This window comes from Scomber japonicus, chromosome 10, assembly GCF_027409825.1.
Source record: "Scomber japonicus isolate fScoJap1 chromosome 10, fScoJap1.pri, whole genome shotgun sequence".
NCBI lineage: Eukaryota > Metazoa > Chordata > Actinopteri > Scombriformes > Scombridae > Scomber > Scomber japonicus.
In genome coordinates this window covers 20,173,704-20,295,599 of record NC_070587.1, presented here as the reverse complement: position 1 = coordinate 20,295,599, position 121,896 = coordinate 20,173,704, and the positions used below count along the sequence as shown (strand labels likewise).

At 41.0% G+C, this 121,896-nt stretch overlaps 3 protein-coding genes across 5 annotated transcripts; 2 read left to right on the top strand and 1 right to left on the bottom strand.

Annotated features, from left to right (window-relative positions):
- The first annotated feature begins 4,875 nt into the window (after positions 1 to 4,875).
- Positions 4,876 to 14,069, top strand: macf1b (microtubule actin crosslinking factor 1b). Its single transcript, XM_053327630.1, has 26 exons — positions 4,876 to 4,954; positions 5,045 to 5,146; positions 5,607 to 5,708; positions 5,921 to 6,085; positions 6,271 to 6,426; positions 6,897 to 7,094; positions 7,582 to 7,710; positions 7,856 to 8,026; positions 8,144 to 8,299; positions 8,395 to 8,601; positions 8,736 to 8,855; positions 8,944 to 9,113; positions 9,216 to 9,375; positions 9,652 to 9,846; positions 10,043 to 10,168; positions 10,526 to 10,669; positions 10,750 to 10,938; positions 11,027 to 11,141; positions 11,309 to 11,478; positions 11,618 to 11,780; positions 11,997 to 12,151; positions 12,275 to 12,349; positions 12,621 to 12,750; positions 13,098 to 13,243; positions 13,677 to 13,797; positions 14,044 to 14,069. The coding sequence occupies exons 1-26, from the start codon at positions 4,892 to 4,894 to the stop codon at positions 14,067 to 14,069; spliced, it is 3,654 nt and encodes a 1,217-aa protein (XP_053183605.1). The 5' UTR covers positions 4,876 to 4,891.
- A 4,274-nt stretch (positions 14,070 to 18,343) lies between these two features.
- LOC128366169 (riboflavin transporter 2-like) lies at positions 18,344 to 26,751 on the top strand. Of its 2 annotated transcripts, none has more exons than XM_053326849.1 (4): positions 18,344 to 18,451; positions 24,002 to 25,079; positions 25,326 to 25,449; positions 26,334 to 26,751. In XM_053326849.1, the coding sequence occupies exons 2-4, from the start codon at positions 24,049 to 24,051 to the stop codon at positions 26,544 to 26,546; spliced, it is 1,368 nt and encodes a 455-aa protein (XP_053182824.1). In that variant the 5' UTR covers positions 18,344 to 18,451; positions 24,002 to 24,048; the 3' UTR covers positions 26,547 to 26,751. The 2 variants fall into 2 exon arrangements, with proteins under 2 accessions (XP_053182824.1, XP_053182825.1); XM_053326850.1 differs by lacking the exon at positions 18,344 to 18,451 and adding an exon at positions 21,506 to 21,619.
- A 12,649-nt stretch (positions 26,752 to 39,400) lies between these two features.
- Positions 39,401 to 98,265, bottom strand: LOC128366228 (nuclear factor of activated T-cells, cytoplasmic 1-like). Of its 2 annotated transcripts, none has more exons than XM_053326911.1 (10): positions 98,031 to 98,265; positions 93,413 to 94,517; positions 91,299 to 91,458; positions 82,346 to 82,548; positions 79,092 to 79,264; positions 77,978 to 78,118; positions 68,543 to 68,598; positions 66,354 to 66,486; positions 58,456 to 59,115; positions 39,401 to 39,493 (listed from the first exon to the last, which is right to left on the bottom strand). In XM_053326911.1, the coding sequence occupies exons 1-10, from the start codon at positions 98,149 to 98,151 to the stop codon at positions 39,438 to 39,440; spliced, it is 2,808 nt and encodes a 935-aa protein (XP_053182886.1). In that variant the 5' UTR covers positions 98,152 to 98,265; the 3' UTR covers positions 39,401 to 39,437. The 2 variants fall into 2 exon arrangements, with proteins under 2 accessions (XP_053182886.1, XP_053182887.1); XM_053326912.1 differs by lacking the exon at positions 39,401 to 39,493 and adding an exon at positions 40,473 to 40,539 and having other exon boundaries at positions 58,452 to 59,115.
- Positions 98,266 to 121,896: the final 23,631 nt, after the last annotated feature.

Sequence of the window (121,896 nt, the reverse complement as noted above, 5' to 3'; positions counted from 1 at the left end):
TCACCTGCTGCTGCTTTATCTTCTCATTGTCTTCTAGTTAAAGTCCTGTGAAATTATGTTTTTGTATAGAAATGACCAAATAATCTTTAATTTCCGCGGCTCCACTTTAACGTCATCTCCTGAAACTACAGCTGACGGGTGGGCGTGAATGACAGCCAGAACTGTCCAATCACATTAGATTAAAAGACTTAAAACAACAACAATTTGCTGCCAATAAAAGTGGGCGTGTCCAAGGCGCACTGAGCTGCGCCCAGCTGCGCCCGTGAGAAAACTGAAGGCGGCCAATGAGAGAGCAGCTTCAGGTCATGTGCTTGTCAAAACTGTGAGGATTGACTCCCATTAGGCCGGCGACCCGCACACAGGAAGTACATATAGAAATGAATAAAATACTATTTGGAATAAATTTATAATAAATGCCGACAGGTGCTGAGAGACATTTTCCAATACTTTTTCCAATACTTTTTATTTCATAATTATTTAGCATTATATCTACTTAATAAGTAGATATATGTGTATATGTATCTACTTAATACTACTACTTAATAAGTAGATATATGTGGGGTGCCCGTATTAACCAGCCGCCACTGCCTGTGATGAACCTCTTGATTTAACTAAATATAACCTTACCTGAGCGCGTTTTGTTTTTTTGCAGCTCTTGCAACGCCTCCTTACCGACCGACGGCGCAGTATGGCCACAATGATGTTGGAGGGACCTCGGCTGGTGGAGGCCCACCCAGGAGAGGAGGGAGAGCAGGCCAAGGTCAAGCTCTCAGCTCTCAAACATAAGTGGGAGGCTTTACAGCAGGAGGCAGAGCAAAGGTCAGCTAATTTTACTTTGGTTTGGCAAGGATTATAGCATACAAATCTGATTTATTTATGATGGGAACTTTGTCACTGGTAGGAGGGCGAGTCTGGAGCTCATTCTGCCCAGGGCCCAGCTCTTCCAGGAAGGAGTAGAGAGCCTGCAGCAATGGCTCATATCTGTGGAACAGGTCCTAGCTGAACTACGAAATGCAGAGAGAGTGATGCTGCATCTCTCAGATGCCACAGATCGAGCCAAGGTTGGAAATCTACCATGTGTGGTTCAACTGCATGTATACAGTACACATGTGTTGAGTTGTTTGATTAAAGGAATATCATTTTGTCACATTATTATTTTCTTTTAGGCTGTTGTTGAAGAGATTCAAGTAAAAACTGCTGACCTAGGAAAAATACAGAAGTCAGGTCAAGATCTAATGGAAGCGATCTCAGGTAAGCTTTACTGCAATAATAATGCAAATACTTATGTGCATATTATTGAAATGTGACAAACACCAGACTACTTTATTGTAAAACTAGTAGAATCTACATCAGATATTAAATACTTATGTCTGGTATAGTATTGATAAAATTCTACATTGTATGTATCACTAAAAAAAAAAAAAAAAGCACCCTGTCAGTCCTACTGTTGTCACTATCATCCCAAACTAGTACAGTATATTTGTCTTAAGAAATTTTGATTTGTTCTTTGTTTCAGAGGAAGAGGCCCAGCAGGTGCAGGAGAAGATGGATGCACTGCGTATCCGTTGTTCTGTGTTGAGTCTGAGCAGTCTGGATGTGCTGCAGAGACTGGAACAGGCCCTGGAGGCTTCCAGTCGCTGTACATCCAGCCAGGAGGACCTTCATCTGTGGCTGGGCCGCATTGAGAGGGAGCTTCTGGGGGCAGCAGGAGCCCAGACACATGCTGGAGATGCAGTACTATGTGCAGCTGAGAGACAGAGGGTAATGTTCTCACGCAATATTAAAATGAAACAGTCATGGGTTTGTTTTCATGTTGTACATTACACAGCAGCACGCCCATGGAAGTTTAAAGCAAATGGATGAAAGAGGGTGTGAATTTGTTGTTAGAAAAACTGTAAGTGTTAGAAAGGTTATATCTCTTTGAGGACTAGAATCACTAAATCTGATTACTTTCGTGCTAAAAACCGAAATGTTTTATAGCAAAGTTTTGTAGCATTGCTTGACCTAGCAGAATATTGACCAAAGTAGACATATTTTTGGTAATTTAGAAAAGGTGCCAATGGATATATACAACATACTGTATCTTTCATTGCTTTGCTAAATTTAAATAGGTGAGGTTACCTGGTTGGCTAGCAACGAAGAACACATTTTCAGGTGAACTATGTTGATGCATGTGAAGCTGGCTATTTAACTGTTACTTTTTTTTCAAAGTATGAGATACACAGCTCAGAGTGCTTCTTGTAACTTATTCGCAAATATACTGTCCACATCACATCACCATGGTGGGGCCTGCATTGGTGGATAGTTAGTGACATTGCTTATGTAATGTTGTACACCTGTTTAGACATGTCACCACAGAAAATGCACAAATTAATGAATTAATATTAACACAGGCCATTATAAGGCTTTTACTGCTTTGACAAGTCAGACTATGTGAAGACACAACTAAAGGCCATGAAAATGTATATTATATTATATTTCAGTCTATTTCAGTCTTAATTAAAAACAGTTTACAATTTGTGTCATGATGAATAAAATCATTGTGAAATCATGAGAACATGAGTAATCTGTTGTGTACTCCACATTTGCTATGATTCAGAATATCCAATCTATGACATAATGATGTCATTGTCAGTATTTGCTGCCTAAATTAGAGAAGTACTGATGTGTTTAGACTTTGGAAATGTTAGTATTATATTTAAACGATAATGTTATTATTGCTATGCTAAGATACTGTACTGTATATGTTTTCACAGCTGGAACAGGCGGTGGTGAAAGAGATGGCTTGGTTCAGAGACACAGCACTAAGTCTTGAAAAGCTGAAAACCATTAATCTGGACCCACAGCTCATATCAGAACAACTCTATGAGCAGAAGGTCAGCACATTCTGCACTAGATAAACATTTTCCCACTTATATATTTAATGTCTGAAATGAATCTGTAACATGTGAGGTGTTTATAAAATCATTAATATCAATTTGATGTACTATTTCCTGAATAGATTTTGGCTGTGGAGATTCTCCAGCACAGGTTCAACATTGAGAAGATGGTGAAAATAGCTGAGATTTTGCTAACATACAGTGATGAAGGAGAAACAGGCGATCTACAGGTATTCTCTTCATTCCATTCTATGTGACCATTTTACCCATGTTGAGAACAAAATGATCAAAAAACCAAAAATCTCTCCTCTCCATGTAGACACCATTAGAGGCCTTACAAGAACAATGCAACACCACCTCAGCCACCAATGCCCATGTGGTCCTGCAGCTCGAGCATGCTCAGTCGCTTCTTCTTCAGTTCTCAGAGGGCCTTGCTGAGGTTTCACCCTGGCTAGAAGAAACTAAAACCCTTATTGGCCAGCTCTCCCTGAGTACAATTAGCTATGAAGCATTTCGGGAACAACAGGACCTCTTACAGGTAGAAGAAACCTGCTTCTCTACATTTGAGTGCCAGCATTTCACTTTTTTCATCTTTTTTTGTTCAGTTCAACAAAGAAGTCCTTTTATACTTCACATTCTGTGACCATTTTCCTCAGGGTAAATGAGCTGCTCTGTTCAAACTCAGTTAATTATAGTTATCTCCTTCCAGTCCTGGTCACTTTTCCACCAGTGTACTATAATGCCATTTCTGTTTTGTCTGGTAATGCCATGAAAAATGAATTTTTTTCAACCTTCCTCTTCTGATTTCAGAGATTTAACTCAAGTCAGGTTCTTTCTGAAAAAGTCTGCTCTCCACATTATTATTAAAACTGTCTTCTTTCTCCTTTTCTAAGGGTCTAAGGGAGTCTATAGCAGAACACAGACCCTTGATTGCACGCTTATGCTCTCTGGCAAAGCGCTTGTCAGAGCTAAACCCTATTCAAGGGGATGAGTTCTGTCGCAAAGCTGCAGAGGCCGAAGAGCAACATAGCGCCATTAGAGACCGGGTCAAGGAGACTGCCAATCTACTCGAGGAGTCTCTACCTCGATTCACACAGGTAAGACTGCTTGGACAATGTAGAAAACATTGTAAAGAGCTCTTAGTTGACATCAGGATACATTTTTAATTTTTCAGTTTATCACAAACACACAAAATCTTAACTTCAACTTAAAATTAACACATTACTTATTTCTAGCTGAATGAAAGGATGACTCTTATCAGAGACAGCCTTGACCGCCTGTGCAGTCGCATGCAGACTCCCACCTCCCTTCAAGGCCTCACGCCGAGGATCCAGGAGCAGCTGCAGGACAACAAGTACACCCTGACTGAGCTGTCCAAGCTGGAGCTGGGCCTCAGCAGTATCAAGACACAAGCAGATGAGCTGCTGGCGAACACACAAGCAGCTGGTGATGGATCCATTGGAACAGGTGATAATCCTCATAGATATTATCTTGTTTGTACACAGATAAAATATTGTCCTACTACAGAAACACATGACTTTCATGCAGATAACTTTTAGAGAGCAGATTGTCAGCAACGTCTGTGTTTCATCCTTGCAATTCTAGCAATACAAGAGCGAGTGTCCAGCCTATCCCAGCTGTGGGATGAGACAAATACTCAGGCCCAGGAGAGGGAAAGCTGGCTGCTCAAACTCTTGGATCTCGCCATGAAGTTCTGGAGCGATGTCAGCGATGTCACGGCTGCTCTCAATGATGCTCAGCAGGCAGTTTTGGATCTCAACGCAAGTCGGACGGATTCCGAAACAATCCGCCAGAGCCTTGAAACCATGCAGGTTTGTCTGGAAACTACAAAAGGGAGCATGCCTATAAAACCCATATTGTTATATACTGTATATTTCTACTACTAATTCACCATGACACCATGCAATATTTTTCAATCTTTCACCTTGCAGACTCTCAGGGAGGATATTGACAGTTTACAGGGAGATCTGGACACTCTTGGTGTCCTGGGGATGGACCTGATGTCAGCATGTGGAGATACAGACAAACCAGATGTCACAAAGAGTCTAGATGAAGTAAGCCATACATTCAAATGAAGTCATTTTAAACTCACAGTGTTGTGTTGACTAACTTACAGTTCAACCCTGTCTTTTGACATTTTAAAGCTCTATTGCACATGGAACAACCTGAGCAAACTGTGGAACGAATGTTACAAGAAGCTGGAGGAGGCCTTGCAGATGGCTTTACACTATCAAGACACTATGCAGGTGTGTGTTTGCATAAACAGTATATGTCTGGACATGTGTATGCATATGAATGTGTGTGTATTGAGCCACTGGAGTCACCAACAAATATACTATATTCATGTTTCATGTCATTGCCATATCATTTAGGAACATTTTACCACCACTGTGTGACCCAAGCAGTGTTGTGGCATTCTGTCAAATACAAAGCTAGTCTTTTATTCAGACTCTTACTCCCTGCAACTTTGCTTATGATTAAATGACAGCTTTTGTGGTTCCCTGCCAAAGGCAAATGAGTTCCATGGTGTAAACTGTGTTAGACAGTATCAAAAGAAAACTAGATGAAATGCGTCCAGCTGTATGTACCAGCAGGGTTACATGTTTGGCTGTTGAGAACAAAATGTATTTAATGTTACAATCACAAGACGTGGCATGAAATCATTCACTGGCTTTTATAAGTACTCTTTGATTGTTGTGCTAATAGGGTCTTTTTGAGTGGTTGAAGTCAGCTGAGCTGAAGTCTACTGAAGAGTTCATGGTAGGAACTGACCTGGAATCAGTCAAAGAGCAGCTACGTGATCTCAAGGTGAGGTTTTACCAAGATTTGAACACTGAAAAGTACTAACCTCTGAGACCAGCTGAGGTGGTCGGTATTATGCCTAGTTTTTGGATCACATGTTATACAAACAATGCTTTTGGTTGTTTTTTATTACAATGTAAAACAAAGTGGTAATGAAAATATTGAATTGAATGTAAGTCTAAACATACAGTAAAGACACTCTTTGTTTGTTCCTTAAGGGATTTAAGCGAGAACTTTACCAAAAGAAGATTGAGATAGAAAGCTTGAACCATCGTTTTGTGTGCCGGCTCTCTCCTGGCTCGGAGCGTCCAGGCTCAGTCTCACCGCTGTGTGACTTCAGACTGCGCTGGGACAGCCTGGAGTCAGAGACTGTCAGCAGACAGGTGAGTAATGGATCCATTAATTAAATTTGATGTCACTACAGCAATCAACAGCTGGGGCTGCGTGCACCATATCTAGCTGCAAATTATGCTTCAAACTTCAAAACACAAAATTATTTTTGTACATTTGCTGCCACCAGTAATACTTTATCACCTGAAATCGCTCCATCGACCCATTCTGTTTGCAGCATCAGTTGGAGTGTGCTCTGCTAGGTCTGGGTCAGTTCCAAAACACACTGGATGAGCTGCACACATGGCTCGCCCGGACCGCTGAACAATTGCAGGGCAACCAGCCAATCAGCATCGACCTGCAGGCCTGTGAAATAGAGCTGGCTAAACACAAGGTTGGTAATGACCCAATTAAAGTAATGTATAATGATTAAATAAGTCATTCGAAATGACTACAGTGTCAGAAGTAAGCTCTGAGGTGACAGAATTCTTTCAGACTCTGAAGGTCTAACAAAACAGTAAATTTTGTAACTCAGACGTAGAACTGTTATCTGCTAGATAACACTGAGCACTTAGCCTTGAATAAATAACAGGCCTCTGTCTCCTGGGAGGGAGGTATAATCATTGTGTCCACCAGCATCTGTGTCACATAGATTATTCCTACTTGCTTCTAATGCACATTTAACACTGCTGTAGTATAAACACTACACACTGCTGGAGTCATCTGATAATAAAAGTCTGTGACTGAACTGTGAGATCAATCTTTGATCAGAAAACACTTATTTCCATTCTCCTCCAAGCAATACTTGACTGCGAATTAAACTGGCACAGATATGATAACTTTATTGCTTCTTTCTCTTCAAAGGTCTTGCATAATGATGTTATGTCCCATGTCCGCACGATGGAGTCCCTGAACCAGGCAGGCAGGGGACTGCTGGAGGTTGGGTCTGGGGACAGCCCACATGGTCTACAGTCTCAACTGGAGCAACTCAATGAAAGCTGGGAGTTTGTCCGCTGTGAGACAGAACGCAGGCAGCTGGAATTAGAAAACAGACTCAGTCAGGTGAAGAGAAAAGAAAAAAATCCATTATCTTCTTGCAGCAAGAGCGATCATATAGTAGATATACATTTTTACCTGTGTGAATATATAGTGGATTACTTCACAGTGTATTAGGATGCAGCATTTTTTATGTTGCATTTATATTTCATTATTAGTGTAGCGTGGATGCCCTCTTGTGGTGATTATATAAATCAACAGGTCTGTGGGTTGAGTCCAAACTTCAGCATGTGGCATTTACTGTCAAAAAGGGCAAAGTTCCATAAAAAATTGTAGGAATCATAGAAATAAAGACGCACAAACTAACAACATATTTGGTGTCATAATTACCAAAAATATATATCATCATTGCTCCACTTCTGCTCAAATAAAATATGATGAAATTTTAAGTGCAAATTATGCTAAAAATATGGAATGACTAACTGAGGTTTTAGTGAACTGACAGATTTGCCATCATAGCAGATTTTACACTGGTTCTATTGTTTTAATGTAGGTGCAAGATGTTACAATGGAGATTCAGGACCTTCTACAGTGGCTTGAGAACACAGACCTGAGACTGTCCTCCTTCAAAACCATGTGGGGTATGCCAGACTCTGCTGCTGAAAGGCTCAACGCACACTTGGTGAGACCCATCAGACTTTTAACTGTAAAGGTCAAAAAGTCACACAATAAACAATAAATCAAAAAGTCACACAATAATTTTACCCTAGCTAAAAATTATTTCCTCTCTATAAACCAATTTTCTTGACTCCTCTCACCCATAACAGGAATTGTGCAACGAGATGGAGTCAAAGCTCCACGCCTACACAGATGTGAAGAATGCCATACATAGGATGCTGGAAAGAAGCAATGTTATGCGAGGCTCGAGCACTGAACACAGCATGTCTATTCTTGAACAGAAATGGGCGTCTGTTTACAGCAAAGTACAGGAACGAAAGGTTATTTAACTCTTCATTTTCATCTTGTGTCCACTTCTATTAAGTTTGTTTTTCAGCTCCAGTCTGTTTTTGTCATCAGTAGAGCAAATTATAATACATGACTTGCTGTTTCCATAGGCAAAGCTTACCAAAGGATTGAGTCTGGCCAAGGAGTTCCACAGCAATGTCCAGGAACTTCTCACTAAGATGACCAAGTGTGAGGAGTCAATTGGACTTCTTCCTGCTCCCAGCTTTGTTCTGGACACAGTTTGTACTCAGCTGCAGGATCACAGAGTAGGTCTTGTTATTCCTGTTTGGGGGAATCTCTCTTTCTGCCTGAACATTTGGAAGTATTTATTTTTGATTCATTAAATACTTTGTTTTTACAGACACTGGTGAATGAGGTGAACTTTTACGGTGAGAAGAAGATAACAGTGGAGAATGCAGGCTGCAGACTAACAGAAATGAGCAGGAAAGAAGACTGCGATGTCATTCATAACCTAATCATGACGGTCCAGGATCGCTACAAAAAGTTACAACAACGCACTTCAGAAAGAGGCAGAATGCTAGAGGAGGTCAAAAAGAATGCCAAGCAGGTATAAAACTATATAATCTCCAATCTCAGTGGATGACCTTCACCATCCTTTTCAAACTGTACATGTAGTTTAGTTTCAACTTGTGCCTTTGATAAACCTTTGCCTAACACCTGTCTTTATTTCTTATTCTTCAGTTCAATGAATCTTGGCGCCTACTAGTGGACTGGATGACAGAGGTGGAACAAACATTAGACACACATAAAGAGATTGCAGTGACCCATGAGGAGATTAAACAACAACTGAATGAACAGAAGGTGCAGTAGGCATAGCAGTAATGAAAACTTGACTACACGCGTTATATTTGTGAATGTGTCAGATGCTGATCACTGCTTTCGTAATTAGGAGTTCCAAAAACTGCTGAGATCAAAGAGGCCCATGTACGAGGCCACGCTGAAGAGTGGCCGCAGCCTTCATGAAAGAGCTCAAACCAGCCATGATAGACAGCATGTGGAAAACCTCCTGGCTGAACTCAAAGACACTTGGGACACTATCAGTGGCAAGTCTATGGAGAGGTATGGAGCTCTATTAGTGTTGGCAGGTGCACACTCATATTTCTCTTAAGTGTAAAATAATTTGAGAATGAACCAAATTGTGTGTCTGTTTTCCTTCTGCAGACAACATAAGCTGGAGGAAGCACTGCTGTTCTCAGGCAGATTCACTGATGCTCTCCAGGCCCTGAATGACTGGTTGTATAGAGCAGAGCCACAGCTAGCTGAGGATGTTCCTGTCAGTGGAGACAAGGATATGGTCAATAATCTTATTGACAAACATAAGGTACACCCATCACGTATTTTGACTTTGTTGCCCTGGCAATTCACAATGTTGAACACCTACCATATACATACGATATACTGTACATTCTGCATATACAGTATTTCATACCCCACTCTCACAATGATGGTCTCATTTGCTTATAGTAATAATACTACTGTGATTATTTATTGATGTTAAGTTGCTATTTGTTGCACCAATTTATGCATATTTTTGTAGCAGTTTCTTAACAGTGTCATCAGTTACGTGCAAGTTCTCAGCTTATTTTCTTTCTCTTAGGCATTCCAAAAGGAGTTGGGGAAGCGAGCTGGGTGCATTAGGACCCTGAAGCGTTCTGTGAGGGATCTGACCAGGAGCAGCACAGCTGATGCTCACTGGCTGCAGGAACAGATGGATGAATTGGAGGGCCGCTGGGAGGCTGTGTGCAAGCTGTCAGTCAGCAAACAGGACAGGCTGGAGGTTGCACTTCAGCAGGTAGTCCACAAATAATAGATGACCTATACAGTATAAACACATTTTTGGAATTAAGCTGTCTAATACGCAATAAAGTGTTCTGACAGTGGCTTTAAGTTTGACCTATTGTGTAACAGTTGATTAGCTGATATCTGGCTGTTAATAATGGTAAGATTAACCCTTACTTAACTCTTATCTTTGTCTTTGTTCTTCTTAGGCTGAGAAGTTTGATGGCCTTGTCCACTCCTTCATGGAGCGCCTCACTGAGGCAGAGAGAGTACTGAAATATGGGGTGATACCGGACGATGAGGGGAGTTTACTTGCTTTTCGCAAACAACACGAGGTCAGTATAACATACATCAACATTACATTATCACTCCCTATAGGGAAATTCATTTTTTCTCATCTTATCTGCTTCAGTTTAGGTCAAATGTCAGGGTCAGGGTTACAAAACAACATCCTGGTGCTGATAAGGATTCAGTATCTGCGTCAAGGGCAGTGAGGCTGGGTGGATATTTGTTGACATTCATGCTTGAACCCTTTTAACTTGTTGACTTTACCATTGGGCCACATTGCTGTTTCACCACAAGCTGTTAAAAACACCCATAATAAAGAAATAAATAACATACACAAATTTTATCATCATAAATGTTGTTATTTATGTTAGCAACAAAAAGCTGAATTAATCCTTCGTCTGTAGGAGTCAATGGCTGCCTTGCAGGCTCAGGTGGTGGAGTTACAGAACATCCGAAGTCTGGGTGAAGAGATCCTGGCCTGCTGTCACCCAGATTCCATAATCACCCTCAAATCTTGGATGAGTGTCACCAAGACCCGCTACGAGGAGGTGAGTGCTTTTTATAAACAATACCTAATTTTTTTTTAAAGTATTTATGAAACTGATGAAACTGTTGTTTTCTGAGTTAGGTTCAGACATGGGCCCAGCAGCAGGGCCAAAAGATCCAGAACAGCTTGTCAGCATTGGAAGCGGAGAGAGAGGAAGTCCAGAGGCTGTTGGACTGGATCTCGTCTGCAGAGGAAGCCCTCACCCTCAGAGACCAAGAGCCACTACCTGAGACCATGGAGCAGAACCAAGAACTCATTGAGCAGCACAGGGTATGATTTCTCTATAATACAATCCTTCTGCGCTCTAAGGATGTGTGGGTTTACATGCCATGCTAACACTGATCATTCCACTCTGCAGGTATTCATGGAGGAGTTGAATAAAAAGTTCCCAGAGGTGGAACATGCTACCAAGTCCTGCAAACACAAGAGCATTTCTAAACAGCACATATCCCCAAGCAAACGGCCTCTCACAAGTAAGACTCCATGGACAACGCTGCTAACAATATGGTTTATATTCCATCAACATGTGCCAAAAAAAATCATCATTATAATATAAGAACTGACAGCTTGATGACAGCAGCAGCAGAAATCACTTGACTGAGCTGATCCCAGACTCTGATGTTCTTGTTCCTCCATTCAGAGAGGAGAAGCACTCTGAAGCTACAGCCTGCAGCAGCACCGGTTCCCCTGGAGCATCTCGACCCCCAGACCCCACAACTCAGTCAGCTGGTCAGTCGCTGGCAGAAACTTTGGCTGCTGGCTGTGTCTCGACAAAGCCGTCTGGAACAACACCAGCAAACACTCAAAGAGGTTATTGTTCCTTAAAGATGTCAACATGGAAATTTTAAGAGTTATAGTGTAATTAGAGGTGGTAGAAGTTTAGTTCTATAAAACTTAATTTGATGCAATAATTAACATGAATGCTGTGATATTTTTAATTTCTGGACAGATGGAAGAATTTGCAAACTTCGACTTCAATATGTGGCGAAAACGATACATTCAGTGGATCAGTCACTTGAAGTCTCGGATCTTAGATGTGTTCCGCAGCATCGACCGCGACCAGGATGGACGAATCAGCCAGAAGGAGTTTGCTGACTACGTCCTCGCTTCTAGTGAGACTCACCATTGCATTTTGCAGTTTGATTATGAAATGTAAAAGACAGCATCTGAAATGACTTATTAGTTTGGTGAAATGTTAATTTCATACGACTAACAGCAATTAAATAAATGTTTTCAGTGTTGTAATATTGATACTGTTCTCTATATATGCCATGTCATGTCTAAGTAATTAAGTTTTAATACTGGATCTTTGGACCTCTCCACTGCAGAATTTCCCACCAACTCTCTAGAGATGAATGCGGTGGCAAACATCTTTGACATGAATAGCGATGGCTTCATTGACTATTATGAGTTTGTGAGTGCGCTCCACCCAAGCAGAGATCCCTACAGGAAAACACTGGACGCAGATCAAATCAATGAAGAGGTATGAACAGTGGGTGCATAAGGATACATTAGAAGGATTTATATAGTTTGGCACTTTTTATGACACTGATTATTATTATTATTATTATTATTGTTATTATTATTAATATTTTTTCTTCTTTAGGTGAGTCGACAGGTATCTCAGTGCAACTGTCCTAAGAGGTTCCAAGTGGAGCAAATAAGTGCCAATAGATACAGGGTGAGTCATTTTTATAGATATTGATCAGCTTTTATATTTTCTACTCCAAACACCTCACAGAATCCTCACAGACAGCCACACAGGAAGTGATACAATTCCCCTTTTCTGGTTAGTCTGGATAAAAATAAAAGGCCTAAGTAATTGGAAAAAGCATGCCCTACAGACACAATATTGAAACATTAGTGATGTCTTGAAGGTGTGGTGTGAAGGTGCCAAAACAGAGAGGTCCTCAAAAAATCCCAAAATATCATCATGAACTTAAAATATCATCTTTTTTCTGCAGTTTGGAGATTCACAACAGCTGCGGATGGTTCGGATCCTGCGGAGCACGCTGATGGTCAGAGTGGGAGGAGGCTGGACTGCTTTAGATGAGTTCCTGGTCAAAAATGATCCCTGCAGAGGTCAATATTGCACACTTGACACTTCTTTAAGGTCAAGTTATCATTTACTATAAAGAAAAAAGTGCTCAGTAATCATGCTCAAAAGTGATAGAATATACTAATAATCTTGATGGATGCATCTATAAAAACATTTTAGCATGTTCCCCTAAATTCAATATCTGTTTCTGCTACAAATGTTATTTTCCATGAACATTTTCCACCATTTGAAGGCATTTTTACAGACTTTTATCTCCAACCTCCGTTAATTATTTATACATAGTGTCTCCTGGCTGTTATTAGAGGTGTGGCAACTATAAATTACAAGTTTTACAGTGTTCTGTTAAATTCCCCCACTGTGTCAACAACAGTAAAAGGTCGGACCAACCTGAAGATCAAGGAGAAGTACTTGTCTCCAGCAGGAAGTACCTCCAAGGGTTTGACTGTCAGCAGATCTAACTCAAGCCTCAGCCTGTACAGCAGTGCCTCTGCCCCTACCAGCCCCATGACCCGCAAGGCAAGCTATAAACTATATTTTATAACAGTTGGCTGCTATGTGCTTTGTGAGGATCAACTGTGACATTTTAATATCAAAAATCTGAAAAGATTTGCAGCCTCTGCTGGCACCTGTGCTATTTTACATTTTTTGGCCAATCTGTCTTTGTTGCTGTACTTTCACCACTTTTAATTTACAAGTAGCTCAACTTTTTCTGATTCCACTCTTCTAACTGTAAAGTTTCATCTTCACATTAGCTTTACTGGTCAAAGTGTATAATTATTCATTATAAAGTGAGTGATACAAGGACAGTACTACTGTACTGTCACAGTAGTAACATCCTAAAATTTGTTTTCTGGAATTTTATCTACTTTACAAAAGCAATGAAGAATATTTTACTATGGAGACTTCTGACTGTAATTAGCCTGACAGTAATTACCTATCTTGTCTTTAGGCATTACTCCGCAGGAGTTTCTCAGGTGACCGCTGCATTCGTCCAAGGAGCTCCATAGCTGCTTTGGGATCTGATCTACAGTTTGTGACAACAGGGGAGGGCAACTCCCCCTCACCATCAGGTCAGCCTGTTCACTTAGTTCAACTCAGTTACTTAAAAAACGGCATGCTGCAGGATTATGATTGTTTTACTAGATACACAAACATAATGATAATAACTATATATTTCATTTGTACCACACTTTTCATTCATAGTGAAACTCAAAGTGCTATAGTATTAGTAATATAATAAACACAACTTAGAAACTTACTATATTGAGATAATGAGTTAACCCCGCCCTTTGTTTTCATTCTTATGCACCCTGTAGACGAAGCTGAGAGGTTACCCACATGATTACCTCTGCCTCTGAGCACCACGTGTATGCTGCAGTGCTAAACCCAAACACAGCCTTGAGGCCCCGAAACAAGCGATAGAGGGGTCAAACAAACAACGTATCAGTCACATCAGAAAAGAAGACACTAAAGGAAAAGTAAGGCGAAGGTCACAAGAGGTGATGCTAAAGGGTCTTTAGCTTTGAGAAATCTGCGTGAAGATAATATGAGGACTATGAGGGTGTCAGTCCAGATGCAAGACAAAGATTATTTTTGTTCCTTGTTACATTTCATATAGTAGTATCTGACAGTGTAGAGAGTAGGAATTGAAATGTTCTGCATGGATACTTAATGCATGATAGCCAGAGCCTTGCTTCAATCAGATTTTTGTTTCACAGCTTCTGATTCTTTTGTGGTTTTAAAGACAAGCAGGATCACATAGTACCAATGACTGCTATATATAGCATATGTTAACTTTTCATACTTTCTTAGGAATCCAAGCAGGCAATAATGCTCTGTCATGGGTCGTTACAGTATGTGATGTAACTAATTTGGGGGGAAATTACAACTAAAAAACATCAGTACACATAAAGTGTAGATGCTGTTCTGTCTGCCCTGAGCATCCAAAAAAAAACACATATACCAAAACCATAAGTATGTGATGGTAAAGTATGTTGTCCTTCAACTTTGTGATATTATTAGTTTTTATTTTGTTCCATGAAGATGACATTGTTGGCAGGGCCACGCTGTTTTTGTCTTTTAGCTTTTTTGACACCAAGTTATGGAGTTAAATGTGTGTAATTTTATTATCCTGCATTGTGAGGATGTTTTAAACAGTGAAGATTGTGTAATGAACAATGCACTGACAGGCCATTGTTGATTTGTAGAGATTATGTTCTCAGGATTGGTTTTACCTTTGGATGTATGTATTTCTATGGAACATTACTGTGAAAATGTAGATGTGTTGTTTTCTTCATAACACGCCCTGAGAAAGTTGTTTTTAGCACATTATTTTCTTAAAAATGCACTTTTCTGTGTCCAACTACTGTAGAGTAAGTTTGTTAGTTAAAGGACCAGTGTGAACAATTTAGTGGCATCTAGCAGTGAGGTTGCAGATTGCTCCTCCCATTCCAAGTGTGTAGGAGAGCCTACAGTGGCTGTAAAAACTCTCCAAAAACATAAAAGGCCCTGTCAAGAGCCAGTGTTTGATTTGTCCTTTGTGAGCTACTGTAGAAACAAGGTTATACAACATGGTGGGCTCCATGGCAGAGGACCCACTTTCTCTGTAGATATAAAGGGCTCATTCTAAGGTAACGAAAAACACAATGATTGTTGTTTTCAGGTGATTATACACTAGTCAAACCATATTTGAGAACATTACATTCAGTTTCAAGTCCGTTCCACTAGATGCCACTATATTCTACACACCGCACCTTTAAGTGGGAAAATAGGCAGTTGTCATGAGTAAGAGAATTACTTTTGAAACACAAACTATAATTCTAGTTTGATGTTTCATGAGGGTGGAGGTGATATTGTCTGGTTGAACAATGCACATCATGTGTAATCTGCCTTCTTGTTTCCTCATCTTCCCTCTTTTACCCAAAGCAGTATATTTTAGGGATTTTTTTGCCTTTGATGTTGGATATCTCTTATTTTTAATTCTACCATCTGTCTTAACTTTTATTACTCTCCTTTCAAAGATGTTTTAAAAAAACATAGAAGACACCACATCAGTTTCCTCATGAGTTTCTTTATCAATTACACTCATGCTCATTGACTGGATACTTTATATAAAGTCAATGCTCATGACCCTGAAGACACCAATGCACGATGTTATTAAAAAATACTCGAATACATTTTCCCTGAGAGAGACGCTACTGCATATTCTATACAAGTCTATTGCTGCACAGGCTTTCAGTGTGCCTGGCTTTTATTCTGTGGTTTCATTGTCAACCAGTTAATACTTTACAATATGTCATCAAGAGTGTAAAGTTACTGTATTTGTATGTGTCAGTTTGTACTAGATCTACCTGAGCTCAAAGACAGTAGCTTATGTACTTAATTGCATTTGGTCTATGCAGCTGTGAAAAGGATTTTTTAAAATTCTAAATGTTTTTACATGATAAAGTACCTTCTTCTCTTGGCTTCAATGTGTTGATGTTTTGGAGAAGGTTGACAGTTTGCTGTACTGTAAAACAAATATTATAATAGCCAGATTTCACCACTATTGCTATGCACCCTAATCTTTCTGTACTGTAAATGTTTCTATACCCAGCACTCATTCTGATGTCTAATTTAGGGAAAATGTAGATGAATGTCACTAATAATTTTATGTCCACTTGTACAAAATAAATCATTTTGTAATAAAATAAAACTATTTGCCACATTCATTACCTCATTGACAGCATTTAGCGTCAGCAAATGATCAGATAAACACAAGTAACATACAGATGAACAAACAAAGTGAAAGATTCATTTTCACAAAGTCATATTGTGCACACAAGTCCATTATTTCAATGTAATCAGTGATGTAATATTAGTTATGAGGGTCTTCATCTTCACCATATGTCATAACAGAATGAGGATAAAGGTCAGGTGTATATTGTCTATTTAATTTTAAATTCTCAGTGGCAGCAATTTTATGTGTGGCTCCCCAGCTCAAGTTGCCCCCCTGCTGAAGTTGAACAAATGAATCTTTCAGACTCACTCTCAGTGTACATGCAGTACCAAAAACACAGACATATTTGTTTAAACACGGGCCCAGCAGTTTTGAGAAAGAAAGCAGCGTATTGTACTTCTACACAAATATTCCCCATGTCTCCAGGTCACTGGAGTAGCCTGTACAATCCCAAAGCTTTGTCAAGACAACTATGTCCTGTGACTGGACATTAGTGTCTTACAGGCTCACAATAAGACACAGATTGAATATGAAGTGATGTTTTTGAGTTAAACAGAGTAAATCAGCAGGTTATTTGAACTGGAAAGCAAGCATGTATTCAGTGACTTGGATCTTCACATCCTTAGGACATATTGTAAGTCTGAGGAGTGCTGTAGCCAATGTGTCAAAATGAGTATATGACCACTCATGATACTGTACTGTATATCACAACTTATCTTATCTTATTATTAAGTCTATGCATAAATAATGAGAAAATCACCAAATTTGTTTTAATTCAATTTGAACTTTCTTTTGTGGTTGAGCTACAGACTCAAACACATCCTCCAGAGTTATAAAGTTTTGTGACACAGTAGTTTGTGATAATTATGTTTGATATGATATAATGTCTGATTGCATCTTTTTATGGAGGATATTGAAATAGCAAAAGAAACCTGATTTCCTTTGACATTTCCTTTCTACTGTATGTGTAAAACAAGCCAGATAGAAACAATTATGTTATGTCTGAATATCAATCAGCTTACATTGAACAGTGCATGTTGGGTGCGATTACAGTTGTGTTTATCTACTTGAGTGGACAACTTTGCTGTCATTAACTGAAAGGTGACTTTTCTATAATACAGTATAACTTTTTCAGTACAGAAGGAAATTTTCAAAAAATAAATAAACACTGGCAATTATTTTTCTGTACAAATGATTTATGTTGATCAGAGGCTTTTTTGAGGGAAGGAAACAACATTTCCCAGCAAGGGATTTTACATGAATTAGTCAAACAACAGTCACCTTAATCCTGATTGATTTTTATTTACTGCTTCAAAAGTAATTTGGTTCAACACTGTCCTGAGACTTACAAGACAAGACTTGTTATTGTTATTCAGGAAAGGAACATGTGGAAACAAGGCCGTACAGAGGTGGGTGCAATGGCACACAAATGAAATACCATCCAATGAAGTTGGTGCTCAACAGGGGTCATTCATTTGAGCTGGAATTTGCTCACAACAAAAGCCAGACTGACTCTGACCAAACACCCACTCAGAAAGCAGAGAAAGCTGTCCAAAGTCATCTTCTGGTTGGTTAAGCTGGCCACAATCATCTGCTGCCCACATGGGAACCTTCATGATCAGGTAGTGAGATGGATTCAGTCTGCTCTTTTTCTCTTACTTTCTCCCCAAAATGTCCTAAACTCCCTTTCCTCAATCTTTCCTCTCTCTCTTTTCTCACCCCCCTCTGTCCTTGTTCTCTTTTTTCACCCACTCCTGCTGCTGAGACTTTGGTTCCCAGGCTGAACCCTTGGCTCAGCCCTCAGTTGTCACATGATAAAGACCCAGAGATCCAGACAAGTAAAGTACAAAGCACCTAACTCAAAGTGCATAGACACTCCGCAATCAAGACACATCAGAAGGTCACTGTCTTGTTACACTGTGTCTCCATCTGAGAAGGCATTTTTTCTGCTACACTGGTGTAATCTCTCACCACAACTGGCTCTGCGCTTCCATTCCCACGAGCAGGTAGGTGGTACTTGACGCAATTTAGAATGATAAATGAGAAGTAATTTAAAATATTGAAAGGATTTCAAATGGTTTATAGTGTCATGTATCGAGTTGTGTAATCTAATAATGTTACACAAGGAGATGCGTCACATGGAAAATGTAATTTAGAGTTTTGGAAACACAAAAAAAGCTAAAGTAAGGTTTGGCATCTTTCCCACTGTACAGTATAAAAGATTTGCGCCTGACTTCAGCAAGTTAGTGTCCTCATGTAACCCAATGTGATGAGATGCAGCAGCATTAAAGGCTGTCCACACCAAGAACTAGAACAATAACTATATAGTTTTAAAACGTGTTGTAGTTCTAGTGGAAGGTGGAGTTCAGAGTTCTATTTGATGAACAATAGAGATCCATCCAGGTATTTCCAGTAAAACTTCAAAACCTGTATAGACTATATCATCTTAATTTTTAAAATTGACTGATAACTTTATTTATTTATATTTATTTATTTTAATGGGGCTTTGCTCCTCTCTCACCATGGATTGACACTGTTGGAGCATGATGGCACCCACAGTTGATTTCTTTAGATAGGTTTGTCTCTCTTTCTTATAGTCTTCTATGATTCTAGGACTTTGTTCTACATTGTTATAAGAAATGAACAAAGTTAGCAACCCTTTTAGACCTTAAATCTGTGCTAATACCATGTGTCCCTTCAACAGCACGATAAAAGGTCATCCGTGCACTGTTGCACATCACATTTCAGCATCTATGAATCAGGGGTCTGTAATACCGAAACTCTAGCTTTACCAGAATACTTCTGAGCAACACTGAATCATCTCCTGTCTGTGATCACTGGTTTCCTTTTTTCTCTCTCTGTACGAAGTACAGCATTAAAAAGTAATCAATATCCATTTTCATTATCAGAATGTCTTTATTGTCATTGCAAGAAGAAATGCAACGAAATTGAAAAGCCGACAGAGCTGGAGCCCGCTGGGAGTGTTTGGCGCCAGTGTTTACAGAACATTATCGTTAATAAGTGTGGATGCTTACATCGTTATCATTATAGTTATTTTTATGGTTATCTTTCTTTAACCTCTGTAAAGACCACACAACAAAATAGAGTTTTGATGTTTCTTTAGTCATTATACATCATTTAACATTATAGGCAAATATTTATATTGTAGATTTTTCGTCATAACACCATGAGGTTTATTCTTATTCAATTGGTAACATAAACTCAGTCTTAGCAGCCTGCTATGGTTCCTTCTCAACCTTGACCATGCAGCTCTAATTCTTCCTGTTTGGAGCAGCTGGCAACCTTGAAAAAAAGGCTCTGACTGTCTGAACAGTATTATCATAGATGTGTAGGTTTGAAGAGCATCCTAAGTTTTACTTGCTCAAAATGTGTCTGCTAACTCCTTAAGTTACTCCTTAGTAAATTAATAAGATTAGGAATGATTTGCTCAATTATTTTATGACACCAGTTATTACAACCCATCTAATAGTTGTCGAGGCTTCTCACTCAACACCAAATTGTGGCAACCTCATAGTTGTGCTAGTTAAATAGTCACAAGATCACCAAAGTCATTAGGATTCATCCTTATATATTAAATATCTATACATACCATGAATGTCTGTATAAAGTTTCATGGTAATCAATCTAATAGTTTTTCAGATATTTCACAGTACAGCAGAGTGCAGTTCTCTGGTGGGTTTTTGGTCTCCTCCTTGAAGCAGGCTACTCACATAGCTACATAATTACTAATATGGACTTTGGCAGTGAAAGCATCCGGTCACGTAGTGATTAATTTTGACCTAGTCATGCATGGTGGACAGAACAGTGATGAGCTGACTCTGAGCAGAGTTGGAACTGGGGGCCTGCTATTGTCTGTCGGTTATGGTCATTTAAACTATATTTAAAATAATCTATAATCTACATACGTTGCATCATACTGAAAGGTATGCAACAGGTATGTTGGCTGATAAAGGTTGGCATAAAACAATTGAAAAACTGCTGTGTCATGTGCGTGCGCTGAGGCAAAACTTGACAAACTGGTCTTTTCATTTGAGGAACTGTGGTAAAACCACACATAATGAAACCAGAAGAGCCAGCCAACATAAAACCAACGCTTACAGAAAAAGAAGTACTGGCACACGCATATGGGGCATTTAGATTTAAATCTAAATACTAAATCTAAATGTTAAATCTAAATGTTAAATGTTAAATCTAAATGTTCGGGGTGAAACTAAATATTTAGCTAAAATGCAAATTCACACTGGAAGTAACTGGAAGTACTGAAATAAAAGCTTGAGATGATCAGATTGTGTTTATAAAATAAAAAAACGAATTCACATCAATTTATTGGGGGAAATGAACACTTCAACATACATTAGAGTGATAATAACTACGTAAAATAACAAATAACATGTTTGGAGAAATGTTATTTGACGCAGGATTCATGATCTGATTTAGACATTTAGATTTATATTTAAAACATTACTTATTTATTTAAACATTTAACATTTAGGTGTAACATTTAATATTTAGATTTAACTTTAATATATTTCTAAGCTCACAAATATTGCTGTAAATGTGGTACCCCATCCACCCTAGGGCAAATAGGGGCTTTCCAAGAAGAAAATAAAAAAAACCCTGAGGCAAGGGCAGAGACAAACTGGTGAAACAGAAACTTTGTGTTGTATTTGAATATCTAGAACATGTACCCAGTGAGTGTGAGTATGACACACAGAGCACACTATGAGTTTAAATGTGGGCCGACCACATGGTCCTAAGCTGGTTGGGGGACGGAAGGGGAAAAGGAGGAGCTGTTCTCACACACACATTCATTTCCTCCAGTCAAAAAGCCCCTAGGCACACAGAGAGCACATGGCTGTAGGATTTGGAAACCGCCCTTCAAACAGTAGGCAAGACAGTCACATCGTCACGTCAGGAGTGAGCATGTGCGCATGTGCAGTCCCGCCCGTGTCAAGTGCAGCACACAGACACGGAAGTAGAGTAGTAGTCTTTGGATAATGGTAGTGTGTAGGAGAAAAGGGGGAGGGAATGATTACAGACGCGCACTTGCAGCTGATGTAACATGAAAAAAGCCACAATGACCACAATGAAGTGAAGGTTTCTAAAAAGAGAGAGGGGAGAGGAGAGCAGTCTCTTCCTGTGTTCTGAACAAGGTAAGCAGACTTTGACATTGTATGGATGTGGGAGTTGTATGTATGAAGGAAGTAAGGTTAGTAAGGATTGCTGGGTTACCTTAGGAACACAAACCCAAAGTCTTTTAGCCCATCTGGTCCCTGTTCTAGTGTAGTTCCTCCATCTGCTCTTCTAAAGGGATGAAAGTGAAGCAGGGTCATTATACAGGTTAAGATTTTAGATTTAAGAACCAGAGAAAGAGGAAGTTTAATCCATGTTCACGTCACAACCAGTAATTCTTAATTTCTAAATGTGACTCATACATTACTTTCATGTATATTGCTTTATAATTAGATACAAGGCATTTTAACTTTAGTACACATTATTTTTGGCAGCTTCTGGTTATACAAATTTAAGTAATCTCTTACCAAAAGACTGCTATTAAAACTTTGATATTCCTATCTTTTTGCCATTGAATATTTTCTTTGACCCTGCCCTATTAACAGGCATTAGGTATTAAAAACTCTTTCAATAACCTATTCAATAACAACGCTTATGCTTACATGTTGGTATAGTATGAATGAAATGTTCTTTTTTCTTTGTTTTTAATTACAGCAAATCCTTCAACGTCTCCATTGTGATGTAGTTTCTTTTCACAGCATCAGTTATATCTCTTTAATGTGTCTGTTTATATCACGACCACATGGAGCTTTATTTGGGAGCAGTGTGTTAGTGTGCGAAAGGTCAAGTATCCTTTGCCAAACAGCACATGAGAGAGGGGGCATAAGACGCAGAGGAGAGGGAGAGACTGAGAAGGTCAATCCCCACCACATGGGCACATGACTTTCAACTATGCTAAGCTTATTCTCTAATACTTCATGTTTTTATGTAGATCAGTTTTGCTGTTATAAGTTAGCAAACATCATCTCCAAAGCATCTGCTAGTATTTTTAGTATTATTTTTTTAGCATAGAACAGAATAAAGTTTTGTTATGGTCCACTCACATGGAAATTCAAACAAAAACATGATGCAATAAAAATTCAAATAAGACAAAAGGACATGACAGACAACTCATACAGGTATGCATACAGGAGGCTGAAATCTAATAAAAGGTACTCTGTTTTGTAAGATGACAGAGTACGGAGTAAAAGGTCTTTTAACTTCTTGAGACCTGAACATTTGTTTGGTTTGCATTTTTAATTTCTCCTTGATATTTGAGATAAGTAGGACCTGATAAGCACAAAAACTAAGCATCATCTTTGAACAGGAAGTAATTTTTGTCTCTCATATGGAGACAGTGGGTTTATTTTACATTATAACACAATTAATTCACCAGTGCGTAAAACTATTTCCTTATATTTACACTTCCCTCATATGAGTACTTCCTGATTAGCAGTGTTGTAGCTTGTTGCTGATACTGTTACTTAAATTAGTAATTGTAGGTGTAGGTGCCCTATATATCCTTCCTGAAGGCACTTTTTTAAACATTAATTATACACAGGTACAGACACAGAAAACTTTTACAAAAAATGCAGCTAAGCAGTTCAGAAACAGTTTTTATGATTCTAATAATATTTTTGTGTTAACGGCTGTGTTTTCATCATTCTTTTTACCAATTGATCAAATGTTACTTTTGTCACTCCAACTTTGTCACTTGAAAAAGTGTATTCACAGCCAAATAACCAATAAATTACACAGTCAACTACTCCTAAGGACAGAGGGACACTCCCAAACTTGTTGCTTGGATCCCCATAGCAACATAAAAATAAGTGTTGAAACCAAGTTTGACAGCTCATTTTGCTCATAAGAAAAAATAGCTCATTTTGCCTTACTTGTATGTTGGCGTGGGTGAATGCTCTGACCAATGCAGTGCTGCCATCAGTGCAGTCTTACTCCTGTCTGCCTTATGGGAATCAGGCCTACCACCTAGCTGCCACTATGGGAGCCGTCGCCAACCCAGTGGCTTGCCTCATTGCAATTATTATTAAATTTTATTATGCTTTTGAAAATTTGTCTGGCAAATTTAAATTCTACATGTATGTTATCCATCATGAATCTTGAATTTATATATTCATGTCAAACATTTCATTATTATTCTGGGATTCTGGAAAAAGAAAATGTGCCCCACATCCATATTTGAAGCTAATAAGATAGTTTGAGAGGTATATACATAGATGTGGGACAAAAGGGCAGTTTGAGGACCACATGGGCATGAGAGACTTTGAGTAAGTAAATAAATTAATAAATATACAAACTGCATTATATTCATCATATACAGTAGTTGTATGAAGCTGAATAGCTTGTATTCCTCTTCATAAATCCTTCATAATGCTTTTCATTGTTCTAATTGTTTATGATTGTGTTAAGGATCCTTCAAATTTTACATTCTACTAATCAAACTGGTTTATATTGATATATTTCAGATCGTGTGCATCCACATTTCGTGATTTGCATCCTTCAAACCTCCATCATGTCGCTGTTGACTCACGTTTTGGCATGTCTGTTTGGGATGGGCTCTTGGGTGGCCATCAACGGGATGTGGGTGGAACTCCCCCTGATCGTATCTGGGATCCCAGAGGGCTGGTACCTCCCCTCCTACCTCACAGTCCTCATCCAGATGGCCAACATAGGTCCCCTCTTCATCACCCTGATGCACCACTTCCGCCCAGGGAAACTGGACGAGCGGCCGGTCATCTACTCCATTGTTGTGTTGGGGATCATCGCTACATTCCTGCTGGCTTTCTTCTGGAAGCACACGGTGACAGTAGGAGGCTCACTGCATAGTGTGCCACTGCTGGTGTTAAGCTTCCTGCTTTCAGTGGTAGACTGCACCTCCTCTGTCACCTTCCTGCCTTTCATGATGCGACTGCGTCCCCAGTACCTCACTACATACTTTGCAGGTGAAGGACTCAGTGGTCTGGTGCCTGCACTGGTGGCTCTGATTCAAGGTGTTGGTGTAGTACACTGTCAGAATGCCACTTTGTCTGATCCATTAAATAAAACACTTGAGAATCCCAATATGGCTGGCGGTGCAGAGCTAGTAGCTGTCTACCAGCCAGCTAAATTCTCTGCCCAGGTCTTCTTCCTGTTCCTCAGTGCTATGATGGTTGTGTGTCTGGTAGCATTCATCCTACTCAACTGTCACCCAGCTGTGGCTCGGGAGAGAAAAAATGACCGGTATTTCAATGGTGATATGGCTTCGGAGAAGAGAGAGCAAGGTGTGTCTCTGCATGCCCATACACCAGAGCAGAAGCCTATGATCAGTCCCTTGGACAGGAGTGAACCTCGCAGCTCTTTTGGCACAGGGACATTCAGCTACCTCGAGGTGGTGTTCATCTTTGTTGTGTTGGCGTGGGTGAATGCTCTGACCAATGCAGTGCTGCCATCAGTGCAGTCTTACTCCTGTCTGCCTTATGGGAATCAGGCCTACCACCTAGCTGCCACTATGGGAGCCGTCGCCAACCCAGTGGCTTGCTTAATCGCAATGTTTATACCAATAAGGTGAGAATAACTACCTTCTTTTTACATAATATTTCACTCTCTTCCAACAACATAACATTCAAAACTTCATACTGTGGGAGGAGATTATGTTCAGTAGTTATCATTGCAACTCCTACAGGTCATCAGTAGAGGTCATTCATTTAAACACTTATATCACTGTGTTTTTTGAGGCCAGCTTGTCCAATGTAACTGAAAATCCCCAGGTTCACCTTATGCATGGATCTTTATTTCCTCATCTTCTCTTAGGTCTCTCATCTTCATGGGTTTCTTGACCATGGTTGGGACTGGATTTGGAGCCTACATCATGGCCATGGCTGCTATGAGTCCCTGTCCCCTGCTGGTCCACAGCCCTACTGGAACCATCATCATAGTAAAAAGCTTTGTCCTAATGAAAACATGTTCAATTGAGTCTTTGATATATACTACTTGAAATAAATTAATTTTGGATGTCATGTTTTCCCTTTTAAATAGGATTAATGCTACACCTTGTAAAGGAATGAGAGTACAACCCACTTGTCATAATAGAATGTTCAAAAAACATTCTCATGATTTGGGGTGTGGTGTGATGGGCAGGTTTTGTAATCAAGTCAATTCAGTGTTCACTGACTTGATTAAGATGTAACATAGTGCCAACTCATGTTTGTGCCAAGTCAGAGAATACTAAGACAATTCCCTAAAGTAAAGCTTTTATTTTAGAGGACATTTCACAAAAAACTGTGAGCACTTTTAGATTGCAAATGGTGCCAGTGCCCTGCTTCATAAACGACTATCACTTGCACATTGCAGATAAACTTGTAAGTCCTGTTTTCCTCTTGCAAGGTCATGATCCGGTCCCAAGTATTGCATTTCTTTTGATTAGTTAAATGTAACTAAATGAATGTTGGAGGAAATAATCTCATGTTGCTAATTGCAGCTTGCATGTTCAAATTTGGTGCAACTGGCCTCTTTTTCCCTTACGAATGTTGTAAGTTATGTTTCCCCATTGTTGATGCAATCATTGCAATCTTCCCCCATTTGTGTCACAAATGTAATCAAATAGTTTGCGCACAAACATGTTGTTTGGCATATTAGTCAAATTGGTGAACTGATAAATGTTTTGTTTTGTTCATGATAGAAAAACATTGACTGCCATTGGATAAGCTTACATGTTGGAGTCTAAACAGGATACTTTGCATTAATATTTGCATAACAGGAACTAGATGTCAGTTGTGATTATCATTCTAACAAACAATATTTATATTTTCTCTGCAACAGGTGCTGACTTGGATCCTGTTTGTCCTGTCCTTGTCCTATGTGAAGGTCATCATTGGAGTGATTCTGAGAGATGAGGGCCGTAGTGCCCTTGTGTGGTGTGGAGCAGTAGTGCAGTTGGGCTCCATGCTTGGTGCTCTATCCATGTTCCCATTGGTCAGTGTCTATGGACTTTTCAAGTCAGGTGATGCTTGTAACACCAAGTGTCCAATGTAGTGAGTAGATATATTTGAGTGAAAAACACTGCTGTACTGAAACATGAATTGCACTTATATTTCTAGCACTGAACCTACTGCAGTCATGAGCTTTACATATTCCAAATGTTACAGATAGATCATAGGTGTTTATCTCCCAAATGTATACTACTTTGTAATGTATGCTTCTTTTATGTTTCATTGTTTCATTAGTATTATTATGTCTCAAACCGTACAAAGACCAGACATAAATATTATTTATTGCTGGGCGTTTTCTCAATTCCAATTAGGAGGTCAAAACCATGTTACTTGAACAGGTGCAGTCTGTAGAATTTAGTGGCATCTAGTGGAACAGACCTTGCAAAAATGTAATATAATATTCATAAATGTGTTTCCATTAGTGTACAATTCCACAAACATAAGAAACATTTTCTTGTCGTTATGAGATGTCGAATGAGCCCATTATACCTACACAGGGACCAGGGCCTCTTCATGTAGCCCACTATGTTGCACCGTCATGTTTCTATAGTAGCCCAGCACTGAAAGCCAAACACTGGTTCTAGAGAGGGCCTTTCATGTTTTTTGTGAGTTTCGTGTCGACTGTAGGTTGTCCTACATGCCTGGAAGTTGGGGAGAGTTAGTTGGTTGCAATCTTCAAACTCATCACTAGATGTCACTAAATGTCACACACAAAAATGTGAAAGCACTACAGTTTGTTTTTTGTTTTTTTAAGATTTGGCTTTAAAACGTGCCTTAATTTAAAACTTGGTTTGAGCACATGGTTGTTCGACATAACCTGCTTTGTAAATGTTCTAGAGTGTAGAAAATGTTAGACAATACCAAATTAAAAACTTGGTTTATTGCTGGAAATCATCCAATATATGCTCCTTATTCTAACCCTGACAGCAGAAGCTATTATGCCATAAATGAGTGACAAGGGCAGAGAGCACAGTTGAGTCACTAGGGGGAGACAAATATCACAAAAACCTGAACTAGATATGCTCCTTTGTGGTTATTGGTAAACTTTTTATCACTAAGGATCAATCTGCAATATTGTGATAATTACAATGCTTGTACTGGTCGCAGCTTTCATTACACACTAGCAGGAGTTAATGGAGTTTGATGTGCTGAGACAGCTTGTACACAACCCTAAGCCATTGATGAAAATACATTTTAAAAATCCGAAAGCTGTGTGTGTGTGTGTGACCACCTTTTTCTCATGTAGCTTGGTAAAAGTACAGGGAACATAACTACAAGGAATTGAATGCATTTATACGTTAAGCCTTGACACTGTGTGCATCGAGGTTACAGTAAATCCTCATTCAGTAACATGATTTATGGAAGACAAGGTACACAAATGTCCAATACCAATAATAATAGTCTGGAAACAACCTTCCAGTCACAAAACAAGTGCACTTTAGGTTAATCCCACACAATATGCATGTAAATATCAATTGATTTTTGAGCATAAAAGGTGCTTACGGTGTTCTGAGTCATTCCTAATTTTTTCTTGGTGTTAAAGTTGAAGTATGTAACTCTGACACCAAGCATTTAGAAATGGTACTGTGGCCCACGTTCAAAACACTGGAGAGAGCTGTTACTCCTCGCCCCCTCCCTGCCAGAGTCTACTTCACGCGGGTTGCCAGTTGTTGGACATGATCCTGCATGCGCGCGAGACGAGTGCAACATACACAATGCAAAGTGACCCACAGTCAGACATCCCAGCCTGTTTCAAAGGCATCTCCTATACATCCCCTTGTTTTGTTTCTCAAATTGTCACGACGTATTTGAGAGTCATGAGTTTTTTGTTGGTTTTGTAACATCAGACATTATCTGCAGTGTTCCTAGCTGCAGCTCAGTGGCAACTGGCAACCTGGCTGCTGAAACACTACTGACTTGGTGATTTGTAGCTAGGTGGTGGGTGGCGTATCAGGCCAAAACACAGAATGACAACATAAACATTATTTGAGGGCTGCAACTGAACTTTTCAAATGTGAATATTCTGGCTGGACTACTATTGTCAGTGATATCAGTGTTTGAAATTAACATGATTCCTTAATGTCTGGTGACATTTAAGGCCATTTTATGATTACTTGGAATATATTTGTTACATACAGCTACTTTAAGTAAAATCTTTGAATTAACTTATAGTGCAGTAATTGATTATTGTGATTGCAGTAAGAAAGAGTGACACTATTCCATACTATCTGCCAGTTTACATTCAAATAATACTCTTTTAGACCAATGTTCCAACTTCAAATTGTATATCCATAAAATTAATGTTGCATTTTTATAGATATGAGATGAAAGACCAAGTTCACTGATTTGAAAAAATTAGTTGAGAAAAACTCAATAGTTGCATGCTAGTGTGTTATTATTATTGTAATTGTGTTTAAGTCATAAGACCATTATGCTTCTTAATATCAGCTTTGCTATAAGAAATATGGATGGCTCTGTGTCCAATACCTAACAGTTCATTATTTACTTGTGGATTATGCCTGCCTATGATCTTTTTTCCCTTCTGCTGATGTTGGACATCGGTATTGGAAGCCAGCACATCTTTAGAACCAACACTAGATGTCACTGTGAGATTAAAAATTCAACATGAGGAACTGAAGCCATCAGTATCAGCTGCAGTCAAGCTGCAAGAATCAAATGGTGCTACAGGTTTGATCTGCAATTCTAAAAATATCGCCAAATGTGTCTGATCAGGTCACATTTGTTAAATGAGGCATTGCGAGATTAAAAGATTTAGTTCCCAGTGGTTGAATAAAAACAGATCTTAGTTGTTCTATAAACTTTACACCCAATTTGGTCCAATGGCTGAGCACAAATATAAACTTCTCTGTCCTCTTTGATCCGTCATTCACACTGTTTTTTTTCTCTCATAAAAATAGAAATATTGCACAACTTCAGTTTAGATGGAGGAGTGATGCATCTCTCTGGGGTGTTTGCCCAGGTTACAGAGGTCACGTCTGCATAACATCCTCGTTACACTAAATCACAGAGAGAGTGTGTGTGTGCGTGTGTGTTTGTCTGTGTGTCTGTAAGTGTGCTGTATTTATCCTTCCTCAAGGCCACGAAGACAAATAGGAATGAGGAACTCATGGCCAGTCAGAGTCTGATTCAGATCCCAGTGGTTCCTCACAGAACATCTGGGGTCATCATCTCCGGGTGGCTCATACCTCACCTATTCCCTTATCTCTTCCTGTAGTTTGTATGACTTATGGTGTGCTGAGTTTAAGGGCTGCAGACCTGTTTGGAAAGATTTTAGCAATAGCTCAATATCTGAATATGGGAGGAACTTAATCCATTTTCAATATGCTGGTCTGAAACTGTCTGGTCAAAAATTCAAACGGCTCCCTTTAGGTGTTATGAAATGATGCAACACTAAATGCACTGAGATTCAGACAGGTGGACAGTCTGTGGAATATGAATGTGGGTGGCAGCATGACAGAAGTATCATAACTAGAGAAAGTGGGAGACATCTTCCTTATCTTTCTCCCTGCCTCTATCTCTCTCTGCTTCATTCCAACTATTTCGATATCAGACTATCTCTTTATTCCCGAGCTCCTTGTCTTCCTCGATTCATGCATATGGCAGACTTTGTGACCGTAATTTCAATTTAAAACACATGAGGGGAAATCCTAGCCTGCGCTGCTCTTTAATGGGCCGTCATGGGATTGGAGTATGCAGAGAATGATTGAATTTTGTGAGAAGGCCAGGAACGATCAAGTCTCGCCTGCCGTTATGCAATCGACCATTCCCCTCTCACAACGCGACGTCTGGTAAAACCTAGAGGAGGAGGAGGGGGGCTAAGGGCTGGAAACCTCAACGTCTGGACCAAAAGAGAGAAAAATATTTTTTCTTCTAAATGACTCAAGACTATATAAAAGAGAAAGTCAGCTATCGTACATAAAAAAAGAGCCAAATAAGATGTGATCGACCACATCAAAAGCAGAGATGTTGAATTGTTGTAAATTTAATGGTTGTAAATGAGTCTTTTTACACCGAGATGCATGACATCCTATATTTCCTCACAGACGGAAACATATGGATCCTATACAAACCCTGCCATGCTGTTTTATTTATACGATTGTGTCATGTCTGTTTTCTCTCTTGACTCTCTCCACCTGCTTGGCCCACTTTGAAAATGTCAAGATAAAAACTGCTTACTCCCAGGCACTGAAATTACCACTTTGTCCAAACTTTTTCACACCCACTGTGTTGGATTACACCACTGCCATATCTTTTCAATGAAGCAAGAGAGACTACCTTTCCCGTTAAGTCCATTATATTCAAATGGGCTGGGCCTTTTTTCTTTTTTCTTCTTCGCAACAAGACAAAGTAATCAAAAGTTGAAAGCAAACACTCAAGGAGGCACTTAGCAAAAAAGAAAAGCTTTTATGATAAAACATTCATATACAGTGCGGGAGACAGGTAATCTTTGCGGATGATAGGGTTGTCTTGTGGTCAGTTTCAGTATAGTGTGGCTTGGGGAGCCCTGTAGATGAATGCTCCTAATAACATCCCCGCCCACCCATCATCCACCGGACCATCCAGGCAGAACAACTAATACCTGAGAGTATTTCTTCAGTGGTGTGAAGTATGCCTTAAAGAGCTGTTGGAGGCTGCAGTAAAGTTGGGTTCATTACCTTGACATACTGATGACAGCTTATGCTGGCTGAGATGCAGACAAACACACGTTTGTCTTTATATCTTTGTGAGGACACCCATTGAGGTAATGTATTCCTTAGCCCCTAACCCTAACCTCAACCATTGCAGCTCAATGCCTAAACCCTACCTGTGCACTAAACTGAAACTAAACCCAATTATAACATTAACCTTAAAAGCAAGTTTTAATCCTCAAATTGCCCTGTGAAGTTGTAACCTCACAATGCTGGTGCAATACAACTGAATTTGGTTCTTTCAAAGATGGACAGACACACACATACACACATATGAGTCATAGACACTTTTGGAGACATTACATAGACTTACTTTCATTTCCTGGAGACTTACCCTAATCCTAACCATAACCGCTACTTGCCTAAACCTGATTTTATCATAACCCTAACCTTAACCACTGACCCAAATATCAGATTTTTCCCAACTGGGGACACAGCTTTGTCCCCAATATGTCAAGCTGTCTCCAATTAACTGAAGCCAAGTCTGACATTTGTCCCCAAAAGTAGCCTATGACAGACTACACACACACACACACACACACACACACATTAAAGGCTAAATAATCTGCTGTCAGTGCTCTTTTTGCTTTGTACACACAGTAGGATTTTATATAAATCAGATTGCCTGAGCTGTAGTCAGAGAAGGAAAAACTTCCTTGTTTTCTCAGACTCTAAAAGCTAAGATCACTTTCTTTGAGTCCTTTGAACGTTTTCTCCTGAAGGCATCCAAATCAATACATTGCACATGTTGTGGGTGCAGAGAAGATATCAAAATATCTGGATTTGAAAAAAGGGAAAAAAATATTGCACGAAAAGTTTTAAGGGATGGGTTTGGTATTTGGGAAAAACACTTATTTGCTTTCTGGCCCGAGGGTTAAACAAGAAGACTAATATCACTCTCAGTTTTATCCACTAGATATGAAGCTACAGCTAACAGCTGGTAAGTGCCTAGCCAAAAAATTGTCTGGCCCATAGCCCCATGTAAAACCACAACTTGTCATGTTTACACTTCAGTTTTTGTGCAGATTAGACATGAAATATAACATCTTAATTAGTTAGCTGGAGGTGACGTAGGTTTTTGTAACCTTTGAGCACAGCCAGGCTAGCAGTTTCCCTCTATTTGCTCTCTTTGTGCTAAGCTAAGCTGCCTGTAGCCTTACTGTAGGCAGAGACATTATAATAAGAGGAGACATATCACTCCCATTGAAATGCATAGGGAAACTACGTAACGCCAAGATGGCCGGTGTTTGCACATGTCCCGCCTCTTCTGGTGCCGTTGCTCCAATCATTTTGCTGGTCCTACGCGGTCACGTTTTTGCGACACTTGGAAGTCATTTTCAACAGCGACATTTTAAAACACATGATCAGCAGTTTATACTACTTTGTGTACATATATTTTGTAATGCTTTATCCAAAATTGTGGCATGATCTGGGAAAGTTGACTGTGAGCAAACTCCTGTCTCTGCTGTGAGCGTAAGATGATGTCTTGCTGTCAGTGCCTGCCGTAAATGAAGACTGTCGTGAAGTATTGCGCATGCGCAGTCCAAGATGCCAGTAAGGAAAAAGGCTTTTAAAACGTTAATTTGATACCAAACCATCAAACCCTTTCAGCCATTATAGTTTGATTTTCATCGTGATTTCAAAACATATGTTTTTTATGTCCCTTAGACCTCGGAAAATGGAGATACAGCTCTCTCCCTATTCATTTAGATAGCCGGTTGGTCTTCCTATGGCCAAATAGCTGCCCGGAGGCGTGGCCAATTTTGCCGCCGAGTGAGATGACTTGCCTTAGAAGGACTTTGCTGTAGGCTACAGACCTCAATATGATATCTATCTTCTCATCTAACATATTTTAAATAAATAAGCAAGATCATGATCATGACTATCACTTCACTGGTGTGCTGTGCTTCTTTCTTTAAAAATCAATTTTTATGAAACACGTGATTTATAGGTAGATATTTATGTTCACAGTTTCACCTTCTGTGATTTGAACAATTCATAACCCACTCAGACAGGAAGAAACAACTAAAGCATCAAACTCTCACTTCTTGATATTGGGAAGTCAGTTTGTCTGGGTAGCATGTGGGGTCAGCGTTAGGTCACACTGGGCATCCATTAGCGGCCCTACGTATTTAGAGTCTTATTCCTTTAAGAGGAGTGATTGGCCAGCAAAGACAAAGAATCATTACCTTTGCCCGCCCCCTCCCTGCCAGCAGTCAATAATGAGGGATCATTAAAATTAATAGATGGACATTCCCCTTTTCTCCGGATCCTTATTGCAAAATCAGTGTCAGGGGAAATGAAGATTGAGCTTGGAGAAGGCGTCTAAAAGCCTCACAGTGATTGTCGTGAACTCATCTCCAGTGCCAGGCTCCTTTATCTACTGTAAGAGTCTGCACCTGCCTGAACTCTTGACTAGCAAGGGCTTTTACTGTAGCCCATTAAGAGCATCCCTAATGTGTGCTACAACGTACTTCAACATAAACATTCTGCATATGTACCAAAACATTTACAGCAAACAATGGAAGCCTGATTGCTCTGGATGTCTCTGAGTATTTTTTCCATGAAGAAATTGAGCTCTCAGACTGAACTAGAGAGGGTTATTGAATACATCGACTTTGATGTGGAGAATTGAGAACTGACGTGTTGCGATTGTATAAACAGACACTTAAAGATAATTCTCGCTTTTCACATTTTCTTAAGCTCAAACATCTGTGCTGCCGCTAAATTTTCATAAAACCTTGCACAACATTTCATGCGTCACAAAAAAAAGAGAGCGAATCAAGCTGAATGATTGCAGATGGAGAATAAAAGACGCCACAAGATTTTCCAGGCCCCATCTGGTTGTCTTTCTGAGCGTCTCTTAAAGTGTCTTTTAAAAAGGTGATTTGTCTGTGGGTCCGCAACGATGTGACCATGTCAGCATGTCAGCGGGTCATCTGTTGGGCCTGTCACACGTGAAACGGTCCCGTGAAAGGGGTTCGTGTACACCTGCGGAGCTTGACAACTCCACCCTAAAGCTACACATAAGAAAAACATATGTAAACACATACTAAACCCTTCACACACATGTTCCTCATCTTCTTTCTTTATCATCCAAAACGTTATTGATAAGACGGTCTGTTTATATTCATCTGACATATGTTGCATGTCAGATGTGCAAAAAAAAAAAAAAAAAAAAATCTCAAAAACGGACTCAAGGGACCCAAAAAGATCAAATGTAGAGCTGGCTTATAGGGCAGGACTATCAAAGGTCCTTCAGTATGGTCAAGCAATTATCTCTTAAAGCATCTCTTAAAGCCACCCCCATGGTTCTCTCAACATGCCCTTCATAACAGTGAGGATTTACTGCCTGCAGATGGCCGATGAGAGACGAGGGCAGGAGCTCCAGTACTGTGCCTATGCACTCACTTTATAAAAGCCCAAATCAAGGGCTCTATGGGAATACAATGGAGGAGGAAGTGGGGCCATAAAGACACCATAAATCCACACAGTGAAACTTCTAAGTCGTACCCTGTGCCAGGTGTGGTGTGCGCATGTGGACCCCGGGGAGAAAATGGCACGCGCTGCAATCATTATGATCAGAGACTGTTTTTTGCTTGTCCATGCTGTTTTCTGCACCGTGGAGATCCTGTTGTATGTCAGCATTTCAGTCATCCTGCCAGTCAGATCGTCAATCAGTCGAGTCATTTGATCATTTGGTCAGATAATCAGTGGCTGTATGCAATGTGCAAATGCATGAATAAATACTTTCTTGGAAGTAATGTGTATAATTTTCAGCATAAGAAATAGACATTTATGTGGAGTTAAGAGAAGAGTAAAAATGATGCAGATTATTGAGAAATCATTCATTCCTGATCAGCAGCTGACATCAAAGAGGTCAGGTACACATTTCTGATGTCAAGCAAAAAAAAGTCAGCTTTACTATTTCTCATCTCTGCCAAGTGTAAGTCTGGAAAGATGGATTTGGTTGTGTGTATCCGTGTGTGTGTGTGCTGACCATCAGCCTAATATTTTTTGTGTTCACTTATGACTATGTGCTCAAGGACCGCTTGTGGTTGTGATGATTAACATTTTTTTAAAAACCTATTTTATAAGAACATTCAAAAAGCTTAGACTTCAGTCTTTTCATGAGTCCTTTCCATTTTTTGATATGTGTGACGATATAGCAATTTCTGATAATCGGCTAGGCTTACTTGTGTGTTGCAAGCCACATTTTGACTTTTTTCATGGCTCAAAAATCCATCAATAGAAATGTTTGGTCTCATCTTGAACTGTAGCATCTGCTGATTAATTCCATACTCAAAATGTTATTATCCACTGTCATTTAGAGATGAATAAATCCCTCATCAACCATCTTGCCTGGTTTTATTTTTCTGTGTTACAACAAAATATTCTAACAATATATAAATTGAGAAATTTGGACCTTATTGTTTATTGTTTCCTTGTTAGTTTAGTTAAGACAACCTCCTGGTTTGGTTAAAATACTATTACATTATTCTATAGGTCTTAAAGATATGAAATTGAACTACAGAAAAACACTTTATTTCACACTTTACATAAGTATATAAGAGAACTTACTCTATACTATACTGCAAATTAATAATAATGCAAAACCACAAACAAACAAGACAACAACTTTATTCAAATGTCTGCTGCTTGCATCTGGCAGTGGTGGAGTGTCTGATCACTGCCAGACACACCTGGAGGAGATCTGCACTCCACTGATTGCACTCTTCTCGGTAATATTGCTGGTCGCAATCAGATAAGAAGCACAATAAAACATTTCCTGATGCACTGAGTTACAATGCTGCTTAAGAGATACAGTCTGAATATCAGTCTCCAATTGAAAACAACGTATGCATGTGACTCATTGAAACCATCTATTTTACAACGAATCCTGTGAGCCACACCGTTGTATCATTCGAACCTAAACACAAATAAATTCTGTTTCTGTATCAATCCTGCTCCTAAAATATCACAGTTATTAGTATAAACTTTTATTTATGCAGGTTCTTTAAATGAATAGCTCCACATTTTCATAAACTTACTTTTCAAACTGTCAACTTTTACATAATTACATGCAGTGCAGCTCAGAGGTCTTCGCTAAAAATGTAACATTTAGAAATGTAGGCATGCATCTGCCAAAGTTCAACCAGATAAAACCTTTTGGGCATTTATTTCTTCTGCATGCATAATTAAGTGTTCCTTTATTATGAAAAATATAATGCAATGGTATAATTTTCTTGAATTTCACCAAAAATAAAATCGCTATTTAAAGGTTCTGTATTTTTGAACATCAATATATTGATGCAGGTCTTTCAATAGATGACAATAGATTTTGAAGCTCGACTTGTTTTTATATGCTTTACGTAGTCTCCCTACTTGACTGCTGCTTCACCAGTGGAAACCATGGCCCAGAGTCATCTCTCCACTGTGTCAAAGGCTACCGCGCTGTCAGAGGAAGACTAAGGTGAGGACAGGGTGCCAGGAAAAAGGGGCGTGGCTGCATCTGTAAATAGTGGGGCTATTTTGGGTATACACCACGGCCGTACAGGGGAGCACCGCCTAGGCCTGTCTTCTGTCACTATGGGGATGGGCGCTTCATAACTTTGCTGGATGGAAAAAGTCTGGAGGACTGGCAGGTGGTACACAGGAGTGTGGCACAGCTCCCATGGCGAAGAGCTGTTTCACTCATAACTACCGACCACTAACAATACTCACTGGAAAACACGCAGGCCTCTGCTTGTTCCTAACATATCAGCTGTTTGTTGCATTTTATTCTGCTAAAGTACAGTTTTGAATTTGTTAGAATTTAATATTGAAGCAAAGCTGGAACACACAACCAAACACCACCTGCTGATTGATTTAAGACGTGACCTCTTTGTAACATATGGGGGTAAAATACATTCAACTAGTGTGTTTTAGGAATTAAAACAATAAAGTAATACAATACTAAATAAGTAAAGAAAAAAAATCTGTGTTAAAACAGTATTTCTACCTACTCTTGTCAATGTCCAACTGTCTCCATTTCAGGTTTTATTGGGGATATAGGAACAGGTTGGGGCAATCTGAAGTTCACTAAGGTCAGGCTGTATAACACAAGAATATCACACAGCCAGGTTAAAGAAAAGCCTTAAAAGTTAAAGCACAGCCATATGGGCCATGCGTGTAATAGTAAAAGAATGCTTTCAATATAACTACAGAGAAAAAGAGGGGAAAAACTGGCAACTAATTCAATCTTTAAGATTTAGATTTGGTGTAAGAATTTGTATTTAAGGTCAAAAAGAACAAAATGATGAGTCAAATTGTAGTATACTGTAGGAAACTAATAACAAACTCCTAAAAAAGAGTAAATGTAAATATGACACCCAAATAATTGAGGTTGTATCCATGGTCACCATTATGTCATTTATTAATTCATTGTTGAGAACACATTAAATGCACTTAAAACACATTTTCATTTTTCATAAATATTTCATATTAAAGAGATACGTTTCACCTTTTGCCACAGAAAAGCAATAGAGTTGCAACGATCTTGTAGCCAAGAAAGAGAGTAAGGCACAAAATAGAAACCTTATTCATATAGTTTAGTCATGCTATTATACTATATGTCCAAAAATGTATTAGGAAGCTATATTGAAAGCTATTGTCAGCTAAATGATCCCCAACATTAGGTCGATGTGCATGCTCCAAAAGACAGATAACACAGAAAAGACTGCAGCCGAATGAAAGAAAAAGTCGATGTTGGTACATCTATGACACGACAGTGGAAATCAATCTACAATATTTGGTCTGGAAGCAAGAAACCCTGCTCTGTTTCTACGGTAAAGTGCATAATGTTTTTTTGTTTTTTTTTATGGGGAACCACTCTACGTTAAAGTCTCTGACAGAAAAAGGAAACTTGGACAATAATTTCACCAAAGATAAAATCCTTTGGTTTACACAGATCAATTATTGCCAGCTGTAAGTAACAGTCCTGCCAACTCCTCAGCTGAATCACCCAGATGACTAGTAAAACTGAGCCTGTGGCATATTTAGATTATCCCTGTGCCTATTTACATGCAGACCTGCAGTGCAAGAAGTTATAGACATATATATTGTCCAGGAGTATTCTCATTTAAATTCAGCAGGTAAGCATACCATTGTTCAACTATCTTATAGCTGGGGGAGAAGAAAACTCTGATACCTGCCTTTATAAGCCCCTGCCAGCCAGGAACTGTTGTCCTAGGATATGTTCTATATATTTTCACTGATTGTCTGTGCATCATTATGTCATGGTCTGGGTGGAGGACTGGAAGACTTGGGCAGGATGATAAAAAATAGGCACTAAGGTGAAAAGCATAATGCAGGATAGTAGAAATGGTATAAATCATATCAGGGGTGAAACATGAAAAAAAGGAGAGCTAAATAGCAAACTGCATGATATAAGCATAAGGCATACATAAGTTTTCAAATACATGTTTATACAAAAGAATATCATACATAACATTCAGTATAAATGAACAATGAGATAATAAGGAACCAAGAAAAAAAATACAATTCTAATCTATTCACATACTCCCTACATATTTTCAACCTTTTATTCTGTTTCCCTGTAAACAAATCATTGAAATGATACAAAAATGTCATAGAAATCTTCCACTTTACATGGTTACAATGAACCATGGACATTTGCATTTTGTGTGACTGCTGCTGTTGTTGGCTGTCAATATCGCTGCTGTAAGGCACCCATTCGGTTGTTGTTGCGGACTGACTGCACAAACAAATGAACCAAAGTGATGAAGCCTGACAGTTATTGTCCCATTAGTTTGTCCATGCATTAACATACAGATCACACTCAAAATGAAGATTGTCATTTGACGATGATAGAAGAGTAATTCAGTCTCATTGAGCTGTTTGGTCCACTAAAGAACATCTGCTGTGAATTAAGGCAAGTGTAGTCGTATACTTTGCCCCCTGATATCACTTCCCTTTTGTAAATATAACATTCGTTTGTTTGTTCAAATGGAGCTTGCCATGAACTGTCAATGTGAATCTGCAGCGAGTCCTTGAGTGAGGAGGAGCTGATGGCAAGACTGGTCAGGTGGGAGATCCTGGTCACAAATTAATTCTTTATTATCTGGATCTCTAGGTTGTTTTTTTTTTTGTCCTCTTTTTGTTGTTGATGATGATGCTGTGTGTGTGTGTGGGTGTGTGTGCTGCTGCAGAACACTTCAGGACGTCTATGCATGAGTGTGCACGGAAATGTTGGAGAGGTCGTTCCTGATGATCTCGTTAACTGTGGAAACAAAGGAGTGGGAGATCATTATTCAAAATTCACATTGAATAACAATTCAGACTATTAAAAACAATGCTATAGTTAATACAGTAAGAGGCGGCCTAGAAGTTACAGAGGCAAGGTTTGTGATAGGAAGGTTGCCAGTTTGATTCCATGCTGGGGAAAAAATGTTGAGTGAGTGCATCTTATGGTTCTGTTTCATATTTTGTATTAGATTTGAAAAGAACTGACTGAAAACTGCAGGAAACAGCTAGCCTGTTATATCCATTTATTTTACTTTACAGCAAAGTGTAAAAATGACAAATTGTGCTTTTACAGGGCTATTTTTGGCCCCTCATAGTAACTTGCTGGACTCTTGTTGTCACTGTAAAGTTGCCTGGCAACCAGCAGAGACTCCAGATGTTTCTGTTTTTACAATATGGTTTTTGTATTTATAAAACAAATGAGATATACCATCTTAATTAGTGAGCTTTAGAGGTAGGCCAAATTTGATTACATTAGGACACAGCCACTGTTTCCAGTCTTTATGCTAAGCTAAACTAAGCTAAGCGCTAGTTCCATGTTGAATCAACAAACATGAGAGTGGTATAAATCTTTCTATCCAGCAAGAAAGTGAATATCACAAAATGTCACAATTATCTTTTCAATTTTGTCTCCACCTGATGACATCATATCAAATTATACATGCTGACAGAATTTTGACAGAAGACTGTCTGAAATAAATAATGCCTGATATCATATGGGTAATACTACACTAAATTCTTTTTTAATTTGTTCTGGCAGAGATATGGTTAAGTTGGAAAATACTGGATACCAGTAGCTGCAATCCAAACATATCAATGTCATTACCAGCCTTTTACAACTCATATCGGCTCCATACACACATCTTTTTTTCAAGTCATCGTCTTGTCTTTCCTGCACTAGTTCCTGTGCCCGCGCCTTTCCCACAGTCGGGCAGACGGAGATCAGTCCCCTGCCTTTATCTGCTCTGTGTTCTTTGGCAAATCAGAGGGAAGTGACTGTGAAGATGACGAGGGCCGAGAGCCCTGTGGCTTAACGCAAACAAGAAGCTCCTCAGTCATAAAGTTTGCTGTGATAAAGTGGACTGATGTAGACAGAGAGAGAGAGTCTGGTGCAACCACTGTTCGCAGTGAGGAGACAGGAAGTCCACCCACTCCGAGGTCTGAAGTGGGCCTGCAGTTTGTTATCACTAGATACTGTTTGGTGAATGATGAAGCATCTGCTCTGATTCGGACAAAAACAGGCTGTGGTCCTTTTAATATCCAACTATTACACTGCTTTGAATTGATGTCATTACAATGCTATACAGAAATGAAAAATGAATGTTTTTCAGCTCTCTCCTGTAGATTTATTCAACATGTAGCCTTCTGATAAAAGATGTCAGACTACTGATTTCGGCTAAACTGATCTATTGGAGAACAAAACAAACAGCATTAACAATGAATACATTGACACGGCTGGGTTGCGCTTTTTTAAAGAAGTAGGCCACACACTTATAATAGCCTGCTCTGCTTTCTATATGCAGTAAACCACCCACGTATACACACAAACAGGTTGGATGGGACTAACCTCCCTCAACAGGAGGAACTCCCATTGGAAAAATCCAACCTGTGCCAACACTGCTGGCTGTTTTCAACCCTATTCTGCTCCGGGCTAAACAGGCATTTACACGCTGAGGTTATTTTTAGCACTGCCATCGCAGGATATAAAGGAAGTGCAAGCATATGTACAATTAAATGATCAAACTTTAATGTCACTGCTCATATCTGTAGCCGAGATGAGAAAACAGCTCCAGGTAATTCTGAAGAAGGAAAAGGGAAAACCCAACGGTGGCAAAAAGCCACAAATGTGTGCCCTTTTTCTTTCTCAGAGGAAAAGCAGTGGCTTCCTTTTCTTCTTTTCAGTCACTGCACAATATAGTGACGTCTTCCCCCGCCTAACTGCGGTGTTGTTTTGCTACGCTTTATCAACTAATAGTTTCCATTGGCATGCCCGATAATGTTCCATTCTGAAGAAATGAAAGATAAAAAGAGAAAGGTAAAACAGTGGCTCCTGTGTTTTCAACTGTGTACTCTTTCGGCAATGTGAGAATCTCAGACACAGGATGTGGCCAACTGTTACACCACAAGACAACACCAAGTAGCTATTTTTAGCTGTTTAATGGGGTGGCTTGTCACTATTTAGCTGCAACAGCTTCTCGGAAATGAAGAAATTTTAAAGAACAGTTGATGTAACCTGAAAGAGTGATAACACACACAAAGGTGATAACTGAGTAAGTGTCCTTTATGCGCATGCAATATAACTCATATTGAGTTTGGACAGCTTTTAAGATGCAATTAGATTAATTTAATTAAAATATTTTGTTTAGTAAATTGATTTGAATTTCTATTTTTTTTTTCTTTTTTTGTGAGATTAAAAAGAAAAAGTCAAGATCAGGTGTCTGTGTTCAGTCAATGCACTTTTTTGGGGTATTTTAAGGCACACACTCACACATGACAACGTTTAATTTTTCACCTTCCCTGAAGTGACTAGATAACCACAAATATGCAGCATAAGGGAAGGCAGTCAGACATGCTGGGGAACATTTTGTTCAGAGTGGAATTTGGCTCCAAAATTTCATCCCCTTGCATAATGTGTATGGGCAGCGGTATATTACAAGATCTCCTCTGTAAACCAGGCCTTGTAATGCTGGTTATAATATTTTAAAAAGCGTGCCAGAGGTTTACTTTCCATTTCCATGATCTCTATGCGCTATTGTTAAAATGAATGCGATGTTATGTTAAACAATATCCATCCATCCATCTTCTTGCCGCTTATCCGGGGTCGGGTCGCGGGGGCAGCAGCCTAAGCAGGGAAGCCCAGACTTCCCTCTCCCCAGCCACTTCGTCCAGCTCTTCCAGGGGGACCCCGAGGCGTTCCCAGGCCAGCCGAGAGACATAGTCTCTCCAGCGTGTCCTGGGTCTTCCCCGGGGTCTCCTACCGGTGGGACGTGCCCTGAACACCTCACCAGGGAGGCGTCCGGGAGGCATCCTGATTAGATGCCCGAACCACCTCATCTGGCTCCTCTCGACGTGGAGGAGCAGCGGGTCTACTCCGAGCTCCCTCCGGATAACTGAGCTTCTCACCCTATCTCTAAGGGAGAGCCCAGCCACCCTACGGAGGAAGCTCATTTCGGCCGCTTGTACCCGCGATCTTGTTCTTTCGGTCACTACCCAAAGCTCATGACCATAGGTGAGGGTAGGAACGAAGATCGACTGGTAAATCGAGAGCTTCGCCTTTCGGCTCAGCTCTCTCTTCACCACGACGGATCTGTGCAGAGTCCGCATTACTGCAGACGCCGCACCGATCCGCCTGTCGATCTCCCGTTCCATCCTTCCCTCACTCGTGAACAAGACCCCGAGGTACTTGAACTCCTCCACTTGAGGCAGAATCTCATCCCCGACCCGAAGAGTGCACTCCACCCTTTTCCGGTTGAGGACCATGGCCTCGGATTTGGAGGTGCTGATTTTCATCCCGGCCGCTTCACACTCGGCTGCGAACCGATCCAGTGAGAGTTGGAGGTCACGGTCTGATGAAGCCAACAGGACCACATCATCTGCAAAAAGCAGTGACCCAATCCTGAGGTCACCAAACCGGACCCCCTCTACACCCTGGCTGCGCCTAGAAATCCTGTCCATAAAAATTATGAACAGGATCGGTGACAAAGGGCAGCCCTGGCGGAGTCCAACCCTCACTGGAAACAAGTCCGACTTATTGCCGGAAATGCGGACCAAGCTCTGACAATAACAATAATGATGCAAAAGTAATATGTTTATCGTACGTAAATGAACTCTCTGTGGCCTGGCATCCCTCTCAACAGCTTTGGAAACTTATTTTGTTTCTTTTTCAGTTGAGCAGGTTAATAATGGAAGGCTCTAACTGGGAGGATACCCTCTCATGAATAAACAAAAACAGTGGAAAAATGAACTCCAAATATTCCCCTGTTGAAAAAAGGAAAAAAGAAAAGAAAAAAAAAAAGAAAACGTGCACTGCTAGTCTTACGTCAACAGAGTGACACCCTTTATTAGCCGTAGTGCCAGTGCAATCAGTTAACTACAGCCCGGACCTGTCAGGACTTATACTCAGGGCTGGGCGCCTGAAAGATCTATTTCAGGCAGGTGTGAGAGTGACACAAAAATATGACTGAGCTTTACTGTGATGCCAGCTGTGTTCAATATTTCAATGGACAATCCAACTCCTTTGTAAAGGCCTACCAGTGTTTGTTGGCGGTGGCTTATAGCTAAACCTTGTCTCCATCAGGCGTGACTGCAGGCTGAATGCGTGTTGACCTCTCAAAGATAATCTGTCTGTATAAACTGTAATGAAAAATGATTTGCATCTACCTGCCTGAGGGATGGTCCAGTGTAGTTGCTGGTGGTGTAGTACACACACATGAATAATGCCGATAACGGAAACTTTAATGCACTTCATCATTTCAATTATAAAATTTGTAAGCATGTAATATTACTGTATAACTATGTCTATATGTGTATGGGTGGGGGCGTGTTGCTCCAGGTTCTCACAAGAAGATATAATCTAAGGTCTGTTTGAGTAATAGATCCACGCATTTGAGCACTTATCAGATATCAGGTAAAGAGCATGACATTTATACTAATATTGAAAGAGAAAAATTGACAACATTGCAATTTCATTCGCTGCATCCATGAAGGTAAACAGTAGAGAACAGCAGTGGAATAAGTAAGAAGGACTTTTCATAATGCAGTGAATGTTGTTCTGAAACTCAGATCTCAATCTGATGTACATGTCAAGGGGTAAAAGAGGAAAAATAGATGGGTTAAAGCGACATTATTGAATTTGTTTGCGTGTTTTAATGTGCTAATTTACAGGAAGACTTGAGAGAACTATATAGATTTTGAGGCTTTATCATCCACATCCTGTTACTCATCAACTAGCCAGAAAACTGCACCCATGCAGCTAGTCTGGAATACTTATTGCCAGACAAAAAGAAACGACCCTTGTTTGGTACCAGACTACACAAATGAGATAATTTATGATTTAATTTGTGATAATTAATTTATAAAAGAACCCCTGGATATTGCAAAGCGCTTGGTGTTTGTGACTCTGATATAAAGGATGGATGGGAAACAGACTTTACATTGCTGAAATTCGAGCGTTCTGAGTCTATGAGTTCAGCGTGAACCTGACCTGCATTGGGGATTTAGTTAGCATTGTTAGTAGCGAGCGCTGTGCGTTGGGGTTCGATAACAGCCGGGCTTCCTCAGAGAACAGAGGATGCCCTGTGGTCTGGTGAGACGCAGAGCCTCGAGTCCTGAGAGTCGCTCGGAGGTTCCTGCTGTCGTAACTTGATCTCCTTCAGCCAAATCAGGTCTAACTGGCAGTGACCTGGCGGAGAGTGACTTCACGTTCCATCAGCTTCATGACCTCTGAACTCAAACTTGTAACAGAGGCTTCCTGTCAAGGACTTATGTTCTCACTTGAAGTCTCTTGATATCACAGGAGCTGAGGGCACTTTCCTGAACTTCGCTCACTTTCACTGCATGAACACACTGCAGCTGTGTTAGGGTCAAGGACCTTCACGCTTTAGCTAAGGGTGATGTTTCCTATGCTTGCTTGTACCTCCTGTAGAAGCACTTCAGGTTTGTGAGAAAGAGGTGGTTGCTTCCTTCTATTGTGGCCATTCAGACTCTTAGCAGTATGCTAGGAAGTATGTCTGAGTCATAGAGGCTCTTTTACATAAACACTGATAAACACTGGCATCAAATCTGAGCAGGAGCTCACAGAGAGTAAAAGGCGACTGGCTGCAATACAGATTCAAACTTAAACCTCATCTGAACTTGTACATTCATGTGAAATTGATTTGGTGGGGAAGCCAAACTAGAGCTCAAACTTGCTGGAGAGAGACAATTGAATTTCCTGGTACATATTACTTTTGTTTCCCTGCTATATCAAATCTTCTCTTGGCTTCAGCAGAAACACTTAATGGACAATTTGCTGCCTCCTACACACGGCTCAAACGGCTGGATGCAGACGCTCGGACAGCGTCACTTATCTTGCATTGATAACCAGCAGCGTCAAAAATAGGGAGGGGGTCAGAGGTCGGAACACACACGTGAACGATGGAGAGGAAGAAATAAAGACAGAGCGACTGAAAGAGAATGAGAGAAATGGACAGAGACACAATCATTATTCCCACAGATAAACACAAATGGAAAGAGACAAAGTGTTCCACTAATGCTTCATCGTGATAAAGTGCTTCATAAATTCATCTGAGCCTTGCAGGTAGACAGCTTCTAATCCATTGCAGGGATCCCTTTGGGCCTAATGATGTGATGATATGTACAGACAGCATATTTCATCCCCACGGCTACCCTGATGTGTGAAGCCCAGGGCTTTACCATGTGGAAACACTCAGACTCCGCAATTGACAGAGGGGATGGAGAGAAGAAAAAAAAAGTGAAAGAGATAGGCCTGCAGAGAGCCGGTTTGTTTTAAAACAAAGCTGGGTTTACGTTGAGAGCTGAAGCTCAGGTTTTACAACCGCCCTGCAGCAGCTGTGTGGCACTGTGGAGACGCTGCCGTGCCAGGGGCCGCAGCCAATCATCGCCTCACACTGCTAAGGTGAACAATGATGAAATAGAGTCAAGGAAAGAAAGAATAATGTGAGGAATAGTTGTTGACAATGAAAAAATGATGGAGAGGAGACACAGATGGAGAATGAGACTGATTAGAGGACACAGAGAAGGTAAATACGTACAAAACAGGAAGTGCTGTGTGTTTATAAACTGGCGGTGAGACTTTAAAATGTGATTCAGGACATAAGGAGCCTGAGCGGAGGATGCCAAGTCTGGATGGATATGATCCTTCTTTTTGGAAAGCTGAATAGAAAAAGAAGAAATAAAGTGAAGAGCGTAAACAGTAAGTACTCTGATGTCACTGAGGAGATTTCCAATCAATACGTCTGCTGCTGTTTTTAGACAAAGGCTCCTCGCTCAGTTGGATAAGAGAGCTAGATCAGCCTTGAGAAATAACAACGACATATTCTCCATGCCTCATGTGGAGAGACAAAGTGGAGCTGAGCTCTAATCTCCACCTGTGAGTCTCTGATGTGCCTCACTTTTTCAAAGGACATGCTTTATGGCTCTCTGTAGTCAGATGATTCTGACATATTGCCAAAGTAAATGACCTGAGCCAGGAGAATTTAGGTGTCTACCTGATCCAGATTAAAATCACTTGAATATAGCCAGAGTAACTAGAAATGCTGTGATCCAGGCTTGAGAACAATAAAACAGCAGTATCCCAAATTAGACATCTAAAGACAACAACTTTTACTGAAATCTCCACCGCCGGTGTGCTTATTTTGGCTGCAGCGGTGCACAACCTTTGTCTTTGATCTTGCATGGTGTGCTGTGCCTCTCCCTATCTCACCTCACTCTGTCTCTCTTTGTGAGCCTGCCACTTCCCTCTCCTCCTCCTCCTCTCATTTCCTCCCAGGCCCAGGAGGCCGCGGGTGTGCTCGCTTGAGGTCGCTCTCCAGGGAGGATGAGGGGGAGGTGTTTACATGGTTGGACTTGCTCTCCTGTGCCCTCATCACTGACTTCTCTGAAATCGTCAGACTGCATTGCAAACAATAACAAAATCTTTTAAATCTTTTAAAGAATAAATTACACTTAAAATTCCCACGCTACAGCCGAAAAAAGTGTGGTTCCACAAGGCAACGAATGATGGAAATGGAGGAACTATTAACAGATGGACAAAAGTGAAACATGTTGAAGATACCCTTAAATCAAAGTCCTTTAACAAATCTTTTATGTTTTGGGACATTTTTTTAATTTTCAAATTTGACATTAGGCTTAGAGTTTGTGTTCCAATAATGCAGTATAACTAACATCTGTTAATGCACTTTAATTATTTCCTGTCAGTTGAAAATAGTAAAGTGAATTCATGTCTTGCATTCTAACTGCCAAAAGTGTACTTCTATATTAATACATGGTGTGTACTTGATCTGTAGAAAAAAAAGTCCCAGTACAGCCCACACTGCTTTATTGACAAGTGATGTTAGGAAGTGCAGAGCAGATGTTCTAATGTTTAGCACCAAAATGGAGCCTTCAGTTACTCTGATTACACACTTCAGTTTGATTGCTTTGTATTGCAAAGTATTTATTTATCTGAATGGCAAAAATACCACAGCAAAACTCAACAATCAAAGTGTTTATCAAAAGCAAACATAAAAGTAAACGGCTGAGGAGCTTCTGACGTTTGTGTGTATGGATGACTCAAGGCTGTGAGAAATCAAAAGCTGGGTTTTACACAGCTAGTGAAGCAGAACTGAGTAAAGCAAACACCGCAGCCTGAAAATATACCAAAACTGAACGAAACACACATTTCTTTGTGATTGAGATATGAAAGGAGACAGATTAAAACTCTTTGTATGGCTCATTACCAATGGGTTTATGGTAAAATAACTCAGCCATCTGATAAACTCGTTGTGATTGATTCGGAATTAGAAACGTATGCTGCTGCGGAGTCTGATGCAGGCGGCTAAAGATTTCACTGGTTTTTCAAAAAATGGCACACAGTGAAAAATATGAGCATATTGAAACAATCATACTTCAGTTGGTCGCAGCCGTCTGAGTGAGAATTTGGCTGTGCACCTGCATATACTACGATTTATAACTGCGTTTGCGCTCGTGCTTGTGCTTCTTTAAATCACCTGATGCCTGTCAGTCGTAATGTGAGATGTCAGAATTGTTTTCCTTTATTTATAAGTAGAGAAACTGTATTCTCCGTGTCCAAAAAGCCTTACCTCAATGCAAGTTTATTGTTACTATCCTTCATAGATAAATGGCTCAGAGAGGCTCCTTCCTGTTTTTAAGTGTGTATGTCTGCTTGTGTGTGTATCAGCACATCATGGCCCTTGGTTAACCTGTCTGTTTTGCCATTTTATGAACGCACAACTCTGACAGTGTGTGCGTGTGTTCCTAGTTTGCCAATTCCAGGCATTTTATGAAACCAAATGTGTCCAGTTGGATATAAGGATTAGGATAACCTCTTGACGACTCACACAAGGCTTTTAGACTCTTCTTTTCTTTGTGTTCAACTAGGTAGCAGAACACTGGACACTGGAGGAGCCCCGTTGCTCCAACGCTCATACTGGCGACACTTTTCTGTAATGGGTTGTTTTACAGTTTTGGATAGCATGCTCTGATGAAAATGACATTTCCACTGATCCAGCATTATAGTGAGCTGGACAGAGTATTTTTGCAGGCCTCTAAAGTCACAGAAAAGGCCGTGAATAGCATACTGAAGGTAACTAAATCTTAAAAAGTGCTACGCGCAAGAACATGACCTCTTTCTTTTCAACATCCCCACTGAGTTCCTGCGATGTGACTCTGTACTGAAGCTGGGTGTGATCTGATTAACATTCTGTCTGCTGACTCCGAGGGCTGCCCTGCAACTTTAAATCCTCAGCGCCTGAGGGGATTCAAAGACACAGAGGAGGAGGAGGGAGGTTGCCGTAGGGCACTTTGCGGACTTATTCATGTAGTCTGGGAGCAGGAGTGAGGCTATCTTGGCAAATGTTCCATTTATCTCCTCTCCATTGATCCTGCTTTGATTTTCATAGAGTACAGGCAAACTTTCATCCATCTGGGGGCCGTATAGTTGTCAAGAAACCCAGATTGTCTTGAAATCAAATGCGAAGACAGGGCTACTCCTCCAGATAGAGTAGGTAAGACAGAGACATTTGCTGTCACATGTAAATCACAGAATCCTAGTTTCACCTGTTTCTGTCCGTGCTGTTTTGCTTCGCACTGATTTAATAGTTGCTGGGGCTTGCGAGGGAAACCGCCGCTTGAATACCTTAACAGAAACAGGAGCCCTGCTATTTTATTCTATGATGCAGTAAATCTGACTGATTTAATTAAAATATACGTGACATTTTCATTCACACAGTGTTTAGGAGCTGAGCTTTCCAACTCAAGCTCTCAGGGGATTTGACATAGCTGATTTACTACATAAGCAGAAAGACTTGTCTTGTTCTGTGGTATTAGAAAGTCCAATGGCTCTAAAAGAGAGTAAGATGTCAATTTCATGGCATAAAAACAATGGGTTACTTTCTATAGGGAACCCTTTAAAACACTGTACGTATTTTATTAATGGTTAATACATGATTTATGAATGATTAACTGCAAACTATTAATAAACAAACTGACCAAACAAGTTCTTCTTATTAATGATGTATATAAACTGTATATCTATAAGGCAACAATAAATTATTCATAATAATTTAATAACATCATTAGTTACATGTGTTTTAACACTAATGATGTCCTATTAGAAAGTTGTCACTTTAAACCTTTCAATTTGGCTTTAATAAACAGTATATTATAATTTAATAAATGGTATAAGTCCATTTTTAAGTGTTTATTATTCTTGTCAGAAATCTTAAATCCTCATATGAAGCATTTGTACTGGTGTGACATTAACCAGGAACAGTTAATGAATAATAACATCTTTAGAATAACAGTAGAGCATCATTTAAATTATTTTTTTTAACCTTTATTTATTTAGGGGAAGTTCACTCTGATGACCCTGATCACATTTGCTCAGTTACAGCTGCCTTGTACAAGCACAGTCTGATCTACTAACCACTGAGCAGCTCCACTGGTGCAGTAAGGGTTAATGGCCTTCTTAAAGGTGGTAATGAGGGAGGAGCAAGTGCTGCTTTTTCACTTTGCCCACCCAGATTTATCTTGTCAGTCTGTGGATTGAACCAAGGACCTCCCACTCACAAACTCACTTCTCTAACCTTTAGGTCACCACTCTCGTGGGGCTACATCTCATGACTCTCACCAGCAATAAAAAAACCCCCAAAAGTTTAAAAAAAAAGTACATATAAATGAAGAACTACTCCATTCAGAAATATAGCACATATACTTATAATGTCACTAATATGATAAAACACTATACACACAATACTTGTCTTGGTTATATCATTATATGTGACATTTGAGAGCTGGGATATTTCACTTCAAAAGCTTCAACACAGCAGTAAGTTAAAAGTACGTTGGCATTTCTTGAGCTACAGAACTCACTTTTGAGGTTTGTATAGCACCACTGCAGCCTTTCAACATTTAATCTCTCAGTGCCTCACACTATAAAAAAAAGGCTTAGCGCGCATGAAAGGATTTCCCTATTTGTTAGCATGTTGTTTTGAGAGGAACTGAGCTCAGCTGAGTACAATCGGGTGAGTCAGGGGACCCGTTGAGGTTTATTACTACCCTGGGTCATATGTCAACAGTAGGACACTTACAGTTCAGTGGTTATGATCATTCCCTTCCCTGAAATAAACCCATTCTCCCACTGCTTGGTAACTCTCTGCACTACAAGGAGCCACTGGTGGGAGGGAGAAAAAATTTGATCTTTAACTTTGGCAGTGTTTATCTTTCTTTGACTTTTTGTGTTTTGATTGCTTTAGCTGTGAAAGTCTATGTGTGTGTGTGTGTGTGTGTGTGTGTGTGTGTGTGTGTGTGAAGAACAGGGGCAGTGGGAGAAGCTGCCAGGGAAAATCATCAAGATTGCATGCTACTTTCTTCCACCTCAGATTTTCCCCTCTTTCTCTTAGTCTGTCTGTCTGTGCCTCCTGTATTAGTATGGCTGACCTGCTTCTTCTCATGCTCGTTGAATATTCCTGGATTGGAGGACATGAGGAGAATCTCCTGACCCAAAATCTCAGAAACCCTAACATACATGGCATGGCTTATGGATATCCATCATAAACTAGAGTATGACACTGAAAAAGAAGAAATACGACCTCTCTATAAGTGTATGAAATATACATTTTTGGGAAAGAGATTGATTGAGAATGGAATGAGTCTAATCTTTTATGACAGATTTGTTATTTTGATAGTTGCACTTTATGTTTACATGTCTCTGTTTAGAAAGATTTTTCAATGGACTGTAACACTGAAATGGGACATGTGCATTTGGTTTACAGTTTTGTGAAAGAATTTACTGGGACTCTCACCATTTCAAAGTTTATATCTGCATCTTTATTTTAGTCTCTCTTGTACTTTCCGTCTTCGTGCCCCCTCCTCCTGTCTCTCTCTCTCTCTCTCTCTAGTTCTGTCTTGACTATCTCTCCCACTCTCTTCTTTCTGAGGTATCTGCGGAGACGATAAACTCTGCCAAAAGTTGCAAAACCCAACGGCTTTCCCCATCTCTCCCTGCTGGATCAGACTTCTCTGTTGACATCCGTCGCTACAGGATACTATTTCACTGAGCTAACAAATTTCAGATGGGGAGCTGTTATTAAGTGGTCTGGAGTGGAGACCTGCTCCTGTTTACTGATGCCACAGGTATTTACATCCCCTACATGCCGACCAAAAACACTGCTGCGCCACTAGGGGCAAGCATCTCAGTGCAGTTATTACTGTGTGTTGAACGGAGGATCCCATCAATGAACCGCATTCAACTGTCTGTGAGTGCTAAATTGTCCTTAGGAAAGTCATCCCGCAAGCTCCTGGGTTGCCTTGAGGTGGATCCTGACCTTTGACCTCTCTGTGGAGAGTTAAAAAAGAATACTTTTCTTTTGGTGGCTCAATTGTAGTTGTTTGGAGTTCAGAATGTGCTGGAACAGTATGAGTTTTCCATGTGCTCATTTCTTTAAATGCCAGCTGGAAATATCCTAGATTCAAGGCAAATTTATGGTTTATGTGACTCTGCAGCATTTGTGGTGTTCACAGTAAGATCGGTTATCTCCACAGAGGAACTGTGTTTTGTGGTAAATGCAGTAGTGATGTAATGTTTGCGGTGATTACAGAATGTCCTTTTAATCACAAACAAACCAACACAGTAACCGTCATTCATTATAACCTCTAAAATAAGCACACAAAGACCTTTCGCCTTGTGTGCCAAAAATGAAGGAAATTAACCTTTAAATTCAATAATTGGAAGCCAGAAAAAAAGCACATAACAGCTTTAAGGCTGAAATCGTAACTTAGATGCAAGCTTCACTAAGGCACAGATAATGACCTTACAGCCTTGGGAGGGAGACTCAGTCCATGATCATCCTGTCAGAGCAGTCAACCACACTGACATTTGTCATATTATGATTCAGTAATGAGAGTGTCTGGCGTGAGGTGGTAGCTCCATGATCACAGATATACACAGAGAGACCCCTGCCAAGCCACAGGCACTGTCTGAGTACTGACCCACTGTGATCCGTGTGGCTCGGTGGCTTTTCAACGTGTGTTTGTTAAACCTCAGAATGTGAGCCACATAAACCCAACCTCTAAACGGCTGTGTCAGGAGAAACTATATGACGCATGGTGAACTGAAAGAATATAGCTTTAATGAATAGACGCAAATGGATCTGGAGAAGGAAGCATTTACCTTGTGGCTTTACTCTTCTATATTTGTGTTCTTCACTGAGGTTCAAGCTACTTTTAATGCCATGTAATTGATTTCCATATAACGTCCACACGGTGCGTTCACTTTTCTACACAGCTATGAATAACGGAGGAAAGTAAAACACATATCCATACAGTAGCATATCTGCGTCACACATTTCTAACATTTGGGTAAAATAAACACAAAATTCGAATCAAAGTCTCCCATCTAAATGTGTGTGAGTATCAGATCCCAGACACAAAAGAAACCCAATTTGTTTAGATAATTTAGCTGCAGTTTTTCAGCAGACACATTCCTTCTCAGTGACTGTGGATATTATGACGGAGCGACTGAAACCAGACCAGATCCTCTGGCTCCGCTGCCAGGGGTTTGGGGTGCACACACACGCATGAAAACCAGCACAATGTGGTAATGAATGGATTGAATTGTTGCAGATTCATCTTGCTACACTTATCAGAACTAATAATATTCCCAATGGTTTAGCAAAGAGCTAAAGAATCAAAGCACTAATGCTATGACCCCATTGCCACTGTCATATGTAACCACTTAGATCCAATTATTTGCTAAACTGCACGCAATCTTGGACAATAGTGTCTCTAATTGAGAGGGCTTCATAATATGTGTTACCAAAAAAAAAGCTGATCACAACCAGGAATCTGAAGGCTCTTATGTTCAGCCAATGGGACAGAGATAAAAGAGATGTAAGAGGAAACAGAGGGTGCTAAGGTAATCCAGAGGACTTCCACTCAACTGCAAAGGTATACCTCTTCTACTGTGGCGACGGCGGGGTATATTACTGTACTTCCATTCTTCATATCACAAACAAACACTGTAGTATCTTCTTTAAGAGAGTGATGTCAAGTTTTGAAGTGTGTGCTACTACAGGGGAAAAACATGAAAGACCACCAAATTTTGCCAATATAATCAACATTTACAAGTTTGTAAGATCAGCTAATGAGTTGTCCGTTGAATAAAATTGTATTAACTAATCTATCAATACATTTCAGTTAATAACCTACTGCTAACAGATCTTAAAAAGTCCTCATATTTGCTACTGAGCACACTACTTCAAGTGCTGGGCAAGGCCTGTAATATTTGATGATGTGTGTGGTCAGAGACAGCCACTCGATTTGCGCAGTAAAACTAGTGTTTTTTTAAATCCTAATGAGAAGAAATTGAATTAAATATATTCCTGATCCCAAAAGTCTATTTGTCGATCCATAGCTTAGGCGGTCAATGACTCTCAAAGGCCAAACCTAGAGTGCAGCCATCTATTAATTTTTCCTATGACTATAAAACTTCTCCAGCGAGCCCAAACTTTTACTTATACCTCACCATGTCAAGGGCTGCCAGGAAAACCAGACTCCTAATATCAGAAGGCAGCAAGAACAACAATAGTTCAAAAAAAAAAAAAAAAAAAAAAAAAAAATCCACATCCTCTTTGTAGTCATAAATAATAAAAAAGCCATCACCCTTCTTCATGTATCTGTCAATATCACTATGTCTAAAAGGAGACCACGTTCTTGGGATTGCACTTAACCACAAGACAGCTTTTCTCTCTGTGTACTCTTAGCTGGTGCTTGACCTGCTCCCCAAAGGCCAGAGGGTCAAAGGTGGAGTGTTGTGAAAGCATAGTCTGTCACTCGCTCTTGCAGTGCTTCCACATCTCTACTGGCTAAATGAGATAAACACACATGCAAATACATACAATGTCTAAACATACAGGAGCAGCTCTGCTTTAGCGAGTCCCATTAGACACTTCAACCTTCAACTTTAATGAACGCCCCTCCCCCCTTCCACCACCTCAAATCCTCTCTTTTCAGGTCCCCCCCCTCCGATCCAAGAGCCAGCCTTGCGGCACACTCCAATGTTAGCGACTCAGCATGTTTTCAGCACGGTGTGGATGTGCTCTCAATCATCATTAGGGGTTTTGCGGAGTCCTGGGGTCTGGGCACGTTGCCAGGATGTGTAAAAGTTTCCATGAGGAAAGCCTCAAGTTGCGTACAGAAGCATCAGTGGTGGACGGAGATCCTCAGGAAGGTTAGAATGCCTTTCTTTTTTTTTTTTCTGTTTCCGGAGGGAAGGGGCACCGACAACATTTTGATTTTCAGTTTGAGAAAACAAGCCTAGTAGAGTTTCAAATGCAACAAACCTTGAATAGAGGAGGAAACAATCACAAGGAAAACTACCCTGTAACACGAGGCAATCAGAGCACATATGTCAACTGTCAGAAATCGGCAGAGGCTGTGTTGCACTCTGTGTTTTTCTTATTTTTGGGGAATAAGGGCCCTCTGTTTCCCTGAGAGGCAGCTGGTAGAAATCTGGGCTTCTGATTAGCACTAGTTCCTGTTGCTGTGTGCTGCATTCAGCTGCATTTCATGATATCACCCATCACAGCAGCAGCTAATGAGACAGGACACACAGCAGCAGCCTCACAGGACCAAACGCCTAACCCGGCCAGCACACCACTCTCTGCACTCCACAAACACACATACACACATATACAGCAAAACGCCTATAAACACAGGGAATAGCAGGATCCAAGTAAAAAGTTTGTAATGCGTAACATTTTCCAAAATTGTCTGAGTTGAAAAAAGCCAAGTGTAAGATTAAAACTATACATGTGTTTTGTGTGTGTGTGTGTGTGTGTGTGTGTGTAGATGCACAAGTGTGTCAGTGGCTGTTTGAGACAAGAGGTGGTATAATATTACCAGAACTGCTCCTTCATATGCGTGACAAAACATGCCGTCATTTTAGCATTACTTTTTTTGGCTCAATTATCGAGGCTAACAAAGCAAACGTAAATGCTTCAGACCTTGTTTTTCATAAATTCTATTGTTATATACGCTGATGTCATTTGACTGGCATTTTGCTCACAGTCAAGTGCCTTGTAAAAAATACAGATAGTGGGCTATGAGTGAATACGAAATGTCTGGAGTAACTTTGGTTTTATGAGCCCCACCATGCATTGTTTACGACAGTGAGTCAACAATGCAACAAGGCAGTCGTCCAGCAGAGTTGGGTATTTCATTCTCTTCTTGCTTCCACTCCCTAAACCAATGCGATGTGTTGCCTCACTTCCAGGTATGAGAAGGGCTCACATCCAGGTATGAGAAGTGAGCACAAAGTAGGTGAGAGCCAACATGCTACTGAGAGAGAATGGCAGTTCCAACATAGGTCTGATTGCCAATTGGATTCTTCCCATAAAGCCTCAGTGTAGATATCAGAATTATCGCCTCATGTCTCCCATTGTAGTTAGTAAGCTTCTATCCCAGCAAAATGAGGAGTTTAGCAGATTACAAAAGAGTCTATGTATGGCAGTCAGGGGGGTTCACATCCCAGACTCCCTCCATACTAACCGGGCTCCTTGCGGTACAGTAGCTCACCGTTGATAAGTTGAGTGATTTCTCAGGGGCTGCGTAAAATCTGGGCCTGGCCAGAGAGACACATTTCCTTTGGCTGATGAGAGCCGGAGGCCTCAAGCTTTTGAGCGTGGGAGGCGCTCCACTCTTGGGGAAGATCAAGTGTGCTCCCACAGACTCCAAATCATCGGCCCCCAATTGCTGGGGAGCAACGCTACTCTACATGGCTGGCGTTAAATCACTGCTGCTGTGGTGAGGTCATCCGCTTGTCTTCCTTCTCTAATGGAGCGCTCAGCTTGCTAACATACGGTGGTAATGCATGTGGACGGGCAGCGGGACGCCCTGTGAGCTGCCTTCCGATCTTATTTATTTTAGCTTAGGGCTCATTTGAGGGGTTTGGGATAGGGCCGGGGCAGGGAGCAGCAGATGCCTATGGAGTATGCAGTTACCACCACATACTTACCAGGACTCCAGGAGCTCACCACAGATGCTTGCACAGACGTTAGGTGATGCAAAACGGCAGCACATTGAGGTTTTTCAAGGGGCTGCCTCACTGTCCTTGGTCAATCAATACACATTCCTGTGTGTCTCTAATGCAACTGTAATCACTGACTGAATACATTTGGCCACCGGGTTGGAGAAAGGTTTAGCCTGCTAAAGTGACAGTGGATGGAGTAGTGGGGAAGAGAAACAAGGTTACACGATTTCACCTTAGCACTGCCAGAGCCATTTGGTATATCTTCACACTGTCAGTGTAAAAGGACCCCTTGACAACCGCATTAAAAAATGCAAAATAAAGCTTGAGTTTCAGTTTACTCAATTAATGCTGAACTGATAGCTCCTGTCTGCCATAACTATCGAAAACACTGAGAAAGAATTTCAAGGTTAGGTTTCCAGAGGTGTTGCTAAGAACTCAAGAAAAGACACGAAAAGCAGAGAAATTAAATAAAGAAAGGAAAAGAAAAAGTTGGCTTTCAGTTTATGGGGTTGATAATAGACAGACATCCCCAGTGTCTCTGTATTGTCTGTTTATGAGGTGAGGACTAATGGGACTCATCAGAACTGACAGATATGCTGACAGCTGTATTTCAACTCAATTACAGTTCCACAGCAAAACTCCCCTGGTCCCCTCGTGCCTACCTCCACTCCCCGAGCTGTTGAGTGAAGTGTGCACACACTCATGCATGAACACAAGCACATAAAGACACACATAACAGTTCACTGAACAAAAGGTGCACAGGAAGGCTGATATTCCTGAGATCAACGAGGAACTGTCTTCCCCCCTCACCTCCATTAGGATGCAGGGAGATTTAAACATTTCAAACTGGCACAATGCCATTGATGTGGTCTATGAATATATATCATAACAACAAGTAGAGCCTCTGCTAACACAGATAACAGGTTGGTGACCTGAGAGACATAATGTGAAATGGACGCAGGAGGCAATAAACTCGACCATATGGTCCCTTGGGTGTGACTGATCTCATTGCCAGGGGGAGACTGGTGACCCCACAGCCTCCCCTGATGACGACAGCCGCATGGTGTCGACTCCATGGGGAAAAGACGGGAAAACAAAGCCTCTGCCTCCCAGCTCCCGGCATCAATCCCAAAAAGATGGGGGCGGAGGGGGGGGCGTCTTGGTTCAGGAAACCCCTACCCATTGTTTTGCTTCCTTCATTAGTCGTTGTGTCAACAGTTTGGTTGGCTACGCGTGTGCCACTGTTTTTGTTCTGCTGCACCCCGGCTGACCTCACCGCTCTGATGTTTTGACAGATTGTTTCAAAATCCCATCAAGGCAATTTACCGTTTTAAAGTAAAGCAGCCACTTGGACAACATAGGCCGGACCGCACGTTACACCAAAAGCAAATAAATCTGCTGGGTCTAAAATTAAACAAATCTGACGTAAAACTGCAGCCAGAATTTCATCAGGAAATACTGAGGGGTGCAGCAGGGTGTGGCTATGTGTGCTGGCTTGCAGATAAGTAAAAGGTGTTAAGTAAATGTAATGTGCTATGTTAACAGCCATATTTGGCTTGGACAGAGAGTCATAAAAATAAACTATCATCTAGAAAAACAACATGCCTTTCACTCGTCTAATTATAATCACTGGCCGACAATGTGTGCACGCCTTATTTCGTGTAACTCACCATCATCTAGGTACATCTGGTCCAGTTCCTGGGGCTCCTGTTTGACGGTGATGGCCATTGAAGGGGGACTGGAATCCTCACCGAGCAGGGTGGGTGAGCTCCCTCCAGCCTGGGCTGAGTTGGCTGCTGCCTGACTGGGACTGTAGGCCTGAATGAACGGACTCTCCACAGCCCCACCGGGTGTGGAAGGGTGGGAGACCGGAGAGGACGAGGGACTGCTGTTGGCATAGATAGGGTTGAAACCATGGGGTCCTGGACTGTTGAGGTGACTGGGGCTGCCTTGGGAATGGAGCATTCCTAGGGATGAGCTGTGGTCTGGAGAAGCTGGGTGTGTAAGGATTGAACGGCCAGGGGTCTCCTGGATGGAGGGCACCAAGGGGCCTGGTGGTGCTGCATGGGTAGGACTGTGGGGGAGGCACTTGCTGTATGCCACGGGGGACAAGTCATGCAGAGTGGGGCTGGAACTGGGGGATGATGACGGTATGGCAGCATGGCGAGGCGGGCAGGGAGGGTAGCCACCGACCAGGCAGGCATCAGGATCAGCTACAGGCATGATGGGAGCGAGCCTGGGCTGGCTGAAGTAGGGCTTTGAATGCATGGATAGCCCTGCAGTCCCCAGAGAATCATATTCATCACTGGGTTCTGTCTTTATTATCGGCACTGGGAGGGGAAAAAAAGTAGAAAGAAAGGTAGAAATATTAAAAAAAACGTGCAGGGGGTCCACGTGGCACAATAAGTGCACAAGCGAAGCTGAGAAAAGCAATGAGCAGGCACACTTGTGGCAGCCATACCCTCCATAATCCAAACAAACAACCACCAGTGGATATGGGCTTGGTGTCAACTTGGCTGAGCCCTCCAACAGAAAAACCCTCTCGCCTCCCACCCGCAACCCCTTTTTACCACACCAGGGGAAAAAAAAGAAAAAGAATAGGGGGGGAAAGAAAAATGGATGAGTCATCAGAGTGGAAAGCCACAGCTGGCTCTAATAATGAATAAGACCTATTTTCTTTGGACTCTCCTCCAGCTCTGATATCCAATAAAACACTACTTTAAAGCAGTGGGCTGCTGCTGCTGTTGCTGCTTCTGCTGCTTGAGGAGCACTGGACCCCTAGGTTTCCTCCACACTCTAGAAAAGTGGTTCTCAAAGTGGGGTCCTGGGACCTCCAGGGGTCTTTGAGGGGTTACCAGGGGGTCCTCAGCAAAAAAGGGAATAATTTATTTTCACTATATTTCTATCCCTAAGATCCATCCCTAACACGAAAGTAGAATGTATGACTATTTTGGTCATGGGTTACATATACTTTCTGTAATAAAACGAAAATCTTATCAAATAGGGGTCCGTAGTCTAATTTGTGTCAGTTTAGGGCTACTTGACGTGAAAAAGTTTGAGAACCACTGCTTTAGAATTAATTGTTTCTCTCAGGACCAAAAGATAGATGGACAGAGTGAAAAAATGAGATGATTAGGCCCTTTACACTACAACTGCCAACATTCCAACACCCCATAGACCCGTGAATGGGGTGGGGGGTGGGGGGGTACAATAACTTTAGGCTATTTCATTACAGATAGAGAAGTTAATACATTTTATTCATTCATGTTTCCAAGGCCATATCTATTTATCTATCTATCTATCTATCTATCTATCTATCTATCTATCTATCTATCTATCTATCTATCTATCTATCTATCTATCTATCTATCTATCTATCTATCTATCTATCTATCTATCTATCTATCTATCCATCCATCCATCCATCCATCCATCCATCCATCCATCAGCTCTAGCTTGTGATACGCCTGCTTATCAAAAGATGTCTAAACAATGGGAGTTGCTAAGCAACCGGATGTGGCTCGAATGTTGAGCACAGCATGATACAATGGTTTCTATGAAGGGTAAAAATTACCCAAACTGGGCAGTTTGGGGTTTAAAAAATCATGTTTTTTCTTTTTATCCCACACCCCCCTATAATTCACTAGACTATTAATAAACCTATTTTACGTAGGAAATCCAAGAACTAAGAGGTGGGCTTTTTATTTTAACAGAGTTACGGGCATTTGAAAGCATCAGGGGGGTACAAAATTACCCTTCAGCAGTTCTAGTGTTAAGAGGCTATAGAGCTGTGCCTGTGGTTTCAGGAGCTTCAGGCTTCAGCTAATGTAGGAGAGTGCAGTGACCCCCCTAGCCTTGTCTCCATTTCCTGATTGGTTCTGACTGACAGGTATCTCCTGTTTCCTGTTCACTGTCAAGAGTCACTATTGAAAACAAGAAGGGTTGTCTGTGAACTAAAATACTCTATCTCAATCTCACAAACAGAGGTATAGGCTCTGGGTTGAGAGATGGAGAGGGATCCACATTAAAAAGCTCACTGGTGAGTTGTTATAGAAGTACATATGCACAGGCTGTGCCAGCACAAAAATAATAGGGTAGTATTAAGACACCCAGATGCATAGCAAAGGCTTCTGAGTCACAATGGACACACTGTTTCAATTTCTACACATTGTTAAAATGTGTTAATGGGTGTGGTGAGCATTTGATGCCAACCATAAAGAGTTTTTGGCTAAACTTGCTCAGAGTGACATTTACTCAAAGGCCTACAGATGTCAATATGAATAAGATGTCTGTCTAAACTGTGTGTTTGCATTTGTACACAATAGAACCATTGAACGATAGTAAAAGCAAATGAAATGTATGAAGCGCTAGTTTGTCATATGAAAAACAGGCTGTTTTTCAGTGTGTTATTATTTTTGTTGGACTTGGATTTGAAAGACATTAATCACGCCTGTAGCCTCTGGGGTTCTGAGCTGCAGTGCTGTGATAACGCAGCAGGGAGCCCATTTACGTCAGCCCTGTCTGCCTTCAGAGCCCAGGGACCAGGCCCAGTGTCTGGGGGAGCATCGTAAGGCGAGTCCCATGATGCATGGGCCTCCTCTCCACAGCCTGGGGAATAACAAGCAGGTCACATGCTGCACAATACATCCACACTTCCCTCACTTCCCTCAGCGATTGTCTTTCTCTTCCCTCCCTTCTCTTTAGTATGACTGGAGGCTGGATCCAATAGAGTTGTCATGTGGAAATGTCATAATCAAATTTGATCACTTTCACATGTTAGCTTCAATTCAACGAGTGCATTGTCATCTATGGATCAGACAAATGTGTGACCTTTTTCCTCATGAAAACCTTTTCCAGGTTAGGTTAAATAAAGTCGGAATATTAACCCAAAATAAACACTGAAAACTTCCATACTGCAAGTGTCAGACTGTCTTACATCAGCTCTCTGAGTGAAAACACAACTTAAAAGGTAGCAGTAGTGTATATAAAGGAGAGCATAGATTTTGAAGTTTTAAATGGACTACTGTACAACATTGTATTGTACAATAATAACATTTCACACTAATATTTATCACTCTCTCTGACAATTTATACCAACCAAATAACCAAAGTGCAAACTGTCTCATGTTGGACACTGCAGCTTTCTCCTTTCTGTCCTTATAAAGGGTAGACAAATCTGATGTAACAAGTCATAAGATTTTCTGTGACCACATCCAACATTAATATGGGGGGATGGAGTGACTCAGCAGGAGGGATGGGATGTCCCACTTTGCAATCCAGTCCCACTTTGCATTCCAGTCTGAGAAGGCAGGTGTATTGCTTTTAAGCTAGTTCAGTTTACTGCAGCCAAGAGTATTCAGTTACAGCAAAATAACATGTCAACAGTATTTCCCTCACTTCTGACTGTGAGCAAGACTGGTGAAATAGGAAATCAAGTCACGCTGGACTAAAGGCCTTTCTTCAAAGTTTCAAACATATTTTCCGAGATTCTCCCTCTGCTACAGATATAAACAGAGATCTCCCTCCAGCTTGATCCATCTGTGTGTCTCCTTTCCACTTTGTGTGTGAGCTGAGAAAACAGATTCGCCAGGCGAGTCCCAACTTCAGCTGGCTTCTATTTCCTCCCAACCTGTGGGTTATGGCCCACAGACAGTTGATGCTCTGCACATGGTTTTCTCTCCATCTCTGGCAGTTTCCCTCTGTCTGCTCGTATTAAACTGATCAGGCCTGATCTGGGTATTTTATTGAGCTCTCGTTTCCTCTAAAGAGAATGGAAATCAGGACATAGTAGATGTATGTCTGTGTCTGTATCAGTGTATTTGATTAGGAAGAGCAAGCAAACAGGGCTTATGTAGATTTGTAAATTATCTTCTAAAGAAGACCGTTTTTTTCTTGTAGCCATAGGCAAGAGGAATTTTAGGGTCCAAAAAGTTCTGATTCCAATTTCCGATGCTTGTTGGCAGGGATATGACATTGTCATACCATAGCAGAAAATTCAGGAATCGCCTTGTTGCAAAAATGCTGAAATCATCTTGTTCCAAAGGCATGAATCTGCCGTGACATTTAATATGGAGCAGGTGGTAGTTCATTAACTCACAGGTACCTGGTGCACCATGTCCCACTGTGAAGACAATCTGGTCACCCAGTGAACTGTGGGCTTTAGTGTACTGTAGGTGAGTCTGACAGTGCCAAATCTGTAGACATGACAGAAACAGTTCAGTCTTTGTCCAATTTTCAGGGAAAAACATGACGGTGCAAATATTTATGAAAAAAAAAGAACAATGTGTGGTTCATTAACTTTTCCTGTGTGTGTCACAGAACATGTTTCTGACTCTCCTCTCTCCAGATCCAACCACAAACCAATGCGGTGGGGGGAGTCGGCACCCGTTTACGTTAAGAATAGAACTTGATATTACTGAGGAATCTCCAAACGGCCTGTTAAAATAAAGGGGTTCCGAGAAGTTCTTTGCTCAAGCTTTGGTCATTGCCAGCACTTTTTTGGCGTTTGTTGTTTAATGTGGTTGGTGAAAACAGTTTTTTATTTGAATAGCAACACGTCACGTCTCTACTTACGCAAGAATGATTGGAAGGGAGTTTGGAAAAGCGAGCCTCATTCCAGGAGCCAGACAAGGACACTTGTACTGTATGTACATCTCAACATCACAGACAAGCACTTAGGCTTGACAAGCAGACCACAAATGCTGCTGATGGTACAGCTCAACAGCAAGACCTTCAAGATTGATTGACTGAAGGCAGCTTCACTTCAAGTTCAATGACTATTACAAAAATTTGATGTTGCTGCCTTAAGTGTTGTGTACTTTTATCTTTAAGTATTCCAGTAATATTGAGATATGATGTTTCTGGAAAGCTTCAGTTCATAAAGACACCTGGCCTGTGAACTCAATGACGTAGTGTGCAATGCTGACACATTTTTAAGAGGAAGTTTCTGAATGACTCAAATCCTGTTTTAACTTCACAGTGCATTATTATGGCAGTGTTTCAACAAGGCTACAGCCCCCCACTGCTCCTATCACTGAAACTTTGTATGCCAGCTAGTAAGAGTGTGAGCAGTTATGCTTCCACTACAGCCTGCATCTGATAATAATATATTATAATTCAAGTTGGAGGCAGGGTGAGGCTGAAATAAGATAAAAATCTGCTCACATGTCTGAAACAATAAAGTCTTGCCAATAATACATCTGATTTCAGCTGAGGAGAAAATACAGTGCAACTTCTCTTTTAATGTGTTTAGTTTTTGAAATGTGCGTTCAGCCACAGTAGGTGCTAACCACATTTGCATTAGAGTTTATGAATAACAAGGTGGTCACATGACCTGAATGGAAAATAAAGGTGGTTTTCACTAGCATCTGTGTCCCAGAGAGTGTTTGTTTCATCCTTCCGCTGTTTCAAACAAGTCAAGCTATTTTAAGGTTTGGGTTTGCCTTTTTATAGATGAGCACACACCAAAGTGTGAAAGAAATGTTCTCTCTAAACAACGTCAGTGACCACAACTTTGCTTGAAGTGGGACAGCAGGCCGGAAGAGTCCTTTTCATACAGGCAAGCAAGAAAGTGTTGACAGCGTTGTGTGTGTATGTATGTGTGTGTGTGGGTGTCTTCCTCCTCAGCCCACCCCGAGTATCTAGCCACAGTGTTAGTTGTTTCTCTCAGTGTTGACACACACACACTGAAACCCTCAAAAGCAAACAGCTTCACAAGGATTTCCTCATTCTTTGTTGCTGTATTGAAACCATGATTGTATGACAGTAATCATCGCTACTGAGGGTCTGTTTACACTGATTACAAGCTTTATGCAGTGTTCTTTGTGAATGAGTTTAAGTCAATAAGAACGTATCAGCCACAACGATAGGTTGTATGGACATGAACATGAACAAAAAATAAAACCTGCAATAAAACATAAGTTTTAGCCAATAAAAACTGCACATTTGTTTCAGAAAGATGCTACGTTGTGAATTTTAATGTATGTTTTCTAATGCGTGGTAAATCTTAAAATAGAACTCAATCGCTTGGGATTCATGGCTTCTTTATACCAGTGAGTTAATTATGCTCCTTTGAGGAGACATTGGCCCTGCTTGTGTGGTCCACACTGTACTTGTGGTTTACTTGGCAGCAAAATAGAGAACACAACAAGTCATCTTTTAATTAGAGCTGTGTTTATGCTCAGGGAAATTACTTAGAGATGCACAGTGGAGGCTGATAAGCCTCTCTATCTCGCTCTCTCTCTTTCTCTGTGGTAGTACAATATATAAAATGGATATGCTATATATGGCCACAGTTAGTTAGCCCTGCACTGGTCCGGTTACCCACAATGCACTCGTTTATCACAGCAATCAGGCATCACCAAATAGGGCCTTGTTCTACTTTCTCTCAGAGCCTGGTCCAAAATCCAAATCACTTATCTCCTGTGGCTGTAAATACATCTGCTGATAATCTACACGTCACATCTTATTAACAGTTATAAACACAAAACACAGCACATACTATCCCAGCAGCATTAGACCCATTAGACACTGATCAATGAAAACAAGATACTATTGTTTTGATCTAATGCATTTCATTGGTCATCAAGAAGGGGAGGTGGGATATTGTAAATGGGGGGTTGTTGGTTGGAATCCTTAAACCAGTTGGTAAAATGTAGGTGTGGATGTCTGTGTTAGTTGGAGCATCCTTCAACCATCCATCAGTGACAACTATTGTTGACATGCCAGAAAAGTTGTTGAACCTCAGAATGCTTCAGTGTAATAGCCACAGCAGAGAGGACTGTGGCTTCATGTGTAAATAAGAAACATTGTTTTCCTGAGAGAAGAGCAAACACGCTTAGTCAACTGGACACATAAAGATAAAAAAATAACGGATTATTGAAACTGATACCAATGTGGATATTTCACCTGTCCCTATTGTGAAACGTCAATAGCTCACAATGTAATTTTGAGGCTGATCACCTCTCCAGACTCTCACTGATACATTCTTCAAATTCCAATGTGAAAGCCATCTATAAACACTGAGGCCAGGGACACATGATAAACACAGAGAGGTATTCCTGGGTTTTCAGGTTGCTACATGAATGACAGAGCTAAGCAATGCCTGGCTGATGAGTGTGCGTGTGTGTGTAGGTGCAAACGTGCATGTGTCTATTTGTAGTTGCGTTGGTGATCCAGGGGGGCATTGTGTGATGTGGGGTGTGAAAGCCAGGTCGCCAGGGGATTGACTTCTCTACATCAACACAGCTCCGAGGCTCTGTCACTCAGCAGGTACACCTCATCGTTGGGGAACGCAGTCTCACTACAGAATAAACACACCTCACATATTCTGCTCTCAGTCACAGGCTACAGCCAAGTGGTGCCAGGCATAACGTCAAAAACACACACCAAAAAATGACCACAAATTTCACATGGCATGTTGACAGCTGTTGTAAACTATAGTGGAATGGATGTCAAGACCTGGAGAGAATATTCTACATGATGGTGATGCAGAGAGAGAGAGGGAGAGAGTGTGAAAACCATGCATGTCACAGGTCATAAAAATGAGAGAGATATTAATGATGATTACCGTTGGGAGGCAAGTAGTTGAAGCGCTGATATTGGCTCCTCTTTCTTTTGCCATTGCAGACGTAGAAGTTTACTTGCACCGGGCTGGATATTCTCTGGTTCCGGTACCGTGGGATCTCCACAACAAGTGAAGTCTGAAATACAACCAACAACATTTTACCTCCATGAGATAAGACAGCTGGTGAATCTTTGATAAAAAGACATCAGAAACCTTCAGTTGTATTTACTTATCTGATTTTGTGTCACTCGTCCAAAGTTAAATGAAAGAATTTGTAGAAGGACTTCCTGCAGCTTATTAATCTACAACTATGTTTATATTGCAGCTGGCCTGCATTTAGGGTACTGTTTCCAAGAGGCTGGACTGGGAACTGGTCTAAATGAGCTCGTCTGGACTGTGTAGACACAGCAGTAGAGCCCATGAGGTTGGTCCAGTGCCCGTGTTTGTGTCTGAGGAAAACCTCAGGGCTTTAGCTTTGTCCCCGTGCTGCACACAGATGAGAGAGGTAGCTGGGCTTATTTGTTTGCACAGCCACGGCTCCCTGTGGAGAGGCTTGCATGTCCACCCTTTCCCCTTCCCCCACCCCCTCCTCCCCACCCCCTAGGCCAGACCTCGGCAAGTCTGGACGGATGTGAACTTTCGACTGCTTTCTTTCTGACACGGGAACACGGAGAGAATTTGTCTGAGGGTTTCTGTCTAATTCCTGGACCGGCTGTCACTCTGGTGAGGATCTAAACAGTCCAGAGTGGAGCACTGACAGGAAGCAGGCTCACGTCGGTCACTGCTGTGGATGGAGGATAGTGGGTGGGACAGAGTGGGGGGTCGGAGGTGAGGGGTCTGCGTCCTCAGAACCGGTCTGCCGTCCAGATGACGGCAAAGAAAATATGCAGGTGGCTGATTGAGTGTGTTAAGTGCGTACGTGCACATGGCTCTCCATTCCGTCCCAGTGAAAGTTAGCACACTCTGAGCAGCAATAAAAAAAGAGGCAGGAAGGCAATCTGGAGTACTTTAGGACAGTCTGGTGGCAACAGACATAATGCATGTGCTTTCTTGCTGTCTCTACTTGTTTGTTAGACCTACAAATAAACACCCTGTATTATTTGTCTTTCATCGACCTTGCCTCCCTGCACCGCCGCCCCCGGCCGAGCCCTGCACGCCCGCTAATTTTCCAGCATCTGGGACTCCAGCCACAGCACATCAGCCAGCCCAACAGGCCAATTAGATATCAGAGTCCATATTTACCCTCCTGATGCAACCAAGTCATTTACCTGAGTGAAATAACGGCGACAACAAGGAGAAAAACACCCTCAAGATGCAGCATTTAGATGTGCATGGTTTATTTTAGACCCTGTGTAAGTGTAAATTGCCCTGGTTAGTTTACACAATAAGGGAGTGTGGTGGGGAGGTTGGGGGTGGGGGGTGAGGGAGGATGAGACGCCGCTGATGAAAGGCATCAGCAATTCTAAACATACTGTCATCACACACACAAGCAAACAGGTTTTAGCAGATCCTGTACTTGACTCTCCACACTGAGAGAAGACCTAATGAGCCTTAATGAAATCTTAATTAACTCCAGAGCACAGGCAGCTCTCTGTGACACATAGAACAACGCCTTTTCCTTCTCTTGATGATTCCCTTTTGCTCCATTTTGTATTAACACAATCCGAATGTGAGACTGAGCGTCGGTGAAATGAGTGTGCTGGTTTATTTTCTCATTATGGCTCTCATGAAAACCAGCAGGTAAAAACAGGGGCGTAATCCACTCTTGGCTGCATGATCCCGGCACAGATGAAGTGTTTAAGTCCAATTCACCACAACACTTTGCTGTGAACTAAATGTCTGGCTATGCTGGGAAGGCTGTGGCGTGAGTAAGTGTGTGTGTGTGTGTGTGTGTGTGTGTAAATGTGTGTGCGTTTGTGCTTCCATTTAGTAAGGCGCGTTAGATGCAAAAACAATATGACAGCTCGTGTTTACTCCGTAAGGGTACAGAGATTTTGTGAAAATTCCATTCAGGATTGCATGGGCTAATCATCATTGTCTATGTTGCAGCTTGTAATGCCTTAGCAAAGGTTACATCATTACAGGGGACAGATGAGGAGGAGACGGAGAGGAAAGGGGAAAGTGTCAAGGGAGGGTGGGACTGAAGACAGCAGGAGCATTTCCAATGAGTCATGTCAGTGAAGTGTACTTACAGATTTGACGGAGTCCTTGTCAACTTTAGCTTCTGTCTCCCACAGATGATGACCGTCTATATTGACAAAAAGGATAAAACACAACGTTCATTATGCCTCCATATCAACATCGTGAGTATACAAACAATGTAGACATTAAATGGAGCAAGGAAACAATCTGCAGATGATTCTCATTAGACTGGTAGAAGATGTGAGTATGATTGATGATGGGTTTTACTGTTTAGTTTAGTGTAGTGCAAAAAGAATTATTCGATTTAACGGTCATTTATAATGGAAAAATGACAAGCATGTGCTCATTCTCAGATGTGAGGATTTGCAGCTCCTCAAACTCTCTGAAAAGTGAACAGTCTTGGGTTTTGGACTGTAGACTGGAGAAAATAAACAACACAATGTTATTTTAGGCTCAGTTAAATAGCGATGAGTATTTCTTCTGTTCAGTGACACTAACAATTTTTCAGCAACTATTAAAATTCCACTCTTCACCTGGGACTGCCCACTTTATGGCAGTGTCTATCTCCATTACATTCAGCACTATTTTTGTCTCTTCATTACATCCCTGATGACTTTCTTACTTATTTTTCTCTCTTATTTCTATTCTTAACTCTGTCCTATGAAGTTAAAAAAAAAAGCAGCAGCTTTCATTTGTTCTCTTTCTTCTCGTCTAGAGCTTGTTGTGGTGAGAAGGTTTTCCTTGCTGCCATGCAATAAAAGGCCTGTGAGCTACTGCAGCTGTTGAGAGCCTGCAGAAGCTCAGCTCACATTCTTTGGGTTTTCTCTGTGATTTCATGCCACACCTTAGCGAACAGACGCTCTGGACTCTGCTAGGGCAATCAGCACCGACCACAGTGCCACTTTTTCCTCTTTTTTTTCAGAACCAATAAGTCATCAGGAAAGTCAAAAATAGAAGTGACACAGAACAGCCTGTGTGTCATTGGCACACCATGTGAGACAATAGCATGGACACTGTGGCACTGCTACTGTATGCTAGCAGGCTATGCAGCAGCTGTGCCTTTATGGATACAACAATACAGTTGCTGCTGCAATGCTGCACTTTGCTTCTGGGACAGGAAACCATCAGATAAGATAATCAGAGTCAGTTTCCAAATAACTGATAGCAGAAGTCCAGTGGCTCTCTGGGAGATGTAAAACCCTCTTTTTTTTTCTTTCCAAAAGTATTATGTTTTTCACATCATGCGGCAAGTGAAAGAATAAAGGATCCCAGTCACAGTTGGCTTATTATTGGTGAGCTGTGGAAGTGGGGGCGGGTGGTCAGCTTTATTATTCAGAAGAATGAACATCGCTAGATATCTCTTTCCAAAATGGCCATATTAAAACTCAAGGAAAGAGAAAAACAGACGGTGAACAGATCAGATAAGAGTTTTCTATTTGAACTGGGGGATATAAGAGTTGCATATGGAGAAATGTGCACTGCGCTGATGGAGGTGATGTGGATGACTGGGAAATAGAAGCAGGGCGATAGGCCTACAGGACTGCTATGGGGCACAGCAGTGATACGGTGCATGTGACAGGTGAGAGAGATGCCTACATAATGCTGAGAAGTGGTGGAGAGTATGGAAGGGCAATTAGAGTGAGCACAGACAGAGAGAAGGTCAGAGAAAGGGAGAGAGACAGGAGGCAGACAGAGATGAGCGTTCCTCATGTTACGTCTAGGGGAACCAAGAGGGAATCGCACCCGCCTCTGCTCTGGGAGACACTCCAAGAGGGAAACCTTAGACTACGACGTCAACCCCAACCTCCACTAGTAAACATGTTTTTCAAACTTTTCTTGCTCTTCTCCTCTCTCTCTACCTGCCTCTTGATCTTTCCTCTCACCTTCGAATACCTCACACTTTGTTTGTTCCCCCAGATTTTCAATAATGACTTCATGAGCAAATCGAAAACTGAGACTGAATTGGGATAGGGCCACATGTGGCATACCTTTGCGAGTCAGAGACTGCTGTACGACTGATAACCACAGAACTTTCCATTCACTCCTTCTTCCCTGCAACATCTGCAAAATGCTTCTGTTCCCGACAACACCTCCTCCTCCTTCGCGCAGCCTCCACCCACGCGTAATGCACACACACACACAACGAGATGCAGCCACATGCACTTCTGCAGCCACAGTATCCTCTACCATTGTTCTGGCCTTTAACGGTAGGAGGTGAGAGCACAACAATATAGGTGGGGGAGGTGAAGTGTCAAGAAAAGTATAGGTTATAATCCGAATAAAGAAAACAAAAAAACAACTGATGAACAATACTTATTCTTAGGCTATGTGCTCTCTGGTGCATAGCCCTAGATGACTCAGTTGTGTATTTGAGCCACAAAACTAACACCAACACAAACAACCATGACAACACATTCATCCAGCTGGCAATTTTGCCACATATGCAGTAGGGAAAGGCTTCTTGGCTTCATCTCTCCTTCAATTCTTTACCACATGCAAGACAACATGGTAACTGTGATGCTGTCATATTATCATTATCATTAGTCATATTTTATTTTTTTTCATTGAAAGATGGAGGGTTGGTTAATGGTGAAACATAAAACCTAACAGCCAGAGAAACAGAGAGTATGTCCTCTACTTATTGAGATAAAATATGACCTCTAGTCTGTGATCATTGAAAGGCTGAGTAGTGTCATCCGAGTCTTCACAATTACAAATTTTGTTTTTTAAACTTTTTTTCTACCAAAAACCAGAGGTGATTTTTCCTTCCAAGCACAGCTTTCACTGTCCAAAGAGACTTCACCTTAGTGATATTGTGAATGGAAAATATGATTCACATTCTTAATTGTGGAGGTTGTCTTGTGAAACAATCCAGTCGTGTTTTGCAGCTTTGTCTCCTTTCCAGAGTTGATTTTTTAGGAGCATTCTTCTCTCTTTTCTTTCCGTTTTAGTACTGGCTCTGCTGCTACACAAATTTTACACATATTTTCAAGGCAATTACTTTGTTGTCCAATGAAGGGCAAAGTCAAAAGACCAAAGGGGTTCCCCCATGACTGATCTGAGAGGTACAGCTGCTTTCGTCTCTGAAACACCTGGCCTCTGCCAATCTGAGGACTGGTGAAATTGGAGAAATGTGGGTCTGTGTCAGATCGAGAGGCTTCGGTGTAAATTACGACCTGACAGTAGATTTGTGATGGGTTTATAGTCAGGAAGGGAGTTATTCTTGGTGTATAACAGGGAAAGCGTGAGTTGACTTGACCCCTGGGTGCAGGTTGAGGAGGCTGGCGTCAGAGTATATCCTTTTATCAAGAGTCCAGCTGTGTGGTATTGGGTATGAAAATGATCTAAAGTCTGACAGTGACGGCTGGCGCATCATCCAGACTTTTACATGTGTATGACATTCGTGGTATGCAACAAGTTCACAAGGAAGAGTTCAAGCCTGGTTGCTCTTCACAGTGTGTTGCACACTATGTATCACAGCCTGTGTTGGGTCAAAGCAAGACCTTTATATTCTGACCCTAAACCTGCTGTAAAGCAATGTGGGCAAATATTTTGGTATTTGTGCACATTTGAGTCTGTTGTTAAGTGATTTCAGCCAAATTAAGCAAGTCCCATACACTGGACAAAGATCAAGGTCTCAGCCACTGTCAGATCACTATTTTCATCACACAGAGGGGACATTTCTTAAAATATATCACAGAAAGGAACATTGTTTTTCTATTAGGTGAATCATTTATATGGCTTTCACGTGTTAAGACAAGACTGAAGAAAGGGTGGAGGCCACAGTACAATCTAGACATCTTTCTCTTATGATACTGTTATGATTCAACTAATTACTTTGTAGACAAGCCCAAAGCACAGACATGCACCTAGCCTTCTTGTAGTGTTCCAAATGGATATTTGCATAAACAGATTCAGTCATCCAAAAAATTCCCCATTCAGTACTACTGTAAATGTTATTTTTTCAGTTTTCCATGATTGTCTATAGATGCATCAACTATATTACCCTAGTTAGATTGGATACTTAAACTCATAATCTTAATATTAATCTAAACCTGGAGTGGTGGCTACCCTAGTGCCAAACTATGAGCCAAAATTATTCAGGTTATCCTTGCCTAAAGCCAAAGGGCAGTCTAGACATTCCGCTAGAAGTACAATACATCGACCAATTTGTGTGATGTTTAGACTTGCCCATGGTAGACGCGTTCAGTGAAGTATAAATAGATTTTGAATGAAGTCAAACAGTGCAGATCACAGTCTGTAAGGACTGGGTAACTCAAATTATTAAGGTGTAAGATTCCAGGTATTTCAGCCTGTTTCTGAGGAATTTCTACATGACAAGAGTAATATCCTGAGGGTATTGTTGTGGACAATGCTGTCCTATTGTTAGTGATTATACTGTAGATCAGACTTCTCTTAGTCTTGGCTGTGAGCTAGACCAGCCTGAAGCAGAGGTGGAGAAGACCAGACTTCTCCCTGTTGCAGCCTGGGCTGTGTGGTGCTGCCGAACTCCAGGCAACGCTCCAACCCGACCAGATGTAAAAACTATCCAGCTCACCAGGGAATTCCCTTACCTCCCCCCTCTGAGTCAGAGTGTAGGCTTTCCCCAGCTCTTTCTCTCTCTCTCTCTTTCTCTCTCTCTCTCTCTCTCTCTCTCTCTCTCTCTCTCTCTCTCTCTCTCTATCCCTCTCTCTTTCTCTCTATGTTTGTCTGTCTGTCTTGTCTCTCTATTTTCCTTGCCTCTAGCCTTCATTCCATCCATGGAAAGCGGGGCAAGCCAGAACACACACTTCAATAGGTGCGCCAGGTATGTCTTCCTACTCTAGTGCCAAAAGGATGGTTTGGGCAAACTGACACACACACACACACACACACACACATACACACACACATAATAAAAATTGAACCAAGGACAAACAATGCAGAAGAAGATGGAAAGTTCCAGAAATGCCCACATTGCGGTTGTGCAAAGGGCACAGCTCTCCACAGCAGAAAAAAAAGATAAGGCCTGTTAAAAATACATGTCACCAATGATTACTGTTAGAAATAATGTTTACATAGCAGCAGAAACAAAAATGTGGACTTGAGGTTCTTGAGTCTATCATTATCTGGCTACATTCTGATTAACTCGCTCTCCCTGCTATGTGTGGTCTGTGATGAGCTAAGAGAAGAGGAAAAGCCATCACACTGATCAGTCCACTGAAGCATTAAATAACATTTATCTGTAAAAGTCACATGAATACATTAAACCTTTCAATGAGACTGGCAGAATTACCACTGCACTTCATTCATTCACTCACTAAACAAGAGTCCACATCAGTGCAGGATATGCTCATATCTTTGCTCTCATGTCTCAGTACATGAGGTCACAAGCAGGGTTTTGTAGGAAGCCTTGTCTTTTTCTGCCTCTCCTCTTCCTCCCCTTTCCCCCTCCTCTCTATAAAGCCTCTTGTCTTTTCCGTTTCACTCCTCTGCAGGGAATCCCTCACAGATGACTCACTACAAACACTTCCTACTGAAAAACGCAAACAGGCCCGCAGGCGACAGCTATAGTGGGCACACACGTACACAACAACAAACACACATGTGCATGCAGTGGGTGCACGTTGCAGAGTTTGCATCAGTTATCCTGTGGGTGACAAAGTGGAGCAGTGGGGATGGACATGGTATTTGAAAAGAAGAAGTAATTATTTTTCAAGGCGCATTAAGGTCTCCCGCAGTGGCAACAGCTATGAGCTCTGCTCATTTGATACTGGAGACATCCCAGGAGGGGACAGACAGATAATCAAAACAACACAGTCAAAACAGACTGTAGAACTGGAAGCAGTGAGTGGCAGCCAAAGACCAATAGAGTTAGTCTATGATTTAATATTACAACAGATTAAAAAAGTAGTTTTTTCCCTCTAGTTTATTTAGTTTATTATATGATTTATCTCACCAAAATCATACGCCCTTCATAAAGCATTTGCACTAGTGATATATCTTATTATTGAAGCACACATACACACACACTCACACACACACACACACACACACACACACACACACACACACACACACACACACACACACACACACACACACACACACACACACACGCACCATGTGTTTATGCTAGAACTACTTAAATAGTGTAGCAGACAGCTCCATTTGCCAAAAGTAATTACTTTTACATGTAGCCAAGTTTATTATTTGACCTTTTATACTTAATTATTTTTGTTTTAAAAAAAAAACTGTCATCACCTCATGCATTTCCTCATTCATCACTAATAGCTTTTTCACTGATCTCCCATTGGGGTTACTTGTCATTTATGTCTGCAGCAATATTTTTCTTTCTTTTATGATCGTGCCAATGGGCTGCTATCACTCAAACAAGTGTAAAATAAAAGGGACACATGAAGAATTAGTGTCTGATCTGCTGAGGACTAGTTGATGTTTTTGGTGTTTCAGTTCTCATCACTTAACCAGAAACTGATAATGGGACAATTTCTCAAATGGTAATGTCATTTATTATTCAAAAGTTCAGTAATGAATCGATATCTGCTCTTACAAATTTCAAAGCAGGCATATGGGTATGTTTGTGTTGAAAGCGGCCACATCCATGAGTGGAGTGAAAGCAAATGGAAACAGTTATAGAATACATGTATTTGTGATTTGCGACTGCCTCATTTGTGCTAATAGGCTTTTGTGCTGTGTGTGATCTAGCTCTGACTCAACTTGGATGATTTTGACTGTATATAATTATTCACACAAGTTGGATTGGGACGCTTAAAATCGGTCTGTTGCTCCTTAGGATTTGTGGAATTTTCTGGAAGGTGTTTATTGGAGTCAATTTTGGAAAGTGAGCAGCCGTCCTGACCTTTGATGGCAGCAAAAGTAATGGCTGTCACCACTGTGGCAAAAGCAGTGATTGGTGTCGTGCTGTACAAAGAGTTCGGCTGTACATGTGCATGTGTGTGTAAGCACATGTCTGCGAGTAGTAATTATTGTGGCGCGATGCTCTGTATTTCATGGGTGCATTTAGTCATGAACTTTTCCAGAGGAAAATAAAACCAAAGTTATAGAATAAATCTGTAATATAATTATAATTTTATTGGTTTATTTTTTTCCGTATCCCACTTTGGTCCTTCTAAATCAACAATCAGAGAGATTTCAAGTCTGAGGACCTTCATGAAACAGCAGGATTCTCTGATTAAAATGCCAAAAGACAATATTTTGCAGTATATTTGGGACATAAGTACTTTTCCACACTTATACTTGCTCATAGATAGTTGCCATTAGTGAGTGGTGTGTGTGTGTGTGTGTGTGTGTGTGTGTGTGTGTGTGTGTGCCTATGTGTGTGCCTATGTGTGTGCCTATGTGTGTGTGTGTGTGTGTGTGTGTGTGTGTGTGTGTATGTGTGTGTGTGTTCACCAGTGTATAGGTCTGCCTGTAATGGGCTTTTTGACTTAGGAGACCCTGGAAGTGGAGGGTCATTAAAGTTTACATAAAAGCAGACTAAGTAGTAGACAGACAACCTCTCTTTCGATCTCTCCCTCTATCCTTATGGACACCACAGAGACGGAAAACAAACCGCTGAAATGTCGATGGCAGGCACGGGTGTGGGGATCCCGCTAGCACAGAGCTCCACACCAGCTAATGTCTTTAACGGGTATTGAGGATAGAAGTAAGAAGAAAATGAGGATGGAACAGACGGTTGGGAGTGAAAAGAGAGAATAAGAGGAAACACAGAACCCAAGGTAGACAGGAGGGGAAGAAGGGAAATACAACCTACAAGGGGTCATGAGTCTCAAATAGCATGGGGGGGGTGTTGTTGTGTATGTATGGGCTTTCCTCTCTGGGGGATCCCCCTCCATGACTAAGTAAAGTCAGGAGGAGGGAGACCCCCGTATTATCAAGTTCATCCACCTCCTCTCACCCCAACTCTGCCTCACCCTTAACCCCTAAGGCGCTGCAGAGTACTGTTACAGGGTGAGGAGAGGTAGCGTAGAGTAAGAGGTTCAATTTGTTTTTGTCTTATTGAAGTGATTTTCAAGAACAGTTTTATAAATGTAGGAAAGATTGAGCAATGATGTAAGCGTGTCTTTTTCCTTCCCAATATTGATATTTAACTTTTGAGTGAGCTCTGTTGAAGCATTGATTTGGAAGGGCTCAAACATTTTTTACTTATTCAGGCAATGAACTCAGTAATTTTCATTCTAGATGTTCTCACTGAGGGAAAAAACTGCCTGATCCGAGGCTCACCCGAATCACTCGGTGGCCCACAGGCGACTGCTGGTGCATTCAAGCATAACTAGCTGACAAGTAAACAACTCTCCAATTCTTTTGTACTTTACACCCAAATTTAAGAAAGAAAAATAAACTTTCCACAAATTGGCTCGATGCAACCCTGAAATATTTTGGTTGGGAAAAAAAAAACGAGAATGGTCATTTCTTTTTAATGTGTTTAAGTCTGCTAACTTTGTCTCAAAAAGCCTGAAAAGACATTAAGGTGAACTATTATATATATCATTTTTATAATTTTTCATCATGGTTTTCTTTTTTCTTACTTTTTTGTAGAAGTAAGCTCATATGGTCTGGACATACTGTACTGCAATAATACAAATGTTATGTATTTATTTATTCATGTATGCAAAGAAGATGATCTTTCTTATTATTGGGGGCGTGTTTTATTTGTCTTTTAGTTCCACTTAAAAGTCTCTTGGCATATTGAGAGAGAAAGTGTAGAGAATGTGTGAGGGTGGTTTGTATTTCTGTGTACTGCAGGGGATTTCTAACCAAAACCACGATCAGTCTATGATTAATCAACTGTTGCATGTTATCAGATATTTGTAATTGTTGCTCATCAATAATGTTAACAGCAGCATTGTATTTCAACACAGTGTTGTGCTTCCATTTAGTGGATTCAATCCAGGAAATGATTGCTTGCTTGCAAACTTGATGAGTTGTGTTTTTATCATTGCTCCCTCCCACGCAAAGAGAAAACGCATGGTAGAAAAATCTGGCCAAAACCAACACACACACACAAAAAAAAAGGAATGGCCTCTAAACCATGAGTCAGTGACAGACAGTCAAGGTGAGTATCCGGTTGAATGGGTGGAAGAGACAGCTATTGAACGTAAGAGAGAGGGTTAAATGTCAAAAGCAAAGGGAGTCAGGGAGGGAGAGACAGCACGGGAGGGAGAGAAAGTGAGAGAAAGAGACGTTGCACATGCCCTGGTTGTGATTCATTCCTTAAGTTGTGGCGAGCACCAGTGAACAGGCAATGGAAACTTCAGCAAATGTAAATACGCTTTGGTTAAAAATATAGTGGCTTAATGCACACCACATGTGGCTCCCTGGCAAGTCCTGCTCTATTTTGACGGGAGGAGAGACTGAGGAAATGCGGTGCAGGGAGAGAGGGAGAGAGGGAGAGAGACATTTGAAAGAGATATTAAGAGGGGAAATTGAGAGGCAGTAAACATGGTCTGGTGACTGCAGCTTACCCTGGGCCTTCTCCACGAACATCACCTTAGAGTCAGGGAGGAAGTTGAGACCACTCAGGAGCATCATTTTGCCTCCACTGGCAGGGTAACTGTCCACACTCTGCTTCTCCACCAAGGGAAGCTCCTGAGCTGAGCGTTGGGCTATTGAGGGAAAAACGCACACATGCACATATTTCAATACAGTGTGTGAGCCCACATAAACTTGCTGCCTGATCTCCATTCACCCCAAGAAGCACAAATCCAGCACACAGCCAGTAAAACAGCAGCTCATGGTTAGGGAAACAGACTTATCAACTTTATTATGATGCTTTCATAGGGAGGAGGTTTTTAGCCAGCAGCCGCTCTTTAAATGACAGAAAAAAGAAGGAAAGGCAGAAAACAATATTTTTATGATCAGATACTGAGTCATTATTTTTCATCAAGTATTTTATAACCAACCACCTGTCTCTGCTTTCTATAAATGTGTAATGCTTGTCACCTTTGACCTTTGGGATTTGGCGATGAGATTTGCAGCCAGACTCGGTTGTTATCACATAGCATTTCATCTATTATCCCACTGAACAATCTTTGAATAGCTCAAAAATGAACAAAATCTGAAGCTCACTGAATAGAGCTCTTTAATGATGAACTAACTCTGATTAACATCCACTTTGGACTATAAACTGTTGTGCCAGCTCTGTCCCACCATCTAACTTTAATTGGCTTCCTTGGGTGCAAATAATATCACACCTATATACACAAATGAATGACAAAGTAACAGAGGTTTCTTTCAATGCAGGCATTCAACTGTGCCAAAACTGGGGCTGGCAAATGACCTCTGTGGAACCTGCACTAATGGGGTAGTCTTACCACAATAACTTGTGCATTCACTCATAAAATGCGAGTTGAGATAGATAACACGTGTGTCTGGCATCATGCACAATGCATCTATTGCTTTGGCAAATTGCTTTGATCATATAAAGCTTAGTGGGTGCGCAGGCATTTGCTCCAGCAGGTAATAAAATACTAGCTCAGTGTACTGGATTACAACAACAGATACCACCTTCTGCCTAAGCGGAAAGCCAAGAGAATGCATGCAAGTCTGTGTGCTTATTCATGTGTGTGTGAGACTTACAACATTCGATGGGATTGGAGGAAGCCTGAAGGGATACTGTCCTGCCGTTGGGCTGATTGATGTGCACTCGAAACACCAACCTCACGCGTGTGTTTTTACGTCCGATGTCTGTTTCCCCTTTGCGAAGCTCAATGTCTGAGTTGCGCAGTTTCAGGATCCCTGCACAATCAATTCTGGGACAGAAATATGGAAGGGTTAATTTTAACAATAATCTCACAGAATAATTTCTACAGGACATTTTCGATAGAAATTATGAATAAAAGATGAGGTTGGAGCATAGTTAACACTTGGCTGCTTAAACTGAAACATCGAGGAGAGTTGCTCCACCTTAGGACCTGCACTGAAGTCCCTGCTGGTGTTACAGATCATGCACTGGAAATCCACCAGAGCATGGCCGTGTCATTATTAATCCAGTATGCCATCAAAGAAAGAGTTGGACATTAATGACTTCACATCACAATTTTAAGGGGTCACAGTGCTCCAAAAATTAGCAGTTCTCTGGAGGGATCCTGAGGACCAAAGGCACCATGGCTCACCACTATCACACAAGGTCCGATCAGCTGCAGTTAGTATACACGCAGGCACTTTATTGCTATCTGACTCCCCCAAGTCTGTCCACTCCCTTCACTGCATCCAAACCTTACACTTGATACATTTAAGGTTTAGACCTCTGCTAATCATTTCCACGTGTAGCAGTAAACCCTTCTCTGAGCTGTCTGTCTATATTTATTTCATTTCACAATTTGGGAGGTATGAGGGTGACTTTTCTTTCTCTTTGCTTAGTGGAAAAAAGGAATTTGTTTGCAGACTGGCCTTTCATGAATTTAAATAAAACTAGAGTGGCTGGTAAAACGTGAGGGAATATGAATGGGATATGGTTTGGCATTTCAATTATTTTACATGGTAGCTTTTTGGGCACTGTTCCTGGAACATGGTAAATGTCAGGTTTTATACTAGTCCATTTTTCCTCTTGACTTTGGTCTGCACAATCTGAATAAATAAGAAAAAATAACATATGTACCATGTAATAACAATGAGCCTGACTACCCTCTCCTTATCAGCTTTGCATGATGTCAGTGTTCTGTCATGCATAGTTTTGAAATACATAGGATAGTTAAATGTTCAGCAAATGAAAGTTTAGGTTAGATCAAATGATTAGATCATGTTCACAGTAGCCACATTCATAGCAGTATTAATGATAAAAACAAATCTACCTTGCTGATGAAATTACAGGCATTTATGTTCATATGTTGTTGAAGTGAATGCACTACTTAGAATCAAGCTATGCTACGTGCATTAGAGGGACTTTACTAGAAAAGAGGAAAGAAAGACAGATTTAAACTGTCTGAAAGTTTAACTGCAGCCCTCTACATGCCTGCATCCCACACATTGAGCAAATGATTGCTGGCACAAGAGCAGAGAGATAGATGCTGCGTTATCAAGACTGTTTAACAGCTCAGTGGAAAGAGACAGTTAAAGGCTTCCCTTCGTCTTTGACCTTTCAGATTGTCAGAGGAAAATAGAACATTTTCACTCCTCTTCCTTTAGCATGCACGCTGACGACAAAAGGCTAAAGAAACTTCCTCTTGAATATGTTTTCTGATATCATATTCAATCCTTAGAGACACGTTAAGTCAAACGGTTGATGGGCGGCCCTAAATACGATACAATATGAGGCATATTGTGGTATTTCTGGAAATTATATTGTAAGACAGTATGAATGTTAAAATCATCCATGCCTGACCAAAGAAGTCCACTTTCCAGTCAGGAGAACCCATAAAATATCTTCAAAATCTCCTAAATTTAAACAAACATTAAAATATGACCTAACAAAATGGAGATGCATTAAGTCATTGTTGATTATCTTCCGAAAACATTATTGAAAATTTTAAACAATGAAGGATAAACTTGAGGTGCAGTAAGAGGTAACGGCCTTATGTAACCTATGTTCAGATACAGTGGTTTTATCCATAACACAGAGTTCTGGGCCCCAGTCCAATAAGTTCACTGCTGCCTGGTCTGAATGGAGCCTCAGGAGAGAAGCTACTGCCTGGACACACTGCAGAGCACAGCCCCTTGGATTACTGTAAGTCTGGAGGGGGAATGAGCGGGGCCAAGGTTGATTTTCCTTTAGCCTAGAAAACGGAAGCTGAAGTTTTTAAAGGTAAACCAAGATTATATTTATCCCCTATTCACTTCTGACGGAGCTGTGCAACCCCCATAACTCATAACGAGTGGACAGACACCTTCATATAAAATGAGCTCACTTGCTAGCTTGTTTTGTGGTAAACACTAACGTTAGCTAACATGCATAGTACAAAATTGCACAGTTAGCTAGCAGTTATTCAGTTAGAAACAGACCTCTTCACAGATGACATTGTGAAGTGTGACAGTAGTAGTACACAGGTGTAAATGATCAAATTAATGACGGCTGAATTTGATTAAGTTTTAGGGTCCTATTGTGCATGCTGACTCACTGTCACACTGTCATGGGCCATTAGGGTACTAAATAACGGGGCCATCGTTAATGTTATAAGTAACACCTGTGCTTATTCTGCTATGCCAAGTTAAATGTCTGCTCGAACAAAAGGCCTATTTTGTTTTGGTTTTACTTAACATATTCTAATAATAATATTGATGTTTTTACATATCAGCTTTGATTTTCTTGGCCACTGTAATATGGCAACCACATAAAGTAGCTCCGTTCTTTGAAAAAGCCAGACAGGATGCAAAATTAGCACCAGCTGTCACCCAAATACTGATAAAATATGCAAGTGGCTTATAGATTTGCTTCCCTCACTAGCCCAAAAAACTATGATAATCTATTGAGTGCCTGGTAAAATTTGAACATTCACTCGCCATTTGCCCAGTGGACAAAAAAGTACATTTTGAGCCCTGATTCCAAGCTAAGGCCCCTGAGAAATTGCTTTCAAAATCAAAATAAGAATTTTGGGGTTTCAGTGTTCCTTTCATCTTTCCTAATTAGTTCAGCAGTGATGTGCGGAGTACTTATTTAACTTACTTAGAAATCATGCACCTCTTGGGGTGAAAGTAAAGATATCAATTTTCAAGGCCTATTTAGACCTGTGTTCTGTACAGCGCCTATCATCAGGCATTCTGTTTGTAGAGTTCCAGAAAAGAGCAAGGTGAAGAGAGAGAGAGAAAAGTATGTTTTGTGTATGTAGGGGATAACAGAGAAAAATGTGGAAAGAAAAAGATTGATAGAGGACTTGTAGAGGTCTGAGAGCACTCACATGGCTCTCATGTTGTTTTCAGGCTGCAGAGGGATCTCCAGAAGTTTGGTGTTGGATTGCATGACTTCATGGCTGGCGGTGGAGACAGTTTTGCCGGTGATGCGGTGGACCTGGTAGAAGGCATGTGGTCGCAGGAGGCGGTCGTCTGCGGTCCCTATGAACAGCTGCAGGGTGAGTGGCTCGCTTTCCATGTAGCCATAAAGCTGGTGGGAGAACAAAGGGACCCAGGTGAGAGCCAACATCAGGTTTTAAGACCCTCATCTCAGGCAACCCCTCATTTAGGAAATAGAGATTGAATGCACATCAGCTACCGATAGTTAAAGTGGCCTTTAATGATAGCTCTGACATGGCAGAGGGGCTGCAAAATAAGCCAATTTTCTTTGTTTGTTTTTTCGTTGGTTTGGAGACCCTTTTTCAGTGGCCTTTGCTGTCTTTTTTATTTTTTGATACTTCTTCTACATTCCTTAAGGGGAGGATGAAAAAAAGTTTTTTAAGTCTCGGAGTCTGTCTGGGGTAAGGATCTCCGGGGTATAGAGACCGATGGAGAGACTGGCTTCCCATCACTTCACTGTTCATTAAAATTGCTGCTATTAAAAAAGTGCCTGCTGAGAGGCAAGCAGTCAACAGTGAGTCAGTGCAAAGTGACCCTTACAGAAATAAAATAAGAAACCAAGGAAAGCATCTCTTCTTCATGATGTGATCACTTAATAATACTGATTTCTTGTGAGTTGCATGAAATCAAAAAGTTGATATCAAAATTTGCACATTAGAAAACTCATTAGTGTTGATAGATGGAATCAAAATGTTGGAATGTACGTGTTAAACAAATAGATATACATAATGCACTATGTCCAAATTCTTATTGTTTCATTCAAGTTTCTTAAATCATTTATCGTTCGATGGTAAAGCTTACTTTCACATGACTGCGGATACAGAATAGCAATTTTTACAAAGTACTCCTTGTTACAACATTAGTCAATTACAGCATCAATTATATTATGCAAAAAGTGCAATCAGGTACACGATACTTGTCAAAATCAACAAACCTCAAACCTAAATGGTTAGAAAGGTTAATAATACCAAAAAACTTCACAGAACTTGGCATGCAGATGAGCTCCAGCCCCCTTGCCTTTGGGCAGTTATGAACATGCATTATGATTTCCATTAAAGCTCAGAGACTGTGTCCCACTGTGATGAAAGAGACTCCTGTATCAGAACCACCACTTCAAACAAGTACCACTTCCTCTAGCAGGCCTCCATTAACTGCTACTGCTAAACTAATAAAAAGATCAAATCTTTAAAAGAAAGGAGAAGAAAAACTCCATTGCCATGCATAGTTTGAAAAGTACTGTTGACTTTGGGGTCAATAGCACTTCAAATATAAACTGTCACTGCCAGTTTACATTCAGCATCCCTGGATCATCTTCTAACCATGTCTAAAGTAACATAATTTGATGATTTAACCAAGTGTGTAATGGCTCAAAAATATGAAAACACAGGCAGGGTTGGAAATTCCAAAGTGTGGTAAAGGATAACTGATACTTAGTGAGTGATTTCTGACCAGAATAATTTGCCAACCAAATGTGGATTTCTGGTGGAACTGGGTCTTACGCTGCAGACCTCCCAGGATATGCTTGCTCTTTGCAGTCCAAAGTGCTCATATGGACATATGGGCGGATGTTAGTGTGGGCTTAGAAATCTCTCAAAACTTTCATAAGACTGTAGAATCCATCTGGTACATCGAAAACCAAGAGGTCTAACTTCTCATCAACTAGTGTAGGACCTCCATGGATCCACCCAGGTGGCTACTTCACCACATGTGACATTTACTGCGAGAGATCATTTACTCAAGACCAAGGCTCACCAAGCCATGGCCATCTGAAAAATCCCACAAATTGGTCAATTACTCCAGCATACACCAGCGCATCACTTCAGACCAATTTTCTTTGAGCTCCATCCAAGTGAAAACAGTGGTACCATCGAATGGAATAAAAGACCCCTGTTGTTTATCTAACAGACTGAGCCATATGACCAAATGCAGACCACATGTAACCTATGACATAATCTGATTAATGGGTTTATAATTACCTTTGTGAGGGCGGTCCGGGATAGGGGTTTGAGGAAGAGGAAGGCTGCTGGAGAACTGTATAGATACGTCATTGGGAGTCTGTGGAAATTAGTGCTACAGTGTCATGGACACCTCTTTTGTTTGAGAGCAAATTTGTCTGGATACTGTATTAAAAGTTGTCTGGATTGATAATAAACATGAAGATTAAAATGCTTTGGTCTGTTCTTGTGCCATTTGGATTTGGGACAAGGCAGAGGATGTGTTCTTGTTCTTCACAGTTATAACGTTTTCAGTATTAATTATGTTGAGTAAAAATAGGATAAGACTAGTCACTGGAGTAGAGTATATATCCATATGTCTCAATGATCTAAACACCAGTGGTTATCTGGCTTTGTTCTTTGATTCAGATATCAAGGGAGTGCATTGGGAGTGGTAAAGCTAAGGCTGTCATTCATCTCCAGTTCCAACCATCCTATTTTTCTATTCAGCTCCACATAGTGTCTCTAGCAGCTGTCTTGACCTGTGAGCTAGTCACACATGCAAGTCATCAGTGAGTTAGGCCGAGGTCAGGAGCTTCTTGAAGTCTTGGCATCCCAAGGGACCACTTCATCTATGCGATGATCTCACCGGCAGACCCCGCTCCGCTTGTTATATTTTACTTATGGTGTCACCAGAGGTAATTATCCATAGCCGCACATGCTACCAGTTACTTATGTATTGACTCGTGAGAGCACTATGGTGGAGCATGAGGTACAAATCTGAAACACCGGAGCGTTAAATTGCATGACGTTTCCATATGATTTAATAAAACGCAGGCAGTCGCGCTACAAAGCTGTGTCGTCTGTCACTTTTGCCTCAGCAGACTTATTTGGTTTTCTTGGTGACCTCCAACCATTACCTCAGCTGCCACGTGGCTGTATGGAGGCCCACAAAGCAGGAGAAAAAGGGGGTGGGGGTGGGGGGTCTTTATCCCTTCACTCGCCTTGCGGTAGCGCACGATGTCGGTGGCATCCTCGCTCAAAACCATAGTGACCTCATGGAGGAGAGGAAGTGATTAATGAGGTCAGCTAGTCCTCTTGGTGACGCTGGTCTTCCCAGCAGCAAAGAAAGGCGGTCTAGTCCCCCCAAGGCAACCTCCCCCAATTCCTTTACCATATGTGCTCCCCTGACCCTCTCCCTACGGCCCTACTGCTAAACTCCTGCGATGCTCACTCAGATGCACACCACAAGCAGAGCGCAAAACTTACTTCTTCATTTTATTCTCAAAAGGGGAATAAGTTGGGGGAGGGAGGGAGCAAAATAATGTCGTAAACTTAAAGTGTGGGCCGATGACAGACACTTCACACACACCTGTGACCTCAGCTTTGTATTTGTGTCTAATGCTGCATGTGAGGTTGGAGGCTAATTTTGACCAGATGAGCTTTTTTAGCTGTAACTGCAGCCTATCTGGCACGTGTACTGTATATTTATTTTGAGATAATCTAAACCAAGTTTGAATCAAGGCTTGATTTGCAGCTGTTTCAGTTTGCCAACTTCTGCCACTGTGTCAGCTAGATCCATTTACACCTCCCACTGCAAGCCACTGTTGCACGAGCCATTTCTGATAGCTGAGGCTCAACTAAAACATTGTGGATATGGCAGCTGATGCATTAATTGTGTAATTGTATGCAGCTGTATTGTCTGGGTCAGTTGTGATGATGTGGAGCAGTGTTGAACTAAAAAGGGAAAGGGGGTGCACTCTGTCCACTTTCCACAATTCATCTCCCAGTTGTCTCTTAGCCATTGCAGATATATCATCAGTGCAAAAGGTTTCAACCCTTGGGATACAGTCTCAATACTTTTTTCTTTGCTTCAGTCAAAGAAAATAGCTTGTGATAAAATAATAATCGGGGAGTTTTCTTCAACTGATTTTTTTTATCCTTCATTTTCTTTGGTAACAATGACATTTCCAATGCTGCTTGCACCTGGCTTCAATAGTTCCAAAAAAGGATTTTAACATGTACTGTTTAATAACGACTTGCTGGTAAATTAGATTTGTCTGGCCCGGCTCGAAATTGAGTGTGAATGCACTCCACAGCCCCGCAGTGGGCTGACTTCTATCCCTCTGCAGCGATTTCATCACTGCCTGGAGAAATGTCATGACTCGTAGAAGTCCACGTGGCGCAAAGAATTGGGGAGAGGAGAAGGCGACTGGAAGCAGCAGAGGAGGGGAGAGACTGAGGCAGGGGAGGAGAAATACAACAGCAGTTTCAGGCTTTTTCCCATTATCACGCTCCCCTCTCTGTCAAGTGCTGACAGTCACACAACCAGCCTTTGCTGTACCCAATTAAATGTACACTCATCCAAGTTGTCTCTCCTTCCAGACATTACTCCATCACCCTCCTGCCCCGCTAATGTCTCCAGTGCCTCATATTGAATGCATACGGCAACATATGCAATCCTTTAATGTGCTGCCTTTCCAAAGCTCTGAATGCTGCTTCTTTTTTATAAGCAACCAAACAGCCATATCCCTCAAAAGTTTGTGTTGAACTGAGTGCTTCAGTGTCATGTCACTGAGGGCAACGTTTCAAGTGCTAGCCAATGTCTAGACCACTGCGGGTCCAAATTCCATATAAAAAGAGTGACTTTGTTACCAGCACAGTCTGCCATAAGAAATATTATCTGTAACCTACAGAAAATGTGAGTAAGATGATGCAGTGACGACTGCCGTGCCCCCCAGTAGCACGGCAACCCACTAGTGTCTTGCCTCATAAATCTGTGGGCTGTCTGGTTATCACCTCAAACCAGTGAAAACGATGCACATTTACTTCCATTTTTTCCACTTGTTATTAACTGGTAATTAGTGGTAGCCCAATACCAGTGTAAGGGAAGCCCCGCAGATGGAGAACCACAATTTAAAAGTGGCATAAATACCCCTTTGGGCAACAAATAATAGCCCTGACTAAGCTTGAAAAGCACTACAGGGTACACCAATCCTTTTGAATATCAAACAAGAGGCAGCAGTAGATTTAATGAGCAATTAGCAGCTACAATATAGGGTCCAGTAGACTTTTAGGCTTTTTTCTTTGAGACATTACGCAGCAAGCGAGCACCGGATCCAAGGTGAAACCGCGCATGCGGGGGAACCGAGCACATGTTGGCCAGGGTTTTTTATGTCATAGTGGCGGAAACATACTGCAAATTTGATGTGCATTATATACGGTTGCAGGGTGAAGGGAGATGGGTATTAAGTCACGCACATGTTAATAGAGATGATAGCCACATCCTGCTGAAATTACACCATGTCTGTTGCTGCTTTAGACATAATGAGAGAGTGAGTGAGAGAGTGTTTGTGTGTGTGTGTGTGTGTGTGTGTGTGTGTGTGTGTGTGTGTGTGTGTGTGTTGCAGGGGGGGGGGGAGCCCTATAGGCCAGTCATTATCCTATACAAACTAGCCATATGCAGGACTGCGCTGCATGCTGTGCGATAGGGTTAATTCTCCGCAGGTGTTGTTGTCTGCTATTACCAAGGGCCTAGCGGATGTTTGAGTGTTTCATAACTAAATGTGAACTTGAAAGCCTCTGCAACATCTTCAACTGAACCTACACTTTATATCAGAGCCAGGTCACGTTCTTGGTCACTATATTCTCAATGAGAATAATTTGGCATATTTCCAACTGTTCTCGTTTGGAAAAAACCCATCAATCAATGTTGCGGTGGTATTTTGAGTGAAGGTACACCAGGCTGTTGGTTTTTTCTGATCATGGCTCCGAAAATCATCCTGTAGACATTTGGCATAGCTGTGGTGAGGGGAGGGCAGTGTCTGGAACAGTGTGAAAGGAGCCGGTAGAGTACCCTAGATCCCCTTAATGGCGCTGTGGTCTGCTGCAGTAAATAAAGTGGAAAAGCAGCCGCGGGGGTCAAAAAGCGAACCCATTGTAGGAGAGGGGGGTTGAAAGGCTGCGGATGCGGAGGAGGAGGAGGGATGGACGGAGTGCGAGTCCAGAATAAATGACTAAGATTTGGAGCGGAAAGCGCAAGAGCCAGTGCAAGCAGCGGAGGGGTAATGAGACAAGGTAACCTATAATCATCGGTGTGTGGCTGGAGAGTAGACACTCCATTCTTCCCACCCACCCACCCATCTATCCAACAATCTATCCATCCTGTGTGTCTGATAATGCTGGATGTGGTGTGTGGATGATCTTCTGCAGCACAGGATGATGTCAGACTTTTACTGATGCCAAACATCCCTGTGTATGTCAAGAAAAACACCTCTGCTTGTTATTTGATAACTAGACAACAACAGTAAATGAGCAGTTGAGCGTTTTGGTTTGATTATCTGTCAGTTGCTGTCTCTCTGAGGACACCGTTGGCTGTTGAAACAGTGTATCGCTTCATGTTTTTCATCTTGCTGTTTTTTCATCCAGCATTGCTTTCCAACACACATGCCACCATCATTCATAGCGTGTGTGTCTGATCATCCGTGAGCTGAAAAAACAAAAGAGCCGTGGATGACTGGGCTTCAACGGAGGGAGGCCTGCTGGTGTGGGTTTGGGAGATGGTTGAAGGATGAACAGTTCACAAGAAGTGACATCCGCAGGCTCCCCAAGGAGGGAGGGAGGCACTAGGGCATGGAAAGGGGAGGTGGCATCCGATGGGCGATGGGATTCTAACTCCTATCCACCCCACCCCCCCATCACCCACATGCTCAGCAAACCCCGGGCCACCCAGGCCCTAATCAGCAGGATACAGAATATCTCCAGGGGCAGCCAAGCCAAGCCCCAGCTGCCTGGTGACTCCCTCTGCCCCTTCTCTCTCTCTTTTTCTCTTGATTCGCTCCAGTCTTTAAGGACACACACACGCACGAACACACACACACATACTTCCTTAGCTTCTTCCTACACCCGTGCCCCTGTGTCATTATTGACTCATTCTCCTTGACTGCACCTCACCCATCCAGTGCCTGCCACTCATTACCACAGGGTTTCTGGGGACTACAACATGGCCTATCCTTCAAGATTACAACAACACAATTTCACACAACGCTACAACAAAGACAACAAGAGCGATGAAGAGTAATACAGTCAGAGATATGAGAGATTTTGTACTCCCAACTGTGAAAAAACTCCCTGAAGATACAGTACATACTCTTCTTCAGCACCGTACCCTCAAGCATGTACACATGATTGCCTAATCCTCATAGATTTATCTTCCTGCCAACTGCCATGCTTCCAGTGGTTTCCACTGGTATGAAACCCTCGAGATATCCCAATTGACTGCACACACAACATCAGAGGCATAAATCACTCCCTACCAAAAGACTAAGAGTAAAATGTGTGCTATGTGAGTGAGGGGGAAGGTGTGTCGGTTAAGTAGCCGTCATTATATTTTCTCTATGACTACTACTTACTAATAATCAACATTCAAAGCAGGACTTGAAAACAGCCTCACAAAGTTGCCTGTGTAGTATGAGTTAAACAACCCAAGTCATCAATCTAAATCTGGACAACACTGTATATCCAAAGACACACAGGACGCTTACTCATGACTTTTTACTCTGGCCCCCAGAATGAGTCACAAAGTGGCGTAAACTAAATCAAGAGCGTTCTCACCTGCCACAGCTGTCCGTGGCAGGCTGAGTCTGGTCAGCCTCACGGGGAGGTGCGAGGGTGAAATGTTGATTCACCCACATGTTGATATACAAAGGTTTGTAATGAAGGAGGAATAATTACCTGTATTTACAGAAGAAACCTGAGGGTTGACAGGCCTGTTTATAACACCACGTTGGCCAACAGCTGTCAAGTGCGTTTGACATTGACCAGACCAGGATGTGCTGACAACATCTATTTACCAAACAGCTGTGGCGCTAACAACGTCTAACACTAAGTGCATAAGAGGAATGGACCACCAACCTCAACCTGTACCGCTCCAAACACTAAATTACTGCAGGTTCAGTGTTTGCTTTGGCTGATGTTTTGCATGATAAATAGTCATTTAAAGTCTTTAAATTCACGTTATAAAAAAACCCACCAGTGAGTAACACCTGTAATTATTAGGTCAAATGCAGTTTTATTTTGAATTGATTGCGTTAAAGGCAAATTGATTCTCAACCTTAAGGACATGCACACAACCTCTAGATCCCCACCTTGAGTAAACCAAGATGTCAGCACAGTGTGATGACAGTGTAGAAGAGAAAGGAGCTCTGTGCTGTGCTGCCGGTGAGACTGACGTGTGCTCTATTAGCTTTCGCCAAGTACAATAGTGAGAGGCGATGGTCCTACTCTATACTAATTGAGTCAGTATGCACTGCTGCCGGTCAGAGCGACCTTTCGCAGCAGTAGATTGACTCCCGGCTTCAGAACATTAGTAACACAGCATACAAGCATAAGCAGAAACATATAGACTGTGGTGTGTAGAAAGTACACATCTGCTTTGATATGAATTAGATATGATTTCTTAGTGATAAGCAATCCCACTTTTCTAGATATTTTGTGCATAGTTTGAAAAGAAATCACATACTTCAGAATCTGACCACACAAATAGGATTAAAGGATTTCTTCAAGAAAAAAAAATTAAAAAGAAGAAAATGTCAGAGTTTAGACTAATCGCAGAAATTTCATGGCTGCTCAGACTTTGCACCGTGACTACATGCTGTCATAAAGTCAGCAAGAGCCAAACATTCAAGTCAGTGGCTTGTTGTTGGACAGAGGGAGTGCCATTAATCATCATGCATTTTTATGCTTGTTACCAATTACGCTGTAATGACATCAAACCATCATACAGTCAAACACACAAAGCTAACCTTGTCCATCAAATAACAATTTGCATTGTGAGTCTTAAAAGATCTGTTTCGGAAAAAAAACTAAAAATGCTGAAAAGTAGTGTTTTACATTGTTGGTGGCGTACCTGTACTATGGGGTGTCCTCCAGACGAGGCCTTCACTGCCCCTCGGCTGCCCTCAGTCTCATAGTGGGCCCTGTGGTGGGATTTTGGCTGTAACTCAATCTGTAGGCTGTATGGGCCGGAGCAGGATGGAAGCTGCCAGTCAAGAGCTGGCAGAGATGGGCTGAAATAACATCACACATTGGTTTTTATTATATACAATAATACAATACAATACATTATCAGTTTATTTCACTTTATCCCTGATTTGATATAATAGTGTATTATCCAATCTATGTATCTAATCCCAAACTGTAGACTCTCTGTGCTAAACACCTGGTATCTGGTTATTCTTTCCTGAAAAACAGGAAGTGCTGTTTTTCACATTTCCAGTTAGCTTGGAACAAAAACAATGTGACACATGGTGAATGATTGTCTTTCTATATTTTATTTGTTTTCTGTTTTTTGGGCTTATTTTTTCCATTCTCTTCTATTTTATTCTATTCTTAAAGCTGAAGTCGCATTTGATTTGCCAAATTATGAACTGTCAGATTGCTTTTTTTCCACAGTGTCATCACTGCCAAAGAAATCTAAATCAAAAAGTTCTGAACTTGCCTTAAATAAGCCTTAATTTAGGACACTTTAGTGTAATCCAACTGGCTTGATCCTTCTCCATTTCATCATGGTCTATAATCTAATCAATTGAAGTCATTCGCTGACGTGCGTAATTCCTTGGGCCCGGGTCATAATTAGTGGCCTTTTTTTTCTTTTTTTTTTTAAAGAAAAATAAATGAGACACGGATGTGCTCTGGTTAGAGTTCAGTGTGTTGTGTATTATGGTGTGGCAGGTGGAAACAGACACTTTGAGTTAAGAAAGTGACATTGGGAGGAAAGACATTTCTAGGGCACAAAAACAAATCTCACGCAAACTAGCAATCAGCCTGCCCTTTGATACAATTATTATCCATTCAAGACTGATAACTGCAAAATTATAAAGCGCAGTTGTACCAGCATTAAAGACAATGGAGTTATACAGTGGAACGGGGTCAGCAGCACACCCTGCCTTGGAGCATGATATCTCTTTCTCAGAGCTACAGCTGGCCTCTCTTAACTTCATTGTTCTCGATATGGAGAGTCAGAGCTTCCCATGTGAACACCGTGGAGATATCTAAACCAAAACAAACATGTGCAAGACAATATTTCTCTATGCCGGATGCCTGGTAAACTCAGAGCCCCTGACCTGAAGGGTGGCTCGACTGAAACCAATCTCTGGCATCTTTGTGGAACTTGCGGGCTGTTTGTTGACCCAAAACGAACAGATTTCCCCCCACAGGGCTTTATCTGCCCAGTCAGTGCATGACATCACGTTAGCTACACAGAAAGAGATGGGCTGATGGCGCGACAGACCAGAGCAGTGAGCCGGCTGATTAACCCACAGACTGCTTCCCCTTCAGCCAGGCCTGTCACCATTACTTCCTGTTGCTCACTATCTTAATCAAACACTTGATTTCCGACAGGAAAGTGTGTTATTGGCTTGGGGGAAAAAAATGCTGTGAGGGACACAATTGAAATTGAAAAAAAGCTTACCTTGCCCAAAAGTCAAAAATCAATGATATAGTTAAGTGTATGTGTGTGTGTGTGTCTTTGTGTGTTTGTATGTTTGTGTGTGGGTTGCTATAGCAACAGTGGCACAGTCATGCTGGGCAACTCCTCCCTGTAAAATACGATTTATGAAATAGTTTTGATCTTCAAAGAGAACTCTTTTGGAAGTAAAGAGCATGCAACTTTTGGATTTCTGCCTTTTGATATGGCCTTTGAAGATTAAACCCTAAAACAATCTTGTCTTTAAAAATAAATGAACAACTCTAAATATGGAAACGAAAAGGTGGTAACAGGATAAGTTTTTCCTTAGCACTGTCTGGGAAATGCAAAAGCAATCCTAAGGCAGAATGTTGGAAACACCTATGTATGCTACATTGTCTTCTCAACACAACTTAGAGGAGAGATTGATTGTTTTCACAGTGCAGTTAAATCATTTTTGAAGTCACAGTGCTTCATCTTGTTGATTTGTATGTTTAACTTTTGTGCAGTACTACTGAATTTAGCTTTTGGCACAGCAGGAGAGCAGCTCCACCTACCTGAGGTAAGGCTTGGGTTTAGACCAGGGGTAGGGATGCTGGGGCACATCCAAGAACCCTCCACAGTAGTTTTCCTTCTTGAGGGCTAGACGGGAAGGATAGTCCTCATGGCAGAGCTCATCATCGAGACACAGGTCCTCACCGCCAGGTTCCACCTTGAGGCTCATGGAGGATGAATGGTCTATCATGGTTTTACGTGTCTTGATTGGGATTCCCTCTCCCATATCTACCACTCCATCTGTGGTCAGAGCATTGATGGCAGCCACGATGGCAGAGTTGGTGTACTGGTTGGCATTGGCGAGCCAGTTCTCGTCTGTGACACTGACCCTGGGTGAGCCATGTGGGGAAGGGGTGGGAGACTGGTTGGGTGAGCAGGATGTCTGACGGTAGGGGGCGCCGTTGAAACTGTACTTTCTCTTTCCCATGCCGCCTCCACCGCCGTTGCCTCCACCGCCTCCACTGCAGGAGGGGGAGTTTGGCCTGGAGCCACGAGGTTGAGCTGGCCAGCCTTCCTCGGCAACAGCTCCTATCTGAGGGGAGGTGGAGGGTGAATGGTGAGGGGAGGCTGCAGGGCCACTGGCATGCGGGCAGGACAAGAGCGAGGAAGAGCCTCGGGGAGAAACGCAGGGTGACTGCCAGGGGGAGTTCTGTGGGGAGTTGTCATAGTTGTAGAAGCTGGACTCGTAAGAGGACGCTTCGGAGTTACAGCTGCGTGAGGAAATGCTACTAGCAGGGCTGAGGCAGCTGGGATCGCGGTAGCCGTCTGCATTGGGCAGTGTCAGCGTCACAATGGAGTTAACGCCTCGTTTGATGACATGGTCCTCAGTGTTGCTCTCTTCCACCTCATCCTCGGGATACTGGCTGTAGGCAGTGATCTCAATACGGGGGCTTTCCAGGGCTGGAGCCCCGTTGGGTCTCAGGCCGTGGGGCAGGTAATAGCCTGATGCTACATGGTTGTCATTTTGAAGGTTGTAGCCTGTCTGGTGGCAAGAAGAAACTGAGATGACTGGGCTGGACTGTAAGGTATGGTATTGGGTGGCCAGACAAGGGTTTCCCATGCCCAGCGGAAGGGACAGGCTGACATTTGGTGTGTAGCTGTAAGCATCTGAAAAAAAGAAGTATATGTTAAAAATATAGAACCATAGTGTATAACTACATGCCACATTATAATTCTCAGAGCCATTGCATGATGACAAGAATGAACTCTGATTACATTTGAGAACAATACCCCTACACAAATCTTACCAATATGTATGTATGTGTAGCAACGGACTGCCTTCTTCCTTTATAAACATCTGGAGAAGCTTAGCAATCATCTCAGAGCAGTTACTGTATGTGGTTGCTGTGTAGTCGTAAGTTGCACAGCCACTCTATTTGTTTGATCAGTCCATCTGAGGCTCTATTTGGCACTCCTTGCTGTCATATGTACTCTACAGGAATTCCTCCAGCAGCGCTGATGGATGCTTTATTTGATTGATTGCATCACTCACTGAGTGAATTATGCCCTCCCCTGTGGAAAACTGACAGCACTCTCGCATCGCTCTGAGCTTGTGATTAAGTCAAAGAGAGTTCAGTGCAGTGTTACACACAGATGCACCGAGGTGAAATACAAACACAAACACAAGCAAGCACACACAGAAATCACAGACAGACAAGTGTAATGGCATACAAACGGAGCAGATATATCCTAGCAGGTATGCCTCTTCAGTTGAGCCTTGTGGCAGCTGGCTGCTGTGTCAACAGTTGTAAAACTCATATCTTCCTTTTATTGATAATGTCACTGAGGGTAAAAGTGGTCACAGAATGAATACCACTCAGCCTGAAACGCAGTGAAGGGCATTCCCCTTGATGCTGTGTACTATATCTGTTCACCACAATGCTGTGCATCACATGAAATGATGAATCTGTCACACACCACATAATATGTGGGTAGGCAGTCCAAAATTAGTTTATGAGAGTCTATTTTCAGAGGTGATTATGTGATGTGCATCAGACACGTTCTGTATAGCACAAGTTCAATGTAACCAAACATGCTTTTCATAGGTAGCCTGTAGTGTATGAACATATGCAATCTGACATCTGAAAATGTTTTGTTCTTCTTCATCAAAGAGGTTTACTCTTCCTTTCAAACACTTTGAAACAGACACAAAAAAAGTCATCTGTTGTTTGACTGGCAGAATGCTAAATGTCAGACTCTCTTACAGCCTTTTTTACACAGAGACATCCCTAAAGTCTTTTTTGTAATGATCCCAGCATGCAGCATTGTCCTCACACTGTGCAACACACAGTACATACATATAGAATAGAGCGTCTATCAGTGAGCCCTTGTCCTCACACTGTGCAACACGCAGTACATACATATAGAATAGAGCGTCTATTAGTGAGCCCTTGTCCTCACACTGTGCTACACGCAGTACATACATATATAGAATAGACTGTCTGCCCTTTAGTACCCACCTCTTACAGGTTCTTGATGGACATCCTGGCTGTACTCAAACATATAGCTGAAATCAAACTCCTGCTCTTCATGCTGGGAACTCATCTCTGTCCTCGTGATTATACAGCAAGTATCAGCATAAAGTGTGCCTTCACTCACTCTCCTCTGATGCTTTCCTCTGTCTGGCTTATCCTCTTCTAGTGCTGAACAGATGATAATCTCCTGCCCACTTCACCCTTGTGACACACCTCCCTACTTGAGGGCTGACTGATTTTGCTTAGAGTCGCAGTTGTTTTTTCTCTTTTTTTTCGTTTTTTTTTTCTTTTCCTTTTGAATATGTGCGCTATCAGTGCACTACACTGCATCATACTTCACCTCTTCTAACACCCACTCAAACACAACTAAGGCTTTCACTCTTGCTGTGCTGCATGATCTTGAACGTTGGCTTTTCCGGGTCACATGCGCCTGCTGAACTAACAAAATTATACTAGATCATAATTTGCGGGGTGAATCAAATGAGCAAAAAATAAAGTGACTCATTCTTGCAGTCAAAGCAAAGCTTTGCCAATTGTTTGCAGTGCATTAAAAATGCGGTGTAAGCAGAGTTAATTTGAAAACACTGACTATCACACAGATTATAGCGTGCTCTTTTCTGTCCTCCACAATTTTTCTCAATTATGCTATCAGGATCAAAACACTCTTTCCCCACAACCAAACCAGCGTGACTAAAGAATGGATGGGTTTATCCACAGGGATTGTGGTCTAGGCTGGGCTCAGACTGACGGGACCTCAGGGAGAGATAGGTGGTCGCCCACAGAAGTCATCTGCAGCCTCTGGAACTAAGAACCCTGGGGCCACTTTCTGCACATGGCTGACTATGGGTTATGGCAAAACACCAAAAGAGTGTGTGCGTTTATCTGTGTGTGTCTCAGTTTATGTATTTGTGTGATAATAAAGCAGCCCTTGGCATACTGCTGAGGCTGAGTGTGGTTAAGCACGTCTCCTTGTCAAGCAAGCTACCCAGCATCCCTAAACGCACACATCACAGCTCTCCCACTCACACACATACACACGCACACACACACACACACACACACAAACTTCTGTTACCAATTATAAGACTTAGGACTGAGGGACTGAAATGAATAATAATGCAACCCGCACCCGTCTGTCTGAAACCTCAAAGACAAAATGAAATTCCCAAAATCCACAAAAAGCCAGTGACATCAGCCCTGGAAGACTCTGTGAATTAAGACATGACAGACTATCAATGACTTCTGATGGACCAAATCAAATTTTGCTACCATTACTGCTAAATCAGAGAGGCAAAAAAGAGACTTTTCTTTGAATTGGAAATGCAAGCTGAATTATCTGTGCTAAAGTGTCTTTCAGCAATCCTCAAAAGAATGTAGCAATCCTGAAGGTTGTTCTTTAGATGACCCTGACCTCTGACCTCTGAGCATGGAGTGGATTAAAAACATTTTTTATACCAGAAAAAGTATTTGAAGTTGATGTGAATCTTTCATGAAGTTGAGTGCAGGAAACAAGTGAAACCCCCTCAACACTGAAATTTACTGCACAAGCTGATGTGAAGCACCTGCAAAGACAGCTGGAGACACCTAATGGTGTGGATGTAAAATGAGTGCATGCCACTCACCACCCTATAATAATTCAAATTGAATCCTCATACAGTGAAAAATCAAGCCAAACAAAAACGAACCAGCATTTATTTGGTGACTTCTTTAGAAAGAATAGGTCACATCAAAGAATAATTACAAATGTGTTATTAAAATCAAGAGTTTTAACTTAATAACTTTTAACAATTATTTGAAATATCACACTGATTTAATATTACAGTACTACCTTAAGTATAAGTGAGTTGCTGCAGTTTATCGGTAGATATTTGCAGGTGAATTATTAATTAATTAATCTTTTTTATCTTAAATAATATTACTAATTATTGCATCAGTTCATAACAGTTGACAGCTATTCTTCCAGTCATTGCAACTCACTCAACGTGTCAATCAGACTTTACAGTTGCTCACAAGCTCTCTAACAATTTGCATTAATTGCAACACTTTCTATCGATGCATTTTAGAGTCAAGAGTGCAGCAGAGAGAGCAAATCCATGTGTGAGTGCTGCTTGAAACATGAAAACAAACTTGAGGCAGTATATTTTACCTTCTTCTGCAGACTTCATTTCGGCGGCGAGTGAGGTGAGAAGCTGGAGTCCCCGCTCCTTACCGGCTGCTGCTCCAAAGCTGAACTTGGAATTGACACTCAAACAGAAGGTATCCTGCATTCAACAAGCGATGCGCAACTTTCTCCGACTGTAAAACTGTAATAAGCAACGCCGATGATAAGATTGCAAACGCTAGTTCACTTCATACACCACCAAATGCAAACATAATTCGCAGTGAAGTTAAACCAAAGCGATGCGCACCAAATGAGACGGGGAGAAACGCTGGAGGCTACTAATGGATCTGGAGAGCTGCGCAGGTAGCGCTGCTAAGGGGACCGTGGCTGAGGTGAGTTTGGCTTTCTTCAGCCCACTGAAGGTTTTCTAGAGTCTCCCCAGGTCGATGACGCAGCGTGGTTTGTCAGAGGGGCCGGCTCCGGTGCTTTTAAAGCTGGAAAACACCCTCCGTCCTCCGTCAATGCGCCGCCCATCTAGGGATGACGCGCCGGCTCCTGCAACCTCCTGGACCGCTTATGATGTCTTCTATCTTGGGATCCCACCGGAGGAGGTAGGAAGTGTGTGTGTGTGTGTGTTTGTGTGTGTGGGTGTGTTTGTGTGTATGTGTGTGTTCCTAGAAGTTATTCACTAAAATAACGTATTTATTACATCTTTGCATTCAGTTAATTAGAATAGTTGTCAAAGGGGTGAAACTCAATTAATTTATTAAACATTTTTGGATAAGTAGGTATTTTGCATTTTGCATGTTTGTGACTTTAATTTTGATATGATGACGTTATTTTTTTTCAGAAAACAATCCCAGCACAATTAAAGTCCATTTAGTAGCTGGTCTGGAGCTTTTGATCATATCACACAATCCTCCTCTGCAAATGAAGTTTGCACAGTTATTATAGAATCAAAGATTAAAAAATGTCCTCTTTTTTAGGATTTACAGTCACAAAAGATTAATTTAATTTAATTTAGCTGTATGATGAAACTGTTTTTTAGACAACACAATATCAGCACAAGGTAATTTAACAGATGTTTTGCAGCTTTTGATTGTATGGAATGGACTTCCTCAGTCAGTAGATTGAGTGTGCACAGTCGATGTCCCAATTTCCATTTTTCTTCCAGAACTTCTTCTCCACTTTATCTAAAAAGTTGACATTTAGTTTAAATTTTATGACATATGATATATATTTATATCTTAATTTGACTTTATTTCTCACTAGATGGCCCTCTGCATGACTAATAGACTGGATGAATAGTTCCAGTAGCATCTTTATTAGATTGCCTGGTATATAGAATTACCACAATGCAGGTGAACTGTATAAAATGAGGATACACACAATAAATATATTTTCCCCACTTTTTTGCAGCTGCCTCTGACCTCTGACTTACAAGATCAACAAAGTGTCATATTGCAGCACATCCACTGATATCACTATAATGGCCTACCTTGTTAATGTTGGCAATTGTGTTATTATCTGATCATTAACATTAGTCAAACATTCAGCCTATCCCCATGATTGAAATCAAAACTCAAACGCTATCAAATTTCACTTCCAAATGTGTTTTCCTCATGTTTGAGGGAAATACGGTTTCACAGCTTCGCCCAAAATAACTATCCTGAACCACTGACAGCACAAACACACCATGTTCCTCATCTCTGCTTTCCACTACTTTGTATCAAATCAGTCCCCAATGAATATGTGGGCACAATGCCTTGTGCTTTGCCTATGTTTGAGGAAAATACTGAGGTTCACTTTTGGCTTATTTCTTTAATTGCGCTCCTATTACCATTTATCAAAGTAATAGTTGCCATTATACAACTTCGTTGTTTTATGTTGGGGTCATAAACTAATGCGGAAAGGTAAAAAAACACATGGAGGTGTTGTTGGCTCACAAGATATGGTTAGATATGGCTGACACTTGTTATACAATTTAGATATGTATAAACATCTTGCGTATATTCAATTAAAAAACATTGCTGAGCACTGAAATGTTACTCAACCTTGGCTCCTACTGCAGTGATTAAAGCAGCTGGCAGAATAACGGACACTGCAAGCTTAAACTAAATGATAAATTAAGTTTTCATTTGTAATGTGTCATAATGATACTTGATAGTGCTTTTAAACTTAACAAAGTCTGATGCGTGCTACTACTGAATGCTTACATTGTGGCACGTGCAAAGTACTGGAAATGCAGTCTCCATTATGTGGCTTACAAATAGTGTGTAAATGATCATGACCAGTAAAAAAAAACCCCATATAACAAGAAGAGCAGGAATATCACTGAGTAGTGGTAGCCGCCATGAGTGCAATTAACAATAGCTTAGACAAGCTACAATGTAATTCCTTTTGAATGAGGGCCAGATTTCAAGAAAAAATGACTCCCGTGAGTCTGAAATGTAGCTGGCAAGCCCGAGGATGATCACACATAATCAGAAGCAGACTCCCTTTTGGGGGCAGGCAGGCTGTGGGGCAAGAGTAAGCAGACGGCACGGGGGGAAAGTAATAGTACGCTGTGTTTTCTTTGCCTACAGTAGCTCTTTGGCGTCAGCTGTGGCTTGGCTGATGTGCACGTGTGAGCTCAAAGATGAAAAAGCAGCATCACATACTTGAGGAGATGAATTATGATACAAACCCGCGGTAGGAAAAAAGTAGCTGCACAACTGATTGGCACTGTCAGCAGGATGGGCCTACACTAGTTGCTGAACAACTTTAAAACCCTGTGGTGTGGCATGGTTCAATGGCAGCCTGAAGGCTTATCTTGATGGATTCTGTGCTACTGAGTAAAGTACTATTAGCGACAGTGTCTGTCAACAATAGTCAGACCATCTTTACAGCAAGACACATTATAGCCATCAGGTCATTTCACTGCCTATACTTCATTAAGAAAGGTCTGTCTAATCTCAAAACCCGATGGTGTAATGCTTCTCATAACTATACTTGAAAGAGCACCCCACTGGTTTAATATTACACTTGTATAACAGTGTCAGGATACAATGGACAATTTAAAAAAGGATCAAAATTGATGCGGCAGAACTGGAGATTTTATCCGTTTTAAACCATTAATTCTTCTTCCTTGTCAGGTTAAATCACTTGAGGTAATTTATCAGACACTGGTGCCACAGACTGTTTTATACCCCCTTTTTTCATACATGCAATAGCACTCCTTGAGACCTGAAGACAGATACTGATGTAAAAAATCAGTGGAGTTCTCCTTTAAGAAAGTTTACCTTTTTTCATGATCATTCCAAAAGTCTAGCTGTGTCTTTCTTTGTGTAGCAGTGCAACTCAGCTTCAAGTTCAAGTCCCAGCTAAAGTTTAACTATACATGAGGTAAGGTTTTTGTGTAAAAGAACATCCATACTGAGACTCTGTTGACTTGCCAATGTAAACCCTATAGTGTTGGACACTGCACTCGCAGGAAAGGCCAAATCATAACTTAATAGAAGTTCAAACCCAGAGTTCATCCAAAACAGCAGTGAATATAAAAACTGAACTCACTTCAACATTTTAACTCTGTCTTTCATTTTTCACAAAGTCACCACTAATGGTTCAAGAGTGTAAATAAACATGCTGTGTGTAATTTACTGAGACATATTTATGGGATTTCTGAATATTAAAATACTTTGAAAAGTTGTCATCAGAGCCATCACTTTAAGGAAGTTGTCTAATGCAGCTTTAATGATTGCCACATTATATATAATGGGACACCCATTCTTCTATTGGTAATCTCTCATCTTTTGTGTATGTCATTAAGTTTGACAGCACCACTGTTTAAGCTTGCCTTCTGACTTTGGTTCTATGTTGTGATAACCTTCAGAGCAGTACCTTAAGCTCCACACAGGTTATATGTAGAGTCTAATTTGCTTTCACCTAACATCCTCCCTGGAAATGTTAGATTATAATTTATAGCGCCACTACATCTGGCCTTATGACATGGCACGTACTGAGCAGCCACAACATGTCTGTGGAGAGCATTAGAGACATTCTATGTCTTGGGCTCAGATTTATGAGTGGCCTGCTCCTTACTCGTGTGTTTCGCAGAAAATGATCATTGCTCGTGTCTTGTAAACAGACACATGCTGCTTTTGCATTTACGAGGACCGAGTTGTTGCTGTTGGGTTTGTGTTTGTTGCTCTCTTCTTCCTTATTTAGTCATTCCATCAGGGGAGGGTATTTGTGAACACACACACATACACACTGTGTCCAGTCCGGTATTCAACACTCACAGTTTTTCTTCACTTGGTACATTGCCTCCATGTGGTGCATCACTGTCAGGGGACTGCAAATCGTTGCCAGCGGTGCAGATGATATAATAAATGACAAGAGTGGGTTTTGCAGTACGAGTGCTGTAGTTAATGCCAGCCTCTATAATGTTTACTACCTGTGGTTTGGCCCGGGAGTCAGGCTACATCTTGGCATGGTCAGGAACAGTTTCTTAGAACTCTCCATAAAAGATTTACACGTAAAAAACGGATCAAAACTTGACAGGTATAAATAATCACATCTACGGCTTTCCAAGCTGTGGGCTTAGTCTTGTCATATTTGTTTGTCTAGACATCAGGAATTCTACCAGTAGGGGGAAAAAACTGAGCTTGAGGCAGATATTAATATGGACAGGGACCCTAACAAGACATGTAAACCAAGAGAAGTGTAACTAACTCTGGGTGAATCCCTGCGATACATAAAATTCAAGGCTGCAAACCAAAGCTCTTCCCTCAAAGCTACACAGTTAATCCTCTCCTTTTACAACGTATAATTCATGTTTGACATATCCGGGGAAATGTGCACACTGGCATCTTGAGTTCCCTACACTATGATTATCTATTTTCTAAGTTATTCTATGAGCCATAACTTGAATCAGGCAGCTTTTAATAGCTGTAAACACTCATTTGTGTGCGTGTTTAACCCTGCTACATCAGTGGCAGCTACGGCAGCCACAGACGTGATTACTAATCTTCTCTTTTGATTTATGTGTAATATGACTGCTGATGGCGTTAAATGAAGAAGTCTGCGGTTAACGAAGGCAAGTTGTGAATGGCTGTGGTCAGTTCCGTCTGGCACACACGCACAAACAGTTGTACACACTTCCCAATACTTCTCCTTTTCCTTTGTTAGTATTTAGACGCATGGATGTGCATACTTCAGTGCACACAATGGAGAACTGCTTGGAGCTATCTTAGGCATGTCTGGACACTGCTGTATGTTTAGCTACTGGCTTTTTTCAGAGATTCCTCTTATGAACAGGAAGTAACATACGTGTCTGGCTTGTAAACCAAAGGAGTAAGGGCTGTCATTGTCACACGGCCATTGACTAAGTTTGTGTCGCTGTAGGAAATAGGGAAGAAACAGACTGTCACAGTTGTTTACATGATATGAAAAAGAAGTCCTATTGTTGCAGGTTTGGTATAGTAAATTAGATTAATAGAAAACACTGACAGCTATTGCTACCCACTTAGTGCTGATATCTTGCAATTGCACTTTGTCATGAAGTAAATTTACTGAGCCTTTAAACCCCTAAAAATAACACGATAATTATGAAAGTCCTAGAAAAACAGCCTTCAATGTCAACAAAGAGAACATATGTCATCACTTTTACACTAGGGAAAACAAAATCATAAAAATGTGATAATGCTGCAGATTATTTGTTATTGTCTGGATGAAGCACGGCTCCACAGGGCTGAAATCTCCGCACTTTGTTTTTTTTTTAACTAATTAGCTATTACTGCACTCTGTCGGTGTTGTTTTTCTATGACTGCTTTTGCTGACAGTGTGAGTTGTGATAAGCACTCCACCATGGTTACTGTATCTTACCCACATGTGTAGCTAATTCAAAACCTGTGGCCAATAACAGTTTCTATAGGTCAAAGACATGTGACCTATGAGACAATTTTCCAACATCACTTCTAACACAGATAATTACTCAGGCAAGACATCTGAGGAGAGCCATATTGTCAGTGTCAAACAAAAAGATATAAACACTGCTTTTTTTGTGTGTGTTTTTTTTACCTCTACTAAAGTGTGTATCCATTCAGTTTTGTTTCAATCCCCGTAATGGTTATGGGATTATGAGGGCGGATGGTTTCATTTTTCTAGCCTATGACTGTCACATCCAGGTCCATTATAGTGATTTAAATCCAAGCATATATGCCAAGGCCATTTTTACTGCAGCTTGGCTGCTCTACATTAAAACACATTTATATAGTCCAGCACAGCCAGAGTCCTGGTTATGCTAAAGGGTCACTCACAAATCTGAACTCAATCTCTCTGCGTCTTGAATCATTTTGTCAACTAAACACTGAGAGGTGATTTGTCACAGGCAGTCATTGTTTCCATGGCTATTTTATTTAACTAGGCGAAAACAGGATAGGAGGTTTAGTGATACAATATGTTGAATGTATGAAAAAAAGTTTAAGAAGTAGACTCTAAGCTAATTGCACAGTATTTGAACACATTTCGGATTGATTGAGAGGATTCCTTCTCAGTGAGTGAGTATGGCTTTGAATACCAGGCTGCACATTTTACCTTTTTTTTCTTTTTTTAAGCATGGTGATACAGGTGCAGGTGAGAATTAAACATTCCCTCTGCTGCCAACAGCTCAATGAGAAATGGCATTGCTTGGACATTGAATGGCCAAAACTTTGATCCAATGACCTCACTCATCAAAACAATCATTTAAAGAAACAGTTTCACATTTTGGGAAATATGGGAAAGGGGTCACTGACTGCCTGTTGTCTTCACTGATAGCCTCACAACCTTGCAGTAGCAACTCCAGGAAGTCACCGCTCCTGGCCAAAACAACTGAACTTCGGACAGCTGTTTCCCCTTGATTCCAATCTCTGCTAAACTAAGCTAACAATTTCCTGGCTATATCTTCACATTTACAGCAGGTGACAGATGTGAGAGTGGTATCAGTCTTCTCATCTCAATCTCAGCAAGAAAGACAGAAGTCGATTACACAAAATGTCAAACTATTCCTTTAATAATGTGTGTAGTTGGCTCATGAAAAGAGACGGGCGGAACAGTGGCCATAATTACTTGTTTCACTAACCAGTAAAATCTCCCAGAGTAAGAGTTGGGATAGCATATGCAGCCAGCTTCACCTCACATTCAGACCATCAGTGTACATCATAGTCTATCATGAAGCTTCTTCATATTTCATTATTATTATGACTTCTTTCAAGATGCTGATGTTCACCTCCATGTATTTGTCTGTGACCTCAACAACTGAAATTCTCCATCATGAATGGCTTGATAATGTAAGTCACTGTGCACACTCACAACCCCTAGAGGAAAAAAAATCTATCAATTTTGATGACCCTGTGACCTTTCGTTTCCTGACACCATATCAAGGCAACCTTTCAATTTTTCAAATGCTCTGTGTCTCCTGAGCCTTTAGTCATCAAACGCACAATATTTGCTGTGTGCTTTCCTGCTCCCAATAGGAGGAAGCCTATGGATTATGCTGACCTTTTTCTAAGTGCCGTCAACAGGCTGAAGTTTGGCTATGTTGAAGAGCGAAATAGGTTCATCATTTTGCCTTAGTGGAGGATTGTAATGAATTTGATTGAATTGATTTTTTTTTGGGAAGATTGCTGTAAACTATGATTGTCTTTGGTATTTTCTATTTGTTTGTAATATATGAACAACCAAAAATTAAAAAAAAAAGAATAAAGGTAAAAGAAGCACAATAGTCCCCTCCGATGACTGAGGCTCCCTTTAAATTCAATGTATTTCCTCTTACATGATTCAGAGAGGATTCACAATTCACAGAAGACAACATATCCACTATTACAGTGTTTCTCCCTGACTGCTACACGTGTAATGCTGAAACAAAGAATGGGTGTGCTGTCACACTAATCACCGTGTCAACACAAAACCGTCCACGTGTAGTCTCCCATTTCAGAGGAGCGGCTTGTGTTTGCACCCTCTTCAACTTCGTCATGTATCAGTCAAGTACTGCAGAGCACTCGTACAGCAGAAGATTTTCAGGGACAGGCTGGAACAAGATCACAGCCATCAGGTTATTGTGGTGCATTCTTTACCGATAGTATAAGTATATTGTTCATGGAATCGAAAAGTGTGACAACTGACTGACAGCAGGAGGATGTCAGAGGTTTTTGTCCTTCAATGCTGTTGCAGTGGTATGATTTACAGGGCCTTTCATGTACAGACCTGGAGTGAGCTTGAGGCAGGTCACTTACACTGCTGTTACTGCAGTTCTATGACCTGTCCTTGGTGTTGGTATTGACATGTCATAAAAAGATTAAAAATAGCTCGATGCTGGCTTACAGTGCTGCTGCAAGTCACACAGTGGTTTAAGATCGGCCGACAGTCATCCTGACTGAGGAGTCAAGAAAAATAACCCCTGCTGTACATCTACGTGGATGGGGTCAACCGAAGGGCCAACACCCGTTTTCTTCCTCTTTTTTTCTCTCCTTTTCCTGTCCCTACTCAATGCCTTCCTTTTTCACGGCCCCTCTGATGGGATCCCCTTTTCTGTTTCCTGCTGTTTGTGTGAGTTGCCTGGAAACCATGGCAGCTGTCCAGTTGGGAGGGATTTTTTTTCTTTTTACTGGTGTGACTGGGGGCTTTGAAAGGTTATGAGGTCACCATATGGGTGGGATTCTTACAGTTTTTATGTTGGCATGATGATAAATGGGCAAAATAATGACCTTTTCCTCTAAATTAGCTTGCCCCCCGTTTCACCTTACAGTAATGTGTAAGTAACTGTATTTAATCGTAACATACACCAGCAAATTAATTAAAGTTTTATAATCAAGGAATTTGAAAAAAAATAGAAAAAAAGTATTATTTTGGAAAAGTTACTGATTTTATCTCATCAATTGTTTACCCAGATTGTATGTACTTCTACGTCACTGTCCATACTTTGACTTGAAGTTGCACTTATCAATCTTTTTATATTGCAAAAAATATGACTATGTAATGTAAAAAAAACCCTGATAAATAGATGCTTCCTGGCATGCAACAAACAACAGACAGATAAAGTTAGCAACCAGCCAGTGAACATAGTTGAGCATTTAGCAGCTAAAAATAAGATGTTTCCTTCAGGAGTTAGTTGAGACCAAAACAGAGCGAAAAAGGAAGGTGAATATTGGACTTACAGTGGCTATGTTGCTAGACATATATGAATGCTAATGATAGCTGTTTGCTATATTAACTTAATAGAAAGCTGGAGTCCTCAGGGCTACCCTCTGTAAATCAATTAAATTGCTCACTCTTTCCTGGAGTTTACTGTCCCTATTCTAAAACAATAACACAGGTACTTGAGTAATGGTAACTAGGTTTCATCAATATCTATGATGTCAACCAGTACTCTCTTCTAAAGTCAGTTTTTAAAGCTATTTAACTGTAATTTCCACAAAGAACAATACTGATCTTTCCTCTCTGTCCTGCTCTTATGACCTCTTGTAACCATAATAACCATGGTCATCATCTACTACATATATACTACTATATAACTTACAGCTGCCACAAAGCAATGATCATTCTTATGTTTGGTAACATACTTTGCTTTACAGCTCACAGCAACAGAACACACAAGTTCTTGTTAAAAATGTTGTGATTCACACTATGTTATTAGTCAGCCCTCTGCTTTGATTCACCCCCATCTGGCACTGATACGACTGGGTATGTATCACATGAGGAATAAGCCACATAGTGTGACGTTCAAGTGCTGGACGAGTCTCTGAGGCAGAGGTTTGACCTTCACAACCCTCACATCACCTGTGATAGCGCAGATGTTAGGTTTACATCAGGCTGTGTTCTGCTTTTTTAAAGGCCTTTTCAGATTTTAACAGCAACCATGCACACATTCAAAAGCATGTGTTAGGTGTTCACAACACAGACACACAGTCCTGATCAGAACATGTGTCTGGATGAAAAACTCATCATCTCAGAATGACTCACGGGTAGCTGAATTCCACAAACTAAACTATTCATACACACATCGGCTTGAGGGGAGAAAGAGTTTTCCTTTTCTCTAAGTTCATTTTATACCATTAAAACCCTGTTGAGATGAAACCAGACAAAATAAAGTGCTGTTCCACAGGGAGAGAACGTGCTCCCCTGCTGTGGCTCTATCTGAAGTCATTCCCTTCCATCCCATAGCCTTAAGTGTCTCCGGAAACCTGATATGGTGGTATGTTTTTGACTTGAATCCTACAGTGGTGTTCCTGACCTCAGACAGTGATCCCAAACCGGAGGAATACCCTGATGCTGCAGTTTGGACCTTCTGTGCTGAAACCAAATAGTATAATCGCATAATGAGGGATCTCTCCCCAGGAAACATACTCAAGTAGGAAAACTGGCTGCTGCTCCTGCTGATAACTTGCATGGTTTATTATAAAAGCACAATTTGAATAAGTAATAGTCTCAATTTACAAATTACTATTTTGTATTCAATGATTGCGAGGATCTGGGATTCATTTTTTTAGTTTCTTCATCGTGGCTGCCAATGTTACAGTCATATTTGCTACCCATGGTATAAATCAGCATTTTCAGTAAAAAATTGTCATATTTTCTTTACAGAGTGACTCAAAATGTGATGACTCACAAAGTCCAGTTCTTTCCCGACAAGTAAACACTGACCAGTGTCTGAGCGCCAAGAGCCCAATGTAGTTTGTAATGTGGTTGTTGTGTAATTAATGAAACATTTAGGGAAGAGCTGTGGTGAACAGCAGTGCACATTTCTGGGCATTCTGACAATAAAGAGGATACTGTTCTCCTGTCTTCTGCAAGCAAGCGAGTCTATCCAGGATTAGCATTGGCTTTCAATGTGCAGGGCGGGATGGTGTGCCCGCCTGTCTGGTGCTAGGCACTTTATTGACATGATATCCACAAATTGTGTATTCTAGTACTGTTAATACTATGCATACTGTGGTGTTTTTTAAAAGGGCATGGCTGCAGATGCAGTCATTTGTGTGTACTTAAACATCGCTAATTACACAGTGTGATGCTTGTTGGATTTATCCAAAGCATTAGTTGGGATATAGCTTACTCACTACAGTTTATTCTGAAGAAGCACCATTTGTTTTTGTTCTGAACAAATGTGATATGGTGGATTAATCAATCCTGCATATGGTATCTTATTTATCCGAGCATATGGTGTACTAATGCCTTACTGTATAGTGATCCTACATGCATGATGGGTTTTGGGATTATGACGCATCCCCCAAGTGAAAGATATGATATTGTGAAAGCTTGCATTCCTTCATGGTTTGTTAGCTTGTCGGTCCTGGCAGCAGGAGGCAGTGTTACTCAGCTGCTCCCATGTGTCACAAACTTGCCACTATCTACGTAACTGCTATGGCTTCTGGGAAACCGCCTGGGCCCATAATTATCCTCCAGTAAAACTAGATCAGGGTCTATGATGCTGCCAAAGAATAAATACACAAGCATGCCGAGAAATGCACACATGTGCACAAGCAAATGTACTAACATATAGAACGCTATGTATGCTACACACACCTCAAGAAAGGTTTCCTGCCAAATATAATGGTTCTCTCTTCTTATGCAATCATGGTTATATGTGTAAATACATCTGGACAATATAATTTCACACATCGTCACCTGCGAACAGACAGACCCCCCTTGCCTCCGTAAGAAAATAAAGCTCAGGTCTTGTCAGAGGGAATCCCGGCTAGCCCAGCTGAGAATACACACTCCACACTGGCCCCTCCAACATAATTCTCCTCCAACAGTCTGAAACCACCCTGACCCAGCATCTAGAGTGACTCAATGCCTCGGCTTCCCGCACTTCCCAGAGAGCAATGCCAGGCTATGAGTGAGGAGACCTCCAGACGAATGAGATTTCCCGCTTTTGCATCGGTCAGGATCATTGTCCCAGCGGAACACATTAGTACTGTGTCTGTGTGTGTCCCCTTGGGAGTTTTACAGAGCGCCAAGATTCTCAAGTTGGAAAATGAATCCCGAAAGTATTTAAGTATCATCACATGAAACAGATATGTGTCCTAGCTTCACATTAGAGTGCAGACAGGCTGCCACGGTGGCTTTTTTTTATGCATCCAGACGGTTACGAAACTCACAGAGCAAATAGGTTATTATACATCAGTCATGCTTCCATATGATGTGGTTCCAGAGGGATCCGGCTCCTGATGTCCCACATTGAACAGGGAGTTCCTTCTGAGCCCACTGATGGATGAAGAACAAACATGTTCATTTCCTTTTAAAAGTTGTTGCTTAAGTGTGTAAACTGTTTGCTTAAGCCTGCCAGAATGATGGCATAATGTATGGTAAAGCTTACAAGAATATATGTGTATGTCTCAATGCCAAAAGATGAAGCCCACAGTTGTGGTTTGTGCTGTGATTTCCATAGATTTTGGTCCAATTAACAGAGTTCTACAGAGCAGGCTGTATATGCTGTATAGATTGTGTCAGTCCAGGGAAGCTCAGTATCAGTATTTTATGTCAACAAACATAAAATCAGGGTACAAAACTGAATCAGTATGAAAACTGAGGTGGCGACAGAGCAAAGAGGAATAACTCTTTGCTCTGTCGCCACCTCAGTTTTCATTGATTCATTCTAACCTCACAAAGGTTAGAACAGACCACAAACCCTGCTTTGATAAAGTCACTGATCAAATCACATCACACATTGAACTCAATCATGATATTAATGTATCTTGGACTACTGAAGTCTTTCAAAATATCAGTGAGTCTCTGAAACCCTCCATCCTCCAAATCTGTAAACTTACTCACCTATTCTAGATTTAAAGCTATGCTGGTGAACTGAATGTTACTCTCATGATGTTGTATCTGCTGTGCAATAGGTTAAACTTGAGTAACTTAATATTTGATGGTGTCAGGGTTGTACACTTCATCACTCTTTGGATGTTCTATGATAAGACATCATCATATGATTAGATATTATAGATTAAATATGTTCCCAATTGCTTTGTTCATCTGCCATCACCATTTCAAAATGAGCACTATGGGTATTTATTATATTGGAAATTCAGAAGAGCTGTCCTTTTACAGATGGTGTTGCCTTGTAAAGCACAGACAACAGAATTTTCTGACAGAAATCAAACACAAATGTTTGAAGTTGTCTGTCCTTGGGTAGTTTGAGGAGAAGTTTGAGAGCTCATCACAGCAAGTGACGCAGTGACTGATTTGGAGTATGTGTGTAGTTTTTTCCCCCCTGCTCTAAATGTGGACTCTGTCAACAGGTCTTCTTGGTTGATGTGTTGTTGCTGCCATCTGCTGGCTCACAGTCTCATTGCACCAATAGTTTTATTCAACTTACAGTACTCAGTACTTACAATGCTCGACAAAAAGACTGGTGGTATAGTCAAGACATAAACAAAAAAGGGCATAATTTCCTTTAGGGTTTAAGAGTATATCAGTTTTGTTAAATATTAGTAACAAATAAATAGGAATGTCCCACATATATAAAAAATCACATGATCATAATACATTATTATCATATATTATCGATATAATATTTTAGATATTAAAATAGAAGATAAAAAATAGCATAAAAGAGATAATGTGCATGTAGTTATGATTATATCAAATATACATTTTTAGTCTCATTAGAAAAATAACAGCACTATGTTGTGTTGTTTTCAAGGTTGAATGCCAAATAAAAATTATTTTTATCCAATCATATATGATTAGCCTCAAAAATTTGTGTTACATTCAAGAAGATTTATAAGGAAGGACACAGTGGCAGTGATCAGTTATGGAGCACCATCTGGTGGAGAACAAAGTCATTAATATCACCCATTCAATAATTGTTCCATCACTGTGTTTCTCTGTGCTTTTGTTTTATACTTCAGCCTCATAAGGTCCAGCAAGTTTAAACATTGCCATTACTGCAAACTAAATCATCTCATATAAGAAGCACCTGCTGCTGTAGACAGACTGCTCTGCATTTCTTCAGTCCCTGTATCAACCGTACAGCTCTCTCCTTTCTGCTTTGCTCTCAGCCCTAACACTCAGTGACTGATCCCGCCGGTGGATATGCAGCAGTACGTCACATTCCACGGATGCAGTCTGTGTGAAATAAGGGAAATGTGATAGTGACTGAAATTCAAATATTTTGCTCATATTTCCCGTACTGCCGTTTCGTGTCTTTTAATTAAAAGCAGACGTGGTGATGTCATGCATGGAAGGGAAGACGGGGAGCAGGTCTGTCTCAGGCCTGTGTATGTCATGTTGCACAATTGCCAAAATATCAGATATCTCAATATGTAAAAAAAAGATGTGCGCTACTTAAGCAGATGTAAGGTAATCTAACCTACTGAGAAAATACCTGGAGAGGTGGGTAAAAGGAAAGGACAGGGACATAATTATTAGTTAAAACTCACATGGGAACCCTCTGCACTCTGTAGCACAGTATATCTGATCAGAAAGATCTTTCTTTCAGTAAAAGCCGCTTTTTCATTGAATTAAATATAATGTGCAACATGTCCCATTCAGGTTCAACTTATGCCTCTGTCAGACCTGTTTGCTCTTGAGTGACGACCCTCACAGGGCACAGATTGGTCTCTTCTGAAGCAACACTAACTGATAATGAGCATTCGCGTCCATCAGCAGCTGGCCTGATACATGACTACTAAACACGGAGCAGGATACGTGGGGCTATTTAAAGGCCCAGAAATGGAGACGTTGGAGAGAAGAGGGTCTTTTTCTTGTCCTGGTGTCAGTTTGTGTCAGCCACGTTGGCAGCATTCATTAGCATGGGTCAGATCAGCGCTGTCAAACATGTGATGGCATACACATGTGCGTCCACAGCCAAACACACACGCAGGGACACACACAAAATGTATGTGAACACATGCACATTCACATACATCTAATTACTTTGCTGCCACCATGTGGATAAGATGTGACACATCTGCCTCTATAAACAACGATGGGATGTTGATCCACCCTCTCATGAAACTCAGGTTATATACTCCTTTTTTTTTAAGTGCTGGATTTGCAATTATCAATACTTTGTTTTCATTTAGATTAAGATTTATATGAAGACATTGTAAGATTTATATAAATACAATATAATGTTTCTGTGAATACATTTCTGGGATAGCAGTTGAAACTTATTTGCATACACTATAAACATGTAAGTGAGGTTAATATGATGTCATGCTGCTATATTTTTGCACGTTTTCTTTATTTCTTGCTCTATTTACAGTAATTATCAGTCATGATGTGCCATATAGTGTATTATCACCTCTGTTGTGACCTGTAATGAAAAGTGAACTGTGACAGTCAGGTATATTTTCAGCTGAGTTCCAAACACTCTCTGAAAGGATAAAGGTCGGGAAGAAATAGTTCTTGAAAATAATCAGTATGTTTAACATTTTAATTGTAAATTGTAGTCTTGAGGGTGTCATTTATAACTATGGTGTATTTGTATAATTTATTTATTCTAATACAAAACACATTTATATGTAAATTATGTCTAAATAACAATTACAAATTAATTATTTTGCTTTGTGGTAGGTGCTAGTTTTAGGGTGTAATCCTTAATTTGAAAAAAAAAGACAATACAAACATGAACCTTGTTCATTTATTTATTTACTTATTTTAAGAAAATGACTAAATGTCAAGTTTTCTTTGATTGGGATAGTTCATTAAGTCTGTGAACATAACAGAGAGCAAATCATTTTATTATTGTTTTTTTCCCCAGCATGCTTTCAGGAGATATGAATATCAGAGCTCCAGGGTTTCATTTAATCATGGCGATATTTACTGTCAGCTGCAGCACTTTTAAATGAGCGCAGATTTTTCATTCATGTTTTAAAAGGAAAGAGGGGAGAAAAAAACAGGGAGTTATGTTTTTGTGTGCCAATAGTTTGATAAGACTGTGTTCATTTTTCATGCTTTCTTTGCAGTTTGTCAAAACCCAATAAAATCAACGCCGCAGGCACAGCATGAATACACATCAACACACAATAATTTACCAGACTGATTACCAAATGACAAACCACAAAGGGATATTACTTTGACCTGTTCATCATTTGCACCGTTGTTATGATTATGACATATAGTCTGTACTTACTCCAGGGAAAGCAGTCTAATCAGGCTACCAGCTTAATTAAATAAACCTGCCCAAGGCTCTTATTGACTCGCTAATATGGCCGATACAATATGACTGTTATGACCTGCCGCTCTCAGACATCCATCCATACATGTTAGCCATGCAATAATTGACTTAGTTGAATTAGACCATAATGTATGAAGCAGCCTGATAATGATGAAGCAAGGGTTGGAAGGGAGTTCCACACACACACACACACACGCACACACATACACACACGCATACACACACACATACGCACACACATCCACATGTTGTCATACATACAGTAATTAAATGGATTAAAGGGAAACGCTGTGAATACATCACCTGTATTTAGCATCAGAAAAGAAGACAGTAATTACTATATTTCTGCATGCACACTGTAATTTCAGCCAGAGATCTCAATGTACAATGATGTTGAAAACTCATAATCCTTTTAGCAGCTTATTAAATGTACACATGGAAGTGTGTTACTGAGAAAATCTTGACACTGTTGCTTGCTGCTTGGGGAAAATATCACAACACAAATTCATGAATTTATGGGGTTTTGTTACTATGCAAAAATGAATGTGTTGCATATAAATCTGCAGTATAATTGTTCTTGTACAGACTGTAAAGCAGAGGCACACATGGAATCCACATTCTTACACAACACTGCGACGTCATGGTGACTTTGCTATAGCCACTCATTAAGGCTAAGTAACACTGAGGCTCTTATTTCACTCACAATCACACTGTATGCTGTTACGGATATCTGTGGGACTAGACAAAAGTCCTTATTCTGTGTCTTTCTAACTGGATATGGAGAAGAGGGTGATTGTCCTGTTGAGTTCAACAGCTGCTTTGTAGCCTGATGCTACAGTAACTGCTATCAGTATACTGATAGCAGTTACTGTATATGAAGACAACTTAGTTATATTTCTTTTCAGAAAATCAGGCACTGTTCTCACACAACAGCTAAATAACATAGTATCTTTCTAAAAATATGTATATCTACATTGTGATCATTTTATATTATAAAGGTTTACAGCAGGTCAACCTTAAATAAGTGGCTTATTTACTTTTTACACATAATTTCATAACTTGGGTTCCCCAGAATACATGATGTCATGATTTTCTCTGTAACCTCTGACTAAGACACGCTGTTACCAAAATAAGGACTAGTGGGAGTAAATCTTATCTGCATATTTCATAAGTGTGGGTTTTTTTGTGTAATCTTTTTCTGCCTAATGATGACATGCGCCTACAGAAAAAAATGTAAGTATCTAAATTAGTTTGTTTGCCAGTTTGCGACATTTCGACAGAAACTTGCATACATACCTCATTTGAAAACAGGTATTGTTGACCAATCAGTGTCCACTACTGTAAGGATTAACTACTAAGGATTTACCTTTCTCATAACAAAAACAAAGCTATGTGTCAACAGTTTTAATTCATTTTAACACACAGGCCAAATGATAGTTAATCTACTATTCATTTATATACTTACAGATAGAAAATACAGGATGAAAAATACACACACACACACACACACACACACACGCACACTCACAGATACACACAAAGAAGGCTGGGATGATCCTCAGCTGGGATGATACTTCTAAGGAGCATGCCCTCGCTCTTGTCTTACACAATAGCCTCTCACAGCTGTAAAAGAGCCCCTCTGTGTGGCGAACGGTGCACTTCTCTCCCTCATCACTAAGAGAATGATTGTATGTGTGTGTGTGTTACAGAGAGAGAGACAGAGAGAGAGAGAGAGAGAGAGAGAGAGAGAGAGAGAGAGAGAGAGAGAGAGAGAGAGAGAGAGAGAGAGAGAGAGAGAGAGAAAACGCTTGTGTAAAACAGATGGAAAGCAAAAGTGACACAAAAAAAAAGAGTAGAAACAGCAGGCTGAGAGGAGAGAGAAGAGAGACGGACCTCCTACTTCCCCTTCTCTCCTGAATCTCCTCAACATGAGATCACCGGTGCGCAGGCTGACATACAGTACACTGCTTATTCATGTATTCATTCACAGCTAATCCCCAAATGATTTAATCTGTAACATGATTAACCGTGGAGCAATTTAGAAATAATCTGTTAGCATTCAGAAATAACACTACGTTCTTAATCATTATGGGAAGTGAAGTGGGGGGCTGCTTTCTTGGGTTTTACTGCAATCATGACGTCAGTTTTTTTTTTCTTCTCTCTCTAAGTTTTGCATTAGACCTTTATGTGACTGGACCTCTGAGAGGCCAAAGCAGGGGTCAGATGTCAAACTGCAATTGATGTCACAATGCTCACATGGCTATGGCTGATGAATGATTAGTTAGATATGTACATTTAGATAATGTGCTTGTCCCCTAATCTATTAGGAGCCGCTCTGCTCTTCGCCCTTGGACCTCTAATGCACTCCAATGTATTTATGGTCAATAATTAAAAGGGAAAAGCATGCATTAAAACCGGTCTCTACTTAACAGATCTTAACTAATAAGATTAGGATAATGAATAGGCCACTTTACCAGCTTGGCCCAGTACAGTGGCCATTTCGCTGACAGCTGCTGAATATGACAAGGTTAGCATCATAAGCCTTTTCTTGCAAAGGGGGTTTAGGAGATGGATTAATGCCCCAGGAAGGGTGAAAAGAGGCCAGCGTATTTGTATAAATGCATTAATCCAGGAGAAAAATACACTGGACCTTGGCTCATTTGTTTTTTTGGATTTCATAATTCTAATAAATATGAGTGGCATTTTGTTTTGCAAACGGGATCATCTGTAACGCTTGTTCTCATAACTTATGGCCACACAGAAAGAGCTTGATTTAGTCCCAGCGGAGCACAAAACAGACTTTTTCAAAATGATATGCGGTGGGAATAAAATGTGAGGACAGGACAACCGCAGAACTCAAAGGCAGTGCACACTCTGCTCTTTCAGCGCTCCGTCTCATTCCTGATTTTCTTGGCTGGTCTATAGGTCTTGAAGAGGGAAGACAAATGAGTGAAAAACCCCAGAGTCATAAATATGATACGACTTCGTCACTGCCGACTCCCCCCCCCCTCTTACCCCCTGCAGCTTTTTTTCTGCCACTGCGAACACCGCCTGACATGCATGTACAACATCAGCTGTGAATGATTCAGTACCACCAAAGGTTAATTTTCAATTTGCACAGTGAAGGGTTACCATTACATATTGACCTGCAAATTGTATCTCCCCTTTAATACCCTATCATTTCATTTTGGGGTCCCTTTGTAGTTTGAACTGGAGCTGGCTATATTTGGTGGTGGCCATCTGTTTATTATTTAGCTGGTGCTTGAATGTGCAGCCTGACTGCATTAGAGAGAGAGAAGGGGTAGCAGGAGAACGGCACTACCTGGCTCTGGTAGGGGCTTTACCAGTCTCCCCAGACCCATTAAAATCCTGTTAACTTTGATAATCCCTGGCAAGAACTTGGCCTCTGTGGACCACTGAGCAGGAGAGGAATACTTTAGAGTGCCACTGTTTAAGAGGTCATAACATCTTGTAAAGCTGTGTGTGGTGGCTTCTGAGGGTTACATAATGATACCTGAGAGAAGAGACAAAGGGCAAGTTGTCAAGCCATGGACATGATTTAATGCACTTTTTCCAGCAGAGAAATTCTCCTTCCACACTGTGGTTGGTTGTGAATCAGCTATGATTTTCATGCTGTGTCAAATTTCTTTCATTTGCCCTCATTCTTGACCCTTCCCTTTCCTGTGGTCTGTCAGGTAAAAGGTATTATACTATTCAAAACTTTGCTCTGTTATATTTTGATAATGTGTACGCTGGAATTATTTTCCCACTAGCTTCTCCAAAATTGGATTGACTTCAGGACAAGATGGATGGTGACTCATTAAAGGGGGGGTCAAACAAGACAGGCTTTGCCAGTAAAACGACACATTGATGGCACTGGTCAGTCATTTAAATGCCTAAAATCACATATATGTGTTTTTCTGACAAGTGAAGTGGCATTGTTATAAAACTTTTAAAACTCTTAAGGTGTGTTAAGATAGAATGCAATTTTTTAACAGCGTTATTCATGTAACTTGATCACTGGACTGTTTGTACAGTCTCTATTCTACTCAAACCATCAATGTACTGAATGTAACAGGAGCATCTTTGGCTCACTATGTATTTTATCAGTCAAGCCTTCCCAACCCACTTCCATCTTTCTTGATTTTGCATAGTTTTAATGTCACATCTTACATTTGCTTCATGTTTCCTCAAAACAGTTTTATGGGGGAGGTTCAATAGTTGGGCATAAAGAATGAATAAAAAGTAAATTTGACATTGCAGGCTACTGTTCATCCTCTACTTAGTCTTTTTTTGTTAAATGATGACCTTGATTTTTAAATCATTTAAAACATGAATATAACTATTTCCTTAACCAGTGTGTAAGATTTAGTGTCATCTAGTAGTGAGGTTGCAGATTGCAGATTGCAACCAACTGACTTCCTCTTACCCTGCGCCAGTGCCTGGGGGACTCTGGCCTGTCAGGGGCCTCCTCCAAACTCCCTCCAACTGTGGGCTCATTTTGGCTTCCTTTAAAAAAAAAATCAAATGAAATTAATTAAGTATATGCTTGTGTGTGTTAAAATACCAAACCAATAAGTGCTTTATTGGCAAATAAGAAAAATAGTATCATTGATTTGCTGACTGTGTCTGTATCAGTGGCGATTTTAGATCATTTTTAGCGGTGCTCGAGCACCCCTAAATTTGATCTCAGCACCACTAAAAATAAATAAATTATTATTGTGTTTTTCAACTTTAACTATTTTGTGAGCCTGTCTTTTAGAGATGGGACACACTCTTATGCTATCTCAGGGTGATCTCTGTAGAAATGTGACAGTATTCTGAACCATTATTACACTATAGTGTAACACTCTACTAGGCCTATGTATTAATGTTTCTTGTTGTATTTATGTTATCCAGTGAAATTAGCAGAGGGTTTGAACACTTGCAGCATATGTATGTTTAATTGTTCACTCTGAGCCCCTCTAAAGGTCTGATCCTAGAATCGCCCCTGGTCTGTATCATGATGATGACCATAGACTGTATGATAGCTTCCCAAAAGTGAAGCCAAAATATCGCCCCCTGTTGGCTGCAGCATAGGTCATAATAAGTTCATTAAAATGTTCCCAAAGATGATTTTTTGCTAAATCATTCTTATATTTGAACAAGTGCTCATTTTCCAGATAACTTTGTTAGTAATTAGTTAATTGACAAAATAAAAAGGGGTGTAGCCTACCGTAATGTCATGATTGACAGCTGTGACATCAGGCAGCAGGACTGAAGGGTCGTGTCCCCTGTGTGTCATCCATCCACCAGCCTGATAATACCGCGCAAACTGGCTCCAGATGACGCCACGCAAAAAAGATGGCGGCTCCGGAAAGCACGTATTTGGACTCACTTTTGCACGGTGGTAGGAGGTGAAGCGAGCTTTGTCCTTATTTCTATACAGTTAGAGATAATGACAGTGCGTCAGGTCGTGTGGTGACTGAGATAATGTAGCTGCAAAGTGTGTGGAAAATGCTTCAAACATCCTGCATAACAAACAAATGACAGAGAAAGAAAGGATACCAGAGACATTGAACTCTGGAAAAAACATACCGTTTGTCTCCGCTTTTTTTTCTTCAAAAGTCGGCTTGCTAGTACAGTATTGAGAGTATTGAGAATACTATGCTAACAGGGAAGAGGACAGAAACACGGCAGCAGCTAATGCTTGTTCAGCTTAGCATTAGCCTGAAACTGCGTCAGAGCACCAGGCCTAAGACAGCAGAGCCACCTGTTCAACTACCCCACCCTCACTTGGACAGCCCCACACACCCATGCGGATGGCAGAGACCCGAAGGAAGGTATGTTAACAGTTTAGCAGCACTTTTTTACCTATTTCAAACACACTTTTAGACCATCTGCGACTGAGAGGGCGGTTAATGATCAAATGAATTGATTTGGCATTGCTAAATAACTAACATATGGCTTGTGACCATTTGCCGTTTTCTCTGGCAAAAGAGTGCTACTCTGGATACTGTTTCAAAATCAAAGAATACTCTGCCTGTTTATTTTATTTATTATTTTAAATGTCCCGTGTAAGCCCTAAAAGCTGAGTACTTAATGGTATAGTAACAACTAGCCTGTATTTTGAACTATGTGCTGTATGGCTTGTGTAGTAAGCCTATATTACCATTTAACAAAGCCATGAATGCATCTTGTAACATTTTATCAAGCTCAACAAAATGATTGTGTTGCATACATACGTGTCTATATGTATCAACACATGCTTGTGTTCAGTATTGCTGGCTGTGCTTTTTGCTATATGTGCTGAAGTGGTGTTTGTTTGCTGTATTACTGCACTGATGTTTTGCTGTTTCCTGTTGATCTGCATGGCTTGTGTTCTGACTCTTAGAGCTGTATTCGACTTGAGGCATTAGTCTACACTGCAGACTAATGCATTGATATTGTTGCTGCTGGCTGAGAGACAGTATTGTTGCAATCATCCCGGTGTAAATCCTGTATGATAAAAAAATATCTACAGGTGTTGACATTGTCCTTCATGTTATGATCATAGGCTTTAACTTGTCAGTGTAAATCCTGTATAAGCTACAGGTGTTTCCAATAGATGCTGAAAACCTATTGTATAATTCAAAACCTGGGTAGCGCGTGTGTGGAGGAGGAGGAGGCTCCAAGTATTTATGGCTAGGGGCCCCTGCATTCTTAATCTGTGCCTGACCTACGGTGGCTACAAAAACACAAAGGGCCCTCTCTAGAGCCAGTGTTTGATTTGTCCGTTTAGGGCTACTGTCGAAACATGACAGACTCTGTAGATATAAAGTGCTCATTCTCAGCTAATGAAAACACAGCAGTTGTTATTTCAAGTGATTACTCGCTAATTAAAACATGTTAATGAATAGTATATTATATTTCTGCCAAGTCTATTCAGCTAGATGCCATTAAATTCTACACACTGCTCCTTTAACTAAATAGGTGCTGTTGCCTAATCATAACCAAACCATGTGTAATGTCAAAAATGTTGCTGGAAGTGATAACCCACCCGACTCTGCAGCTCCCCTCGGTTTCATGTAGCTTTCAAGCGACTTTCAGCTAATTGTTTAGCTGTTTTGGTTCACTCTCACTGCTCTCATAGTGTCTTTTTTTTGGCAACAGCAGGCAGCTGTTTTCAGACAGGAAGCTCTCTTTACACTACCTGCAAACAGCAAACACAGACTGTAACCTTCTTCCTGGTGAACGTAACAGAGGACTTAACAGTTAAAGAGGCAGGTGTGTCCCTCTGGAGTTTTGCAGAGACCACAAACAGAGCTAAACGAGAGCGAATATCGCATTTAAATTCATTAGTTGGCCAGAAACATGACTCCAGGTGAATAATAATGTTGCTCCGTCACTCCTGGATGTGTAAATAAGCAATTGTTTGCTGAGAAATTCACCATATCGACTTGAAAGCCAGAAGACAATGACAAATGAGTCATTTTGTCATGTAGGTACGAGGACTCGCAGCATGTGAGGGACCCAAAGGAGAATGTGTACTCCTCGTAAAGAGAAAACATCTTCTAACTGGTAGGCCGTCATGCCACATTATACCCCTGATTCTAATATTTCTGCTTTTCCTTCCAAGCAAACAGAAATAAAATTAACTTCTCATGTTGCCAAAGGAAATTAAACCATATGATAGCAATTATGACCAAATGTCAATGCCTTCCCACCGGATTCAATAACAAATATTTCCAATTGGCAGTATGGTTTCTTTTATAATGATTAGCGCATATTCTCAGTGAGAGTCAT

Excerpts from the sequence above, each read along its gene's own strand:
- macf1b (XM_053327630.1), top strand. The coding sequence starts at position 4,892 with ATGGACCTGATGTCAGCATGTGGAGATACAGACAAACCAGATGTCACA. Across the intron at positions 8,602-8,735 it reads TCAAAAAGAATGCCAAGCAG|TTCAATGAATCTTGGCGCCT; the intron begins GTATAAAACTAT and ends CTTATTCTTCAG. Across the intron at positions 12,152-12,274 it reads CAGATCAAATCAATGAAGAG|GTGAGTCGACAGGTATCTCA; the intron begins GTATGAACAGTG and ends TTTCTTCTTTAG.
- LOC128366169 (XM_053326849.1), top strand. The coding sequence starts at position 24,049 with ATGTCGCTGTTGACTCACGTTTTGGCATGTCTGTTTGGGATGGGCTCT. Across the intron at positions 25,080-25,325 it reads GCAATGTTTATACCAATAAG|GTCTCTCATCTTCATGGGTT; the intron begins GTGAGAATAACT and ends ATCTTCTCTTAG. Across the intron at positions 25,450-26,333 it reads CTACTGGAACCATCATCATA|GTGCTGACTTGGATCCTGTT; the intron begins GTAAAAAGCTTT and ends TCTCTGCAACAG.
- LOC128366228 (XM_053326912.1), bottom strand. The coding sequence starts at position 98,151 with ATGCAGGATACCTTCTGTTTGAGTGTCAATTCCAAGTTCAGCTTTGGA. Across the intron at positions 78,119-79,091 it reads CTCCAATCCCATCGAATGTT|CCCAACGCTCAGCTCAGGAG; the intron begins GTAAGTCTCACA and ends TTCCCTCAATAG. Across the intron at positions 40,540-58,451 it reads ATGTACCTAGATGATGGTGA|GGCTCTCGGCCCTCGTCATC; the intron begins GTTACACGAAAT and ends GTTAAGCCACAG.